The sequence below is a fragment of the Gymnodraco acuticeps genome, unplaced genomic scaffold (assembly GCF_902827175.1).
Source record: "Gymnodraco acuticeps unplaced genomic scaffold, fGymAcu1.1, whole genome shotgun sequence".
NCBI lineage: Eukaryota > Metazoa > Chordata > Actinopteri > Perciformes > Bathydraconidae > Gymnodraco > Gymnodraco acuticeps.
In genome coordinates this window covers 696799-840977 of record NW_022991375.1, presented here as the reverse complement: position 1 = coordinate 840977, position 144179 = coordinate 696799, and the positions used below count along the sequence as shown (strand labels likewise).

The 144179-nt window shown below is 40.5% G+C and overlaps 5 protein-coding genes across 5 annotated transcripts; 3 read left to right on the top strand and 2 right to left on the bottom strand.

Annotated features, from left to right (window-relative positions):
- Positions 1-39679: 39679 nt before the first annotated feature.
- On the bottom strand, positions 39680-48732 carry med10 (mediator complex subunit 10). The gene is made up of 4 exons (XM_034240830.1): positions 48474-48732; positions 48304-48387; positions 42630-42732; positions 39680-40473 (listed from the first exon to the last, which is right to left on the bottom strand). The coding sequence occupies exons 1-4, from the start codon at positions 48593-48595 to the stop codon at positions 40378-40380; spliced, it is 405 nt and encodes a 134-aa protein (XP_034096721.1). The 5' UTR covers positions 48596-48732; the 3' UTR covers positions 39680-40377.
- A 1559-nt stretch (positions 48733-50291) lies between these two features.
- On the top strand, positions 50292-62997 carry ube2ql1 (ubiquitin-conjugating enzyme E2Q family-like 1). The gene is made up of 3 exons (XM_034240829.1): positions 50292-50558; positions 51062-52011; positions 61810-62997. The coding sequence occupies exons 2-3, from the start codon at positions 51265-51267 to the stop codon at positions 61939-61941; spliced, it is 879 nt and encodes a 292-aa protein (XP_034096720.1). The 5' UTR covers positions 50292-50558; positions 51062-51264; the 3' UTR covers positions 61942-62997.
- Positions 62998-85896: 22899 nt separating this feature from the next.
- On the bottom strand, positions 85897-104970 carry nsun2 (NOP2/Sun RNA methyltransferase 2). Its single transcript, XM_034241054.1, has 19 exons — positions 104706-104970; positions 103895-104052; positions 103116-103220; positions 102928-103033; positions 102351-102422; positions 102120-102204; positions 101837-102029; positions 101197-101271; positions 100931-101061; positions 98034-98107; positions 97785-97915; positions 96550-96646; positions 96176-96375; positions 94761-94853; positions 94543-94678; positions 89293-89373; positions 88606-88744; positions 86699-86738; positions 85897-86593 (listed from the first exon to the last, which is right to left on the bottom strand). Exons 1-19 carry the CDS (start codon positions 104778-104780, stop codon positions 86272-86274), a joined length of 2313 nt encoding a protein of 770 aa, XP_034096945.1. The 5' UTR covers positions 104781-104970; the 3' UTR covers positions 85897-86271.
- Positions 104971-108471: 3501 nt separating this feature from the next.
- On the top strand, positions 108472-115794 carry srd5a1 (steroid-5-alpha-reductase, alpha polypeptide 1 (3-oxo-5 alpha-steroid delta 4-dehydrogenase alpha 1)). The gene is made up of 5 exons (XM_034241094.1): positions 108472-108932; positions 109505-109671; positions 111163-111264; positions 113756-113906; positions 114020-115794. The coding sequence occupies exons 1-5, from the start codon at positions 108622-108624 to the stop codon at positions 114084-114086; spliced, it is 798 nt and encodes a 265-aa protein (XP_034096985.1). The 5' UTR covers positions 108472-108621; the 3' UTR covers positions 114087-115794.
- Positions 115795-118137: 2343 nt separating this feature from the next.
- tent4a (terminal nucleotidyltransferase 4A) lies at positions 118138-136451 on the top strand. Its single transcript, XM_034241116.1, is given in 14 exon segments — positions 118138-119032; positions 122703-122826; positions 124295-124341; positions 124435-124555; positions 125822-125929; positions 129185-129313; positions 129543-129756; positions 130560-130686; positions 130782-130851; positions 130853-130886; positions 131123-131283; positions 131765-131914; positions 132583-132744; positions 133563-136451. Coding segments are annotated over 14 exon segments (2280 nt in total). The 5' UTR covers positions 118138-118364; the 3' UTR covers positions 133728-136451.
- Positions 136452-144179: the final 7728 nt, after the last annotated feature.

Below are 144179 nucleotides of genomic sequence, written 5' to 3'. Positions count from 1 at the left end.
GAGAAACATAATAAGATCATGTAGGAAGTACTCGTAGGGGGGAAGTTGGCAAACTGCGGTAGCTGAGGGGAGTTTGTGCTGGACTTTATTTTGGAGGCAACTTCCTGGAGTCGCCTGGCAACTGCTCATAGCTTAATCATAGCTCTAACGTGGAAAATGTATGCGCTATAAAGAGCTTTACAGGAGACAGGAGAGTTGTTTATCCTTGTTTCCAGCCTATAGGTGAAGCTGATTGGCTGCTAGTTGTAGCTGTCTTTCAAGTGAGGTACGAGAGTGGTTATGACTCATACAATGCTGTGATTTGAAACATTGACACACATTAAAAATGATTATGTTTTTGGGGGAATCGTGAACTGAACGTATCCGTTTGACTGTGTCATAGTCCTGTGTTTGATGGACCACATTTGTACATGGGATGCAGAATGCTTATACTTATTCATCACAATAGTATCCTACCACTTTAACATGTGTGAACTTGCACACTGCATATATATCCAAATAACTATATATGTGAGAAGCTTTTTCTTTAACACATCAAAACCATGGTGAATTGCAGCCTGGAGAGTGGAGACACTCTGAAGGTCTGCTGTGACCCTTTTAAACTCAGACAAACAAAACAGACAAAAGAGGAGGGAAGAATAAACATGTATTGACTCAGCAAGAACAACATTTAATGAAAAAGTTGAGCTTCAGGAGAATACATTGTGTAAAAGCAATATAGAATGTCGAAAGAACCTTACTTCAATTCCAACCTACTTTCTACTTTGAATTGTCACACAGCGCTTGCATTTTAGAGAACAACTTCTTCCCCCCTGAAATACATGAACATGCCTACTGGCCCCAGAGAAATGTAATTATTACAACAATCCTCACTTCAACCGCCACCTTGGGTGATTTCTGCGTTCAGACCTATGGTTCAGACTCATGTTTCACACATTTCCCACTTGATTCAGTGGTCAGCACTGAACACCCAGCGGAGAATCAATTTATTCAGACAAGAAGAGATGTCAAAACAGAGAGGTGAGCCGTGAGTGGCAACCTCTTCCTCACTAGGACCCCTCCCATCCACTCTGTGCCCCTTTGTCTGGCCTGTTTGCCACCGTGCTGGCTGTTATGCTTTTCCAAAATACAGTCAGAGGCGTTCAAACAGCCAGGCGTGAGATTAGCTTCAGAAGGATGATTACCGCCTGCCCAATGTTTCCTTAGTGTCCATGTTCTCACTGGCCTTTGGGGTCAGGGGTCACCGGTAACCCACGGCGGGTATTGTGACATATCATTACTCCCCCCCCCCCCCCCTGGCAACCCGGTCACCACGTTGTGTTGTTATGGCAACAACAAGACAGAAAGCTTATCTAGATGCTGAGAAAATTACACCTAAGCACTGCATCCCAGGGTCTAACAAGCGCACATTTGTGTGTGTGTGTGTGTGTGTGTGTGTGTGTGTGTGTGTGTGTGTGTGTGTGTGTGTGTGTGTGTGTGTGTGTGTGTGTGTGTGTGTGTGTGTGTGTGGTGGTGTGTGTGTGTGTGTGTGTGTGTGTGTGTGTGTGTGTGTGTGTGTGTGTGTGTGTGTGTGTGTGTGTGTGTGTGTGTGTGTGTGTGTGTGTGTGTGTGTGGCATATGGTGTCCGCTGCATGGGGAGCTGAGATGAGGGGAGAGTTCCTCTCATGCTGTTTAATGTTCATACACCCCCACAGTGATGGAGGTTTCCCAAAATAATGAGGATAAGGCAAAGGGGGCAGAAGGCAGGGCCGTCCCTCCCTACAGGCCGATCACGCAGACTGCGTGGGGCCTCATCTTGCGGAGGGAGCCTCAACTGAGCCGCAGATGCGGCGCACCTTTGCGCTTAAGCGGCGCATTTAGTGTGGCACGGCACGGCTTCGCCGCTGCGAGGCTCCACTAGCGCCCCCCCCCCGTCGACGCTCGCGAAACAGAGGGCCTCATCATATAACTTTGCATGGGGCCTCAAGTTGGCCAGGGACGGCCCTGGCAGAAGGCAATGCCCAAACAATTTGTGAAATGTAAATCCGTGACTCAAATCCTAACTGCAAGGCAAAACGTATTTCTATAGTGTGTTTTCGTGCCTGCACCACTTCTTTTTATCCGGTCGGGTCTTGGAAGACCAGAAGCTGTGTGGTTCATAACACATTTTTCTTACTCAATATCAAGCCACGATTATTGTTTTTATTTTAAATTGTATAATGTCTGACTTTTTTTGCCCTCCGCGAGGAAAATAAATGGGGTTCAGAGCCTCAGAATACTGAAATCTGTATTTTTTAAAATCTTTTTTTCCTTCTAATTTGTTATTATTTGGTGCAGGCACGAAACATACTACCAATAGAAATACATTGCTTCTAAAATCGTTCTGTGTCAGAATACTGAAATCTGTATTTTTTAAAATCTTTTTTTCCTTCTAAAATGTTGTTATTATTTACAGTGCTTTTAAAATCGTTCTGTGTGACACGAAAAAATGGGGAAATTCTGTTGGTGAACACGAATCAATAGATTAATTTAGTGACTATAACACGAAATGCCGTGAGACTGGGTTGTATCTATATACATGTTATATATGTACATGTAAAATATAACGATTTACATTTCTAGATGCTTTTTCACCATCAGCAGTGCAATTAGAAAGGATTTTTATATAATAATGCACCCACATAATCAGTCTGAAATTAAATCTGATGGTTCTATCTTCTCTAATTAAGATGAAATGCACTTGTATTATTTATTTATTCATAGTTTCCAGTAAGGTCATTAACTGGAGGTCTTTTGCACACATTAAAATTGTGTCTCCTTGATAGAAATGAGGGTCTTTGAAAACCTGCTTGACTGATACACATTAATACTTCTCACTGAAGCAAAGACGCCAACTAACTATATCATAAAACAATAACAACTGTTGAGATTTTGCAAATTATATGATTAAAGGTGGCTTTCTAAGTCTGGTACAGTTAGAGTTATGGCTGCCGGATTTGGCACTGTGGCTAGGATGCTCACAATCTAACACAAATCACATTGTTTTTATTATTCCACTCTAGTTTATGCAAAGAGAAGCAATTTACCCTGAGCCTGTTTCAGGAGAAATATTAAACAGGTTATTGGACTCCTTTGTTTACCTCCGGAAAAAAGTGACATCACTATGTAACACTCGTGCTATTATTGGCTAACACTCCAACACATTGTACGTGATAAGCTAAGGGATTGGACATCTCTAAGTGGTTGACCAATCACAACAGAGCCGGCCAGCTAACCAATCAGAGCAGACTGGGCTCTGGTTTCAGACAGAGGGTGAAAAGAGGTGCTGCAGCACAGGCAGTATGAGAACAATAAAGAGCTTGTTGAACATTAAAGCATGGAAACATAAAATACAAATAGGAACCTGAAAAAGAGCAGGATACGTCCTCTTTAATAAACATCTGCTGATAATGACATTGCATTCATGGCAAATGCGTACGTGTCTCGCACTGTGATTGTTTCCCTCCAGTTGTGAGGTTTATAAACACAAACAAAAACACTTTTGGACGGTCAATCACAGATAAGAGGAAGGGAAGCAGAGACCGTCTTTATCTCTCGGCTTCTCCTCTTCTCTCTCGCTGTTTGACAGTCCTCTTATTGTGCAAGCTGATAACTGATTGTTGAGGTAGACAGTTTTGGGAATCAATGTTCATTTACAAGTCTGTAAACAACCATCACACACATACACACACTCAGCCTAACGTACATCTAGATGTGAGTCAGACTCAATGGATAGCTTAGGTTTTCCTGTAAGGACTATCGACTGTGCTCTGTTTCCCTGTCACAGAGATAAGACACGCCCTCCCAGAATGGTTTGGACATCAACTGATAGCGTCAACGAGCTGTCCGTCAAACTCTGATGAACCAGTCAAGCCTCTATTGAATCCAAACCAATCCAAACCAGTCAGTCAGTTTGATAGAAACACAGCTGGCATGAGGAGAGAGACTGAGTCACTCCTCTGCAATATCTTTCCATCGTCTGCCCCCCACCCCTTCCACTTCTTCCTCCATCTCTTTTCAGCTTTCTTTCATTTTGTATTCTTTCATCAGGTGGATTTATTCAGATCCAGATGCCTGTCTAGTGTCTAGCGAGGAGCATGGGCACAACATAATCCATACAAATGGTAATCAAAATAAACAAAACAGGGCAGCAATCACACAGCCAGACAGGAAAAACAAATTCAAACCTCAGAGAAATCGTGAGCGTTTAACTTATGTGATTATGCTAAATGTATAAGACGTATAGCATAACACTTGTCTTACCTCGTGAAGAGTATATGTGTGTAGCATTTGAGTCTGACCTTTCATTTAATCGTTTATTTAGCAGGGACAATGCACATTAATGAACACTTAAAACAAAAAAATGCAAATAGTGTAAATATGCCGGATTTTAGCTTGGAGCTAATTTCCATCCACAGCCCCTCACATACAACATGTAAGAACATAACAATTATACACATAGCAAAAACAAATACATGATGTGCAAAAAGTGCAAAAGAGCAAGAGCAGCATACACAAGTATTTACCACATGGCAGTACAATCTAGCAGCAATGACATGTAAAGTGCAAGATAAGATACAAGAGCTAAAGTGTGAGAGGAGATACCCCTGTGCTAAAGTGCATTTAGCGGTGATTGCACGTCTGTTTGTTTCTCAACCATTCTTTGAGTTGACCTTTAAAGCTATTGAGAGTGGGACAATCCCATATCTCAGTTGGGAGGCTATTCCAGAAAGAGCTGCTTTTAATGGAGAGGACATTTTGACCAAAAGTGGTCCGTCTGCGGTGGACTTCACAGTCTCCTCTGGTTTCTGACCTAGTTCAAGGTTCAAGGTTCTTTATTGTCAAACTAACATAGCTACAGAGTAATTATGTCGTTGAAAATCTTAGGTCACAGGCTTCTCCAACAATGCAACACAATAATACAGATACTAGCGCAGCGTCCAGTGTGTTTTTTGTGGATGAATTCCCCTAAGGGAGGGGGGGCCAGTCCATGGAAACATTTATAAAAAAAACACATACATTTAAAAGACTTACAATTGTCAAAACTCAAGAAATTGTGTTTTTCAAGGATGGTACAGTGGTGGTATGATTTTGCCTTTCTGTCAAACACCTTGATAGCTCTCTTTTGTTCTATGGGTTTCAGGTTTGTGGCACAAGCAAACGACCAGTTTGTCAAACAGTATTCAATGTGGATAGATCTGAAACTATAAATTATGTTATTTTGAACCATGGCTTATTTAATTTCCCTTCTGGAAAACCAACTTTTTTATATAAATCTCCACTGGGACTGTGAAATGTATTGCATCTGATAAAAACAAGGCACTGATGGAAATGACTATCTTCAGAATGAAAGGCAGCATCTGAATAGAACATTTCGCCATATTCTCCAATTCAGAGCTGTTGCATTTAAAGGAATAGTTCAACATTTTGGAAAATGTGTTTATTCCCATTTTTGTCTCACATTAGATGAGAAGATCACTCTTTTGTGTCAGTACACTAATGGCGCGTTTCCACTGCAGCGAGTAGCCCCGTTTAAGCGTCCTTAACCGTCCTCAAGCGGCCAGGCCGGTTTTTGGTAGCGTTTCCATATAGCCTAGTACCGGCCAGCGGGTACTTTTTCCCTCTTTTTCCGGCCTCATAAAATCGTGGTTCCCTCAGACCAGGGCCAGGGCTGAACTAGTGACGTCAACACTCTCGACTGCTGATTGGTCAGAGAGAATCGTCACAAGATTGCGCGCGAGTTCATCCCTAGCGTCGCATATATATCTAGAAGCAAGCTTGCAGCATTTTTATACACAGCATTTTGTAAACGGAGGAGCTACAAAAATGGCTACTTCTAAGAAAAGCACACCGTGGTCGACCGAGGAGGTGACGACGTTCCTTCATCTCATTGGGGATGATCAAATCCAGCGGGAGCTCGACGGAACAACGAGAAATGTAAAAGTGTTCCAGGATGTCTCTGCACAGATGTCCGAACGCGGATTTTCGAGGACTTTCCTGCAGTGTAGGGAAAAACTGAAAAAGATGAAGAGCGAATATCGCCAAGTAAAGGACAATAACAATAACAGTTTTATCTGAGCGTCGCTCCGCCCAAAAAGCCCGCCAAAAAGCTGATCGCCCCGCCTACACTGCGTTGCTAGCCCAGGTCCTAAACTGTAATGGGAATGCGCCACGGCCTGGGCCGGCCAGCGAGGCAGCCCGAGGCCTGAGCGAGGACGCTTAGGGATGCTTAAACGGGGCTACCCCGCTGCAGTGGAAACGCGCCATAAATGTACAACCCAGTCTCATGGCATTTCGTGTTCACCAACACGATTTTTTATCTATTGATTCGTGTTCACCAACACGATTTCCCCCTTTTTTTCGTGTTGCACAGCACGATTTTAAAAGCAATGTATTTCTACTGGTAATGTGTTTCGTGCCTGCAGCACTTATTTTTCTCCGGTCGGGTCGTGGAAGACCGGAAGCTGTGTGGTTCATAAAAACATGTTCTTACTCAATATCAAGCCACAAGTATTGCTTTTATTTTAAATCGTATAATTTCGGACTTTTGTTGCCATCTGTGAGGAAAATAAATGGGGCTCAGAGCCTCAGAATACTGAAATCTGTATTTTTAAATATTTTCCTTCTAATTTGTTATTCTTTTCAAAATAACACACTGTTATTTACTCACCAATAACACACAATTGTCCTTGCTTTTATTTATTGGTTTGATTCCATAATCTCGGGCTTTTTTGGCGTCCGTCAGGAACTGAATTTCAAAATAAAAATAACCGGAAACAGATGTAGGTATTTCGAGCGATTACCCAAGATCCTCAGCTGTGGTTTAAGCTCGCTTAATGCTCGGATGTTTTTAGCTGCAATGCATGCTGGGATTTGGTGTTTATATAATATGAAATCCGGAAAACATTTTAAAAGAATAAAATAATACTTAATTCCGAGTGTTCTTGCTTTTCTCTTTGAAAGTCATCACATAACGGCATTGTAATACACGGTTCGGCTGCATTACATATTACAGATCTGCCGTAGTTCTTTATTTATAGAGCCCTGATGAGAAGACCTTTGGAAAAACTGGAAGAAATGCCGCCGAAACTGAATACTTGATGTGGATCATAAATATATCAACAATTAAACAACATCTTCAATTTCTCTTCACACAATACGTCTCCTTGCAGTATCAACACTAATTCGGCTGACTTTTACATTTGATCTAATTCATAGATAGGTTATATTTACACCATAACGGTGCACAGCTGATATAAAATGACTTGTAGTTTTTAAAGATATTACTGATTTTATTTGAATATCAGAATGTAAATACTGAGTCTGAAATAGTATAGCAATATGCTGTAAAATGATGTGAAAGCATGAATAAAACTACACATCTTCAGATGTTGTACATACATAAGTGTGTGTCCTACACTAATAATACAAAGTTATTATGGCTGTGTGTACCTTGTGTGCACCGCCTAGTGGTTAAAGCAGGTTATTGAATTATTGTTTTTATGTGTTATATTAGAGTACATACTTTCATAGGGGGAAAGTCTGTGATAGAAATATAGAATATAAAAAATCAAGAAGATACTATAAGTGATCTCTACAATAAAACAGTTTAGTGCAGGATGTACAAAGCTATTAATAGGAGGAGGTGCAAAAGAGAAAAACGAATGAACCTTTATTTAAACATTAAATAATACTTTAGATTAAGGTCTTCTTTTAAATAAGAAAAACACTTTGGGGGTATCAAAAGATAAATATTAAGCCTGACAAAGTACTTAACATAATTGCTTTCCTGCAATGTTAACTATATTGAAGCACTTATTTTAACTGATATTATACATATGAATTATACTCTTATGTATGTAGATAGTATAAGAAATGTGCAAAATATGACAGTTTAATGGTGGAGGTACACACATATTGATAGATGTCTTGTAATGTTGAGGAACCTGTGACCTAAGATTTTCATTCATTGCATACACCGTAGTTGTGTATATGATTATGTCAATAAACCTTTGAAAATCTTGAAATCTTGAAAGGGATGTGCAAAATAGCCATACAGTCTTTAATTAACTCTTAGTAGAGAATAACGAGTAATGAATATACTTTATTACTCGTTTCCATTCATGTCAATTAAAGATAAATGTTTAGTCTTCTCAAGCACCAACTATCAAATATCTCTCCTGATTGTTGGCACTTGACAATCACCGTACCTGAATTGTACTGTAACTAAAGTCTGATTTAAGGGTTGTTTATATTTCACATCATTAATCAGAATCTGCAAAGTAACTCAAATAAGTGTAGTGGAGTAAAAATACCAGGTTAACCTCTGAATTGTAGTGGAGTAGAATTACAAAGTAACAATGAGCTGCGTGATATATTAATGCTGCGCATTATGGACACAAGCGATTTTCACCCATTTATTAATTATATGTTTTACATTTGATAACACCAATGTGTTTAATACTGGCAACTTCTAATTGTGGGGAAAACGAAAAAGTTCAGTAGAGATGTCCCATAGAACATTTTGCGAAGGGTGTAGTTCTGGGGGGGCGTTCGATTCCAGTTTTGGATAGTCTGGCGTGGTTTCGTTCCATTTCAAACAGCTGTTTGACGCTCGTTGTAACCTTGGTGCACTGCCACTCCAACATCCAGAGTTTGAAGATTAATCACGGGGACTGTAGTCCTAAACGATAGCTGGGGATTATGGGTAGTGTAGTGTCTTCGGCCATCCTAAACTCAGAAATGTTGACAATCGCAATGATGCTCGAAATGTCCCTTACAGGCCTACGTCTGTTTCCGGTTATTTTTATTTTGAAATTCAGTTCCTGACGGACGCCAAAAAAGCCCGAGATTATGGAATTAAACCAATAAATAAAAGCAAGGATAATTGTGTGTTATTGGTGAGAAAATAACAGTGTGTTATTTTGAAAAGAATAACAAATTAGAAGGAAAAAAAGATTTAAAAAATACAGATTTCCGTATTCTGAGGCTCTGAGCCCCATTTATTTTCCTCACAGACGGCAACAAAAGTCCGAAATTATACGATTTAAAATAAAAGCAATAATTGTGGCTTGATATTGAGTAAGAACATGTTTTTATGAACCACACAGCTTCCGGTCTTCCACGACCCGACCGGAGAAAAAGAAGTGCTGCAGGCACGAAACACATTACCAGTAGAAATACATTGCTTTTAAAATCGTGCTGTGCAACACGAAAAAAGGGGAAAATCGTGTTGGTGAACACGAATCAATAGATTAAAAATCGTGTTGGTGAACACGAAATGCCATGAGACTGGGTTGAAATGTAAGTATTCAACAAGCAGCTGGCTAGTTTATCTTCGATTATATTAGTTTTGCCTAACTTTGTGTAAAGACTGGGAACAAGGGGGAACATAAATAATCTGAAACATACTCTCTCATAAAGCTGCAAAGTTTATGCATTTTTTATTTGTTCTACCAACGTTTTATCTTAAATCTTATAAACTGTATATCAACATTTATTGCGTGGTTTAGCCATTTGCTAAAGTAAACTGGTCTGGTGCTGGGAGAATTTACGCATGACAAAGGTGGTTTGTTAGAGATTTAAATGCAGTAGAGTTTTGATATTCAAAGTGTAGGCTAAGATTTAATCTTTTGCTGTTCAAAAGTGCGATGATTTTGTCTGTCTTTTTCTATTCTTTTGTTGGGCATGCACGTCATTGCAGCCCCTTACATTGACCCTATTTACTGACCTTGTTCTTGTTCCTTCAGTGTAGTTGTGAAACTACATATATATTTATAATACTACAAAAGTACCAATGGCTAAAACAGGTTTTATAGTTGTTTTATACATTACAGAAATGATGTATTACCTGGGATTTTGTTAGCTCTAAGAGGTGCTTCTAGGCAGTGACAAGTAGACAGAGCCAGGCTAGCTTTTTCTCCCTTCTTTATGCTAAACTAAGCTGACTGGCTTACTAGTGCATGATATTCATATAATATTGGCATCAATATTCTCATTTACTCTAACTTTAACTCCTCTAATAGCAAGAAAATCATTCCTAAACTGAAGTAGCAATAATCAGTTTCCCCCCTCATCACATGTAGCTTTCCGCTCCCATTTGCTGTTTCCTTCACCACTTATGTTCTACTCAATCCACCTCTCCCTGACAACTTGACTGTTTCTCCTTCACCAGGAACGACCTCCTCTGCTGTGCATAATGTCCATTAGCTTCTCCATACGCAGACTGACCATAGTTGCCATGGAAGCCACTGCAGAGAGTCAAGCGCTACAGGTGCTTCATGCTGAGATGTAAATGCATTATGTTGCTGTCGCATCAGCGTACTGTACTGCTGTTCCAATTTTCCTGTAAGAAAGGCTTTGTCTGAAACTCAAGCCCATACTGAAGTGGTGAAGTTATTGGCTTTTAACTGGAGCGAGAGGCAGAGTGAGAAGTCATGCCTTAAGAAGTAAATACATATTTTATCATCTCAAATCCTGCCCCATTAGTTTTGACTCAGACAAAAAAGCTAACAGCACTGCGCCAGGATCCACAAGCCAGTGCACTTTACTGCTAAATTGAACATTTTCACTTCAGGTCCAGGTTGGGCAAAACACTCCAGGCTTATCCCTCAGGTCATCAGGGATGTCAATAGCCTGAGCAGATAGAAATCTTTCATTAACATTTAATTTCATTGCAAACTCCACGAATATTCAGCAGAATGCAAAACTCTAGCATACTATTTGTTCTTCAGCTGAAGAGAAAATCAAAATTTAAAACAGTATTGTGTCGTTTCAGCTGTTGTGGTGTCTGAGTATTCTGAAAGAAAGCATTGCGACAGTATTGTTGCCTTTATTTAACAGCAGCACAGCCTGTTCCAGAGGGCTTTAAGTGTGCAAACATTGAGTATGAATCCTGCTGCTACAGTGAGTACAACAAATTGGTGCAATGCATCTCTCTTCAGTGATGCCTGTAGTCCTGATGCACTGTAGATTACTGAGGCCATATAGAGAAAAGCAACTGAAGGGCTTTTTGTACTCCTACAGCAACATAACCACAACATCATAAATAGCCAATATGCTGTATATTTTATTCACCAGCTCAGTGGATCCAGCAAATCAATGGGGGTAGGAGCTTGAGTTTTGTTGCAGAGATTTGAGCAGGGGGTGTATTGCCATTCCCCAACACCACTGTCCTGATAAGATTTACAGTATTACAGAAAACATAAGTTTTTTTTTTGGTTCAGACTCGGATGATTTCCACTGAGTTTTGACCCAGACTGAGAAATAATCAGTGCAATTTCTACTCGCAGGTCATGAAATATTCAACTCATATCAAATGAATAATATATCCAGTAATACTCACTTTTACTCAAATGCTGTTCCTCTCGGTTTATTGTCAAGACAGGACAAGAATGTAAATACATATAATGCTGACATATGAGTTATATAACCAGTAATGCTGTTCAGGGACTGAGGATATGTTTCATATACAGCGCATGAATGATGATGACATATTCTGACATGGCAGTATTGTTTTATAATAAAACTGATAGTTTTCTGAGATTTTCACCCAATTCTCTGCCAAATCAATGAAAAGAAAATTCTCTGCTTTACTTTATATGAAACTCTGTTCAAAGCCCCCCCCCACCTCCTCATTGACTTCCTCCACTCTCATTCCCTCTAACACCACCTCTGTCTCGCCTGTCACTCACCACAGCGAGCAGCAATTTTCTCTCCCTTCATTCCTTCACTCCAGTGGGATCCATACAGGTGTTATTGATTTACTGAGTGCAGAAGTGGGAGACTCACACAAGGGAATCCGACCTTGGCTTCATCTGATATAAAGCATTACATCAGAAACGGTGAGTAGTAGGACCATTTTAGTTTTGTTAGCTTCAGGAGCAAAGAGTGTTACAACAAGTCCTCCAACTCATACGACCAAATGGGCCGATTGTTCAGGCCCTTATTACGACCAAATATGTCGTTTGTTCAAGCGCTTAACACATCCTATAATTACGTTTTAAAATGTTCGCCCTCTGGTGCTCCCGTTGAGTGCAAACGTTACAGATGGTCGTTTATTCACAAATAACCCTCTCTGTAAAATCCTAAATTGTAGGATAGTTTGGCCATTAAAACGCTTTTTGATTAGATTTCTAGCAAGAAGTGTATATTGTACTTTTAGAATCCACGTCCAGTCGATATGTAGGATCTATAGTTTGATAGATATTACGAAGACGATTTGAGGTAGGCCCTGTGGCAGCCTCCATGTGAAGTTACGGGTTGAAAACAGTATTTCCGATCTTGACGTTTTCATAATAAAACCAATGATCAAATGATTTAACAGTGATACATCAGTTTATCCTTGTTAATTATACGATATTTATTGTTTTAAATTGTGTACAATGCTTTTTGTGTTTTTTCCATAGGTTTTTCTCTTTCGATTCTGAGAGACGCCTTTCTTTTTTCAGAGGTTTTAATAGGCGAAAACATCGATTGTTTTAGCCGCAATGCATTTCGGGATATGGTGTTTATATGATATGAAATCGGAAAAACATTTTTTTTAAATAAAATACTTTATTCCGAGTGTTCTTGCTTTTCTCTTTGGAAGTCATCACATAACGGCATTGTAATACACGGTTCGGCTGCATTAAATATTACATATCTGCCGTAGATATTTATTTATAGAACCCTGATCAGAAGACCTTTTGACAAACTGTAAGAAATGCCGCCAAAACTGAATATGTGACGTGGATCATATTTAATATTAGCAATTAAACAACATCTTCCATTTATTTTCACACAATACGTCTCCTTGCAGTATCAATACTAATTCGGCTGACTTTTATATTTGATCCAATTGGTAGATAGGCTATGTTTACACCATAACGGTGCACAGCTGATAGAAAGGGATTTTTTTGTAGTTTTTAAAGATATTATTTACTACCTTTCCAACTCATCATGCAGTTGACTGTTACAGGTCTATACAGGTTCATGGTACAATGCATAAGCTTTAAATCGAGAGACTGAAACTGTATTTTCCTTTACCGTTCTGTTTTAATTTCACAATAAAGATAGTCATATTATGTTTGATATTATGTTTTATTAACTACACCACTGGTTTTGTAACCCGCACCGGCTAGTGGTTAAAGCACGTTATTTAATTTTGTTGTTGAATATGTTTTATTTGATGAAAACATTTCAATATTAAGAGTAGCCTACAGACACAATTGGGGGAAAGTAGAAGGCATGGTAGAAATATAGAATATAAAATATCAAGAAGATACTGTAGTGATCTCTACAATAAAACAGTTTAGTGCAGGACGTCCAAAGATATTAACAGGAGGATGTGCAAAACAGACAAACTAATAAGGCTTTATTTAAACATTAAAGAATACTTTAAGTTAAGGTCTTCTTTTGAATAAGAAAAAAACGTTGGGGTTATCCACAGATAAATATGAAGTCTGGGGGGGCTGGAGCCGGGGGCTGGACCCGTCCAATTCCAGTTTTGGAAAGTCTGCCGTGGTTCCATTCCATTTCATAGAGCTGTGACGCTCAGCGTAACCTTGTCGCACTGCCACTCCAACATCCAATCACAGGGCTTGATGACTAATCACGGGGTTTGTAAAGCAAGGCAGATGTTGTAGTCCCAAACGATAACTGGGGATTCTGGGTAGTGTAGTGTCTTCGGAAACTGTAGTGTCTTAACTCCGAAAAAACTGTTTGTTTGTCTGAATCGAAGGTTAAAAACACAAAAGCATTGTACACAATTTAAACCAATTAATATTGTGTAATTAACAAGGAAAAACTGATGTTTTTTAGTGGATGAGTAATGCAGATATCACTGTGTAATCATTTGACAGTGAGGGGAATATATCCAGTTTTATTATGAAAACTTCGAGACCGGAAAAACTGTTTTCACCCACGCTTTACATGGAAGCTGCATACACGTTATCCTGGCGAGACCTCATCTTCGTAATATCTATCAAACTATAGATCCTACACATCGACTGGACGTGGATTCTGAGTACAATATACACTTCTCGCCAGAAATCGAATCAAAAAGCATTTTAATGGCCAAACTATTCCACAATTTAGGATTTTCCAGAGAGGGTTAACTTATTTGTGAATAAATGTTGTTTCTTACATGACAACTAGAGCACCTCTAGTGGTGTAAGACACAACATACACTTTAAAACGTGTCTCTGGGTTGTAATAAGGGCATGAACAATCGGCCTATATGGTCGTTTTTTGTAGGAGGACAGGCTGGAGTGTTACCGTAGGTACAACTAAGGCTTGTTTTTTTTAAAACACTGTAAGTTACAATCATTAATGGACTGTTGATTTCAGAGGATGAAGATGAATCATTCTAACCATCTTGGTTGGTTGGTTGGTTGGTTGGTTGGTTGGTTGGTTGGTTGGTTGGTTGGTTGTTGTTGTTGGTTGGTTGGTTGGTTGTTGTTGTTGTTGTTGGTTGGTTGGTTAAAGCATTACAAATGGTACTGAAAATGCAAGTCACAATCATCTTGTAAAACTTGGATGGTCATTAAACTCTCACAAGTTAATCATTAATACAAAATACAAGAAACTATGTTAGAAAATGCCTGGTACATTAAAGTAAAGGTCATTTAACAAAAATTACTAACACGTTTCTGTCTAGGATGTCCAATCTTTGAAGATCCCATGTCATGGCCATTTTTACTGATCATAATTGTTGAGGTATACCAAAATAGATTTATACTGTGCAATTTTCCAAACTCACATTGGTCCTAACGGCTTGTTGCCACACCCCCGCCTTTGTTTCGTGAAAGGCTGGCAGAGGGTGCGGCCATAGCTCTGGGCGTGGCTACTGGGTATCCCTACGTAGCGATACCCAGGAAGTAAACAATGGAAAATGAGAAATCGTTTTGGGGAGGTATTTTCTGTGTTAGAGTTTTACTCCCTACAGGGTGTACTTTGAGGGTTTTTGACTCTGCAGACCGTTGACATGCATAAAAACCTTCATAACACACAAGGGGACGGGTAATAACCGGAAAAGCATTGTTAGAATGCGTGGAAAAGGTAGGACCCAAAAGCAGACTACAAAAAAGGTAAAAGGTCTATACAAAAGGCGAGCTTTATTCCAAAAACTGATGGCAAATTACATAACATAAAACACATGGTAACACAAGGAAGATATATTACCAAAACTGACCGTGACTGACATGGAGGGAGACAGGAAAAACAAACAATGAACCGACAGGGGAACACAGGGAAAGACTAAATACAGAAAGGGGTAATCATGGGACGAGAAACAGCTGGGTAAGGGAGGCAGAAACACAAGGGCAACAGGTGAACACAATGAGACAATCAGACACAGGAGGAAAGCAAGAGACAGGGAGAACAGAACAGAAAAATAAACCCAAAACTTAACACACAAAACTCAAATCATGACAAGCATGACATGGGACCTTTGAAGTATTTTACAAAGATCACTAAAGATTAGTTTTAAGGGTAGGGTTTTGTAGAAAACGTTGCAGTTTTAAATAATTTACTTCACATGATTGTTTTCTTATTGAATGCTGTTTTGTTTCAGAATTGTAGTTATTAGAAACCAACAGAACCAACTATTTATGTATGAAAAGTCAACGCCCTTTTCACCTTGTGAAGCAAAGTTACGGGATCACTGGGTAAGTTTTACATCTGTTATATGGAATTCAAACCCATAAATAGACTGAATGTCCGGTTCATTTCAAGCGTTAAATTGTTTTTTGGGATGTTTCGGATTTTCAGACCAATTACAGGAAGTTCTGTCAAGAGTGGCAAAGCGAGTGTGTGGTCGAGAGAGAAGGAAGGGGTGGATGACGTTGATGCGCTTAGAGCAGACGGTTGTCGGCAATTGGAGCCGTGAAGAAATTAGCAGAAAAGTTGTCAAGTTGAAGTAAATGTATAATGTAGGTTTCAGCTTTACCATGAATAAATGCTGCAGCTCAAGACACAAGTAAAGTTTTTGTGTCTTGCTTCTCAACTGCTGGTTAGCCTAGTTTGAAAAGACTAAAATCTTGAAAACAAACCAATCAATTGCAAGAAAAAACAAGATGCAGCTCACAAAGGAGATGGTGACAAGAAATAGACATGTCATGTGTAGGGTAGTATAGTGCAATGAGGAGAAAAACACGTTTATTTTACATACCTGTTTTGTTCAACAGGATCAATGTTAACACCAATTGAGCAAATTTGAAGCATAAAAGCAATCGGCAGAAGTAAAAAGCTGACATTGCTACAAACAAACTACATCACAGAACTTCACCTCACCACCGCTAAGCCCAAAGTCTCATTTAGCCACTTGTTAGCAACCACCGTTTTTAGGACCCATTGCATTGAACTTCAGACATTCACGAGTGGGTGTTTACTGATGACATTTCTATCATATCACTCATTCTAAAAAAACATTAACAAACAATTGACTTCATGAGGAGGGAACCTGGATGAAAAGAGACCTGGACCCAAATGCTAACCCAAATGTTTAGGACTCCTTCCTGTACCACTGCAGCATTTGACCTTGATACTGACTTTTAAGTATAAAAAACCCCTATCTATCATATACCTGTACCTAGAACAATGCAAGAACAAATCCGGAGTCAACAAATCCCCTTGGTTCCCAAACAGGTTATATAACTGGTCCTGTCCTCAGCTGTTTCCTCCAAACTCGACCTACAACATCCTGTCCTGTCTATTTCCATGTCCTCTTCTCCCACTCTCTCTTTCTTCCAACAACCTAACAAATATCTTGCATAATTTAGTGTAATCACGGATGGGGACTTGTTGGGGATGGTTACGCACCATATGGCTTATTAACAGTTAAAAGACGTGACAGGTATTTTCTATAGCGCACTCCTCCCTCCCCCCTTTTCTCAGTTTTTTTTATAACTCCGCCCTTCTATTCTTTTCCTCTTTTCCTTATTCAATCCTAAACAATTGAACACAATAATTCCTCTTAGGCTCCTGACAGCATGGCAGGAGTTCACTGTATGACAGCCAATCAAATGTTAATCGCTGTCTCCGAGGAGCGCTGCTCTCAACACCCCGCCATTTCATCCCTTGTGCAGTCCTTTTATTAAACCGTCCTTTTCTTCTCTTCCAAGGGTGCGCCTTTAAACTGTCTTTGTTCGCTTGTATCAACGCTGTGCATCACAGTGGGCCCTCTTCTGACAAGTTGAGAGTTCTTTGACAGGTAAGGATGGTGCGATAGTGTCATTGCACTTATTTATTGTGAAAGAATCACAATCTTCTAACAGCACCAAAGCTATATTATTGTTTTTTGTATACAATAGCCAGGTGGAAATCAAGGTGACAACACAATCAAATGTATGCTAGAGTTTCATTGCTGTGGTGTTTTTTGCAAAGAGCTTCCCAGAGATCATCTACACATCAAATACTCTGTTTAAAGGCATCATATGCAACCAATCACTGAGGCCCAGACAACAATACATTTTTGTGAATGGTTACAGATTCAGAAAACACAGATTTATATTTGAAAATGTGACAGTTCGCCCTATTGCACTTGTGTTACCTTTAATGAATTGTGCATTAGACCATTTTGTCTGGAGCAATGGAAAAGGTGATTCAGAGTTTACAGCGTCATGACAGCAAAGTCACCACAAACATAATTTATATCTGTATCAATTTGTCTTTCTCTTTTGTTTCCTTCCTCTCTGCTGCACTGAACGGAAACCAAAGTCTGAATAGATGGGTTTATGGATGAATATTCAGACACTCTGTCTGGCATAAACCATGAATACTACTCCCCTGAGTGCAGTGTGGACTAAATTGACTACACTGCAGCCGCGGAGCAATGCAATGATAATGATATGATAATTGGGAGTAAAAAAGGGTTGAAACTGAACATCCGCCTCATGCTCAATCACTGAGGAGTCTCAGGCTGTTTGATCTGATGTATGCTAATTTAATACATGAAGCATGGTAATTTCATAGCATTTCATATTTGACGGGGCTACCCAACCCAACCCCACCCCCAACATCTTAACCTTTCTTTCCTGCATACCTCAGCACTATCAAGATGTCGGGACTATTGTTCGCTCAGGATTTCACATAAAAACAAAGGCAATCATCTCCTGGAAAAAATATGAAATGAGAGTGTAAATCAAAAAGGACAAATGCAGGGTTTAATACATTTTTCAGGTGGGCCAGTTTTCATTACATTACATTACATTACATTGCATTTAGCTGACGCTTTTATCCAAAGCGACTTACAATAAGTGCGTTCGACCAACAAAATACAAACTTGAAGAAAACAGAATCATATAAGTACATCAGGTTTCATAGAGCAAAAACATTTCAAGTACTACTCAACTGGCTTTAGGTAAGCCAGTCCTTTATTAGTATATAAGTGCTTTGTTAATAGTTCTATCGCTCGAAGTGGAGTCGAAAGAGATGAGTTTTCAGTCTGCGCCGGAAGGTGTGTAAGCTATCTGCTGTCCTGGTGTCAATGGAGAGCTCATTCCACCATCTTGGAGCCAGGATAGCAAACCCACGTGTTTTTGCTGATGGGAACTTGGGTCCCCTTCGCAGCGAGGGTGCAGCGAGTCGTTTGGTTGATGCAGAGCGGAGTGCACGTGCTGGGGTGTACGGTTTAACCATGTCCTGGATGTAGGAAGGGCCAGATCCATTCGCAGCATGGTACGCAAGTACCATTGTCTTGAAGTGGATTCTAGCAGTTACCGGAAGCCAGTGGAGGGAGCGGAGGAGCGGAGTGGTGTGGGAGAATCTTCACATTCGGAGATACCTTGTTGATCTATATTCTAATTGACGGTGGTATTGCGGTTGCATATGAAATGATCCACAACCTCAAAGAACAGGAGTAACAGAAATAATGTGTACTTTTTTGCTTCTTTGATATTGTTTCTTAAGATTCATTTAAATGATCAGCAAGTAATAATTGGGTTGGACTTTTCACAGATAACTTTTACAAGCCAACTGTCAACTCCATTTTTGATATTAGTCATTCTCCATGCATCCTTTTGAGATCTTCTTTTGTCTCACTGAGACCTTGGAAAAGCTGGCTCTGATTAACTTCTTTCCCATTTTGAACCTGCTTCACAGAAAATATTGTTTTTAAAAATGCAGATGCAGGTTTTTGAAAAGGACACTTTGCCATTCTGACAAGGTGGAAAATGGTCTCTAATCTCAAATGTTACCAACATGTTGCCAATAACTTTGCTTAACTGAAAAGACACTGTGAGAAGGATAAAGTTATAAAACAAAATCAAGGACAGCACACACCAACACAGTGTAGTAGCGACCTGTCAATCATAACGTAATTAATCACTGCTTTATCCTGTATTTTACTCTCTATGGGACCATCATTTACTAAATTAGCATCATGCTTAATTGAAGAACACTTGAAAACAAGTGATTGAGGCCATCAAGAACATTTCATACTGAGATAAAAAATCAAGCGAGAAGAGGTATACATTTCTCATAGACACAATTGGACTTCTTTTTGTAATCAGTAGAGTGCTGGCTATTATAAAAAAAGCCCATTTAAGACCCTTGGTAGCATATGAACAATCTAGCTGGAGAAAAAGGGGTGAAAAATAAAAGCACAACCTTTAATGCAATAACATCTAAACTCAGGGCTCCAATTCCTTTCTATTTCTTTCTATTGTGTCTTCTCTGGAGACGGTACTGCATGATCGATTGTGTTTACTCATATACACCCCCCAAATTGTATGCAGACATTAATGACATTTCGGTTGCATTTTGTACTTGTTACTCTCCTTGGCTTTCACAGAAAAACAGATTAACACGATAGGAAGAGATGAGAGGCAGGCAGGCGTTCTGAAAATGGAAAACACACACAGACACCTCGTGAGGAGCCAAGCAAGGATTACATCTTAAAATAGCAATGACATGGCATGGCAATGTTTTTTTTCTCGCTCTGTCACCCTCAGCAGTTTGCCAAATAAGGGGAGAATCACCAGCGACTCATGAGGCTGCATAGAGCCCATTACATAAGGGCAGAGCAGAGACAGGTCATTCTAACATTTACTGGCTGGATAAAAGGAGCTATTATATATAATTAAAAATGGGATTTAATGTTTGCTATTATGTAAGGGCAAAACCGACTAACCATTTTAAAGGTGTTCAAATGTCTCTATTCAAGGAAATACAAATCATAGAACATTATTCGGATTACTCACAGACCTTAAGTCTTGAACACACTTCATTGATGACTCTCTCTCTTATGGGAAAAAAACACTTAGACCCATTTAAAGATCTGTGTGTCTGTGTTTAAGCCCCTTATTAGGCTATTCCTGTCTGTGCCGACTGTAGCACACAGGTGCTTACACAAGCTGAAGGAACTAAACTGCACTGTGTGTGTGTGTGTGTGTGTGTGTGTGTGTGTGTGTGTGTGTGTGTGTGTGTGTGTGTGTGTGTGTGTGTGTGTGTGTGTGTGTGTGTGTGTGTGTGTGTGTGTGTGTGTGTGTGTGTGTGTGTTCCTCACAAAGTGACATTCAAACAGAGCAGAAGGCCAGATGACACTCACATTATGAACCAATCTGCGTCACTTATACGATCCACACAGTCTGACTTCACTGCACTCAATCTGTTCCTCTCTCACACACACATACACACAGCCATATCCTCATTAGGGCGCAAATTATAGGTGAGGATGTATATGCGTATACAGGCCTGATCTGCAGAGAGAGTGTGACTGGCAAAAATGAACTAATTAACACATACAACAGTCATGTGCACACAAGCCCATCAATCAACATGCAAATGATACCACCAACACCGACACACACACACCGACACACACACACACACACACACACACACACACACACACACACACAAAAGTAATCATGCAGAAATGATAGTCCATTGAAAGCCTCTCTAAGTGTTATCACCATTATGTTGGACTGAACAGTGCAAGTGTGTGTGTGTGTGTGTGTGTGTGTGTGTGTGTGTGTGTGTGTGTGTGTGTGTGTGTGTGTGTGTGTGTGTGTGTGTGGTCTAGCATTACTATACTTGTGGGGACCTACATCTGTTTACAGTCACGTGTGGGGACTCGCCGCCCTTATGGGGACAAATTGGAGGTCCCCATGAGGGGAATCATTAATTTTAGGGTGAAGACTTGGTTAGGTTTAGGATTAGGGTAAGGTTAAGGGTTAGGGTTAGGGTAAGGTTAAGGGTTAGGGTAAGGCATGTGTTGGTTAAGGTTAGGATAAGTCTCCAGGAAATGCATGTAAGTCAATGTAATGTCCCCTGAAGTGATGTATACATGGTATGTGTGTGTGTGTGTGTGTGTGTGTGTGTGTGTGTGTGTGTGTGTGTGTGTGTGTGTGTGTGTGTGTGTGTGTGTGTGTGTGTGTGTGTGTGTGTGTGTGTGTGTGTGTGTGTGTGTGTGTGTATTGTAGTTTATCATGCCTCATCTCTGCCCCGGCGGCACCTAAGGACAAACTCTGTTACCCTCCATTACAAAGCAAACTCCCAGCGGGGCTTTCTTGAAAAAGACTCATTTGAAATGTGATTTGGGCCTGCACACAAACGGACACACTGACACAAGTATCTGTGAAATGGTCCACAGACTAAATGTGTCCAGTCACTGGCTCCCAAAGTGAAAGACAGCAGGTTCTCCATTATTTTTTTGGTGGCTGAGTTCAAAAGCACAGAGGGAGTCTGCGGTTCACAGCAGAGGCTGCAGCAGAGATGTGGACCCTCACATGTCACGCTTTAATGTTGCCACATCAGATGTGAACAGATGGCTGCATGTGGTCCGTTTGTTCTGTATTTCTGTGGCATTCAAAACATCTTCCTTTTCTTCCCAGTGTTAGCATCCACATCTGAACCCTATCTACTGTTGCAGAAGTTAGCTCACAGCATTTTGGGAAATACGCTCACCCTGTTGGCTTTTCATGCTGAGAGTTGGATGAGAGGAATCAAACCAATTTCACATCTGTGCACTGAAAATGAAGCTTTCGCAAGTGGAGCGTTAGCTTATCTTACCATGAAGACAGAGAGGGTGGTTGAGCAGTGACTTCATTTAAGAGCTGTTTGTTTCTGTACTGATGTGAGGATCTGCAGTACTTCCTCCTTCTTTTCCGCCTTCTGTGTTTGTTTTGTCTGTATGTCTGTGTGTCTGTCTTCCTGGCTGGGCGTGGCTGTCCTACTTTCGATTCCCGCCAACTCACCTCCTCAGCTGCTGATCATCTCACTGATTGCCACTACTCACCTGCTTAAAACCCTGGTTCCCATCCTCAGACTTCGCCAGTTCTTCGTTTATTCTTCAGTGGTAAACTATCGTCCAGGCCTACTAGTGTTTTTCCTAGTGACTTTTTGATGCTCCTAGTGAAAGGAAATTATTTCCTAATCCTGCTTGTTTTTCCTGTTCCAGATCCACATACTCCAGCCGCTCTGCCTGCCACGTCCAGCCCTCCCTCCTGGTCAGCCCAGCTCCACGTCTCTCCTCTATGTGCTCATCGTCAACATCTTGCCAGTGTCGTGGACAAAATAAAGCCTTTTTTTTACACTTCACCACTGTCTCAGTTTTAGTGCTTGCATAGCGGGTTCTCATCTCCAGTCACTTCTCGGGAAGCCTAACAACTGATTACTTTTTTTTAAGAGCGAGATACAGCTATAGATTTTCCTCCAGCAACACAATGCGGTCAACTTTTGTTGTTTTCAGTGAACGTCTCAAGCATTGAATAGCTTGAAATAACAGAGTGAAACCATCGGATCTTAATTACACTTTTACAGTACTTTGGTGTATGAACAACATTCCTATTAACCTCAGTTCAACTTATAGTGCCAATCAGTAAATGTTAGCATGCTAAAAAGCTAAGCTAACAGGATGAACAATGCAATCATTCAATTCTAAACCACAGCATGTTAGCATTGTCATTTTAAACGTATTAGCATTACATTAGCATGGCTGTCGAGTCTCCTGTGTGTAGGTATTTGTATTAAACATTTTCATTTATGTATTGCAGACTGATGTACACCAACATGTGGTACCATGTTACTTTATGGTGGTCTACACTGCTATTTGTTGCACCCTGATTTTGTTGGTGTACTTGCCTTTTTATGTAGGTATCTTTCTCCATCACATCAATTTCATATCATCCCGCAGGCCTGTCTGTGTCAGATGAAAGGTGAGCTACAGTATCATATGTAGCCTGCAGGTAAAGAAAAAGGGTTATAACCAGACATTTCAAGGTGAGTAATGGTTTCGACAGTCCTATACCTCCATTATTCTTCATAGAAGAAAGTAGCTGCTAATGTGAGTAATAACTAGCTGTGAATCTGTTAGTAGTATTGTGTGTAGAAGTAGTCTGTAAGAAAGCAGCGTGCATGTTTATTATTCCTCCTTGACTCTGGAGAATTGTCTTTCTTGGCCTTAGAAATCTTAAAAACAACAACAAAGGAGTTCTCCTTTTTACAATTAGCACAACTCCCCCACTGACAGCAGTGCCAACAATGCTAGTGAGACTAAGTGAGGTAAAGAGGGTTTGGTTTAATCAATAACGATTAGCTTACTCTGATACAGACCTAGAAGGAAGCCCAGCCCAGACACACTTACATCCAGTCGGAGTAGATTCACTTCAGCTTTATTTTTCCAGGAACCTCTGCAACACGGGATGACATTTTCCTAGAGCATGAATTCCCAACATCACCTTCTAATCTGTCTTTATCCAGTCCTATTCCTGTCATCTGAATGACATGGAACAAAGGAGTGGGGTCGTTTCTAAATAAAGATGCAGAACCTTTGGCTTTACTTAGACGTCATAGTTATTTGTCAGGATTTTCTGTGAATATCTCACTCATGTCTAATCTATTTCCGGGTCTGTGCTGCTTGAAGCGCCTCAGGGATACACAGTGTCATGGCTCTAGAGAAATGTTATTTGGGGATTGTGATACTTTGATGAGAAACAGAAGCCAACAAATCAGATAAAAGCAGCAGCCGGTTTAGATGAAAGGTCGACTTCTTATATATTATAAAATATTTTTGTGAGACTGATAATGAATGTGTAAAAAAATAAATAACACAGTGTATTTGTGTATGGATGCCCTTTTGTGCCTATATGTGGGTGTTAGTAGTCCTGATTCTTAAGTAGGCAGATGTTTGTAAATCACGAATAAAGAGAAATCCTTGGAAACATCCCTCTTGCATTCACTGCAACTCGCTTGTAACCATGACAAATTAAAACCTGTAAACCCAGACAGATTAATTGCCTTAAATAAGCTTATGAACATGGATAAGAACAGCCAAAGACATCCTTACCACAGCACTGCTCATGATTTTCATTGTGTGGAGGCATGAGGAGGGAGAAAGTGGGTTAAGGGGAAAGAACGATGAAGGCAGTGGGGCTGAAAAATGAAATGCAAAGCTGCTCGTTCTTTGGTAAGGGATTAGTCTATTGTCCCTGCACACTCAGAAATTCTCTAAATCCAAGATATCACGCAGAAATTATAATAGGGATGAATGGATTCATGTAAAAAGGTCTCTAATATATTTTTTCTGGTGACCGTGGGAATAATTGCTAATCTAACATGTCCGACCTTGACCTCATCAACTCACAAGTGTATCAGATGACCCTTTAAAGGGATAATGACAATTCCACGGATGGATCCTGCATTAATAATATGTCATAGCTAATGACATTAGCAGCCATTATGTTTGATTCAATTGAAGAAATGTGTCTTCGTAATTAGTATGCCTGTGTTTAGGCATACTAATGTGCCCCTCCACTCACCTTCTAAATACATAATGAATTTTCTGAATAATCATGGTTGCAGCTATTATGATTTTGTTTTGTTGACTTGTTTTATTTTCATTCCAACCTTTGTAATGCAATGAAGTCATATTTCACACTATGTGCTCCATGTTTTTTATAGCCTGTAGGGATTAATATGGGACGAATATCTAACATGTACTTTTAGTAATCCAATACTAAAAATGTTTTCCGCAGGTTGAGTGGCACTTCATAGGAGCAGTAAACCCCTCGAGTGCTTCTCCAATTCTCTCCAGTAAATGGAAATAAAGTTTGGATTTGCCGATTGGAACAAGAGGTTTTTTTACCCTATGGATTTCCTGCACTACACCTTATTCCTCAGCTTTCTTTTCTTTCTCTGAACGTGTCCAACCCGAACAGACGAATCGCTGACGTTTGCAGTCTTCTGCCCGTCTAAATCTGGTCAGCTCAAGATGGTGCACTTTTAAAAAAAACAGAAAAAGGCAATTATAAATGTCCTCTCTTATAATTTCCAAGCATCACACAGGTAGAGCTGTCATTCACACATGTAGTTCTACAGATGAACACTTTCAGATTGAATGCATTGCAGTGTGCAGCAGGCAGCACAGAGGCCTTCTTTCAGTTTGTCTGGAAGGATCGTTTCAGGCATGCATCATTACTGTAAGCAGGTGTTGCTCTCTGCTGCTTTGCTTATTCATGGTCTTTGCTTCCTCTCAACCCGGAAGAGGAGACACATCCACAGCCACGGCCATTGGGAAAGCAGGAAAAAAATGGATGACCTTTTAACTATTTCCATCCCTGAAACCCAAAGTAACTTATTCATGAAGCTGACTGAGTGCATTCTCTATGAAACGTGTTTGGTTTAGGGCTAAGAAGGTGAAAACATACATGAAAAAACTTCAATATTTGATGGCCCTGTTTTTTCCCAGCAGTGATTCACCACAATGCTGGAAGAGGTTTTTTTGAGGACATCATGAATCTTACTCCTAAAAAGGAATCTCAATTTCAGATTAATTTGGAAATGGGAATCACATAAGAAATATGTCTTAAAATTAGCTTTGAAGAACAGCACTGGCTGTGAGTCAGAGAGACTTCCATGACGTAGTGTTATGTAACTCTCAGTGTCACTCTGCCAGTCAGGACAAGCCATTAAGCCGCTCGCCCTGTGACCACGAGTTAACTGGGTCAAAATGTGTCAGTTTAGGCTAAGCTAGACAGCCTGAGAGGGAAGTCAGAGGGATGACCGGAGTTCCAAGGTCTTACTCTGCTCTGGCTTCAGCAGCAGTGTGTGTGTGTGTGTGTGTGTGTGTGTGTGTGTGTGTGTGTGTGTGTGTGTGTGTGTGTGTGTGTGTGTGTGTGTGTGTGTGTGTGTGTGTGTGTGTGTGTGTGTGTGTGTGTGTGTGTGTGTGTGTGTGTGTGTGTGTGTGTGTGTGTGTGTGTGTGTGTGTGTGTGTGTGTGTGTGGTGAACAGCAGGTGTGGAGGGCAAAGCGCAGCAGCCGTGAAGGTAACACACAGCAGGATTTAGTTGTCTGGCTCTGAGGGCTGTTGGGTACAGCCAGGGAAACTATTATATGACATGCTGATACCAGCAGTGTTTCCTCCCTGAGCTGCTACATTTCTGCACGGTGTGAGTCTGGCTATCATTGGTCGTGCATTACCGAAAACACTAAAGTGCCTTCCATGAGGTCATTTCTACAGCAGTCAACACAGCAACTTATAACAACTCAAGTCAAAAGTTATTTTGCATTCTCAAAGGCCAAGGTATTCAACCAAAGGAGGAACTTCAGAAAAGTCCCCAAAGACAAATACTGGTAAAACAGCAAACATATTGATTTTTTTTTTGTTATGACCCCAAACTTTTCTCAGGCGTTTTCACTAAGTATGCTTAATTTAGTCTCTTCTTTGAGCTCTGTGAGTATACAAACAGTGCGTTCTGAGCTTCCTATTAGTGTTAACCTGTTAGGTTGGAAAGGTTGACATTGTCATCATTTCCATCATTGTTTCCTACCACTTTATTCTGAGAAAAAGGTCTTATCAGTCTAAAAAAATGAAATCACGTGCTGGGTTTCCAGAGCCTTTAACAAACCATGAACATTAATCTTGTCAGCAGTTACTTCATCTCCTTAGAAAGGCTTTAAGAACAGTTAATGAATACCAAAAAGGAGAAAATATAGATTAATCAGTGACATCCTAAATGCATACATTAACTTGTGGTGGAGACATTAGACCTCAGAAAGCGGATTTTGACTTCATCCCTTTTGCTGTAAATGTCACTCAGCACATAAGTAAACATCTGGACCTCCTCCAGAATCATTAGAAACCTTGATGAATTCTGCAGGAACATCTTGATCAAAAGTCGCTTCTCCGTGGTTAAACATCAACATGATCCTCCCACAACAGATGTAGAAACAAGTTAGAATAAAAGGCAGCAATGAGAGAGTGGGAGACCAAGAGAAAGAGAGGTGTATATCTCTTTATAATAAGTCACGTGTAGGCAGCAGGTGGGTTCAGGCAGTGTGGGTTTGACTCATCCATGAAGAGGTGTGTGTATTTACGTGTGTGTGTGGGCAACACAGCACACACTGCCTCTGACCTGATCAAGTATCACATGTAATTATTGAGAGGATCCAGAGAAACAGAACAAAGTGAATTGTATTTTTTACACTTTAGGGTTAGGGTAAGGGTAAGGTTAAGGTTAAGGGTAAGGGTTAGGCATGTGTTGGTTATGGTTAAGGTTAGGATAAGTCTCCAGGAAATGCATGTAAGTCAATGTAATGTCCCCTGAAGTGATGTATACATGATGTGTGTGTGTGTGTGTGTGTGTGTGTGTGTCTGTGTGTGTGTGTGTGTGTGTGTGTGTGTGTGTGTGTGTGTGTGTGTGTGTGTGTGTGTGTGTGTGTGTGTGTGTGTGTGTGTGAGCAAAATCAGATAGTATCATTAGCTTCTACTTGTGTTTTATGATGTCGAGTGTCACCATCCCCCCCAAGCTACTTAGAATTAGACTGCTGTGAAGAACACACCCTGTCCAAACAAAAAAACTCACACACATACACTAACACAAACACACACACATACACACCAAGGAATTCACACACTGCTTCACATATACTTATGTTAGGCCAGTATGGGATGAAATTGTACACGCAGGTCAGTGTGTTTGCAAATAATTACGCAAAAGCAAACACACAAACACTGAAGAGACAGACACCAAACGATGCATACATTCAAAACACGCAAGCAGAACAAGAATACACACACAAACACACACACGCTAGACAGTGATTAATGAGCTTTTGTGGTTGCTGGGTAACACCACATCTGCTGCCACGGGGACTCCAACACGAGCCGGAAACAATATGGTTTATTTGGCCCATTATGCAGTGGCTAGTCGTATTGAAACAAACAAACACACACACACACACACACACACACACACACACACACTTTTGCCCTCATTATGCTGGTGGCAAACGCATTTCGTCCCAAACCAACCCCCTCCTCTTAACACACACATGACCCCTGCTAACACACACATATGCCCATTATACGTTTTGTATCCATCATCCCCCCAAAGACCAAGACAACCTGCATCTCTAAGAACTCCCAGAATGCTTCATTCAGACTTTATTCAAAGACTCCCCTCTCATTGTGACCTGCAGACGATTAGCCCTACACCACTGCAGGCTATAACATGCACCAAAACCACAATATGTGACTTTTCGTGTTGCTCTTTTGCAAAGAACAGCAATTGTGTGCTTTCATTGGAATCGAAAACAAGTTTTTTGTCAAGTAGGTTAACACATTCAAGGAATATGCTTTAGTGAACAATGGTGCATACATAAACACAGTAGCAAGAAGAGAATGAGGTTGTAAAAAAGAAGAAATACTATACACTAATATACAATTAATATATTTAAAAAGATATATACAAACATGTACGTACAAGAAGAATATGACAAGTTACTCTGAAACATTTAATATAGGCAGTGTAATAACAGCATTTAAAAGGAAAAAGCAGCCAAACAATGGTAGCATTGTGCAGATGTTAACCATATCAAGTATGAAATATTCCAAATCAGCAGAGAAAGTATTATTAAAAAAATGACAAAGAAATAGAAACATAAATATACACAAAATATACAAACAAGTAAGTACAACAAGAATATGAAACGTTACTCTGATAAATAATAGAAGGTGTTTTCGTCTCGTTAGATACCATCAACAGAGTTTCTCCTCTTCCTATCTTCTCTTCCCTGCAGCCATGTTGACGTATAGAGCTGGCTGGTGGTCAGATGTGTGTGGGTGGAAGTGTGTTTGATGTGCATGTGGCCAGGTCACCTTGTGTGTGTGTGGTGGGTGTGTGCTGCATGTTAGTTGGTGTTGGATGGTTGTATGGAATAGCTTGGCCTCGATGGGGGTCACATCAAAAGGCAGAAGTTGGAGCCAAATGGCGAAACCAAGGCGTGGCCCTGAGTTTTATGGAGCCTGCCGTGTGTGTGTGTGGGGGGGGGGGGGGTGTGTGTGTGTGTGTGTGTCAAAAGGGATGAAACAGACACCCTGAGGACAAAAGAGGTTGTGTGTAGCAGCTGACTATAGGGGAAATTATTCCTGAAACAAATGATAATTTCCCTCCACCACTTGGGACACTTGGGCCTATTAATCTCACATGAGGATCTTAAAACAATCCGCAAAATGTCCCTAAAATCCATGCTGTTTCACTAATACAGGCTGTTATAAATGAACTGTGATTCAAACTGTTTCTTTCAAATACTGCATTCAACATTTTTACCTAAATAAGTACTACATATTTTTCTCATTTTACTTTCTAAAGTGATAATCTGGTCTCTAAAATGTTCTGTATATTATTTTCAGCGCAATTTCAAAAAGTGACATCCGCAAAATGTATGCATTCTTTGTCATTTAGCACAAATGTAAGCAGTAAATCCTTACATTTGAGAAGTGGAAATGGTTGTAATATTCTCTTGAAAATTCCTAAATTATAAAACTATAATTAAATCCATTTAGTTTTAGTTGAAGTTTAATTGTACATCATTTCCCTATTAAATTGAAAATAGTAGGTAAAATGTAGGTGTACAGAGAAACAGAATAGCTGTTTAAAGCTAGATGATGTCTTCTGTCAGTGCAGGAAGAGCCCAGGTGTCACTAATGACATTAATAACGACTACAAATTCATTTAGCTGAGCCACTTCCAGCGTCCTGTTATTGTGTATATTGGCAAACTGGGACACTTGATTGGACTAAGCTGTCTGTAATGTTATCACAGACAGCCTGGTCTCCTCAAAATTACAATTTTGTTTTGAAGGGGAAACTTATTTTGTAGTATTGTAGCACATACTCTTGATAATACCTTCAAGGAGAAGGTTGGAGTGGCCGGATTGCTAAAAAACGCATGACTTTCACACAATAATCTGCTGTTCATGTCAACAATTGAGTTGTTCTAATATTTTAAATAACATTATGCAACTTAAAGTCATGTCAACAAATGTATAAACCATGATCTTTAACTTATAACCAAATAGCTTTATAGCATAAACCAAACAAAGTAGCCTTGTTTTGATTTACAATGTTTAAAACTGTGACCGTGATGCAAGAGAAAATACTTTTCCCCTTCAAGGTATTTTTAAAAAACAGTTTGATTGTATGTGAATGTAATTATTTTAATCAGTCAAACCCAAGCGTTTCACTCATCAGACGGTTACAATGTGCGCTGTGAAAAATGAATCTGTCTGTTTCTCGTATAACGTCTTTGAAACACAAAAAAACACAACAGCAAATGTATAATGGAGCAGAATTCCCCAGCATGTGTCTTAATATCCTGAAAACACACGCCCTCCCGGGAAAAAAACAGCCTCTGGCGAACACCAACATACCAATATTAATTATAAGAATGTGAGATGCTGCCACTGATTGTCTTCCCATGCATCGTTTTAATGGGTAGAATCATTTAGAAGCTCTAATTGGTGAATTGGAGGGATGGCTGCACGAGTGTACAGTAACTCATAACTGTTTATGATAGCTAATTGACTCGTAATCACACTGTGACAGCTGGTGATGAAAATGATAGATTTCCTCTTTTTCACTGTGTAATGAGCAAGGTTTAAATGTTACAGTGGGACCAGCTTATTCCCTGCACAGCATTGTGTTTTGCACGCCATTAACAAACACTGGAAAAAGAATAACTCGCATATGCAGATACATCCACACAGACGGCTCACATTCTCACCTCTAACATTAAACAACAAGAGAGAGAGAGAGTAGTGGCGTCTACAGACTCAGATAATTAAAACCAGAGGGAAATTATAAACAACTCTCTTTCCCCTCCTCCCCCCTCTCTCTCTGTTTCCTCTCACTTCCTTGTTCACTCCCACTCTTACTGCTTGTCAGCAAATCAGCCTGGATGTAGATGAAAATGACAATCCAAAAAGGAGGAGAGAACAGGAGGAAAATAAATGCATTTGGGGGCACAAAGCTAAGATACAATTGCATATTTTTTTATATTTTACGGCCGACAGGTGCAAACGTGCTACAACGACCCAAAACATTTCCATTCCTAGAAACGCTTTGCACTTTCAACAAAAAAAAAAAAAAGACTGTCAGGGGGAAATGTACTTAACCCTTAGATTCCCTTAGAGTGACTGGACCCTACACTCTTCCATAAGTGGGGTCAAAAAGGGCTCGTATTATTATATGTTTTTATGCAATTTTTGTCATTTTGGTTAAGAAAAATCACTTGTATAATATTTAGTATTATATTTTGGTTCACACTAGAAATATTTTATATTTAATTTTTCACTATTTATAATTTTAGAACTTTTTTTACATTTTGAAAAAAAACGTTTTCCCATAGGATTCCATAGAAAATGCATGCGGGCCATTTTTGACCCACTTATGGAAGCTTGGGGTAGTAATACAAAAACTACAATTTCTTTAAATGTAATTAAAAATTTGAATGGCATGATATCCAAAACATGTTAAATAAATATCCACTTGTGCATCTAAGGGTTCAAATGTAACTTTTATCAGCCTTTTGTTAACCAATGTGATTGCATTAATCCTTCTGATATTATTGCAGATCTGTTGTAAGCTAGTTAGCTAACTTAGTCATTTCAAATATACTGACAAAGAATGTAGAACTATGACACTGACAGTTGGCCAATGTTATAATCCGGTCCCAGCTGGTTTCCGTGTGTTTTGAGCTTCTTATAGCTTTTTTCTACAGCATTTCGTTTATTTCGCGCCTTTAGTAAATGCTGCACATGTTTCATCAACACATTGAATGTTTTCTTGATAATGTGTTGTCAATTTAGGGAAGATGTTTCTTCATTGGCATGTGTTTTTTTGATACCTTTGTGTTTTTATATTTGCATAGTTTTTAAAAGTCCAACACGTTTCTCCTAATGGAAATGTTTTGAGGCGGTTGTAGCGCGTTTGCACCTGTCGGCCACCGTAATCTAGTACCTTACATTTGTGCTGTTTTTTAACTCAATAATTCAATTGCTGCTATTGATAAGTGCTTTCTTGCACCAGCTGCGACAAGCCTCGTGCAGCAGCCATCATTGAGCTAATTTATAGTTTTCATCTATCGTTTGTATCACCCCATTATGGCCATTAGACACACATTCAAACAGACAGTGGCACCCGGAGAGGGTGCAAAAAATATAATAGTCGTGCCGCTCACCAGCCTTTGTGTCGTGTGTGCCATTACTGTTTGCAACACAATTGGGCCCTGATCACCTCCGCATTAGGGCCTTGACTCACGCTGTGTGTGTGTCTCTCTCTGTGTGTGTGTGTGTGTGTGTGTGTGTGTGTGTGTGTGTGTGTGTGTGTGTGTGTGTGTGTGTGTGTGTGTGTGTGTGTGTGTGTGTGTGTGCGTGTGTGTGTGTGTGTGTGTGTCTCTGTGTGTGTGTGGGAGTGTGTGGAGTTAATGGATGTGCAGAGAGCAGTGCGTAGGAGTGTAACCCCCAATATGATTCATATCTAAGAATACTGTGGAATTACTAACACAAATCAGCTGTGATGAGACAAGGCCTATTACACACACACACACACACACACACACACACACACACTTTTTACATTTACCATACGGCACTTGGACACACAGAGACACACACACACAGAGCAAAGGCCATTGTCCAGATAGGGAAGAGAAAGGGTGGGTGACGACGACGATTGGGTGGGGTGTTTCCATGGTGACCAGGGCGACAGAGGGGAGAGGGGGTCCGCCTCCTGACCTTCATTGAGGTGAATGAGTATCACTAAGCAAAGGCAAGTAGCTAAATCGAGACAAGAGCGAGTGAGAGGAGCGATCAGCGGCCATCATGGCTGTGGGCCGTCGTGAGCTTCAGCGGTCGGTCTGAGGCACTTAGCATTAGCATCAGAAAGACATTATGCTAATAGCATCAAAGGCTGCAGACCCCCGCCTTTGTGTTTCCCGGGCCAACCCAAGGGCACGGAGAGATTTTTACATTTCAAGCCCCTTCCTGCCCTGAACTCCCAAAGCATTTGCATGAAGATGAAATAAAAAGTAGGAAAATGGGACGCATTGCACAAAAAGATGAAGCACGGCAGAGTTTCTAAAGGTTTGCAGTCCATGGAAACTGAGAAGAAAGGCCACAAGAAAGGAGGATAAAACACAAATGAGAGTTAAATATAAGAACACGTGTGTCAAGGAGTAGTGAACTTCATACGTTTTGCCACTGTACAGAAAGGGATGGTATATATATATCTATTTCTTATCTTCTTATTTCTGTTTTCAGTGGCATTCAGTCATGAAACGTTTTGGTCATTATACGGGACGGAGGAAGGAGACCCAGGTGAGGGAACATGATGTTTCTCTGGGGGTGTCTTGAGCAAGAACAGAAGGTGAATGGCGGGAAGAAAAAGAGGAGAGAGAAATACTCACCTTGTATGAGTCATCCAACACACTTCAGCACTTTATAATGAGATATATCTTAATACTTCTCCGGTTAGTCAAGCATCGCGACACAGAGCCACGCTCGCAGTCAGTGTGACCCTGTGGCAGAAATGTCCAAGATATATAAATGTCCAAGATATATGCAGGTTTACCGTCATCCATCATTCAACACTGATGCCTTTCAACTGGCTAGCTGCTGCACCAAGATTGTAGGCCAACCCAGAAGTTAGCATCACCTTAGTTCACGCAACAAAAAGCCATTCGATTTTGGATGGTTGTTGAATTGATACATAGTGATGTCACTATGTTAGAGTGGTAAACAAAGGAGTCCAATGAAGGCGTTTCTTTGCAGACCAAAACTTCAGGAAAGGGAAAACCACAAAAAGTACAATAGGGCCTCTTTAAAGTACCTTACATTTTTACTCAAGTAAAAGCAAACATAAAGTAGGTCATTTCAAATGCTTTAAGTAAACTTTACTGCATTACATTTTTACTGGGTGTTGATAATATTTGGACTCAATAGTTTTAGGGCACAAACTAAAGTGCATTAACATGTTAGTATAATACCAGCCGAACAGCAATAGCCAAGGACATGTAACCCTTTTCTGGTGATGGACATTTGCGGCCTGTGCATGTGACCGATTATAAATTATAGATACACATGCCTTCCTCGGTGTAGTCTAACTGGAATCAACCTCTCTTAAAGCTCTCTTTCTTTAGGTGCAAAAGGTGACATTAGGTAAAGGCTCTCTGCAGAGTTAAGTGCCTTTTTAAGATACTGGCTTCATGAAATAAATGTATAGTTAGATCAGACAATTATAAATCAATCTGTATTGATAAGCAAAGATAAATACTGGAAGATTAATTTCTTGATGTATTGGAGGTTTTTTGATAACTATAAGCATGCTTGTTTGTTTAATGCCTTCCTTTGACCTAAATGTACATTTTCAGGGAGTTGAATTAACTATTTAGAGACTACGAAGGCAACAGATCACCTGACACTACACCCAAACACTCCTTCACAATGTGATACCTGCAGCACAAAGACAGCATTACACTGCACTAGTGCCTTTCTTTTGAGAAGACAATTTGTTGAGTGTCCAATTTAATGCACCATGAAATTGGAGACCGGGAGTCTCTTCCCGCAGACAAAATGAAATATCACAGTGTCTGGAATAGTACAGGGTTTACTCTAGCCAACATGTTATATATGGACTCCCCTGCGTTAAAGCACCCTTCAAGCCTAATAAAGAAGGGGGAAAATAGTCCACCTCCACACAAACCGGCAAGTAACACCATTCAATTTCTCCCAACTCCTCCATAGGCAGAGACAGATGTCGCAGAAACGTTTTGGGTCATTATACGGGACGGAGGAAGGAGACCCAGGTGAGGGAACATGATGTTCTCTTGGGGGGTGTCGTGAGAAACAGAAGGTGAATGGCGGGAAGAAAAAGAGGAGAGAAAAGAAATACTCACCTTGTGTGAGTCATCCACACACTTCAGCAATGTATAATGAGATATATCTACAGCACAATACTTCTCCGGTTAGTCAAGCATCACGACACAGAGCCACGCTCGCATCGTCAGTGTGTGACCCTGTGGCAGAAATGTCACAGCAAGCAGGACACAATCGCAAACCAGAATAAAAACAGCATTTAATTCAATTTCTCAGCCCTCACAATTGGCTGGTTATTGGATCGAAAGGGTGCCCTTGACCAGCGCCGCGGTGACTCGCTGCAGGCAGGATGTTCGTCATCCAGAGGAAGAGGAGCGTGGTTAAAGGCTGAGAATAGGCCAGAAATGAAGATAGAATGAAGAGAGATAACTACAACACGAGCAAATACATGGTGCTCAAAGGTGTAACACATGGAGTAAAAAGAACAGTTGGTCTCATGCCAAAATGTATTTTTACTTGAGTGTAGGAAAATGGACATGTATTGCTACTTGTTCAGTATGTGTCATGCTTCGTGCATCGTGCTGCTGGTGTTCTCGCTCTCTGGGTCTGTTCAGGTTAACAACCATTTTATATTGGATCCAATCTTCAGGCCCTTGGGTTTGTAATTCTCTTGGCTTTTCAGTTCATATCTTTGAATGGATTTGGATGTAATTGTACGATGAGTTTCTTTTGCACTATGTCTTAATGTATTTTAAAGCACTTTGAATTGCTTTGATGTGCTATATAATAAACTTGCCTTGCATTTTAGATCAGCTATTCTTTGATGTGCTTTAAATTGGCTACATTTATATAGTGTTTTTATCTAAAGCATTCAAAAAAACATTAATAATCCTTGAACTGGGTAATACAATTATGAATACAACAGAAAGGTACATGCATGTTGTTTTTGTGCGGTTCCCATGCAGTCAACGTGTCGACGTATCCTTGGGCAAGATACTTAACCCTGAGTTGCTCCCGATGGCATGCATGAGCAATTGGTACTGCTCTTATGGATGATTTGTGAAAGGGTGAATGACTTGATTTATGTAAAAGCGCTTTGAGGGGTCGTAAAGACCTGATAAAGCGCTATACAGTACAAGTACAGTCCATTTACCATTTCTTATTTCTCTGTACTTTCGCAATAAGGCTTAAAACTGTATAAAAGAAATTATGAAATTTGAATAAAAATAATGTGTGCTATTTGTACATTTTACATGAAAATGTGTTCATAGGTCTGACTAGTTTGACATTTTGGAGAATAAGCTTCTTTTTTTATAGAAAATTGACTTGGGCGGTATCGATGTTAATGTGTGTATTTCCAGAAATGTCAAAATATCCCTTTTAAAAGCAAGAATGGAAAAGCAAGATTTCAACATGCCACAGAAATATGGTTAAAGTTCACCCAGTACATGCAGCATCTAAAAAGAAAGATGAGATACAAGAAAAAAAAACTGGACTATTTTTTATGAATATATGGCATCTGAGACCCTCCCACAATAAAAGGTGGAAGTCCTCACCAAACCACGGCTGACTAATCGGGACGCGTGTGAGGAAATCCTCAGGGAAGAGTGACAGCCAGGGACGAGGGGTGTCTGTATTACCCTCACTGCATAGATCACAAACCAATAACAGGGCTCATTCCCCTCCCTCTGTCCCAGAGGAGGGGGCTCTGGGGTCAGGGGAGCGTGTCGCCGTGGTTGAGCCCCAGCAGGAGGAGGCGTGGCGGGCCGTAACCTGCCTGATGACGCTGCCCTGTAACAGCATCTGGGCCTGTCTGAGAGACATGAGGCTATAGTTACACAGAGACGGTTGTGAGAAGACACTCGAGCTGAGTGACCCTGAACGTGCCACCAACACGTCACCATGCAGGAGGCGGTCTAACACGTTTACTCAGCAAAACTGCTAACAGAAACCCCAGCCTGACCGTCTAAATGTCCTACTTTGAAGGTCCCCTATTATACTGTTTTCATAAATATATTACAGGTCTCAGATATATACAGAACATGTCTCTGAAGTGTTTGGCTCGAAATACCAAACAGATCATTGTAGCATCCCATAATCCCCTCTGTTTCAGCCCCGTTTCAAAAGTGCTGATTCTCTGGCTGAAGTTGAATAGTCCATTTAGCTTAGGAACCTTCCTAACGGAGTGAAATGACCCGGAAGTCCCTCAGTGGCAGCCATGATAAGTGCCGTTCGAATTCTCTAGAGATGATAGGAAAGGAGGTTTCAAACTTCCTTTATAACCTCCTTCAGCTTAGGAACCACTGAACCTCCCTTGACGAAAGGAGAGGAGAAAATGCTGCCCCACAATGCCTTGCAGCCGCAGCATTTGCCGTCACTCAACAGTCGGCCGTTCACGGAAACAACCGATTATGACCGAGAGGGCTCTGGTCTGACAGGGGTGCCAGTGGCGATCCGTTCATCTGACATACTGATCATACAGACAGTCAATAACTTTGTTGTTATTAGCATCTGGTTAGCTAGCTATGCTAACGAATATAAGAAGCTTTTTCTCCAACCAGTGAGGTAGGCACATCTTTATATGATCATTATAGTTCTAAAAAAATAAGAGAATAAAGTAAACAGGTATAAAATACTATATGACAGTAAAAAAAAGTTGTTATTAATAAACAAGAATACAGTTTGAAAGGGAAGTGATTTGTAAAATATCCATAAAGAAAAATAAATCTGCTTACAGTTCTGTTTCATATGGGTGTTGAGAGATGTGTCCATAGATCTCCTAATTTTGCTCTCAAAGTGCACCAGATTGATGCTTTCAACTTCAACATTTAAAAAATAATCTTCTGGGGGAGCATGCCCCCCGGACCCCCCTAGAGGAGGTTAGGTCCCCCCCCCCCCACTTAAATCATGTCCACATGGATAGGAAACTAAATAAATTTGCACACATCTTGTGTCCACATCTTTCTGTTTTGGTGGTCATGCCACAACCGTGCACGTGCATGCATGCGAGTCATGGTGAAATATCTGGATTAAGGGGTTGCTTTTTCTTTGCACAGCATGAAAGAAAGGCGAAATTAATGGGCTGTGATTTTAGTATTTTTAAGCAGAGGTCAATAATTTGTACGGCCCTCGGAGGATGTTGGAAAAATTGAAATGGCCCTTGAGAGGAAAAAGGTTCCCCACCCCTGGCCTAGGGCGCCAGATCTGTGGAGGCGCTGCGCTGACAGCTCTGGGTTACCGTTTTGACCGTTGGGGCTCATCCTAATTTTCGGCCTTGATGTAACAACATTCATAATTAAGTAAATGTAACACCCTTTTCATCCCGGTTACACTTTTCATTTGCCCTGTATGATGGGCGCTGTAAGTGATTAAAATGGGGGATGTTGGCTTATCTGGCACCCGCAGCTCACAGCCAAAGTGCGAGTGAGCGAGGGAGCGAGCGAGGGAGAAAGGGAGGGCGCTGTTGTTATTAGCATCTGGTGCTAGCTGCTCTAACGGAAGAAAAAGATGTTTCTACAATAATGTGGAGGGAGAGTCCTCTCCGGTCAGACTGAGGCTGATAACTACAGCTCAGTGAGGTAAAGGACTCTGAGTGTTTAGATAGTTCACTTTAGTCTAAGTTATCTCAGTGGGTCTCAAACGTTTTGATCACAATTTATGTAAACACATATTTCCAAGGCACTCCTTTATAATTATTGGGATAAAACAGGTTTGAAATCATTCCAATGTATACTATAGGACAGTAAACCAGACATATCGTTTTAAACTGGAGAGATAAAAAAATATGCATAAATAAAATAGTAAAATAAGATATGAATGAACAACAAAAATAAAATACGTTACATGTATTTGTTATTGGCTATGGTAGGTTACTGGTTATGTTCACATACTTATTTGATTATTAAAATGTAAACCGATCTTTTTCATATGGGTGTTTAGAGTTGTACCCCCTAGATCTCTCTAGTAATTCTGCTTAAAGTGTACCAGATTGAAGCACTTTACTTTAAAATGTTCAAACATTTCTTCCCGGTATGCATGAGGAGGCAGATATGCTTGTTTTTCTCAACAAGAACTGTTTTTAAATGGGGGGGGTTTCCTTTAAAAGTTGGACTGTTGCACTGTTGTAGCTTCAGTGGTTCTCAGGTTACAGTTACATAGCAGTGAATATAAACAGACTGATTAATGTGAATATTACTGTAAACTAACCTGTGTAAACGTTTCTCGAATAAATGTACTTTTTTTGGTGGAAGAAGCCATTTATAATTTGTTTACCCTGCCCCTCAAAGAACCGGAATCGAAAAGTAGAATCGGAATCGGAATCAGAATCGTGGAAATTCAAACGATACCCAACCCTACTAATGTACATGAGAAAAAATGTACATTGCACAATGGATATGGAAAATATGAAATGATTCTGTAAATTGTTCTGAATTATTTCCAGGAAATACGTTATTTAATGTGTTTTACTTATGTATTATGTCTATTACATGTATCATCGTATGTCTTGACTAATTATGTAAAAATGAAGCATTCAAAGTGACTTATTTGTTTGAATCTGTTGAATCCTCAACAATGACAAAAACACATTACTCCAACAAGGATCGTTTAATAACAAAAATTATAATACAAACAAATAGAGTGGATTCATTTCTGACCATGTGGAGTGATCAGGCACATAATCACCATCAAACAGCTTTTGCATTGAATATTTGAGGCTGTTAGAAACCTGAGCTTGATACAAAACGTCATGAAGTGTGTGTGGTACAAATGGATGTTGCAATGATTAGGAAGCATTACAAAAGGTCGAGTGAAAGAGTATAAATACACGGTATGTACAACTGATGGACTATATTCCTCAATGCAGAATCAGACGGGCGCCGCGCAGCTCTTTCATATTTTCTTCTGTACAGTTGGGAGTTTAATAAATTGCCTCTGCTGCCAACTGAGAGCTTCAACAGGGACATAAAAAAAACAAATGTGTCTCCTGGCAGCCACCCAGTGCTGAAAAGTATTTGTTTTTCCTCACTACTCCTCCCGTATACTCGCTAATGATTTGTATTTCTTTTAAATTAGCTTTGAGAAGGATTGGCTGAGTCAGGGTGCTGAGCAGAAATAATAAACCATGTCCCTAATCGGCAACAGAATCACAAGTTTGACAACAAATAATACGGGGTAATGATATTGTGCAGGCGACCACGGGGAAACCAGCTTTGTCAAACTTCAATTCAGGCTTTTCATTTCAAGGGTCACAGGTTGAAGGTCAGGGGTCACGGAGCAGCGGTCACTAGGAGGGGGCGTCTTCTCCGTGGATCGCCTTATACTTGACCATCTCCTCTGGAAACACTTTGCCCAGCTCGGACACCAGAAGGCTCTTGAATTTCTGTCATAAAACACAACAGAAGAGGTGGGTTTATAAGTGACTTGTAACTATTTTAACTTCATGATGAAGGCAAAACATTTTTATCTTTCACAGTCAACATGTTTATATTTTACTCTTTATTCCCGTTTTATTTTCTATTTGGGATGTTTATGTTTTGTTTTGATTTATTTTCAATAGGGATGTCCCGATCACCTTTTTTTGCTCCCGATCCGATTCTGATCATTTGATTTTGACAATCTGCCGATACCGATTTTTCCCGATCCGATCTTTATGCAATGCATTAAAGGTGGGGTAGGTAAGTTTCAGAAACCGGCTCGAGTGCACTAAAATTTGAAAGTACACAGCCGAAAAGAATCCGCCCCTTCCTTCAGACTTCCTTACCTCCTCCAACACACATGAACGCGCACATGACGTCAGCAGACTGGTGAAAGTGGCCGCCTGTTGCTGGCGAGTCATTGAAGTACTGCTACATTTGTGCGTGCACGAGATGGAAGGCTGACAGACAGGGCGGCAATCCAATCCGTTTAGCCGGGCCGGCTAAACGGATTGGTTGTACTTTTTACAGTACCACGGGTTCGTTCCACAGATGACATTTTTTAATGGATTTTTTGTCAAAGCACTTAAGATATTCATTGCTATCGGGATGTTAAGAGCATTCCATGGAATATAACAAAAAGTGTATCTCGAGCCGGTTTCTGAAACTTACCTACCACACCTTTAAGAGAAAAAAAGGTAACAGATAACGGCTGGTCATCCAACGCGATGAATTCAGCTATCTGAGCCCTGAGTGACAGACTTTTTTCCCAGTTGTAAAAAAAGGCGTATTCTCCGTGTGACTGCATGTGTCGAACCGTGACGGTACGGGACGAATACCGTTACACCCCTAATATATATATATATATATATATATATATATATATATATATATATATTAGGGCTGTCAGTCGATTAAAATATTTAATCGCATGATTGTCCATAGTTAATCGCGATTAATCGCACATTTTTTATCTGTTCTAAATGTACCTTAGAGGAATATTTTTCAAGTTTGTAATACTCTTATCAACATATGAGTGGACAAATATGCTTTATGCTAATGTTTATTATTATTTGAACAATGACAAATATTCTCATGAATATTAAACACAACAACCTGGAACCTCTCTCATACAATAATACAATACAAATGGTGTGTGTGTGTGTGTGTGTGTGTGTGTGTGTGTGTGTGTGTGTGTGTGTGTGTGTGTGTGTGTGTGTGTGTGTGCGCGCGCGCGCGCGTGTGTGTGTGTGTGTGTGTGAGTGAGTGAGTGAGTGTGTGTGTGTGTGTGAGTGAGATGGATCGTTGGAGCTTTGTGCAACTCAAGGCATATGCTCGAACGGGAGCTGCCTGGACGCTGCAATCATGTTGCACTATCCGTGCTGAGTGTGCTGACTTTTCGTACAATGTCCCACTGTCTGGCTTCCTGCATAAAGTCAAGTGCTCGGCGCAGTTGTGGCGAAATGTCGCTCCTCTGTTTTCATTTAAACAGCTCCATATCCGTTAGCACAGCTTGCTAGCACCAGATGCTAACAACAACAATGCACGTAAGGTCTCTCTCTCGCTCGCTCGGGCCACACATACACACACCCTCCCGGTCCTCCCAACAGCCAGTCGGTGCCTGCCGGTGAGCGTGGAAGTGTGGTCTGCCACAAGCGGGCGACAGGAGCGGGGCTGTCAGCATCAGCTTGTAGATGGTATTTTAAACTCGATGCGCTCTGAAACTACGGGGCGGCCGAGGAAAAAAAATACACATGCGTTAATCGCGTTATTAACGCGTTAACTTGACAGCCCTAATATATATATATATATCGTAATAAAAGATTTTGGTCTTTTTGCCTAGCCCACCCACTTGGATTCCAAATGAGTGCTGTGTATAGCCACATAAACACACACATATTTAAGCATTGGGTTTAAGGACAAATAATTGTATCAACAACAAGGACATGAAGGATATGCTTCTTTGTTGATTCTCCTTGAAAAAGGGGACATTTTGATCTTTCGAAAACATTCCAAATATCCTTGGGAGCCGTTTAATCAGTGGAATAGTTTGTTGGCTCTGTTTATATTTTGTTCTGTGTCATTGGAGGGGAATCTCAGCGACCCTGGGACTATCTCTTACCGTCATGGTGTCAATCTTCCCTTTGACCTGCTCGTTCCTGGCTAAAGCTCGCTCCAGACATTCCTTCGTGTACAGCTGTGGGTTTCGACCTTGGTCAATGTATCTGCAAACACAAGGCAAAACAATATCAGTCAGGGGAACTGAGAAGCACAGATAAGGTTTTATTAATACTAGTTGCTAGATTGCTAATACAAAGCTTTGTTTGCTGTTTTTCTACAATTTCAGCCATCCTCCACATGAATACAGTAAATTAGAAGTGGCCACAATTTCCAAATTTGTATATTTTGCCAGTATGTGTAATCTGAATTCAAAAGTGCCTCTTAATAATCAAAAATAAAAGTGAAATGTGCAATGTAGCGTAACCACAGGTGAAGAAAAGGGAATGGAGATATACAATTGTGGGATTTTATAATTGGCTTTGGCGAGGCTTTATCGCAAAGTAATATATATTCTCTCACACAACACATACATGTATTCAGCAAAGGTGGAAAAGTACCCAGATTATTGACTTGAGTAAAAATACTGACACCACCAAGTAAAAATACTCAATTTCAAGTAAAAGTACTGCATCAAGAATGGTACTATAAAAGTATTTAGGTACGATTAGGAACATTTACCTAAAGTATTTGGATTAAAAGTACTATATATTAGAATATATTAAAAGGTCCCATGTCATGGCCATTTCTACTGATCATAATTCCATTGCTGAGGTCTACTAAAATAGATGTATATTGTGCAATTTTCCAAACTCATATTGGTTTCTCATACAGCATCTCTGTATAGTATGTGTATTCACTCTGTCCTAAACGGCTTGTTGGAGCTCCTAGTTGGCTTACATAACAGTTGCAGGTCACCCTTGAAAAAGAGATCTTTTGATCTCAAGGGGCTTTCACCTGGTTAAATAAAGGCTACAAACAAACAAACAGTTAAAGTTTACATCCTAAAAAACATGGAGCATTTTTTCCCCTTTTATTCATTTTTATGTCAATTTGCACATTTCATGGTGACGCTCAGCCTCTCCCCTTAACTCCTAACAGTCATCATCATGTCAACCACAACACAGAGAAATACTGATATAAATGTGTGTGTAGTTGTTGATACATTGCTGACAGAGGGAACTACGTTTGAATACAGATTTAAGAAATATCAGTTTTTGAGCATGTCATAAGCATGTTTTGTCTTTACTATATTACAACTATATTATAATAAAATAATATAGTATTTATATTATTGAATTGATTATGATTATTATGATTATTATTAGAAGAAGTAGTTTATTTGCATTAATTATATTTTAATCTTTTTGAGGGTAGTATTTGGCAGGAAATGCGTATTCACCTGTAAACGCATACTGAACGACATACATGCACATTTACCTCACTGTATAAAAAAGTAACTGTGTTGATAATAATAATAATAATAATAAACAGGAATTATATTTGCCTAATTTGTTTCCAAAACATTTTTTTTCACTCCTGTCGGTTGGGGGGGGGCCTCATCTCACAATGTCGCTTGGGGCCCCAAGTTGACCAGGGGCGGCCCTGGGGACGGGTAATAACCGGAAAAGCATGACATGGGACCTTTAAAATATTTAAAGCAAAAGCAGCAAATCTTCCCATTTAAGAAGCTGGGACTGTTACATTGCTGCCCATTAATTTTCTGTTAACCCACAAATCATTTTAGTTACTTAATTATAATGTTGGATGGTTTAATCTATACCAAATAATAATTTGTTTATGTTTATTAAGGATCCCCATTAGCTTTTGCTCTCGACAAAAGCTACTCTTCCTGGGGTCCGACACTTAAAACAATACAACAATAATACAGCAACATTTAGGACATAAGTCCTGACATCATTAACAACATTAAAAACATCACCAATATCATCAACAACATGCAATCAAATTAAATTAAGTTAGGGTTCACAGCTCACAAGGGTACATGGTCATTAGTAGATGGCCCTTCAATCTCTTCTTGAAAGAGGCTCTGAACTCTATTTCAGTAAGGTAGTTTGGCAATGAGTTCCATTCCTTTCAAATCAAATCAAGTTTTATTTATATAGCACATTTTTTATAAACGATTTTTGGTCGAGCCAAAGTGCTGTACATATAATAAAAAAATAGCCTACAGTAGAGACACTTTACAGCAAATACAACAGCACAGATTGTTCAGAATATCAGTATGAGAAAAACGACACCCTCTATCCTTAGACCCTCACATCGTACAAGGAAAAACTTCCAGAGAAAACCCACAGTTTAAAGGGAACATGGGAGAAACCTCAGGGAGAGCAACAGAGGAGGGATCCCTCTCCCAGGACGGACAGACGTGCAATAGATGCCGTGTGTAAATCGAAGAGATAATACATTTTACAGCATAGACCGAATGTTAGGAAATGCATCCTTTATAGCTCTATAAGACACAGAAGATCTCAGAAGATGTGTCCTGGGTTTAGGTGCCAGTAGATGGCCTGATGTAGCTTGTCTAGTCTTATGGTCATGCTCGTCTCTTGTGTAAACTATTTGATCTTAAAAATACAGTGTTTTTTTGCTAAATTGGACATTTTTTAGAAAAGTGATAACACGAGATTGCAGACGTTTCTCAACTGAAAGCCATGATAGGTTTTTATGCATAACTCCAATATGAGTGTGCTTCGAACAGTGGAGAGCTAGTCTGGCAGCCTTGTTTTGAGCTATTTGTAATTTCTGTAAATGTGTTTTTGCTGCTGATGACCATGTGACCGGACAGTACTCTAGATGTGACAAAACCAGAGACTGAATGACTTGTTTCAAAGTGGTTGTTGTTACATACTTTGTACATTTTCTCGCCACAGCTATGCTCCTTCCCATTTTAGTTACGATACTGTCAATTTGCTTTGTCCACCGTAAACCAGAATCAAGAACAATGCCAAGCGACTTAGTCTCGTTGACCTGTTCCACTGGCTGACCAGTGTCAGGCTTAATAGAGGATAGCTGCTTAACATATGTCTGGCTCCGAACACCATTGCTTTTGTTTTTGCAATGTTGAGTACCAGTTTGTTATCGTTGACCCAGTCTGCTATGGCTTTAATCTCTATTTTAAGTAGATAGTTTAACTCACTGCATGTTGATGCTGTACTGTACATTGTGGAATCATCAGCATACATTATTACACTGGACTTATTTAATACGTAAGGAAGGTCATTTGTGAATATAGAATACAACAAAGGCCCAAGCGAACTCCCCTGTGGGAGCCCACACGGCAACACCTTACTTTCAGAAAAGCTCCCATTGAAAAACACTCGCTGCCTTCTCCTAGTCAGGTAGCTCTCCATCCAACACATAGTCACAGAACCAAAGCCATAGCAACAGAACCAAAGCCATAGCAACAGAACCAAAGCCATAGCATTTGAGTTTGTTCAGCAGCAGACTGGGATCGATTACATCGAAAGCTGCGCTAAAGTCTAACATCACAGCTCCTACAAGCCTCCTATCATCCATGCTCTTTAACCAGTCGTCGGTCATTTGTGCAAGTGCTGTACTTGTAGAGTGACCATCTCTATAGGCATGTTGGTAGTTCGTTGTCAGATTGTTACTTGAAAAGTAGTATTGCATTTGGGTGTATACTATTTTTTCTATTAATTGACTTAACACTGGGAGGAGATTTATAGGTCGACTATTGGAACCAGCAAAGGATTTTCTTTTATCCTTGGGTAATGGGATGACCTTGGCTTCCTTCCAGATCTCGGAGGAACGCGCCTTGCTCTAAACTTTTATTAAAAATGTGACTCAATGGCTTGGATATGTATTTGGCCGTCATTTTGAGCAGTTTACCATCCAAGTCAATCCCAGGAGATGTATCATCGGACAGATGTAAAAGCATATTTTCAACATATTCTTCTGTAACATTGTGGAATTCAAACATGCACTGCTTTTCCCTCATGATACAATCTTTAATGATGTGACACTGTGTCCTCGACTGCACCCATGGCATTCCTCAGCTTATCTACTTTATTTGTAAAATAATCATTAAAATGATTTGCTGGCTTGGTAATGAATTTACCCTCGGTTTCTATCAAGGAAGGATGCATGTTTGAGTTCCTCCCCATTATGTTATTCAATATTTTCCATAATTTCTTTCCATCATTCGTAGAATCACTGATTTCCTGCATGTAGTATTCCCTCTTTCTACATGTATTCAATTTGGTTACAGCATTTCTTAGTTTACAGTAATGTTGTTTGTCACATCGAGAACCTGTTCTGTCTGCAGTTTTTTTAGCATCATCTCGTTGGACCATTAAACTTCTCATCTCGTCATTCAACCAAGGTGCACACTTTGACCGGGCAGACCATTTTCTCATAGAAACATGCCGATCGGCAATCCCCATGAAAGACTTCATAAATACTCCCAGTGCTTTTTCTGGGTTTTCCTCATGGCAAACATCAAACCATTGCACGTTCTTTACCTCCTCTACAAATTGTTCGTGATTAAACCCCTTATAAGACCTTCTATAATTTATCTTGGAGCCAGCCTTAGGTATTTTGGTCTTGCGTACTATAGCAACTAGATTATGATCACTAAAGCCAACTGTGAGTGACAACGCTTTAGTGCAGTGCTCTGGCCTGTTAGTATAGATATGGTCAATGCAGGTCGTTGTAATAGCCCCATGTTTATTTGTAGCCCTTCTGGTTGGTGATGTTATTACCTGAGTCATATTACACATTTTGGCAGCTAATTCAATCTTGTTCCACATGGGGCATTTCTCATTGAAGGCATTGATATTCAGGTCTCCCATGAAATATATTTCGCTATTACACTCAGCTGTATTATCTACCATTTCACAAATACCATCTAGATAGTTTGAATTGGCACTCGGTGGCCTATAACAGCATCCAATTCATATGGGTTTTAAATTTTGAAATTGTATTTGTAACCATAAAGCTTCATTAGGTCGTATCGTACTTTAGCTGGAATATGATTTTGTACATAAATCAAAACTCCGCCACCATTCTTATCTCTATCCTTTCTGAACAGATTGTAACCATGCATTGCAACCTCTGAATCATCAACAGATGAGTCCAGGTGTGATTCTGAGATGGCCAGAATGTGTATATTATTTGATTCTACCAAATGGCAGAGTTCATGCACCTTATTCCTCAAACTACACACATTCAAGTGAGCAAGTAACATTCCCTTCTTTGGCAGATTAACAGAATGTGACATTATTGTCATGTGTTCATAATTAGTTCATATCAGATATACCTTAAAAGTCCAGTGATACAATTAGGTTCTGGAGTGCTGTGGGGGGCGGATTATCAGCTTGTCATGCCTCAGGAAGGCAATCTCTCCCCTCTCCCCACAATTTAGGGAGTAGCTCTTTCCTTTTCATTCTGACTGCTTCAGTGTAATCTTCATTAATGTAGATGTTGATCCCTCTTAGATTTGTGTCTCTCTCCAAAACCGCTGATCTGTCCTTGAACCTCAGGAACTTCACTACTATGGGTCTGGGTCTGGTATGTTAAAAGTATTATGTGTCAAAATACAGTAGGCTACTTGAGTACATGTACTCAGTAACTTTACACCACTGATATTCACAGCTTTAAAACAATGACATACTAAAGCAGAGGTGTAAGGAAAATATTATTTAAAGGTTAAAAAGCCGGAAAATCACAAAAACACCACGGATGACGTCACTCACTCAAACACCTCCAGAGGAACGTTGATCTCGTGCAGTTGCTGGCGACATTTCTCTATGTCCTGCAGTCCAGAGATCATCAGATTCCTGAGAAAACAGGTCCATTAAATGTGTTAACAGGGTGTTTATTTACAGATTGGTGCCATTTATAAGGTTATGTATATAAAACTCACAGTTTCTGGTTGAGTCCTGCCTGGCTGCTGGGCTGAAAATCGCTAACGATGATTCCCAGCTGTCGAATATTCTCGATAAATTTCTCCAGATGCTCCTCCAGGTTATCAAATTTCTCCGCCATCTTAATTATCTGTATCTAAACTACTAAATATAAATATAAGCTGTTCCGTTTAGAGGAAGCGTTTTGTCAAATGTTGGCTACGACAGTCGGAACACCGAAATGCTTTACGGTAGAGACGTAGCCAATTGGTGTGGTTGCTGCTCGGTAACCTAGGTAACGACTATGACAGATGGCCGTTAAACTGCCTAAAATGTCGTGATGGCCGGTTCTGTAGAAGGCTTCTTTGTGAGGACATTATGACATGAGTTTCTTACTGCAGTGTAGTGGTGGCTTGCCTGCCTCTAAACCGGTATTGTGAAAATGTAATATCAAATGTGAATGTACTTGTTATTTGAATCATATTACCGTGTTCAATACAATAATTATTCTGTAACAATTAAAGATTGCAGTAATTATATATTGCATTTTCAGGATTAACATTCACAATGTTGTTATAGATGGCAGGCTGGTATAAAACATATTTTTACACTTTTTTAAATATTGGATATCTTTTTTTAAGGCTCAAAGTATCCTGTATTTCCCAACATACATCTAAAATATAGCTGAGCTCTGCTTAGAGAATTGGGTAACTTTGCCTCAATGTAAATATATAGGCATATATAGTCTGCATTGTGGGAGGCTAAAAGTAAAAGTGAATGTCAGTGATGTTGAGTTTACATTCCTCTGGCATTTCTGCTCAGCCTGTATTCGTGCAGATAAACAGAGCAAAGCCAGTTAACCAGAAAAACCAGGAAATACACCATGAAACTTCAAAATAAAAGCAATATTACATGAACAGATTTGGCTCCTTGCACAGGCCAGTAATGTACTTTATGAAGCCCCTAAATGAAAAAATGCTTATGGAGAGCAACACCTTTTAATAGAAAAATAATGTTACCAAAATAACTGGTTTTAGATTAATTTAAATAGGCAATTTCCTTTAGAAATAAACTCACTACAGATTAGAAATGAACCATTTTTTAGGACACATTTGATCAACTGTTGACTTGTTGTTAATTGAAATGATTGATTGTTTTATGTGTACAGTGTTAAACCAACCTTTTTGCAATCAGCTATTCCTGTCATAATGTTCCCGGTTATAAATCAAATGTTATCTTGTTGCTTGTTACATCTTTTCACTATCATTTTCATTATCACTAATATCATAATTGTTTACAGAAAACAACAGTTATCAGTCTATATCATGGACTGTATCCCCATCCCCATTTTCGAGCATATTTTCCCCTTTATTCAAGAAAATGTGTGTACTGTACATCAAACATGATATACACACAAAACATTGACATCACACAGGTAAATATACTGAGTAAAACAATAAATACAAAAGAAAGAAAGAACAAAAGGTAACAGTTCAAGTAAAATGTTAAGCGAATACACATTTGGTTCCCATTTCAGAGCTTGGTTTTCCTTGAATGTTAAACACCTGAACTTTTGAAAGAACATACATAACATTCATCTGTTTGCAACTCATATATCAATATTCCAATTACTGTAGACTATTCTGCACAGTTTCTATTATATTCTGTTTCTATTATATTCTATTTTATTTTATTTACTTATTTACTGTCTGTGACCTAAGATGCATTGGCATAACTACACTGTAGCTATGCGAGCACACGTGACAATAAAAGCCTTGAAACTTGAAAATGTAACCTATAACGTCAGTGCTTTTATTTTGAAAGGCCGTCGTCGCAGCGCCTCTCCGGTGAGAGCAGACTGGTTGAGGAGGATTAACGGGGGCTGGTTTGTCCTCGGCTGCATTAAAGCTGGAGCTGCCGCAGCTGCGAACACATCAAAGGCTCTGCTTCTCCTCGCACTGCAGCTCCACCGACGGCAGGTCCAACTGGATGCTGGAGGAGCCATTCCTTCTTCTTTTTTACGCACAACGAGGATCGGTGTCCGGTCTATCACAACAAGGATATAAAAAACGGACATAGGCTACCTCGAGTTTCAGCCCTCTATGGTAAGCAATGGGCTGCTGGTTTAATATTGGTTCTGTGTGGGCGGAAGAGCACCCATAAAGAATAATGTATGATATTCTTATGAGTCTTTAAGTGAATATATCGTGCATTCATTGGGATTTGTTGGGTTTAAATCCTCTATAATAATATAATAGCCTGTTTAGAGTGTCCTTGGCAATATAGCCTGTATGATTCCTATACATTTCCTATAGGTGTCTCTTGTAATCATTAGTACGATTTGTTAACACGCTTCAGATGCATTATGGGTTTTTCCACCTTTAATGTCGCTACATGGTTGCTTCTTTGTTTTTCTTGTCGTTTAATCACGTTGCCTGACATTTCCCTATAATATAATTATAACTTCCCCTTCGCGATCCTGCGTAATGGATCATCGAACAACTGCAGTCATGATGTGGGGGGGGGGGTGATCTGTTTCGACCAAACTGTGAGAGAATATTCATTTAATCTCGCCTGTTTTTGTTGTTTTACTGGTTTTTTTCTTCAGTCGAGTCGTGTCCAGATGCTGCACTGAGGAGGAACCTGCTCCCCGGTTGTGTTGATCCTGAGGCTGCAGTGGGGGGGATTGCGATACAGCAAGGTTAATAATCAGCATCGATAAAAGGTCTTCTGTGAGCAGGAGACCCGACTTTTTAAGGGTGATTCTTGCCCCTGTGCGGGGGGAACGGAGGATAGATCTATATAAAAAGTATGGCCACCTTACTGCGGAAGATCGGTCTCATCCGCCTGCACGACCGGGACAAACCGAGGACCCAAAGCAAACCATCAGGGATCGCTAAAGGGCAACCAGAAGGGGAGGGAACCAGAAGAAACAACGCCAACAAACACTGTCAGACCGCCAACGAGACCAACAACATCCTGAGCACCCCGGAGATCAAGGCGAGAAAGCTGGACCAGGTGGGCAAGGACAAGGCCGGGTCCGGGAAGGATAAACTGGGCAAGGATGCGAAGGAGAAGCAGCAGACTGGAGGAGGAGGAGGAGGAGGTGGAGGTGGGAGTAAAAACCACCAGTGCCTCCTCCTCCTCGATACCACCGCTGGCGCCTCACCGCAACACTGCACCCAGGTCCGAACGCGCAGGCTGATGAAGGAGCTGCAGGAGATCCGGAGGTTAGGGGACAACTTCATCACGGTGGAGCTGGTGGAGGACAACCTGTACGACTGGAACGTGAAGCTGCACCAGGTGGACAAGGACTCGGCGCTGTGGCAGGACATGAAGGAGACCAGCACCGAGTTCATTCTGCTCAACGTCACCTTTCCAGATAATTTCCCCTTCTCGCCACCGTTCATGCGCGTCCTGACGCCCCGGTTGGAGAACGGATACGTGCTGGACGGAGGGGCCATATGCATGGAGCTGTTGACCCCCCGCGGATGGTCCAGCGCCTACACGGTGGAGGCGGTGATGAGGCAGTTTGCAGCGAGTCTCGTAAAAGGACAGGTGAGAGGAGGAAGGGGTGTTGTGGGGGAGGGGGGTGAGAGTCCTGGCATGGAATATCATTAAGTATCAAGCATGTTAATCGTGTTAAGTACATCTATTTTCAGCCATGACACGCTCTGGGTATTACCAGTGCCATTTACGTCATGCGTAATTAATGTGTAATAATAATGCTATACTCATGTGCAGCATTAAGTGGAGGCTTTTAGTCTAATAAGGGTGTTTAAAGCAGAATTTGATTGAAACATATGATAATATGTTCTTGTTAATCTCATCTATTTCCTATCATTTCCTTGATTAAGTGTCATTGTTGAACACCAGTGGAGTTATATTTCAAGATGTTTTATTTTATTTGTGTACATAATCAATTGGAAACATGTCCCAATGAGAGGTAGTCTTCTCATCATATTTATATTCAAATATCAATTTAACAGAAACTCATTCAGTGAAATGGATGCATTGATTTTTGTTTAGTCTATTTTTAGCATTTGCTCAATGTGTGCTATAGGTCTGTAGTCTCCTCCTCCCCCTCTGCCTTCCGCAAACTCATTATTGTGAATATTATTAATCTTTATGTGACTTTACGGCAGCCATTTCATGCGGAGCAAACCTCAGCGTGTCCTTTATGTCAGCTCTTCGCTGCAGTCCCGGTTTCCTCTCCTTTTATTGCTTCCATAAATCAGCATCCTTTGACAACGAAGACCCTCTGCTGTGTAATGGAACCGTCTCCAAACCCAATCTAATGCAGTCTCACAATATATGTATACTCCTAGATTATTCTAAAGGAGGAATAAAACACTTGGATGGATAGAAAGACGGATGATTTTATAGAGACAGCAGGTAGTCTACCTACCAGCAGTGCTTCCTGATGTAGACTCACTGGATTATGTAATCCTGTCAAATCTGTTTTTCACATCCTCAGTGCACTGCAGCAGCTCTGCACTTCACATGGAAATGTCTGCATCTCCAAAAGCACTGAATAGATTCTCTATTTCTCAACTGGATGAGAATCACAGTTTTCTAACCCTGTTACAAGGTGACACAATAGCAAAACATTTAGGACAAAACAACTAAACATAATAAAACCCACAAACGAAAACAGATGAGGAGAAAAAACGACAACAACAAAACAGCAGCAGCAACAACCCAGTGCGGTACTCATGTGTGAGTCCTTATTCTGTTATATTTATGCCCATAGTTATAACTCTGGACCATTGCTCTTTCATGTATGGTGCAATTGGGTTTAATAACTCAGGGTTCATCTCATATGATAACCTCTCCAATGGTTTTGATTAGGAGTTCTATGTGTTAAGTTCAATTTGAGCCATTACATTTTTTTGTTTTTATTTGTTTTTATTGAGGAAGCAATCTGTTGTGTTTTGGCAGACTGAAATGTATAGAACAGCAGAATAGGTACCACCTTTAATTAAGACTACATCAACAAAACATGTAGAAATAATGCAATATAGTTCATAAATGAAACACATACCTCAGTTTGTCATTTTTTGATTATTGTGAGGCGTGCAGCGTACAAAGCAATTCTAATGATGTGCCTGTCTACGTTCAATGGATTAGAAGGTATATCTATCCCAAACCCTTTCTTTAAAACTGTTCGAAAGGCTCACTCTTTAGTCATATCACATTCATCTCATCCGTAGAGCCTGCCCCTCTGACGCTCTCTGACGTCAGCAGTATGACGGCGCTGTGGCAGGAGACCTTACGTAAACTGTCAGTGGATTCTCCTGCCCTCCCCCCACCCTCATGCTTTATTTGTCTCTGATGATGATAACATTAGTCCCACGTCCTCTTTAGGGCATCTATCAACCAAGATAGGTCATGCATATATATATATATATATATATATATAGAGAGAGAGAGATAGAGAGAGAGAGATAGAGAGAGAGAGATTAGAGAGAGAGAGAGAGAGAGAGAGAGAGAGAGAAGAGAGAGAGAGAGCGAGAGAGAGAGAGAGAGAGAGAGAGAGAGAGCTAGATGAGAGTCTCTCTCTCTCTCTCTCTGCCTCTCTCTCTCTCTCTCCTTCTTCTCTCTCTCTCTCTCTCTCTCTCTCCTCTCTCTCATCTTCTCTCTCTCTCGCTCCTCTCTCTCTCTCTCTCTCTCTCTTCTCTCTCTTCTCTCTCTCTCTCTCTCTTCTCTTCTCTCTCTCTCGCTCCTCTCTCGTCTCGCCTTTTTTTCGTTTCGGTGTGTTCTTCTTGATTTGCTGCTTGAGGAGATGAGCAGCTCTGCAGTGCTCCCTAATTATGGTGCAGTGTCTTCTCTCTCCAGATTGCTAATGGAAACAATATTGATTAATTATTCCTGTGTGCGCTTGTATGTGTGCGTCCAGCTCTTTATCTCATTGTTTGCCTCGTTTGCATATGTTCCCTCTAGCTTGTGTCCTAATTTAGCAGGAGATGCACCCGTCTCTCATTCATCAGGACAGACGCAGAGCTATATTTAACCCTTCATACACACAGAGTATATTTATTCATCCTTGGGCACCAGTTTGCTGTGACAATAGTGATGTGGCTTGTTTAGAAGCTCCCTGCCTATTTTTAGTGTGAGAGGATACACGCCGTGACAAAGTGTTGAAGGGAAAGTCAACGTAACTCCCACGTGTCTTCACCTCTGAGGGAAACACTCACACAATCACACAGGGTGAGGTGACAGGAAGGAGGGACTGAAGGTGATGGCCCGATGGAATCTTTTATGACAGTAATTTAAGCCTCATGTGCCATGCAGGTTGTTGGAAAAAACTGTTGTTTTGTGCGGCATCTTGTTGGATGAAGGTTTATTCATAGTGACAGTCAGATAATTGATCTCTGTTGAATTGTTGTCTGTAAAGCAGTGTTTAGTACTCCTGGTTATTCTTTTTGATATGTTATGAAAGCAAGGCTAATTGGATTTTTTTTTGCAGACATTTCTTTGCTATTCATTTCTTTAAACTGTCATTTTCTTGAGCTCATATTGACGTAAGTTACAGTCTTTAGACATTCATCGCGTATAATTCAGTTGTGTTGTGTGACATCAGCTGGGAAATGAAGAATAATAGTGATAGTTGATGAAGAAAACCCAAATATATGCCGGTACCAACCTTCTTAAATGTTACTGTACATTGCTGCTTCTTCCCAATTTGAATCTGAAATTCAGAAAAAAAGTACTTTATGGGTTTCTAGGGCTTTGGAAACTTTCATTTGTCCTTTTTTACATTGACTCAACAATCAATATTATAAACGCTATGATTGATAGAGTCAATGATAATGAAATGGATTGTCAGTTACTCTAATCAAAACTGATTAAAGGGGTATTTCTTCAAATGTAGGGACTCACAAGTGAAAGATCAAAACTAAAACATTTTCCGAATTGAAAGAAAAGACACTGAGATGTCACAACTTTTTGTCCCCAGTATAGGTTAAGCCTGTAAAAACACTGGATCCTACATTACCCATAGTGCAACTGGATAGTGTTTTACCCAATGCCTCTTAAAAGCAGACTTTCTGTAAAAAATGTCGAAGCCAAAACCGAGATTAGGGTTTTCTTTTTTTCTTACACTTAATCGGAGTTCATTGTAACTGCACAAGGATGAATGAAAGTATTGTGTTGTTGACAGTGTGCAGACAGCAGACGATACACTAAACATCTAACAACAAATAAGACATTAATAACACGGTGGAGTTATCCTATCCACAGCGCTCCTTCATGATCTGATGAGGATGATGATGATGACATTGATCCCTGTTTGTTTATTCTACCCCGTTAAGCACATGCCTTGGTTATGTAATCCCGCCCCAACCCTCTAGCCCACAGAGCTGCTTCCCAGCATGCACTGGGGCCTTCCCTCCTCTGCCCATTGACTGATCTCCATTCACACGATTACCCAGCAGCCACTTTACACGAGTGTGTACCTCTCCACGAGCGAGCGCTTAGCTGAAATAGATAAACACTGACATGGCACTGTATAGGCCCGGGGCGCTCGGCTAAATACACACACACACACACACACATTTTTAATTACTCTGTCCGTCCATCTTTGGCACACCGAGCCATTCTTGTGTGCGACCACAATGGCGCTAATTAATGCTCAATTTAATCTTTTCATGTTGAAGACGTGGACTTCCTGGGAAATGTGTGCTTCAATACACATATTTAGAAGTGTAGTTCCCCTCTTTCACACACTCTCTCTTCCCCTTTACTTTTATGATATTGTTAAAAGTATCAGTAGAAAACGGGACTTTAAAATGTCATCCTTTTTTTATTTGAGTTTCGTGTTTTAAGTTAAAGGTTACATTTGTTCCATAAAAGAATTTCAATGGAAACTCAGAATAAGTACCCTTTTAGCTAAGACTACATCAACAACACATTGAGAAATCATGCAAGCAAACAATATATTTAACCATAAACACAAAAACTTGAAGTAAACAGAGATAACCTATTTTGTTTGGGTGATGTTTACAAGATCAGTGTATTTATTGCAAGTTATTGTTATTGCAATATTCAAAAATATCATTGCATATTACTGCCACATGCTCCATTCATAGTTACAAATCAATGTGAAATTAAAATCAAGTCAATGTGAAATAAAAACACAAAGGTTGCTCTCTGCGATTTGTTCAATGATAAAAAAAGAAAATGGTACACTCCCTTCCTCTAACACTGTGCTAGCACCTAAAAAAAATTGCTAATTACCTGAACGATATCCATTGCAGCAGGCGCCATTTTAAGGTAATGACAGTAACCAAATGGCAGCATGTGGAGATATACATGGTTATACGTTGCTTGTGATTTTGAGAAGAGAACAACATCTCCCAGCTTTCCCCCAGTGCTCTGCGACGGTAGCCAACCAACAAAGTGCATTGTCTGTCAGCCTCAGTAATCTGTAACACAGGCCACAGGAGGGGCAGGTTTTCATGCAGCGCCTCATGGTGCCTCATGGTGACACCCAGTTGGTTTGTTTTCCATTCAAAATGCTCTGGGACTCAAGGCCAGTCCCAGAGGAACGCTGCATGTATCTACCTGAATGAGTCAATGGAGGAGAATGAGTCTCCTCCATTGACTTTCTCAACACAATTGAAAAACCTGCCAAACAAAGGGAACGTTTTTTCTAGTTTCCAGCGCAAATCAACTTCCACTAATAATTCATTGTCTTTTTACTAAAGGTGAGATCAAATCAGAATACTATCCAGGGAGGAAATTTGATTTTTGGACAGTTTTGCTCCGTTTTAGAATAAAATACAAAACTACAAAGATAAAATACAATAGAATAAAACCTTTTTATTTCAAGGAAATAAGTTAAAGTCCAAATGTTGAATGCGTAGATCAAATTAAAAAGTATAAAATATTTATATAAACAGAAGTCAGAAAACCTTTTTTATCCCTGGGGGAAATTATGTGCACATAAGATAACATAAAATAGAATAAAAACCTTTTTATTATCATAATCATTTATGTAAAAATGTGCACGTTGTACCACAATATATAACAGCAATAAATATGTACAAATGTGTATTTACAATATATACAATGGTGTAAAAGCATTAATGAAGACAATATGGATGAAACCAGATTATTGCCTCCTGCCTTTCTAAAGTTGTCTGACTTCATTAGAAGTATGTCATGCATCAAATACACTTGTCTTTGTTTATAGCAAGGCCCTTATATTGATTAAAATCCAATGGAAAGGACAAGCTCTTCAAACATGTGTGTCTGTTTGAGAGAGACACACTGAGTGTGGCTAAGCCCTGCAGTGAAACGAGGCCAGTGTTGCTACAGGAATGGAAACTGTAACCCTAATCTCCAGATCATTCAACGTTATCACTTCATCTCCATTTATCCCTTGCACCACTTTTGACCCAAAATAGCAGAGACAGTATGCAGTAGGACGTACTGATTATCCATCAGATGTTATGGGTGCAGAGAATAAACACTGGCTACTAGGCAAAATGTAATCAACTCTCTGATAAAGGGAAAAGCTTAGTCAAATACCAATGCTATCCTTAAGCTAATGTCGCTATAAAGCTAAAGTTGTCTAATCTCTCTAACCTTCACCTGAATATTTTATTTAGTCTTTCTCAGTTTCTAAACAAAAGTTGAAGGTATTGCCCTGCAGCAGTTGTTTTAATCCTAATGTTTTCTCAGTAGTCACGTTACATTTCCGTGGTTATCATAACCCAAACCACACTCTTTTTTTATTACCTTAGTTGTTTCCTGTAAACAGGTGTACATTTTAAAAAGACTGTATGCATTTAACGAGCTAATGATTGATACGTGTTGCAAGACAATTGTAGAAGAACGCCCATGAAATAGTTCATCCATTTTGTTTGTATTTGCTTTGAAAATAATGTGTTTTTATTGTTGGATCAACCATCCAATCCATTTAGTTGTAAATGGTTTAACGTGTCCAGGTTTTTAGCTAGCATCTCTGAGATTTCTGACAAGACCCAGCACAGGGGGTGAATAGATATTGTGTTTGTGGTGTTGACAGAATTGAAACATTTCATTGAAAGTAAACAGTAAAGTATTTTCCTAGAGACAAATTCCCATTTGATCTCTCTGTAGCTTAAGAAATAAGAACATGCCTCTAAGATGATGATGACTACATGATAACTGTATTAGTTTGAGTTTAATGGGGGCTACTTTTCTTACCTTTCGACCGAGCCAAGCAAGCTTTTCCCACCTATCTCCAGTCTTTATAAGCTAAGCTAACGCAGCTGTAGCTTTATTTTCCTCACATACAGATATGAGAATTGTGTAATATACTTCTTAAAATGTCAAACAACATCTTTACGCAGCAGCTGGAGAATGAAACCACTTTATAAGTTCATCATTGTGTACCAGACTACATAACAGTGGTTGACCCTCTGATCTTCTACAGCGGGATAATGGATGCATTTATCCGGCGTTTTCTTCCTGGAAAACAGGACGGAAGTTTAGCTGCAGGATTAAAAGAGCACATTGTGGATGTGTGACAATATGAGGGTATTTACCTGCAGTGCAGCATGCAGAGGAGCTCACCATCTAACATAATTCCATTAGTATTGGTTTCAGTGGAGTGGCCTTAGTGCCATTATTTTCCTGCCAAGAAACGTCCCAGGTCGAGGGAAGTGGTGCAGTGTTACAGAACTGGTACAAACACGATGTACTAACAAAGTAGAGCGAATAGTCAGGAGAAAAAATGAGTCGACAGAAAAACATTTACCAACAATGTTTAGCTTGCATTGATACCTTATTAATACTAATGCACCACTGTAATGTCAGTTCTTAACATGTTATATATTGTAGTACAATGTGCACATTTGACCTTTAACCTCTTGTGTTTATATACATATTTTGTCATATTTTGTCATATTTTATTTGACATTTAACTTTAACTTTTTGTGTTTGTATTTATTTTATCTTTTTATTGCACATTCTTACTTTAACTTCTTATGTTTATATAAATATATCTATAATTTGTATCTTTTATTTATTTCATTCTAAATTGGAACAACCAATTCAATTTCCCCCAGTGTTTTTTCATGTGATAATGGCAGAAAACACAATTGAAATGCCTCAAATATGGAAATCTTCTGTGTTTCTCTTATTTAATATCATATTAAATGTATATCTTTGGGTGTTGGATTGACAAACAAGACATTAAAGACATCACATTGGACTTAATTAGACCAAATGATTCATCAAAACATCATTGGCAGGTTAATTTATAATGAAATAACATTTAGTTGCAGTCCTACAGAAGAATCACTATAACTGCAGAGTTACCAAAGACATACTGTGCAGTCAGAACCATCCTCCGAATTGTGATGTTTCTGTGATTCGGAGTAGATTTCTATAAATGTACTTCAACAGTCTTGACGTTCATATGAATCACACCTCTGTCACGGCTGTCTGAGTGTTTCTATGTGAAGACAGTTGTTTCCTTTTTCTATTCATCCTCCCACACACTCTGCTTAAGGGGAAGACTTGGCACTGCTGGCAACGACAGAATAAGCAGCTTTATCCTCACACCCACTCCTTTTTTCTCCATTTTTCTTTGCCCCCCTGTCATCCCACACTTATTATTAGCTCCAGTGTGTGAAGTAGGGAGGAGGGGATTTAGCAAGGTAGTGCCTGGGTGAAAACGTCTCATTGTGAGATGTCACGGTGCTCTGAGTGAGATGCTTTTCACACTGAGGGTTACATATTCATATATTTATTTTCTGTCATATTTACAAGCCTTTCATCATTTAGCACAGTGGATGCTTCTGGGTCTTCACTTATCTCCCCATTGCCCGGTGTGGTGGAGGTTTTATTCTCGCTTGTGATTGGACGTGACATTTTAAAAGCCCGTTCGCTGCCTTTTAAACATTGATCTAATGCTGGTCAGCCTGCATTCAGACCACTTGTCTTGTCAACGTTTCCCCTGCGGCCGTGCATTCACCAGCAAGTCGATTCACACTTGTGGGCTGTGTCTCTGAATTTATATACATTGTCTGTGATTTTGACAAGACCAATCATGACAACCAAAGCCATCTTTCTTTTTATAGCACATCCAGATCAGTCAAATTACATTTTGATATACTTTTTCTTAAATTTCACCCAAAATATTCTTCTTTTTGACACAGGAAGTCATGTCATTATGCAGAAAGACGTGAACATTTAAAATGGATATCCTTCTACTTAAAACTACTGTGTTGAAAATGTCTGGTAGCAGCGTGTTTGGTGTAATGACTTTATATGATTGTCCATTAAATACATTTGGGTTTTGGACTGTTAATCACACAAATTAAGACCTATACAGATGTCACCATGACATTTAGATAATAGAGATGGCTAGTTGTTCCCACAAGCCATACATTTAGTGGATTTACCAGGAACATTATCGGCAGGTTAATCAATAATGACTAATTGCAGCTTTAAATAGATGCTGCAGTCACCCCAACAATTCTGCACATGGAGGCTCTAGATTTTTGCTGTCTGGTAAACCGACCTTCAGATTTGGAATGAAGCCTCAATTTCTATTAATGTCATAATTAAGGAAAGCAGAAATACATGAATCACTTAATGGCAGAGATGCTTCCTTGATTTAGATCAATGCCAACATCGAATCAATTGTACTTTGGCTCAGGGCCTGTTTGTGGAAATTCATTCAGTATTTGGAGGTTTTCCTTCTGAGAGACACACATATAGTTAACATCAGTTAGCATTGCAAGGGGTCCCTGAGTAAAAAGACAAGCTCCTTGGCTTATGATTTTTTTGGATAATCTCCACATTACCACCGCTTATATAACTGTTGAGATTTGAATTCAATCACCAGAGGTAAAAACCTAACGTTATGCTAGTTTTATGCTGTACATACAAACTACATTGCCACAATTGCTAAGCCAAAGGCAGCTAATGTTTGACTTGATCACATTGAGTTTTCTTATTTACCCACTTGTTTGTATCCGCCTGTTTTTAAAAGCTTCAGACATTCTTGATTCGGGTATTTACCAACACTACTTACTTACGTATTTTGTGTCCTTATTTCAGGCATCTAAGCAAAAACCCGTTCAAAAATGTTGGCTTTGTGATGAGCAAACCGGGAGTACTAAAATGCTAACTCATATCCATGTTACAGGAATCATTCCTGCATCTATTAAAGACACAACCTTGGTTTCCTTATTGTTAGCTACACCTCTGTTATAAGGAAATATTGATTGAGTAGCTAACTGTATGCTACTTTACTCTCTGGACAGTAGAGGACAGCTTGCTTCTGTATTTTGTACTTTTCCACAAAATGCTAACTTAATTTCCCTCTCATCCCTCCCCCTTTATCTTTTCTCACAGGGGCGTATATGTAGGAAAGCAGGGAAATCCAAGAAAGCATTCAGCCGTAAAGAAGCCGAGGCCACCTTCAAGTCCCTGGTGAAGACCCACGAGAAGTACGGCTGGGTGTCTCCGCCTGTGTCCGACGGCTGAGCGTCCGCCGACCCTCCAACCCCAAGCGCTAGCCGGATAAAACCCCAGCTAGCACCGACACGCAAAATGACACACCACGCTAACTCAACAATCTCCCATCTTCACCTTTTGCTTTTACACTTCTAAGAGTTTTTTCTTCTTCTTGGTTTGTGTGTCTGTGTTATTATCTTTGGAGGTTGTTTTTTTGTGTTGCCCTTATCTCCACAAAACTCTCGGAGAGCAGACACACCGCCACCATCTTTCGTTCCCCTCCCTCTTGCCAGGGAGATACTTCTTTCCCCCATTTTGGAAAGACCTGTGAGGGAGGTATGTGTGTGTGTTTCTCACTCCATTGGACATCAACTGGGAGTGTGTGCACATGCATAGGAGTGTGCGTTACTGTCGTGGATTTCTTTTTTTTGTCCTAACGCACACCCATGCACGTACGGGAAAAATCGGTTACTGTGGACTTTTCCACCCATGTGAAAGACTACTGAATGAAGAAGACTCATCCCCCTCTCCTGTCCTCTTCATCCCATCCCTCGCTCCCTATTTCTCTACAGCACTGAACCGGCGTCACTTCCCGCCGTCTCTCTCTGTAGCCGTCAGGTCATTTACATATAAATGAAGCTGTTAATGTTTAATATATGGGCAGCGCGCTGGCGTTTATACTTAATCATTCGCCCCTTTATTCCCCCCTTTTTTCGACTGTGCCGTTGCTCACAGTTCAATGCAACAAGATTGTAATTTACATGGAGCTGTGCTCTTTCTCTCTATTACTTTAGCTTGCTTTGCTCACTTTGTTTCTTTTTGTTTCTCATTCTCTCGTGGCTAAATTTAGAGCTCATTGTTGTGTAGATTGGATATTGATTTCTAATGGAGAAATGAAAAAGTCACATGTTGCTTTATGCAGAGACTATGTATGATAAATAGAATGACAGTCAGTCGCCTCTATTTCTTTCTCTCTCTACTCATGTTATTGTGTGTGTGTGTGTGTGTGTGTGTGTGTGTGTGTGTGTGTGTGTGTGTGTGTGTTGTGTGTGTGTGTGTGTGTGTGTGTGTGTGTGTGTGTGTGTGTGTGTGTGTGTGTGTGTGTGTGTGTGTGTGTGTGTGTGTGTGTGTGTGTGTGTGTGTGTGTGTGTGTGTGTGTGTGTGTGTGTGTGTGTGTGTGTGTGTGTGTGTGTGTGTGTGTGTGTGTGTGTGTGTGTTTGTGTGTGTGTGTGTTGTGTGTGTGTGTGTGTGTGTGTGTGTGTGTGTGTGTGTGTGTTGTGTGTGTGTGTGTGTGTGTGTGTGTGTGTGTGTGTGTGTGGCAGAGGAAGAAGACTGTAATACCCATGATTTAGATACCAGATGGTACAGCTGAAGGCCATGCCTCTGTGTGTGTGTATGTGTGTGTGAGCAAGGGAGACAACCCTTTAAACAGAGAAGAATATGATTTACTGTGAATGACACTAAGGCCTAAAGGGAGTGCTGTTTTTAATTTGTACTCGTCGCTTTCTTGTTCCACTTTCTATGTCAGCTCCTGGTTATTAGTACTGTAAACACGTGAATATCTCGTCTGTCTCTCCGATCCGTGTAAAGAACTTAAAGGACAGTAGAATATACGCAGGTTTAGCTGTGCGTCAGACACCTACACACACACGTAAGCTCGCCCACACTCAACACACACACACACACACACACACACACACACACACACACAGTAACACCCAGAAATGAAGACGGACACAGGCTCTAGCGCCGCTGAGGATGGAAAGGTGCTTTAAATTAGCCAGCCTGATTGATGTCTGCTGAAAGGGAGAGACTGAAGGCAGAAGAAGAGCAGAGCCGAGAGGAGGGAATCACGTTTCCTTTGATCACTACCGGCTGCTTGTGGAAATGTCAGGTGGCTTGCAAAATGGCGGAAGACAGATATTAGTTGCTCTGTGATTACATAAGAGACACGTTCCTGAGTTTCAATCTTTAAAAAGGACTTTTATAAATGACTAATATAAACTCTGAGGCTGCAGCAACGTCCGTCTCAACCAATCTGGCCTCCACTAGCCACAGACTATCTGTCCGTCCTCGTGTGTTTGTTTGTCTATCTGCCAGTTAAATGTCAGAGGGAGAGCTGCTAATTGGTCTGACATTTCAGCCGAGCGTCATTAGAGAAGAGCCACTGAGAGGAGAAAGATGGAGGATGTCAAACCTCCCGCTGACATTTTGTCACTCCTGCCCTATTTTTGGGGGGAGGGTGGTTCAGGGTTTTTAGGAGCATCTCTATACCCTTCGGCTCTCAGCAGGCCAAAACGTTGCCAGCATGTCGCCTTTGGATCGCGCCACGCTACGTTTTCATGTGTCGTGTCTGTGGTCAATAACAAATGTGTGTGAGAGCATGTGCGAGCAAATATGTGTGTTACAACCTCCAATCGTGAAAAGAAAAGGCAAAAGACTAAAAAACACACCATCTGGTATGTGATCATGTACGAGCGCGTGTTAGTCCTCTTTGAATTTGGCTAGTCATTTCAGGGTCGATGGTATAGTGATCTCTCTGCTTGTCAGCGGAGAAAACTGTAAACTGAATTATTATTATGACAAAATATCTCAAAATGCTGAGTGTTTGCTGGTTTCAAGAGAATACTTTTGTGATATAGGTTAGATTGGTAGTTTGCAGACACTAACTGGGTGAACTGATTATGTTGTATTATATCTGCATGTGATATGTGATTGGTAGCTAGCTACTGTATATCTTTTTTCAAGAAAAGCAAGAAAAAATATGGGAAAAAACAAAAAATGCAAATGCTTCTCTTTTATTGGTCTTTTTGTTTCTTTTTTGGGTTATGTATTGTATGTATATTTCTTTTATTCCGAAGCGTCCTCTAAATGTCACATTGTGTTCTATGAATGTTTGTGTTTTAATTTATTTGTGGTTTGCCAAAATGAAGATTTGAAGCATGTTGCCGGTATTGTCACAAGAAAATGAGAAAAAAAAACCTTACTAAGAATGATAGCCTATGTATTTGTGTGACGGGGGGAAGGTGTGTCTATTTGGGGGGGATTTCAGGGAGTAAAGAAGGACAGAAGGTTACAAAGCCTCAAGATTATAAAAGGGAGTATTTTCTTAATTGGGAGTGCATCAAAGTGGAATCAAGAAAATTCCTACGCTCCCGTGAAAACTTCCTAGTCCCCTCCATGATGTCACTACTGTCCCTTCCCCATTGGTCCTGCTCTCGACAGTGATTTGGCTTATGGGTAATGCAGTCAACACAAAGATCTGCACTGAAGTTTTCCCCAGTCGCAGATCAAGGATCAGTATGACCTCCCTATGCTTCAAATCTTACTCGTAAAGGGAACGCGCACATCTGACCTGTGATCAGTTACTTCTGGGCGACTTTATCCCACTCCTGAATTGAGTGTTTGGTCGAAACCGAGGTCTTAAAAGTTTTAAAAGGTGAAAGGTCGTTGCAAGACCAAACAGGAATGTGCAATAAAAGTTACAGCTTATCAAACTGATTGGATTGTGGTTTTGTTTCACACTTTTGGAGCTTTGTGTGCTGTTACATACATGCATTTTAATGACCTACCTACTGTGTCCTCTGCATGGCCTCCTGCATTGTCCTACTTTCCTTTACTGTAGTCAAGAAGTCATCGTTCTAACATCCTCAGTAAGGACAGACTGTAATCATCCGCCCTCTCTTCACTTGGGCTTTTATCAGACGTCCTCCAGCTTGATGGAAACACAGTGTTCCCTCTCTGCGTGTGGATGTAGAGTGCCATAATCTGACACAGGCGCCCATAAATGGATTCATTTTAAAAGCACGGGTCATGCTGACTCCAACTGTACGGAAGCAGTTGTGTGAAGGTCACCTGTAAAGGCAATACACAATTACTAAACAACCATCTTACTATCTGGGAGTCCAACATGAGTAGGGACCAAACCTTACAAAACAACCTTTTACATTTAACTGTCAAATCCTGACCTACTTTATAGTCCATTGTAAATACATATAAGGATATTACCAATTTCAGAACCCATCAACTATCAGGCATGCAACAATAAGGCTCAGGGGATAAGGGTTTATATTTTGAAAGTACTGCTGTAGACTGAAGATATATGGGTCAAAAATCAATGCACTTGTCATTGTTTATAGTGTAGTTAGTTATTAAAGACATGAGAATGGCATTGAAAGATGAAGTTTTTTCAACTAAATTGTCATCAGGCATTAGCTGATGGGTTCTGAGATTGCATTTCTCCAATGTGATCCACTTCCTTAGCTCAGCACACAGACTGTTTACCTGCAATCAACCAAGTTCTGCTCTAACGCGATTGATCAATTCAACTACAAACGAAAAACAGAACGCTTCAAGTACCAAAATCTTGTCCCATTGCCTGACTGACCTTGATCAACAGTGTTATCCATATTGTATCACCCCACCCTCCTCTAACCTGAGCAGAAGTATAGTCGAATAACTGAAGAAACGCTTTATAGATTTTATTATAATGATAATGAAGTTATTTATTTTGCAATGTTCTGGCATATAAAGAAAGTGTCATCTGATCCAGAAGACTGAAAAAGATAATATTGAAGTAGCTGGATTGATCTCAACCGTGTTACAATTTTGGGTCCAGAACAGGCCTTATTTCACTGAAGACATTTTAAAATAGGAAAAGCACAGGTGTCCAAACACGTAATTAAGCTACTTTGTGTTTAGGACAATGCATGCTGGCTTACTTGGACACTTAAATATAATGGAGCCATCGTTAACATGATTGGTAACACCTGCGGTTCTTCCTCTCTTCTGTCTTTTGACATAGCTGTTCACTATTATTTCACTTAAGCCTTCTCGCGTTAAGAAATAGTTTATTTCACAGGTGGAGTTTTGACTAATCAATCAATCAATCAATGTTTATTTATATAGCCCAATATCACAAATGTTACATTTGTCTCAGTGGACTTCACAGTTTGTACAGAATATCAGTATGACAATACGACACCCTCTGTCCTTAGACCCTTACATCGTACAAGAAAAAACTTCCGGAGAAAACCCACAGTTTAAAGGGGAAAATGGGAGAAACCTCAGGGAGAGCAACAGAGGAGGGATCCCTCTCCCAGGACGGACAGACGTGCAATAGATGCCGTGTGTACATTGAAAAGATAATACATTTGCAACATAGGTAGTCCAAATATTTGGAAATGCATGTGTGTATAATAGGAAGATGAATCCACGAGGATATCCATCCAGGACCTATGATCCAGGACCACAGCCACGACTCAAGATCCAGGGCTTGTAATCTGAGAATGAACATGAAATACTTGAAACACAGGTGTCATTTATACCATTAATGAGGACTGCATTTAATTTAGGTATTTCTGATCCATGTGTGCATGCATACTCACCTAATGTCCTACTGGGACCCTTAAATGAAATTGAGGCATTGTTTATACAGTAAGTAGGCCTACCACATGTTCTTTTCCTGCTGTGAGAAAAGTAGATATGAAGCTACAGTCAGAAGCCAGCTAGCTAAGCTATATAACATTAATGTTTTTAGCAAAACCTGTGATTGTCATTCTTTGTATCAAAATGCCTGCTATGATAAAGAGATGTCTGTAGCCTATAATAGAGATACAGAGCTACAGTCAGAATAGTGATATGTTATTAGAAAAACCTGTCACAATGTGTCAAAATGCCTGTTGTGGAAAAGTAATATCTGTAGGCCTACTGTAGTTACAGCTACAGCCAGCAGCAGCCAGCTAGCTTAGCTTATCCGTTTCCCTGAAAATGGGGAGACGATTGCATGGCTCTTTCCAAAGGTAACCAACTCAGTCTCGCGGCATTTCGTGTTATAGTCACGAAATTAATTTGATCTATTGATTCGTGTTCACCAACACGACTTATGCATTTTTTTTTTGTCACACAAAACGATAAAAGCAATGTATTTCTATTGGTAGTATATTTCTGCAACACGTCTTTTTGTCCGGTTGGGGACCAGAAGCTGTGTGGTTCATAAAAACATTTTCTTACTCAATATCTTACCCTAAGCCTAACCCTTTTATTTTCAATTGTATAATGTCGGAGTTTGTTTGCCGACTGCGAGGAAAATAAATGGGGCTCAGAGCCTCAGAATAGGGGAGAGGGGGGTCAATTGAGCCAGTGGGTAAATTGAACCACCCCTTGTAACCAGGCAACGCCTTATAGTTGTAATCACGTGACTAGAAATTATGCAAGCTCCTCCCATTTCTCATTGCCTGTGAAAGAGAGATGCTCATTGTGGTCTGGTAAGTAAACATTTTTACAAAAAAAAACGTTTTTTGCTTGTCAAAGTAAATGTTCAAGATGTCAGCTATATCGGCTGTTTAAACACATATATTGTATATGTTGATGTGTTGGCAGCGTATTAAACCATGTGAATCATTAAGCTAAAGATCACTCTGAATTTTAATGCTCGGCTATTTCTTCTAAAATGGTGGCTGTGGGGTAAAGTGAACCATGGGCCTTGGGGTAAGTTGAGACAGTTTTTCAATGGAGAAATTAATGAAAGTAGGCCAAGTTGATAATAAGAGCTCATTGTAGGCTACATTTAAAGTTGAATTTACCCTGTTTGATTGGTAAGATGTATGAAATTGTATCACCATTTGTATGATTACTTTTCCTTTTATCATGTTAAAAAAAAATCAATCAATTCAATCGAAATTTATATATAAAATATTTGAAAAAATAAACTTGTATTTGGTTTGTTATTGTTTAAAGTTACCTTTAAGATTTGTTGTAGGTATGCCCAGGTTTGAACAGGTATGCCCAGGTTTGAACAGTGGTTCAATTTAGCCCCTGACCTGGATCAACTTACCCCTAACCCGGGGCAAGTTGAGCCACAAGACCACTTTTTTTTAAGAAGTAATATTTTCACTGCCCTTGATCAAATATTAATTCTTATCATTGCCATTGATCGGAGACATCCTGAATTATAGGTGTAATTTTACTATGTGTCATTACTCCTTAGAGGACAGCATAACTAAAAAATGGCTCTCCCCTACTGGAATCTGTATTTTTGAATTTTTTTAAGGATGAATGTTTGTAAAAATGCGAAAATCGTGTTGGTGAACACGAATCAATAGATTAATTTCGTGACTATAACACAAAATGCCGTGAGACTGTGTTGAAGATAACATACTCTGATTGCAAGCATCTCTAAAGCTTGCTAATTAACAAACAACAAATCTGTGTTGAAACCTGGTTTTACAGGGGGTGAAGTAAGGTCACAAAAGCGTACGGATACACACTTTGATGTCAAAATTCACACTTTGTCAGCAACTGTTCAACAGGTGTATGTTAAGAGTCTAGACTAATATCTGTTGAACAACGCACATTTATACACCCTTACTGAACACACACACATTGCTATCATCATTGCTGACATATCCTAATTAATTGATCCCTGAGGACTTGTTTTTGTTTAGTTGATTTTTCCCTGCAGCTCATTAAGAAGGGAGAGAGAGACTGAGCAGTGTGTGGATCAGAAAGAGTGAGCAAGATATTGCTGAAAGGTCTACCGAATACTGTGAGGACATCAAGCATACACAAAAGCCAGTTGTGTGTGTGTGTGTGTTTTCAAACCCAAGTAGAAGCAACAGGCCTTCATTATTCAATTGTGAGATAACAAAACCATCCCCTGAAGGTTACCTTGACATAGAAAACATCCAAAAGAACCTCAGCGAGCTTAGGGAAGGTGTCTGTCAATGTGATTATGTATTCAGGTAAACGTAACACACAGCCTGATGAAATAGCACCCTGACGATCAGAGAGATGCGATTATATTGCACCTGTTTTCACGGGGCGAGCTTAGTTGGAATGAGATTTAAATGGATGTGAGGAAATAGTGATAAGCTGTTTTTTATGGTTAGCTGGATAATTGTTTTGTTCAGGATTATGGATGTAGTGATGGGTAAAAGCTCTTTAAAGCAGTCACGTTTGTTTGTATCTGTGGAATAGGTTACCTTCCTGTTCTGTGTGAACATAAATCTTTAAGACAAGTCAGAGGATTCATCACGGCAACTCGTAGCATAGGGTGTTAGATAACAATACAAGTGAAAAAGCTTAAATAGATGTTTTTCTTTATCGCAGCCTATTTTTTTTCACAGAATTGCAGAATGCTTCACAGGATAGAAATAAAGTCTGAAAACATACATATGAAGCTATAAAAAGACAGTTTAAACGATTATGGAGGACTAAAGCCGCAATTAAGTAATAATTAATTAATTAATGAAATAATGAAGAAAAATATGAATAAATAAAGCTTTAAATATAAAATAAATGTGCAAATTACTTTAAAAATAAATAACATGTATTCATGTTTCTATTTTTGTGAATATTTATTTAATTTCAAATCAACCTGCATATGCATTTTAGAATTAAGGCTTTTATTTCTCAATTTCTTCATATATGATTATTATTTATTCCTTTTCTTTTCTTACAATGGCAGCTTAGGTACTCGTTAAACAATAAGTTGCTGTCCTCATCAGAAAATCAATATAATTCGTTGTTGGTTGTTAGCTTAAAGACATGTTTCCTGTTGTGGTAATGGAAATATTGACTGGCCACTCCAAAAGAAAAGGTTAAACAGAATTTTTTTTTAAATTGTATACCCCTGGAAATAATTACTACACTTTATTCTTTACTCTTACATAACTATGTATGCTGCGTGTATTTGTTGTCGTATGTTGTGATGTTTTTGTTTTGATGGCACCTTTCATTGTACATGTATAATGACATTAAATGATTCTATTATATTATATTATTACCCTGCAAAATAACTTACTTTGATTAATCGGTTATCAGTATTTTTGTCATTTTCTGTAAGTTGAGAAACAAATAATTTCAACACTACTGGGAAACATCAACAGATAGTGGCACTACGTGGAAAAGCAGACAACGAGGGTATTGTGATAAACAAAAATAGGTAACAAGATGGTGAAATAAGGCCACACAGCCTGAAGAGCAAGAGGTTAGCTTCTCCTCTCCATCTGAATTATATTAGCTTTATTAGATAAGATTTGATTTGTGAGTCTCCCATTTCCTCTGCCCTGTCCTCGCTGACACACGCGATGCCGAGGAGATTTCACCGAATGTCTCCATATGAGATCAGCCATGTCGAGAGCTGGCGGGAGAGAACACACACACACACCATCAGACACACACCATCAGACGCACACACACACAGGTGGAAACACTTGTCGTTCAATTGGGGACAGAGTTAATGTCAAGAGGATCAGTGGAAGCAGGAAGTGGCGGTAAAAGGGTCAGAGAAGAAAAACCTGAAGGGTAGAAATCTCCGGGGAGAAGCCATCAAAAAGCCTGTGTTGAATTATAGATCCACCTCCCCCTGCCATACATGAGTCAATGCATGATGTAGTTACGTCGCTCTCTTCTAAAATGCATGACATACTGGTTGAGCTTTTCCATCGATGATATATGGATCACACATCATATATCATCTGTTGATCATGATAAATCTCACGGGGTGACATTCAATGATGCTGTCTTGTAAAATCACACGTAAAGAAAAAAGGAGCTGAAGGACGTTTCTTCTCAAGGGTTAGAAATAATATACAAATATTATTCACACATATGTGACACTGGAGCTGGGATTCCTTTCAATACAACCTGCATGCATAATGCATACATGCCCACTGGCACTACACTACTGGTGTCTCACTTGGAAATATGGTGTTAAATAATGAATGGTATCTCCCCTGTTGATACACAGATGTATAGATAAGAATGGAGGTGAATTTGCACCTTGATCATGTATGCATTGTGCATGTGTGTGAATGTAATGGGGCCATCAAAAATGGATTTCGCTCCATGGAAAACATCTGTCAGATAAATTAGAGCAGTGGTTCTCAACTGGTGGGTCGCGACCCAAAAGTGGGTCGCGGACCCGTTTCGAGTGGGTCGCGGATGTGTGAGTGAAGAAAAAAAAATTGAAAAAAGAAAATTGAAATCTTTTTTTTCTTTTTTGGGGAAAAAGTCAAACTTTTATTTTGAAGGCCCGATTTTCTAACGCTGTACATGCAGCAGGCATTGGACTGGAAGTACCGGAGATCATAAACGGTTTTGAAAACTTCTGTTTTAGTGATCATCTTCTCAATAAAACATCTTTGCTGATGTCGACCCTTACCCACAATTTAAAGTAATTCACACAGACTTCTCCTCTTTGCTCTTCTCTCTGTGAGGAGCAGCAAGCTGTCAGAACTAAGTGAAAAACAAACAATGGCATAAAATATTATTAATATGTCGGGTAGTAGCTAATACATTAATTTATTTTCTTCTCAGAGTGTGCCAGAATGCGTAGTTTATATGTAAGTATTTCTAAAAATCTCCTGGGGGACAATCCTCCCAGACCCCCCTGCTGGGGTTTGGTTTTCAGCATGTGTGCCTTTTTATGTTACACAGTTCAGCTTTGATTTCATCATCTCATTAAACCTTTTTTTTAAAGCATACTTTAGTTCTGTGAAGGATAAGGGATATATGCACTGTATCTTCACTTTCATTCATAATGTTTGCTGAAAAGCGTATATTACAGCACGATTTTTTGTTGAATAGATTGTGGTTCGAAATGTTGGGTCGTGATTTATTGACAAAGTAAAAAGTGGGTCCCGAGGCCTGACCAGTTGAGAACCACTGAATTAGAGGACTCTTCAAGGCAAGCAGTACGAGGAGTGTGAGTAAAGCTGCTGTTGCTCATTAGTATCACTGTGACCTTAACCTAGCAAGGTGGCTAACTTGTGTCTATGTCATTCCCTCTAAATGATAATGCAATTCTGCTGAGAATGTCTTGTTTTGTTAAAAGCAAGAGTAGCCATTCTTATATCACTGCAGTGTGTGTGGTACTTGGCCTTTTTTTGACCTTTGGTCTTCGAGCAACATCGCTTTTCTTACTGCAAAATGTGAAGTTGTCAGTCTGTGGATTTAAAGCATATAGTCTTCATTGATGAAAAAGCCCCTTTGTCTTTCTGTAACACTGTTATCAAGCGTGACAACCCCACCATCACAACATACTGTTACATCTGAGACGGTGTCTTCCCAGAAAACACAGACAGACACATGTGCAAGAGACAACTAAGGCACAGTATCCAAATCACATAACTAGAGATCTGATCTTTGAACCTGCATCACATGATCCTTAGACGTTGCTATGCTTCATTCAAAAGAGGTTTCAACTAAAACAATGTCTGGCATATATTTTTATTTGGACTTTAAGAAATAAACTAACACATTTTACCTGTAATTAGGGCTGTCTTTTTTTTTGTATCTTACTGTCGTACCATTGTGAAACATCCTTCAGCAGTATATACACTTACCAATAGAGCCACTTAACTGATTATATATAGTTTAATCAAAAACATACACGTAAAATCCACCTCAATGATCACTTAGGAACTGGATGTTTGTATTTGCAGAGACCTTGCCCTTTAACTGGACTTTAAGTGAAAGTATACCCATTGTATTTAATAGTGATATTCCACTTCGGTTAGAAAGTGTGTCATCCTGTCTGTAGTGATGACACTACTTACTGAGAAGTGTACATTTGCTGCCTAAAATAGTAAAGGCCATATCAGACAACAATAGTGAAAATACACTTTCTACAAATTTCATTTCTCCAAAAGTATAGACGGCCAGTGACGTAAAGCTTGTGGGTATTTCCCATTTGACAGTCTCATGATGAGATAAGTGATCTTTGGTGTGCGCTGAAAACCCCTAATAGTCCAGACAGTGTGGACAGTATAACCACAAGATGACTGCCTGCAGTACAGTGATACTATTTAATTTTGACTTCCTTTTTCTTATGTTTTCTGTTCACCTGACTTTATTATATACTAGTGCAAACAATGTGATATTAAGGCAATCCAAATAATTCTCTGTTCTTCCCTGCTCCTTAATTGTCTTTGAATTATGAATAACTCCCTAATCTGTATACGCTTGGTAAAATCCAGACATGCGTAGTACAGGGGTGATATATTTAGATTTCTGGAGAAAGAACCGAATCCCTCCTCTCTCTCTTCCTGTCTGTCCCTCTCTGTTTGAGTGTGTGTGTTAAATACAGATAGAGTGTAAAGCTCGGTCCTCGTCTCTCTCAAACTGCAGCTCTTATGTAAGCCTGGCACTGTGATGGAGGCAACTTCCGCACCCCCCCCCCACCCCCAATCCACCCTCTCTCTTTCTGTAGCATCTTTGCCATTCTTAGCAGACTGGGGCTTACTATAAATATTTGATATGGCACAGTGCATGTGGGAAAATGTATTTTTAGCCTCTTTCAGTGCAGTAGAAGCCCTCTCTCTGTGATGCCAGACAGCTTTTTGGTGTGGATTAATTCGCCTCGTCTGTGCATTAGAGTTGGCCTTGATTAATGAAACCAATCAATTCTCACTGATGTCCACTGGCAACAGTTACAGCATTGATTGTCAACGATTTCCTCTAAGGTAGGATATGCTGTGTGAGCCCTAAATTCAATAAAGTCCCCGTTTTAAGGACCTGCGTCTGAGGTGAATGTGTGGATTTTACACAAGTTGATCCCTCACTCCCAAAGGACAATTAGAAAGATAGAGGCACCGATAGCAAACGACGGAGACTGCGAGGGAAAATCAAAGAAGAGAGAAAGCCATTGCAGACGTCGCCAGCGAGGGATGGGATGTTAAAATGCAAAGCACGCCCTTCCCCCGGCCAACAGGACATGCATGCATGAACATGAGCGGCAGACAGCGGTCACACACTCACAGTCGCAGTGCTGCAAACAATCATGGATGTAAGCCTCAGCTCAGATATAAGAAATAATGGAAAGATTTTAAAACAAACCACTAATCGGTAGTTAATAGTCCTCATCCTTGGATCATTAGCTTCATCAGTGATACAAGTTGTGTGTTTCAGTGCATGGACAGAGAAGGAGCTGTTTAGTTTTCAATCAAGACTCAGAACATGATGGGAGTATGAATGTTAGTAACAAAAACACAATCTGTCTCTCTGCCTTTTTTACACCCGCTCTTTTTGCTGCTGTATTTTTCAACAAGGCTGCAGGTAACTGGGTCGATAACACACACTAATAACTAATAACACTCATATCCAGAGTGCCCTCAACCTAACCTTGATCAATGCTTTAAAGGGTCATGATTGGATGGAAGCTACAAAAGCACATCAAGTGCCTTCCTTCCTTCCTTCCGTACTGATTTTATAAGCTCTCCGGTAAGACGCTGAATATAAATCAGACTCATTCAAAGCCATCATGTTTCATTGGATGTGTGCTGTGTTTGAACTGAAAGAATACTCGCTCAATACAAGCTTTCACGGAGCGAGAAATGATGAGAAAGTGTCGGAGCAACAAATGCTATGGCAACAACCTTGGTGGATGTTTTGAGGATTTTATTGGATTTTCTCTCCTCCAGTTCTCCTTTCCTTAATTCATCTCTCTCCTCCTGCCTCTCCTTTCCTCGTCTTCTTTCTGACAGGACAGCAGCCATCCTGACTGCTAACGAGGGACTTTTTGTGTGTGTGTGTGTGTGTGTGTGTGTGTGTGTGTGTGTGTGTGTGTGTGTGTGTGTGTGTGTGTGTGTGTGTGTGTGTGTGTGTGTGTGTGTGTGTGTGTGTGTGTGTGTGGTGTGTGTGTGTGTGTGTGTGTGTGTGTGTGTGTGTGTGTGTGTGTGTGTGTGTGTGTTTGTGTGATCGCAGGAAAAAGACATAGAGAGAGTATCTGAGTGTCTTTGTTTGTGTTTGTGTGCCTGTGTTGGGATTTTTGGAAAAGGGATAGTCCAAGAGCAGAAAGAGACAGAGAAAAAATAAAGGGAGATGTGCTCACTTCCCTCGATCTGTTTCCTCACTGTTACTAGGCAACACCTGCAGGCATGCACTAAATAAAGCCTTATAATAAAGCAATATTCACCCCCCACCAACTCTCTCAAACTCCAACTTTCACTCTCTGTCTCTCTCCTTATCAACCTCATCCATCTCCTCCTCTCATTCATCCCTTCACTCTCCAGGACCCTTCACCCCATCATCCCAGCAACCATTACTTTCCTCCTCTTACAGATCCTGTTCTCTCCTGTGTTCCTCCTCCTTCATCCTCTTCACACCACCGGAAAGCAAGCCGGTGGAGGGGAGTTGGTTTCGGGCTGGTTTGACACTGAACAGGAATGACAGCACTCCTTAGTTTGATAAAAAAAACACAGTTAGGTAAATAACTTCCTCTGAGCTAGACTTTCTCCAGCTGCAGACGCAAATCAACAATAGCTAGGAGGACATATGGTTTTTCTTGGTCCATGATACCCAAATTCATTCAATCATTTATTCTTTATGGGAGATAAAGACTGCCAATATCTCTTTCTTTGCGTTGATTTTGCTAGTAATTGAGGAAAAAAGCAGTAGTGTTTTCAAGTCACTGTTGAATAACTAAATTTCTAGTATTAACTTCTAACTAGTGCCAGGGTTGCTAAAGAATGACTTGGTAACTCTTCTAAAGACTTTACAAATAAGTAAACGAGTTGTTAGGAAACACCTGTAGCGCAAAAAGTGAGCAAAAAGTCACAATAGCATCACAAGCTGTAGCATGACTCAGGTAAAATGCTATCGTGCTAACCTAGCTAAGGTTTTTTATTTGACGTATGTTGTGTCATTTTTGCACAATTTTAAATCCTCCAGTTTACATTATTTGCATTTTTTTAAATAGGTGAAAAGTTTCAACTGTTTATTCGATCGCATTTGTTCTATTAGCGTCACATATTAGCAAGTTAAATGTAATGTATCAGTTGGCTAAGCTAGCCAACATTTACACCTTGCAGTATATTTAACTACTCTATTTTGTCCATAGAGCATTTCAGACATGGAAGGAATTCCTTCTGTCTCTGACTCACATAAGCACCTACATTTCACCTATGAACCTGCAATAATTTGAGCGCAAAAGCCTCATAACGTGCTTTATAGAATGGCCAACACAAAAATAAATACATCTGTCTTCATCATGGGGAACCAAACCATCATGAAAAGAATTGTGCAAATGTGGGTGGATATAAAATGTCTTCACCTCTTAGTACAAGTTACTGTATGTAGTCTTTTTATTCAATTTGTGAAATGCTCTTTTTTTATATTTGTTGTGTAATTCTCTCATTGCAAAGTGCCTCAGAACACCTTTGGAGCACAAATAAACCAGCATCAACAAACCGCCTCCACAGCATCAACAGAAACACTCTTCATCCTTCTCGCTTTGAGCTACCATCTTATGTATACATCTGCTGCCTGTATATGGAGCATTTCATGCATTCTTTAAGGCTTCTGCGGTGGTAAGAGCCTGCAGAACTATTTTCTGTTACTGTACTTTACTGAGAAAATTGTATTTGCAACTTTTGAGCCGTGAAGTGCAGAAAAGTTGAGTGGTACGAGCATTAAGAACGATGTATCTGGATGCAAGCATTGCTTTTAATAGTTAATCCAATGCAGTATTATTGTGTGTGTGGAACAGCTGACTTGGCCTTCACGTGGATTCTGCCCTGTGCCCTTCAATTCATTTACCTTGAGAATATTATTATTTCTCTGTTGGTGATTTGTCAGCATGAGGGCTGAGGTCGCAGGGAGGGATAGAAAGAAAGAGGAAGTATTTAAAGACAACACACTTGGGGAACAGGCAGGTAAAGCTAACCCCAAACTGTCATCCTGACATACGACCCCATATTTCTCTGCATGCTGCTGAGCAGGATACATTTTTGCACCGTTTTTGGAATCAGTCAACCTGACAGTCAGCAAGTAAGAACAGTTTGTAAGCAATGTGCTTGGGCTGTGCAGGGATCTGAGTCTGACTGATAAAAATGGGATTTGGGCTTTGAGACTCCCAAAAACCAACCGTGTAAAGCCTGGTAAACAATAATCAGGCATGGGTAGTAACAAATCAGCTTTAATGGCATTACTTAATTGCAATACAGTGAAGTGGATTCCGTTGAAGTTAAAGAAAAAATGTATTTTAAAATCCAGAGCAACGTACTTATTTCAACATTTCACAGTTTCACAAAATAGTTTATAACGTAAGAAAAAATAAACTTTCACAGGCTTATTTTGTGTGTAAAGCAGAGAAGGGGACAGAGCATGATTTGTAGGACAATTGCTTCCATTTTCTAATCCAGCAATCACAATACTGGACAAACAGGGACATTTGCATGTAGGTTAATTTTATTTAACGCTTACGTGTATAGCATCTAACGTCATCTAACGATGACGGCAGCATTTGTAATATTGATGACAGAAATTGCACTGTACTGTGATGTGGTTGCCATTAATAATTTACGTCCAAAATAATGCCAAAAATGTAACCTTTTTTGTCTTCATTTGACTATTTGGTATTTAGGTAATCCAAAAGTAATGTAAAGTACTTTATTTTAACAGTGTGATACTCTGTTAAGGTAAGTGACTATGTTTTTCAAACAGGTTATTAAGTATAACTGGGGATATAATACTGGAAAACACATGCATCTGCCCTATTACCAAATTATTTATCGCACTGTATGATATTCAAATAATTAATTTGACCACATTTGAATAATAACACCCTGATATGGTCCTGATATTAGCTAAATGTTTGACCCTGTGTTGCTTGTCGCAGGGATAAAGTGATGTGTAAGCCGAGAGATTCATGGTGATGTGGGCACTGCGCTGCTGGTGATTACCACGAGTGTGAAGAGGACTCAAGTGTACCTCTTGTCTTTAATTCAGCCTAATGCAGGAGTGGGTGTTTACTCACCTGCGAGAGATGATTTCACAACACATTAGAGGTAAAATCAGGTTTAAACACCTTGGACACATTAAGTCCTAATGATGCTATAAGAGGAGTATATACACACACACACACACACACACACACACACACACACACACACATGTATGCATAATCACACGTTTATCACGAGTCAGGGAGACAGGAAAGAAAGGATTACAAGCTGTGAAAGCTGCAGCCTCCATGTGTGTATCATAGATAGAAAGACAAATCTGAGTGCCACATGCATGTTGGAAGGCAGCTTCTTTAAAATTGATATAGTTTGAGGGTGCACGTGCACAAAAACACACACAGGCTTTGCACAATAACACTATCAGACAGAGCCAACGTCCATAGCCAGAGATTTACCAGCAGATTTTAAAAGGGCGAGCTGTGTGTGTGTGTGTGTGTGTGTGTGTGTGTGTGTGTGTGTGTGTGTGTGTGTGTGTGTGTGTGTGTGTGTGTGTGTGTGTGTGTGTGTGTGTGTGTGTGTGTGTGTGTGTGTGTGTGTGTGTGTGTGTAGAGCTGAGTGGGCTTTGGTTTAATCCAAACATGAAACACAACACCACACACATACACCACCCCTCCCCTCTGTCTCTCTCCCTCTTAGCGTGTCTGTGTGTGTGCTTGTGCGTGCCTAAATGTGCCTCCCTCAGTCTCTTAGCGTTGCGTAACAGCTTGATTATATAATCCCAAACATATATGCATGTCCACGGGGCTGAGCGCTAGTGCATGAAGCAAGAGCATCAAACTGAAACGGGTGATGATGAGGAGGAAGAGGAAACAGGAAAAGAAAGGAGAGGTGAGGAAGGGACAAGACTCAGGCATTGTGGGTACATGTTGTGTCTGGTTTAGTGACAAATGACACATTTAATCATTTAGGTCATGTTAAAGTAAGATCATCTAAAGGTGAGCAGAGGAGGTGGCATGTTTTATATGATACCTAGAAATACTGCAAGGTAGCAACCAAAGGATGATATGTCAATTTTACAAAAAATACAAAATACACTTTTCTTGTAGCTCTGCTTTGGTGTATGTATGTAGAAAAATATAGCTGGTTGAATTTATTCACCTGCGAACTTGAAAACTCGCAAGGCAATTCCCTTCAGAAGGAGTTTCTCTCCCACACACTCCCCCCCCCCCCCCCCCCCCCTGAAAGGCCTCCATTGGACTCCTCATTTCAAACCTTTATTTATCCAGATTGTCCCTTGAGATCATAGATCTCTTTTTCAAGGCAGGGAGACCTGCAGTCGCTGTAGTCCTTTGTTTACTACTGCCAAATCACCATGTAACCCTACCATTATAGGCTAGGGTTACGGGCTAATGGGCGGGGCATATCTAAGCGGTTGACCAATCACAACAGAGCCGGCCGGCTACCAATCAGAGCAGACTGGGCTCTGGTTTCAGACAGGGGGTGAAAAGAGGTGCTGCAGCACAGGCAGTATGAGAAAAATAAAGAGCTTTTTGAACATTAAAACATGGAAACATGTCACAGTAGAGGCACAAAATAGGCCCTTTCAGTAAAGTACCTATTTATTTGTACTTCAGTGAAGGACTTGAGTTAATGTTCTTAGTTGCATTACACAAATAGGCTTCAATTTGCACTTTATACTTGGATGAAAAATAAATGTGACGCCTTGATAAATATCTCTGTACCACTCAAAAATGGAGAAAACAGTGCTCTAGTAACAATGGTGGTGTTTGGAGAGAAAACTAAAAGCGGAGACTTGAATTGAGATGACAGTTTGGGAACATTTTCTGAGCTTCTGGAGGCCATGAATGCTTTCAAAAAACTCCAGGGTGAAAGATAATCAAAATGTAAAGAGGAAGTGAGTGTTGGGAAAGAAGAGGAGAGAGTGAGAGAGGATGAAGGACAAAAGAGACATGAAGTTAATGGATGTGTCCCTGTGCTGAGTTCATTTTATTACTAGTGTTAGTAAGGCTGGCAGTAAACTTTAAGGCTGAAGAGCAGAGGCATCACTCACACTGAAGAACCAGCGCAAACACTTCAAACACACTAAGGCTTAACTGAAGTAAACACACATTCATACGCAGGCTTAAATCGAACACACACTCCCACACACACAGACCGATGACTCACTGACAACTTTTGCCTTATCTCGGAACCTTTCTCTATCTGTTCAATTCGATTTATTCAGCCCATCTCTCTTCATCCTCTCAAGGCTTTTCATCATTTTCAACTCCTTCCATTTTCTTGTAGTCTACTCAGCCTGAAATAATGAAGCGTTTTTCTCGAGTCGTTCATCCCTGACTGAATCCACAAAGACTCCCCCCCACCTGCTGTGGCACAATATTATATTCACAAATACCATCAACACATCTCAACCCTGGTTTCCCTCCCTCTGCCATGCTGTGTGCAATGTCCAAGCATTAAGTCTTTCATTTCCACCTGTCTGTCATATTAGCAGGGATGAAGGTTGGAAATCAGCCTCATTTGGGGAATATGTCCCTTCACCCCCCTTGAAAAACAGTCAGTAAACAGCAAAATCATTCGACAGGTTACAACTTATTTACTCTTCCTCTCCTTTCTAGGCAGCAGGTGATATATATCGATATCCTCATATGAGATGAAATACCTTCTTTGATTCTGGATATCATAATATCATTTTAAAGACTGCACTAGACTGTCATTTTCTGATTTCAACTGACTGTTTTGGGACTCAAGGGACTTGTCTCTATTCTTGTTTTGCTCGATCTCAGTGCTGCATTAGATACTATCGACCATGATATCCTATTGCAAAGACTAGAGCACTTAGTTGGCATACAGGGAACTGCTTCTGTTCTGGTCCAGACTCTCGTCATCTCACGCCTAGACTACTGCAACTCCCTCCTGGCTGGTCTACCTGCATGTGCCATCCGACCTCTGCAGCTCATCCAGAATGCAGCGGCTCGTCTGGTCTTCAACCTTCCAACATTTTCCCACACCACGCCGCTCCTCCGCTCCCTTCACTGGCTTCCGGTAACTGCTAGAATCCACTTCAAGACAATGGTACTTGCGTACCATGCTGCGAATGGATCTGGCCCTTCCTACATCCAGGACATGGTTAAACCGTACACCCCAGCACGTGCACTCCGCTCTGCATCAACCAAACAGCTCGCTGCACCCTCACTGCGAGGGGGACCAAGTTCCCATCAGCAAAAACACGTGGGTTTGCTATCCTGGCTCCAAAATGGTGGAATGAGCTCCCCATTGACATCAGGACAGCAGATAGCTTACACACCTTCCGGCGCAGACTGAAAACTCATCTCTTTCTACTCCACTTCGAGCGATAGAATTACTAACAAAGAATTGCTAACAAAGCACTAAAGGACTGGCTTATCTAAAGCCAGTTGAGTAGCACTTGAAATGTTTTTGCTCTATGAAGCCTGATGAACTTATATGATTCTGTTTTCTTCAAGTTTGTATTTTGTTGGTCGAACGCACTTATTGTAAGTCGCTTTGGATAAAAGCGTCAGCTAAATGCAATGTAATGTAATGCTTTAGGCTGGTTTAGGTCCTATCTATCTGAACGCTCTCAGTTTGTACGTGTCAACGATGAATCTTCCATGCAAACCAAAATTAGCCATGGAGTGCCACAGGGCTCAGTGCTTGGACCTATTTTGTTCACACTATATATGCTTCCGCTAGGCAATATTATAAGGAATCATTCTGTAAATTTCCACTGTTATGCGGATGATACTCAACTATATTTATCCATCAAGCCTCATAAAACCAATCACCTAAATAAAATTCAAGACTGCCTCAAGGACTTAAAAACGTGGATGACCTTACATTTTTTTATGTTAAACACGACCAAAACTGAAGTTATTGTACTCGGCCCAAAGAATCTACGAAACAAACTATCTAAAGATATACTAGTTATGGATGGCATTCATTTGGCCTCCAGTGAGACTGTAAGGAATCTTTGTGTTATATTTGATCAGGATTTATTCTTTAACGCCCACATACAATCAATCTCAAGGACCGCCTACTTCCATCTACGCAACATTGCCAAAATCAGGCATATCTTGCCTCAAAACGATGCAGAGAAACTAGTCCATGCATTTGTTACTTCTAGGCTGGATTATTGTAACTCTTTATTATCAGGGTGTACCAAGAAGTCAGTCAAGTCGCTTCAGCTGATTCAAAATGCTGCAGCTCGTGTACTAACCAGAGTTAGGAAAAGGGACCACATTACTCCTGTTCTGGCTGCCTTACACTGGCTCCCTATAGAACACAGGATATAATTTAAAATTCTTCTTCTCGCCTACAAAGCCCTTAATGGGCAGGCGCCATCTTACCTTAAAGAACTCATTATACCCTACTGTCCTACTAGGGCATTGCGTTCCAAGAATGCAGGGTTGTTGGTTGTTCCTAGAGTCTCTAAAAGTACAATGGGAGCCAGAGCCTTTTCTTATCAAGCTCCACATTTGTGGAATCAGCTTCCAGTTTGTGTTCGGGCGGCAGACACCCTATCCGTTTTTAAGAGTATGCTTAAGACCTTCCTTTTTGATAAAGCTTATAGTGATAACATAAAATAATCTAATAAGAGTGCATTGACGTAGATACGTTGTGCCTCTTCACCTATACATTTTAGTTCTTACTCTTTCACTTAAATCCTAAAAACTTAGATCTTATATTTAAAACTTTATCCAAACCTTTCCCCTCTATGACCTCTCGAGGTTTATTAGAGGGTAACAGGTTGCAGAGAACGCCTAGCCCGGCCGGGGAGTGTGGAACGTAGTCACTGACCCACTCCTACCTCTGACAAATTCAGGTTCCAATGGGGACCTTTTTCCCTGTGTGTGCCTCTCCACCTCTGTTTCCTACTTCTTACTTGCTACCCTTTTCCCTCAACCTATCCTAAGGGAGTGCATGTATGTAGACACGTTAGTTTAGCTGCTATAGGCTTGGACTGTTGAGGGGGGCACCTTACTCCGTCTTTCTGGCTGTTTGTACCTGTGTACTCTCATGTTCCGATACACATAGTTGATGATTATTTATCAAAGTTCTCATTGTGTATATATTAAAATCATCCAAGGTCAACATGGTAATGACCTCTCATGTTAAGACAACATGTACAGTATGGATCTACTTTAGACTCATTATATATATAATTAATTGTATTGTTATTTTTCAATTTTGAAATGTATTACCTCTTTGTGTATTATCTAGTTTCCCAGTGATTGTGTGTGTTCACCTGTTGCTCTTGTGTTTCTGCTTGCCCCTCCAGCAGTGTCATCTCTTGAGATTTGTCGTGTGTCGTGTGCCCTTGTCCTACTTATTGGGTCGTCGACGTTGTTTTCCCATGCATGTTCCCGTTGGTTTTCCCTGGGCTTCTTTACCTCGTGTTCTTGGTTTTGTTCCCGTTCCCCGGTTTGTGCATGTTCAGTTTTTCCTTGTTTCCTTGGTTATCGTTTTGTTTGTGTCTTAAAGCTTTTTGTTCAAACTACTTGGCCTCTTGTTTTGTACTGCGTTTGGGTCCTGCCTTCTTACCAAACACTGACTAGTGTATTCTTATTATCCTTGGCTGAACTGTGACCCGTCTTATTCTGTATTTCACACCTGCATTACATTTTATAATTAACCTGCACATTTATTGGAACTGTACACTCTTAGTTCAATCCATTTCCTATTTTATTTATTAAGTCATTTATATTGGCAGTATACAGTCCTCCATTCGGTTAAGGTACTTTAGTAACAATGCTTATATATAAAATTGTAAAAACAAGAACAGCAGTTACTTAAGAAAAAGTGTTTATGTATAATGATGAAAATGTAATTGCAATATTCAATCAATCAATTTTGACTGTTAAATACTACATCATTATATTACATGCATTTATGTAAAAGCAGGATTTTACTTTAAGGGTTGGTTAAGAAGGAGCACATGTACAAAAATAAAGATTATTATTATTTTCATCATTAATCAATTAATTGTGTTGGTTTGTAAAAATGTGATGCTGCTCTCGACACATTCATTTCCCTACTGGAATGAGTACAAGTTTATATTTGATCTAGCTATTTGGTAAAATATCTCGGGATGATTTTCTTCAAATCGCCCAGTCATACTCCATGCAAGGATGTGACTCAAGCAATGTCTTCTTTGCTAACTGCATGGTCACAGGCGTACCCACGGCATCGACCCGACGGCTGTCTGGTAATACCTACAGTCTATGGGTAATACTCACTGCAGCGTCCTTTAGGGCAGGTCACAGAGCAGTCAAAAAAAGAAAGAAAGAAGGGATCAAGTGAGGAAAGAAACAAGTGTGCAGGGAGGGAGTTAGGAGAGGAGACGAGGAGGAGGATGCTCTCTGTGGTCCCTCTGTTCCCTGCCGTCACCAGGGAGAGAGGTGAGGGGGCTGGTTGTCATGACGGCAGTTGTCATGGCAGCTGGACTGGGTAATAAACAGGAGTCTGTCCAATCTGTCCAACCAGTGGCTGCCGCGGCAACCGCTCACAAGATTCATTGATGTACATTTTTGGTTTTTATTTTATTTGCCTTTGTTTTTCCATATTCCGATGTTTATTTATTTTACAATGTATGGTTTCTGTAGTGAGAAAACTTAACAGCCCTTGGGTGATGAGACGATTATCTTTAAATAAGCCCCATTTAATTTTTACAGATGCTTTTCCCTTTCCTGTAGTATGTGTTATAGGTTTATGTGCATGCAAATGGTCTGCAAAGGCTCAAATCCCAAAGTTCCTCTCCCTCAGGCACTTCCATTATTCAGTTTGAGGTTTTTCCAAGGACAAAAATGCCAATAAAAACAAATCCTATATGTTTTCATGCAAGTTGTTTAGAGACCAATGGATTATAAAAGCACATGTAAGTATAGCTAATTGTGTACGAATGCTGTCCATTTCCACATCTTTGATACATTATGGGTAATATTTTAACTTTTTAAGCCAGCAATTCCTCTTTATAAAACCTAATTAAAAAAAATCTATTCTTATCTTTTTACACTATTTGGTAAATTATGTTACTTTAATTTATGTGAAATTGTTCCAGAGTATTCCTTTGCCCATCATTCAGACTTCCCAGTGTGCAGCAGTTCCCCTTTAATTTCCCACTGTTTTACGGCTTCATATAATTCCTGATAGCTGTTTTATGATGTCTTAAATTTGCCGAACTTAATCAACCCCTTCTCAGGCATGCTTTTAATACTTCAACAAGCTTAGAGTCAAATAATTAGAGCAGGAGGTGACACAGTTAATCTTCAACGCTTTAATTGACTCCATAGTTTGGCTTTATTGCAGATCTAGAAAAATGAGATGGCAGTTCATACGAACTTCTCTGAAGATTATCTACGGGAAGACAAATTAAAGCCACTTGAGCAGTAGAATAAATTTGTTAAAAAAAAAAAAAACATATCAATAAAATAAGACTAACTAATAAGCTGACTCCTGGAGGGGTTCCAAACCAAACTAAAAATCCTGATGGAATCTGCGAGGGAGGGTCTCCTTCCTCAGCTGCAGGGTGGGAAACGGGCTCATCTTCCTCCCTTATCACAAAATGTGGTCTTCATCCTCGTCCTCGGCTCTTAGAGCTGCGCTACGTCTCGTCAGTCCTCGTTTCCCTCACCTGCTAGTCCATCGGTTCCTTCATTGGTTCTGATGTTCCAATTTTATCACCATTCTCCAAGTCCATGTGCCCCGCATCTTTCCCCACTTCTTTCTCCTCTCCTTTCTCCTCTGCACCATTTCCCGCCTCCTCCTTTACTTCCACTCCCTCCACCGCCTTCTCTCCATCCGGGCCTTTGTCCCCTTGGCCCTGCTTCTCTCTGAAGACCTCCACGCCCAACATTCGGAGGTAATGAAACCTCTCGTTTCGGGGGACGAAGGCTCGGATGGACGTCTTCCCCCTCCAGCCGCACAGCTGGATGGGACACTGAGGATCCTCTGTGTTACTGACAACGAGAGGGTAATGGTGAGGGTCAGGAATGAACAAAGACCCCAAAAAAGGATATGAATGTGCATTCAAACACTTCAAATATAAAATAAATTACACTTACTTTGGGTTGGGAATGTACTTCAACACAATGCTGCCCATCACTGTGGAGAGAAAGAGACTCATAACTAAAAGCAGCAAAACATTTGCCCAAAATAAAAACAAGCTGTAGGGCAATGTAGATCTGACACTAACTATTATTTTCATTATGGATTCATCTGAAGATTATTTTTTAGATTAACTGTTTGGTCTATTTAATGTCACCACTATGATGTCTTTAAATTAGGGCCGGGACTCGATTAAAAAAATTAATCTAATTAATTAGAGGCTTTGTAATTAATTAATCGAAATTAATCGCATTTTTAATCGCATATAAATATTTGACCTGAGAACAGTGAGAAGCAATTTTTTTCACATGGATTTTAGTATACCATGAGGCGCATTCACACCGCAGTACTTTTCCCACAAAGGTTCATGAGAACTTAGTTCATGAGAACAAATGAAGCCGCTGACGTCACTTCTTCTTCTTCTGCTTTGGGTTTACTGGCAGGCCGCAAACCACTTCACAGCGTATACTGCCGCCCAAAGTCCCCGGCCGGAAGTCCCCGGAGTTGGGGACTGGCTTCAGTAGAAGCTGCTGGGAGTCCCAGCAGCTTCTACTGAAGCCTTCCGAGTAAATCGCCAGAACGCCGACACCTCCTCATTTCCACCGCTCCCATGTTTTATTTTGTGTTGCCATAAGTTAGTCTCTCTGCGTTTCTGCGCTGGGCTAATGCTAATAATGCTAATGCGAGGATAATAAAATGGCGGCTTCACCAAACTTTTTGGGAGTTTTACGGGGCGTGGTTTGCAATCCGCCCAGCCAATCAGAAATATAGCTCTTTTCTCACAAGAGAGCCGTACGAAAGTCCCTGCTCTCTAGCAGCTCTCTGCTCTCTAGCAGGGACTTTCGTGGGGGTAAAAAGGTTCTCATGAACTAATTTTAGTACCGGAACTTTTTGGTGTGAACCATGGACTGTATGGTGTGAACGCGATAAAAGAGTCTAACGTCCACGCTAGCTTCCACGCTAGCTGCTATATGTTTTGCATTGAGGTGATACTTGAGGCTTGATGTGCTGCGGTGATATGCGAATTCCTTTTTGCATAATTTGCACACAACCGTGCTCTTATCAACGCTTCCATCCGTCCGTTTTTTAAAACAACATTTCCCACTGTTGTTCACTGTGGTTTGTTGTTGTCTGAAGTCATGAACGTTAGTTGGTGCTCCAGTATAATCGGTACGCCTGAAACTCATCCAGTGAGAAACGTTCCGCGGTGCAAAAATAAGTGCGATTAAAATGCGTTAATTTTTTTAACGCGTTAATTTTTGTGTAATTAATTAATCTTAATTAACGCGTTAAAGTCCCGGCCCTACTTTAAATCCCTCGTTTTTCAAATCCAAAATATATGCCTTTTATTATGGTATAAAATAGACAATTGGATACCCCCCAATTTTAGGAGGAGTAAAACAAAATTCTCTGCCATTTTTAAATGTCAAAAGCTATAGTGGATCATTAAATCATTTCAATTGTTTTCTTTTGGTGGACTAATTGATTAGTAGACAAGTCACAGCTCTATCTCCATGTACGGTTTCTTACAGATCCGAAAATAACGCAGTGTAATTACAGTTCTCTTTTGCCTGGAACTGCTCAGCTCTTCCCGTCAGTGTGTTTTTGGGTCAGTGCCTTGCTCAAGGGCAGCTCAACAAAAGTTATTCAGGAAATTGGAGCATTACTCGTTCTCTTTCATTTAATGCCAGCCAAAGCCAGAAACCTCCAGGCTGCTTCCCAAAACAAATATTTAGTTTCAGTATCAAAAAGGAAACTGTAGTACTGTAGTAGTAACATCTGCACTAATATTAAATACAGAGCTTAATATGTCTGAAAGTGGTCACTGAGTTTTGAATACATGATGACGTTTTGCCGTGCGTACCCAGTTTCTTGGCCTGAGCGTGAGCGTCTGCCTCCAGTTTGCTGAGGTAGGGGTTCTCCTGAGTCAGCAGCACTTTGATGTCCTCCACACTCACCGTGATTATCCTGGAGCGGATATACGGCTGAAGACTGTAGATACCCTGAAAGCACAAAGAGGAGATGAGCATGACAATCTGCAGGCTGATATAATACCGTAAAATGGTGCATATGAAATTAATTAATTCCAAGTTTGTGTGGAGTGTGAACTCGGCCGTCTGGCTCTTGTTTTTTTAGCCTCTGTGGAGAATACATTAGTGACAGGAGGAGAGACTAACTGCGTGTTAAAAGGAGGCATAAGGGGATGATTTAACGATGACATTTAGTATCAAATTAAAGAATATGGAAGGTGTGGAAGTCTTACGGATGCAAGCCAAGCATGTCACAATGCATTGCTGTATGTACTGATGAATGTATTTAAATCACGAGGTTAGTTTGCATTCAAAAATAGGATTATAGTTGTGTAAAAATGTGCAGCTAAGGCTTCATGCTTTCACAATAAATAAGCTTATGATTATAACACGCTGATCAACACAGAACAAGTTCATTCACAGCAGATTATTTTAATTTTTACTGAATGTGTGAGGATGAGAAGTGATGTCCAGGATGCTGTGGTGAAAATACAGTGTGTGTGAGAGTGTGTGTGTGTTACCTCCTGAGCCAGTCTGAAGGCACAGCCAAACTCCTCTCCATCACTGTTGCGAGACCACACCTTCACCCCCGTGTTGATGACCTGAGTAACACAAATAAAATAATGCTGATTTATTGCAAAACACTAATGGCGCGTTTCCACTGCAGCGTGGAGCTCGCTTTAAGCGTGCCGAGCCGTGGTTGCGTTTCCACTTGGCCTAGTACCAGCTATCGGGTCCTAATTCACAGTTTTTCTGGCCCCATAAAATCGTGGTTCTAGGGCCAGGAACAACCAGGCTGAGTTGGGCTGAGTATGCTAAACTAGAGAGAGAATCGCTGGCAAGGGGGCTACAACAAGATGAACATATTTGACCGTGATTTAATTGTAATACACGTTTCAAAATGATGCCCAAGTAACAACATACTGATACCGGTTAGTAAAAACCATGAATTAATGCTTTGACAAGTCTGCAGACAGACGGCAGGCGAAAAACTTTTAAAATGCGTGTTTTCTAAATGGAGCTTGGCTAAGCTAACGTTATATACAGGGCTGCACATAACTGGTGTGTAACCTCCGCCAACAAAAGAGCACCGTGTCATTTGAAAAAAGGCGCATTTGCGTACCAACATTGAGAGAGAGAGAGAGAGAAGAAAGAGAGAAAGAGAGAGAGAGAGAGAGAGAGAGAGAGAGAGAGAGAGAGAGAGAGAGATACATATATTTGCGAGTTGCATATGAACCTATGATATGAACTCAGGGTCGGCCCGTAGCACTGGCGTAATAGATGTTCGCCAAGGGCGCCAGATCTGGGGAGGCAGCTCTGGGAGGGAAAAAAACATTTTTGACCGTTGGTGCTCATCCTAATTTTCGGCCTTGATGTAACGATATTCACAATTAAGTAAATGTAACACCCTTTTCACCCCGGTTACACGTTTCATTTGCCTTGTACGATGGGCGCTGTAAGTGATGAAAGTGGGGGATGTTGGCTTATCTGGCGCCCGCAGCTCACAGCCAAAATGCGAGTGAGCGAGGGAGGGTGCACCGGTACCGGCGCTGTTGTTATTAGAATCTGGTGCTTGCTGCTCTAACGGATATAAGAAGAAGATGTTTCTACAATAAGGTGGAGGGAGAGTCCTCTCCAGTCAGACTGAGAGGCTGATAACTACAGCTCAGTGAGGTAAAGGACTCTTTGAGTGTTTAGATAGTTCACTTTAGTCTAAGTTCAAACGGTTTGGTCACAATTTATGTTTGAAATCATTCCAATGTATACTATAGGACAGTAACCAAAAATATCCTTTCAAACTGGAGAGATACAAACAAATGCATAAATAAATAAATGTTAAGGTAAAATAAGATATGAATGAACAACATAAATACAATAAGTTACATTAATTTGTTATTGGCTATGGTAGGTTATTGGTTATGTTCACATACTTATTTGATTACATCCACTTTTCTAAGATGACAGAGACTTTCGACCCAAAACCAGCAGCTAATCGCAGACTCAACCAGAGAGGAAGAAGTAGGCCTACATCATCAGCTACCATGTCTGACAGAGGAAGACAGTGAGGAGAACAGTCAGGAGGGTAGTGACGACAGCTTGTAGGATTACTGGTCGTGCTAATGTTGTCTTGTGTTCACCTCTGCATGTGTGTTCTGTGTTCACCACTGCATGTGTGTTCTGTGTTCACCTCTGCATGTGTGTTCAGTGCCGTGTGTCTGGCAAATAAAGTCAAGACCCCTCAAAAGTTACGGTTTATTTCATTTTAAGGATGAGCACCAAGCAACATCTCCAGGTGCTCCTTTGAGAACCAGGGCAAAAAAGTTATGTGCACCCCTGCTTATATATATGCTCCGACCGTCCACACTCACAACAACGGCCTATACAGACATAAATAAACCAGCGCCTGTATTCGCCATGACACAGGCAGTCTGTGGTTTGTACTTGTTTAACTTTTGTCAAGTTTCTGAACAGATATGAAGAGCTGTGAGCTCTGAGTGCTAAGAGCTAACGGCTGTGTTGTGTTTTGGGGCGCTCATTGAAGATGACGTCACGGCTCCGCCTACACTGCGTTACTATAGTAACTACCCCAGTTCCTAAACTGTAATGGAAGCGCAGCATTAAAGTGAGCCGGGCCTAATAAGGCCTAACCAAACCGAGCGAGGCCGAGCGAGGCCTGCAGTGGAAACGCGCCAAAAAGATGCCAAATCCTCCGGTCTGCACTAATTATTATCCCTCTTGAAAACATAACCCAGGGTGGTAATTTAAATGAAAATAAAGGACTAATTATGTTACAGGAGGTCTTGTAGTATTACTCTTGATGCGTGTTGTAATTACTGATGTTCCCCAAACTGCCTTGCTTGAGGCATCTACTGTACAAGATATCTCTTGTGTGTAAACAGAGTGCAGCTGGTTTCTGGTGTCCCAGCAGGAGTGGGAGGAAAGTGTTGGCTTTGCAGAGTAAAACTCAACAACACTTCAGGAATTAATATTCATGATGAATCCTTTCCAAACCTAACAGAAACCAATAACTTTCATCTTTGTTTAATGTGATGTTAAAGAGTCCCTATTGTGCTGTTTGGAGTCGTCCCTTTCCTGTAGTGTAATATAGGTTTCTGTGCATGTAAATGGTCTGCAAAGGCTAAAATCCCTGTCTTCCCTCCAGAGGGAGTTTCTCTCCCACAATTCTCTTTGTGAAACTTGAGATATGAAGACATGGTAGTCCGGGAGTGGCTCAGTCAGTAGGGGCTTGGACTGGGAGCTGTAGGGTCGCCGGTTCAGGTCCCCGACCAGACCTAAAATATGGAGTGTGGACTGCTACGTGGAGAGGTCCCAGTTCACCTCCTGCCCAAGCCGTAGTGCCCTTGAGCAAGGCACCGGACAACCGCTTCCCCCCCCCCCCCCCCCACCCCCACTGCTCCCCGGGCGCTGTACAATAACTGCCCACTGCTCCTAGTACTAGACTCCTGGTACTAGGATGGGTTAAAAGCAGAGAACAAATGTCACTGTGTGAGCTGCATGTGTGACCATTAAAGAGGGTTTCCATCCCTCCCAATTCTATGGTACGCACTCATTTTTCCTTCACTCAGATTTTAGTCACTGAATCCATTATCAGTTATAATTTAGAGACGCGCATTGTGCTTTAGCTCAAAAGAAAGTGCCTCATAAGCAGTGTTGGGACTAACGCGTTACAAAGTAACGCGTTACAAAGTAACGCGTTAGTGTAACGCCGCTATTTTTGGCAGTAACTAGTACTCTAACGCATTACTTTTTTAATTCAGTAACTCAGTTACCGTTACTACATGGTGCGTTACTCCGTTACTGCGTTAGTTTTTTTATATAGTCAACAGCCAGGCGAACAGAGATGAGAACTGTACTTAAGTACAGTACTTGAGTAAATGTACTTAAATACTTCCTGTGTCACATGCGGAGAGTCGGGCTGTGGGCGTGTTTGTGTTGTTTACTAACAAGACTATCATGGCGGCGGCGGAGCTCAAGTCTAGTTTCTCCACCTGGAGATATTCTCACTATTTCACTTTTGTCGAGCACAAAGAAAAGAACGTTTTAGTTAAATGTAAGTTGTGTCTTGGCGGGTCAAAGATCCTATCTACTGCCCAAACCAGTCATTCAAATCTCTCAAAACATCTGCAAAAACAACATGCTGGGACGAAGCTAGTAGCTAAGACCACAGAGACTCAGCCGACGCCACTCCACCTCCACCTAAGCAACAGCGGCTGGATTTTAACCAAGGGACTGCTGGCCAGGGAAAAGTCGATAAAACCATTGCACGGTATGTTGTAGAACACATGCAGGCTATTGCTAGAGTGGAGTCACCCGCTTTCAGGGAGCTAGTTAGCATGATAGCATGTCCGGGCGGCACACGGCATATGGGACGGAACACTTTTTCCAACTACCTGGAGAAAGAATATACAAAAATGGAAAGCCAGCTAATATCGATGCAATCCAGATTGCATATAATGCATGTCAAGTTGATCAACAGATTGTATTATTCTCCAATGCACTAACAGTACTGAAATGAAGGCTATCCTTATAGCCTTCATTTCAGTACTGTTATTGCATTGGAGAATAATTAATGGGAGCCGTTTTTGTAAGTAACTAAAACGTTACTTTTCACAGTAACGCATTACTTTTTGATGTAAGTAACTAGTGAAGTAACTGAGTTACTTTTGAAATGAAGTAACTAGTAATGGTAACTAGTTACTGGTTTTCAGTAACTAGCACAACACTGCTCATAAATGAGGAGAGCAATGAGAGTCACACACACACACAGCACCACCTGGTCAGGTGCTGCAGGGTGGAGGAGAGGGATTTGGGATGTGAGAGCGTCCCATCTGTTAGACTGTTTCGCTCAGATGGATGGGTACATGTCCACTCAGTCTGAAAATAATGTGCCAAAGTAAAGCCAATATGTCTGTAGCCAAAAGCTGGCCCATGCACTGCTATAATAAACATAATGGCGCTTGTTTGAGTTCACTGTAAACAGAGCTTTCCATAAGACGGCTACTTTATACATTTTTCTATTCTAATTAAATGTATTTCACCGTGTGTGAACATTTTTACGACTACTAGCCTCAGACTTCAAAGCACAGCGAGCATGACGATAAATACTAGTCCTGTATAAGTCCCGCCCCCACATGCTTTATCTAAGTGTGTGTGTGTGCACTCTGCTGAGAGGAAGCGTGTGCCGAGCAGAGAGATGTCTTCAGTGTTTGACAAATATTAGCAGAATCATTCATTACCAAACCAAATGATGAGGTGTATTGATTAAACAAACGGGAGACTCACTAAACGGGCTACTTCAAATCCCCGGTGGCAAGAACTTGTCCTTTGCTATTTTTAATTGTTTGTTTTTAAATTCCCTGTTTTATGTATTGAGCAGGGGATAGAATATTTTTGGGTAATTGCTGTAGGGAAAAGTTTGACAAGAAACTTTAACCAAACTTGACAATTGAACAGGAAGCTTTAAAGGGGCCCTATTATGCTCATTTCTAAGGTTCCTATTTGTGTTACTGTACATGTTTACGTTCACGTCTACTTTTCCCACTGAATGGCTACCCCATATCCTTATGTAAAGCTCTATGTATAGTGTGATCAATACTGCATCCAGAAAATAATTGAACATTGATTTGTTTTATCTATTTTTAAATCGTATTTCCATGGGAGGAAATGCTTTGTCATCATCGACCCAGGCTTTCGACATGTGCAATGATCTAAACAAACAAACAAACACACACACACACACACAGACAGACCTTCATGCGCTCGCTGTTATTGAGCAGCACGTTGCGCAGCTCTTTGGACACCATGTACAGGTGGCGCTTTTTGCCGTCGTGGGTCCTGGTCAGAACGTTGACCTTGGGGAAGGTGGGTGATAGATTATAGAAAGACCTGGAGAAAACAGAAACAAGGTTAAATGGTTGTGTCACTAAAATGCTCAAAACTATCAATTCAATGTCTTATAGAGACGTACTGTATGGTGGTGAAGACGGGGTCCTCTTCAGTGAGGAACACAAAGGGATCTTCTTTATAACCAAACAGCTTCTTCTTCTTGGAGGCGGGAGGTCTGGGAAACACAATGGAGACATTCATTTAATAGGTATATTTACATTTAAATTACCCAATACATGTGGGTTGTGTGCAATGTCAAAAGTTTCAATACACATTTAATGGAGGAACAACTGTGTGTGAGCTTCTAAAGATTAGCTTGGCCAACAAACAATCAAGGAAATTGCTTTAAAGTAACTATCTTCAAATGAGCGAATCAATGACTCATTCGGAGTTCTTAAAAAACGTTGTTTTACTCGAGTCCAAGAGAGAAAAGTCTTAATGAATTGATATAAAATGGAGAATCACATCTTATTCTCCCTCTGGAGGAAACACAGGGATTTAAGCCTTTGCAAACCATGTACATGCACAAAAACCTATATAACACACGACAAGAACAGGGTATATGCAGGAATCCTGAAGTCAAATGTAAAACCTTTTAAGACCTTTTTTAAGACCCTTTCCATACATTTTAAGACATCATCGCCACTTCGAGTTTTAACCGGTTACATTGTCGACACACTTTACCTCACATTTACTATATACAGTATTGATTGTCCTTCCTCCTTGTCTTCCAACCATTTGGACGCAGACTTGCATTTCCCCAAAACGATGTTGTTTAACAACCGGTGTAAACGGAGCTTCGCGCGCTATCAAGCAGTGAGCGCGCGATGTCCTGTTCAGATGACGTCAAATCCAACGGGAAGCCATAAATAAACTACACAGAATCACACTACACACCTACGCCATGATTACATTCAGGCAGACTGTAGAATACAACCTCTTTGGACAATTTATATACTTATTGAAAACAAGCTACAAAATGTAATACCTTGGAAAATGCCGTTTAATACTTTTTAATAGCCTTAATTTTCGCTAAATTGATTTATCAACTTTTAATACTTTTAAGACCCCGCGGACACCCTGAAGAAAGGGAAAACCCCAAAAAGCATAAAAGGGCCGCTTTAAATAAAAAGGATTAACTAATATGCATGTGTTTAGGAAGTACTGAGCATGCAACTAAACAAATGAGACTTAGATGACACCTTTGTTGTTGTCAAATGCAGCCGCAATTTACTTCAATTAATCAATACTTTTAAACATTTCTGGATCTTTCGCTTTCAATGTGAATATTAACGTTTTCTCCAATAACTCATATCTGTTGCTAGGGGTGAGCAACAGATACAACAATGTTCTTTTTGTGGGTGATTTATTCCTTTGAACAGTGCGTATTTATTCAGAATTATTGTTGAGAGAGAGATTTGTCATCTATTTAACATGTCGCCTCACGAACTCGCTGCCTTCCTTTGTTCATTAGCTGGCCGCATCGCCATGACTCACCCATACTCTCTCTCTAGTTTATCAGTTGTCTCCAGGGCTAAGGGAGAGTCTTTGGGTTCCTCCTCTTCTACTACTACTACTTTCTCCCCCAATCCCTCCTCAACAGCACTGTCGGGTGGGCAGGGAGTACCGGAGGGGATGGAGGCTGCGGGGGAGCCTTCAGTCTGGGCTGCAGCGCTGGAGGAGACATCCTGCCTCACCTGGAGAGGAGAGACAAAGAAGAAGTCGCAGCCCTGTTAGTAACAGGTGAGTGATGCAAAAGGGGGGGGGGGCTCTGCTGCTTCAACACACTTCAGTTCTGCTCCATTTCCCTCCTCAAGTCAAACTGACTGTCTAATCATGCATTAGGTGTGTGTGTGTGTATGTCTGTGTACCTTGGGATATCTTTTGTTCCAAGGCATCGGGGCTTTCTTCACCAGCACAGCCACAAAGAACCCTCCAGTGTTCTGGTGATGTGGCAAAATCCTCATACTGCAATAAAAAAAAAACACAGAGACATAAATCAAGGCTTTGGGGTTTTTATGTTGCCCTCTACTGAGCAGACCATTGGTTTCCAGCATTAAATAAAGAGAGGCTTAGCCACCATGTGACGATAGCTCCCTCTGCTGGCCTGCCTGGAGCCGGACTGAGCTGTAAAGCAAAAGCTGCAGTAGAGATGACATCATCCACCATTAAGTGAGAGTGCAGGTGTGTACATGCATGTGTGTGTGTGTGTGTGTGTGTGTGTGAAAGATGACGCCAAGAAAATAAATCAGACGCTTTACTCGGCTAATGGAGTTGGCATCGATGAAATCAGAATAAATTGAAAGTGTTGGTGCAGATGCGTTTTCTCTGCTTTGATGAGAGCTAAATACTCTCAGGAGGATACAAAGAAGAAGAAATAAAAGCCAAATTAAGAGAGGGGAATGAGATTCAAGGACAACTTATTTTCTATACACTATACAAATTATATCAAGGGAACATTTTTATTAAGATGGATGCATGTTTTTATATTCAAACCTATCGTTACCAAGAGAATACTTTTAACAAGGCGTCCTGCTCTCACTGCTGCTATTTGCTTTGCTTATAGAGCCTTCTAAAGATATTAAAAACATTACATGAACTAAAAGGTTTGTGGGCTACAGAAAGGTGCCATTTACCTGAAAATGACACATTACAAGGGGCAACAAAATGGTATACACTTGCTGTATCCTAACAAACAAATTTAGCATGACAAATACGTGTTAGCTTATTAATTTTAGCTTAACATTTGATCAAGTTTGACGCTCAGTGTTGCCTAATCTTGGAATAGTTTGTTGCAGAGACAGACTAATCATATCTCAAACTGAGAACATTTTCTCCCGATTTGTCTGAAAATGATATTTGGCTTGTAAAAAAATGGGTCCAATATTTGATTTGGTGGCTACATGGAGGAGGATTCGCTCTGTAATTTGCATCATTTAAGTGAATATACTCAGGACCTGACGCTGGAAACACACCTGACACAAATACAGGATATTCAGTCTCTTTTCCAAACCTGTTCAAGTGACTGAAAGGCACACTGTGGGGACCCTCACAGTGTGCAGTATTATGGCACAAACACACTGTATGTTGCTGTGTGTGTACATACCATCTCTCCAGATGGAAGTTGGCCAGTTTCTCTGGGTTTGTTGGCGGGAACATGGTGGGGCGGATCTGCGTTTGACGACTGACGGGAACCTCGGACCAATCAGAGAACCACTGGCCCTCCTTGGTCATCAGCTACACACACACAATAGGTTATAAGTGTGTGAGCCAAACAAAGCTATCAGAAATCAAATTAGGTCCGACTTTGATGTTCCTTTATGGTTTGTTTTGTTTTAGTGTTGTTATTTCTTACCTTCCAGGAATTGACCCCAGGCATCGACTTCAGCCCCGGCAGATCAGCTGATCCGTCGACCAGCTCCAACGTTCCTGGCAACGAGGACGGGAAAGACATTACGAATTGGCAGAAAAGGGCTGGATTTATATCTAAATATAACAAGTCATACAATTTATAAACAGATACATTCGGCAGATCACAAGTGAATTAAATTGTGGCTTTGGCTCGACAGCGTTTGAGCTTTTGTGGTACTGCTCCGCTTTTTTATGTTCTCTGATCTCAAAGAGAAATGATACAGTGTTAAGGGCTGCTGGAATAAAATGAAACCTTTCTTTTACAGCAGAGTATTATTAAAGTTTTCTGTGTGGGCATTCAGACATGTGCTAACGCAATATGTCTTGATCCCAAAAATAGAGTGCGCCCGAAGGATAATTTCCTTTTAGTAACATTCAAATGGATTTGATATTTATGGACCTGGGGTCTAGTTTAATATTCTCTATACCAGACATCCTCAAAGTCCGGACTCCGGTCCCGGACCGAACCACAACTGTCTCTGGACTGTGAGCAAATTATACTTTTCATATGTATTATCTGTATTATCGGTGTTATCTGCGAGACATCGCCACAAGTTGGCGAGTCAAAATTCTCCGCTATGTCCACTGCAAACAGCGCTCTGCATGTCCGACTGTTCCACTGTCTGTGTGTGTGTGTGTCAACGCTTTGGTCCAATCACATTCAGCATCCCGTCACCGTTTTTTTCCCCCCACCAACAGTCTGCGAATCAGAGGCACAGTAGGGCAGGTCTTCGCGGAATGCGGGTGGGAAAAATACGTGTCTCGTCTCTTTCAACCTGTCTGAGTCAGAGCTAGAGTTAAAAAAAAAAAAGTCAGAGCGAGAGTTAACAGCTCATCTAGTTGCATCTATACTGTAGCTAGTAGCCTAGTTTCACCTACCGGGGTGGCATGGGGTGGCAACTGCCACCCTAAAAATAGGCCTTGCCACCCCAGTTGGCAGCTTTGTTTTGAAAGAAAAGTTGTGGCTCATCGGACATTTATGAGAGAAAGTCTCTAATGTCCGAGTGCAAGTGAATGCAGCACAAGACGCAGGTCTTGTAACCCCTCCCCCGGTCCTGGTGCGAGCGTGGACATATGATTGGCAGCGATTTAATCTGAAGTGAACGGGACGGCACAAAACAAGAAGCATTCGGACCCAAGCACTGAAGGAATGAGGTATTTGCGGAGAAGAGACTGTCAAGTTTGGCTGTACTCAGCATTGAATCAAAACGCACTAAAGCTGTTGATCTTAATCAGTTTGTGAGGCGTTTTGCTGAACAACATGGTAATCGCTGCATTCAGCTGTAATAGACATGTCAACTTGATGCTCTGCTCACGGATGAGCATACAAAACTATTAAGATGATGACCTTACCTGTGTAAATATTTGTTTTTCTTTGTGGGAGTCTGCCCCCAAAAAACAGTTTTGAGTCCTGAGAAAGTCAAACACGGTGTATAAAACAAACTACACTGCCCAGCCAAAAAAAAGTAACCACTTTAATTGAACTAGGCCAGTAGGTAAGGACATTACACTGGATAATAACTGAAGTATAAAAGAATGCATGACTGAAGTGATGGAGACCATGTTTGAAGGCAAACAAAAAGAGGAAATAACAGGTCAAAGCAAATCCCCCTCTCAGATTCCACAGCAACCAGAAGAACATAAATACTGGCTGGTGATTTGATTCATCAGCTTTGTGATGGAATAAAAAATGCACAGTGCATTTCCTTAGTTGTGGGTGAGTCCACTGACACCACTGACAATGCTCAGTTGCTGGTGTTTGTGAGTTGTTATGATGAGGCAAAGGGGGAGTTTGTTGAAGATGTGTTGGGCCTGACGAACCTCAGTGGACACACAAGGGGGCAAGACATTTATAAAGCAATAATGGGAATGCTGAATGAAAGAGGGTGCAGCTGCCTTTATTCTAACTGTGCAGCTCTTACACTGCGACTCTGAGGGGTCAAGCACAGACACAATAACAATGAAAACTGCTGCATACAGAGACTTTTTGTTTTTGCAACCTCGTGTTAAGAATCTTGTTGCAATTGTTTAAAAGTTTGAATGACCGTAATAAACGGACCTTTGTCTTATTGAAAAATGTCTTTGGACCTTTAACATTTGTATTTGAGTACCCCTGCTCTATACCATTTTAATGAATTTTGTTTTCGTATTTCCTTACACGTATATATGAAGTTCAAGTGATCTGATATACACAGCTTCCAAATCCACAGATATAAACATTTTCTCATGTTTTCAAATTTGGAGGTTAGGCTTGTCCTTGTGATTATAGGCTGACAATTGTTGAATTTTTGGACATTTTGTCCTTTGGGTATTCTAACTTTAATTAATTACAAAAATGGTTGGGACATGAATTACAAGTACTGATAATTAAAACATCGAACTACAGCTATGACACAGACTAGGCTGGTTAACGTCATTTTTTAAACTGATATCCACAGTGGATGAAATCCTTTTAAATATGGACCTGTGCTTACTTTAGCCAGCGAAATAATGGAAAAAATAACTTTGATTTGAATAAAAAGTCTGAAATGTATTGCTTAAATTGGCCTATATGAGTGCGTTTGAGTGTTTACTACCTTTGCTTTTCTCCAGCTACGACACAAACTAAGCTGGTTAACATCATAAGTGACTTTAAACAAACATTTTAAAACCGATATCCACAGTGGATGAACTCCTTATTAATGTGGCCCTGTGTTGCAAACTTTGTTCATATCTTAACTGGCTGTGAGAACCAGCCCAGACTTGTTGACTTGTTCTTACTTCAAAACTAGAAAACTAACTTTGATTTGAATAAAAAGTGTTGCTTAAATTGCCCTTTGTTAGTGTGTGAGTGTTTGTTACCTTCGCTCTTCTCCAGCAGCGCTGCGATGACAGCCTCGTCCTCTATAGGGTTGAGTGAACAGGTGGAGTACACCATCCTCCCTCCCACTGCCAGCTGCTCCACACCGCGCACAGCGATACGCAGCTGGAGCCTGATCAACACACACATATGCTCTGCATTACTGCCAACTTCTTAAATTAGCAGCAAAAGAACACACTCCATTCCCTTGTCCTCAAGTCAATTTAGAGCATGAAATCCTAGCAAACACACAATCTCCGAGACTTACCCGTGGAGGTGCAGGCTGTTGCTGGTCGTCCATTTCTTCCACACGTCGATGTTCTTCCTCATGGTGCCGTCGCCGCTGCAGAGCAGAAATCAGAAAGTCAGACACATCCTCAGACTCTGCCCGGGGCGCAGAAACAACTTCCCGGCAAAAAAAGTCTGCCAAGCACAAACTGCCAAAACGCCGGCCTTCAGCTGACTATTAACATCACTGCTGACTGCTTCTCTCAGTCTTCATTACTTCTTGTCCTCCCTCCGTTGTGTTTGGCAGAGCCTCCTGGCTTCAGCGCCACAGCTGGCTTAACTCGGGAAGCATTTGCAAACAAATACAGTTCTGTTTTGGCCATAAAATTACACTGGATTTCATGAGGAAAGATTTTACAATGTACTGAGACACTAAGAACATAATGAACAACCATATATAAGGACCTGTAAATACCCTGCGTTTGACAGACAGGGTGAATAATGATCTCCATCTGTTACACAAAACTCTCCTCCAGCCAGACGCCCACACACACACAGCAGAGTTTATCAGCCATATTTCTTCCTTTATCCACCTCCTCCTCCACCTAACTTTCCTGCAATGCTGTAATACAGTGCGTGTCAGTGATGCAGACATCATGAGGGTAAAGCCCTGTGCTGACCTGCAGGGCACGTCACAAAGGATGCGGTCGTAGAAGAGGATGTCCTTCTTGCCGTCCGAGTCGATCTTGAGGGTGGGGATGCAGGTGGCGTCGTGGTTGACCACCATGATGCAGGGGCTGTTGAGACGCTTGGCTTGGTGCACCAGCAGGTAGCAGCGCTTGTTGTCCACGTCGTTGGCAATGACAAAGCCCTCTGCAAGAGTGGATGAGAGTTAACTACTGTCAAAGTGGGACGGGCTGCTGATTTACTTATCTTCCATGGTTTTACATGTTTGCGTCTTACCTGGGAATGGCACGTCGATGTCAGAATGGAGCATCTCGATCAGCTGGGCTGTTTTTGACCCTGGAGCTGCACACATGTCCAGGATCTGCACAGAAACACAATCATGTGACCTCAAAGCAATATCAGCTGTATCAAGCCACAGGGGACAAGCTTTGCAAGGGAGCACAACGGCAAAAAACTAAAAATAACAGTGAATGACATTTTAACCTTCAAAGAGGGCAGTGCTTTTACCTTGTGGTGTGACTCGATCTTCAGGAGGAGAGGAGGGATCATACTGACGGCTTCCTGTCGGCTGATGTTACCCTGCAAGGACAAACACAAGAATGATGCCCTTTCATTTCTCTGTGACTTCTGACATTTTCCGGGGTTTGTTTGACTCCCTATCCAGGGTAAATGTAATTCATTTTCAATAGAGCGGGACGGTGATTTCGTATTTTTGTAGGTCAACCCGTAGTTTAGCATCGCAAGGGATCCCGCAAGAAAAGCCAACGCAATTTTTCTATTGGATTTTGGAATACATGTGAACATAGTCTATGGTGAACAAATGTTTATGAGGACAGTCTCCACATACAGTATAAACACCACTTTTTATCATTTTTGAAGCATAAAAGCAAACACCAGAAGTAAACTACTTCACCAATGCTAAGCTAAAGGCAGCTACACAACCACAGTATTTATTTCAGGCAGCTAACCAAAACTAATTCAATAATAAATAAAAAAACATTGACTTCGAGACGAGGAAGTTCTAAAATTCTAACTCATTTGCAGGTGATTGTGGTCCATTTTTGTTTGATTCGTCTCAACTCACCGACTCAGTCTCGCTGACCAGGAACTGGTGGAACTTCTCGAGCAGCGGAGACTTCCTGATGATCTTCCGGCTCATGTTGGTGTGCCAGGCCTGCTCATCGGGATACCTGGAGCAGAGACAGTGTGTTCTGAGTTTCTAGTTTGAATCTGCGTGTTATTTTCACCTCGAGTTACACCATGAGATCTTACCATTTAAGAGGCTGTGGAGCCTCAATCTTCAGGCCATCGATCTCCACCTCCTGAATATCCTTGAAGTATTTTTCCTTCAGACAGTGGAGGATTTCTTTGGCATGGCTGGGACAAGGCATAAAGGAGGAGAAAGTGGGCATGTAGTCACAACAAGTACTTGCACCAAGGCAGCAATAATTAGACATGACAAACACAATCAATTAATATTAATGTATTTCTTACAAGCCTGAGCTTAGATCAAGGTCATGAGAATGGCAAGGCATGTTTATATACAGCACATTTGACAACAAGGCACTCATAACATTAAAAAGCAGCAAGACATAAGTCACAGGTGTAAAGTTGTGGGTATAACCCTACATACCAACTTTAGTAAGCCCTTATAATTGAAGATAAATAACAAGGTCTAACTTTCTCCCCTTGCTTAGACCTGTAATGAATCTTAAAAATAAGGACTTTGTATGTGGTTAAGCATGTTATGGCTATAAAATGGGAATGCAAAAATAAGGTCTTACATTTCTTTCATCAGAGCACAGTGGACTCACAGGGAGGGGGGGGGGGTGCAGGAGCTCCAACAAGCCGTTTAGGACAGAGAGTGAATACACATACTATACAGAGATGCTGTATGAGAAAATTGCACAATATAAATCTATTCTAGTATAACTCAACAATGGAATTATGATTAGTAGAAATGGCCATGACATGGGATCTTTAAAGCATCATGTAGGCTTTGCCCATGAAACAAAACAAAGAGATCCTGGTCATTGATATGTCGGGCTCACCTCTTGTATCCAGTGATGCGGATGGTTGCTGGCAGCGGTTCCCTCATTGCATTCATGAACTCTTCAAACTCTCCCTCAGGCACCAGGCCTAGCTCTTGGTAGTAATGCTCGAACAGCTTATTCTCCTTGACAATGTCTGCATAGCCAGCTCCCCAGCCCTGAAAAACAAGAATAATTTACAACTACTGTTAAGTATATGCATAACTGGAACCTGCTAACCAGTGATGCTTGATGAACACAGAACTTTTGAAGACAGTGCAGTTAAATTGAATGTCATTGAAAAAGTTCTACATTTTAAGTTGTCTTGCTTAAGGCCAAGGGTAAATAAATCGAAAGCTTCATATTAAGACATACCACAGTAAAGAATGATCTAATAATCAATTCGGCATGTAGTAAACCACACACAGTACTCCCTGCATGGTGTTGGGACTAAAAACGATGTGGCTTGGAAAGGGTAAACCAATGCATGTACTCAGTAGCTGTACGCTTGGCCACATCAAATTAGCACATTTCTGAACAAAGTCTGGTGAAGCCACACAATTATCTCAAAAAGGGGCATGCATCTAGCAGTCATGCTAAATAATGGTAAAACATCGCTTCGGAAAGGCGAGCTAACAGTGAAGCTGTCTGGTGTTGCAGCTGTTTAGCAGTGTCGCAGCAGCACGACTGCACACGTTTTGCAAAAAAAAACATCTGCAAATTATAAGATTTGTTGTACCATCGAATTTAGTAATTTAAGTACATTTGACCTGACTGAGCACTTTACAGCAAACATTAGCAGGTTATGCAGCAGTAGAAGAGTGAGTCTTACAGCGTTGTCTCTGTTGTCTCTGTCGTCTCTGCCAGCATTTTGGGTTTTCTGCCTCTGCCTGCTTCGTTTCCCCATGTTGGAATAACAGACCACTCTGGAGAAGAGTTTGCAAAAAGACGTGTTGGAGCTGGATAAAGAGGAGTTTTAACTGTAACTCGGATCAAATGTATACACTGAGAGTTTGAACAGGAACTGCTGCTACGCTGTGTATTCTCAAAACGTGTTGCCTGTGACGCACGTGAATCAGGACCCCTCAAGGTGGCCACATATCTGCCTAACATAAAGTAAAACATCTTCAGGCCGTTTTGGGCATTTCATGATTTTGTATTTAGTTTTGATTCCGAGATAATATCCAATATCCAATGTATGTACTTAAAAAATACTTGATTGTTGCTTTAATTCTTCAAGTGTTATTCTAGCTAGAGAAATATAAACTTAAATACAAGAGTACTTTTAAAACAAGTGTCCACATGCTCAAATACCATACAGGCATAGGCGTTGTCACTACCCGATCTGCAGTGCGCATGTGCGAGATGGTCGGCAACCCAAGTAGGACAACATTGACACAGTGGCTTTTGGCAAAGCTCAAAAAGAAAACTCGAGAGAGATGAGTTATTGTTATTACAACGTGACTTCACTATTATTTAACAACTCTTTTTATTAATAATGAATTAATATGAATATATAATTAACAGATCTGACTATTTGGTGATGTAGTTCAGGCACCTGGTATTTCCCTCTCCAAATATAATGACCATCAGAGTGAGCATTCTTAACTTATAGGCTATTATGCCACTTCTCCCCCATTCGGAATTTGACTGTATCAGAGAAGAGGTAGGCCTATGTCTAAAGAAATCTAATTTGCAATAGAACTGTACCAGATATTTCCATACAACTACTGGTTAGTGTTCAATAGCACCCTAGACAATTCAGTAATGGTATATTTTTTAGGGATTTCTGTTTTTCTGATAAATGAGAGAAAAGTGATTGAGTCCTATGTTCCTATCACCAAAAAGTACAATTTCCGTCTAAACTAAAGCTAAGTTTACAGGACTATAATTCAGTATTTTTTTAGTTAAATAATTGTCTGACTATTTGGTGATGTAGAACAGCCACCTGGTTCATACCTCAGCAAATCTGAAGAGGAAAAGAGTGATCATTCTCAAGTTATGGGCTTTTTTTGGGTCACCTTTCCCATATTCGGCCTGGTCTAATTTGGCTCTTTTTCAGGGATTGGGGTAGTTCTAAAGAACAACCAAAACACATTTTTCCCCCAAAATAAAATTTGACAACAATCAATTTCATTGTTGTCATTTGTTCTACCTCGGGTAGGGTTATCTCGAAAACCTTTTTTGAGGACTTGCTGCTAGACTATTAGTCCTTCTGCAGATGAGAGTAACACCTACGTCACTTCCGGGCAAAAAGTACGGCCCCGCCCACTTTTGGGGGAAAACAACGCTGTCATTTGAATGGCGGTCAATACAAATTCTGAAGTTTTTGCCAATCCGATCAAATTGTTTTGAAAACCGTGGATTTTTGGATCTTCAAAGAGCCCGATTACGATGGCCAGTCAGGCAAACAATTACATTCGATCATTGGAAATCGACAATCGGTCTTGATATATGGTTAAATTAAAATCAGTAGGCGAGAATTTAATTTCTCCAGCTGTTACTCTCATGAGCAAGGCGCAGGGTCGGCTCTAGAACAAATCGAATGGGGGGGGGCAATCATTTACCAAGGGGGGGCACACACTGCCGTCAACAACCAACACACAAACACCAACGCAACTTCAATTTCAAAAAACATGCTGTAAAGTCTATTGTCTTTCACACACATTGCAGGGGTGTAGTGCTATTGTATAGCGCACCTATGACTTGTGCATACATGCACGGTTGTGGCTGGCACGACCACCAAAACAGAAACATATAAGGACAGAGGGTGTCGTTTTCTCATACTGATATTCTGCACAAACTGTGCTGTTGTATTTGCTGTAAAGTGTCTTTACTGTAGGTTATTTTTTATTATATGTACAGCACTTTGGCTCGACCAAAAATCGTTGAAAAATGTGCTATATAAATAAAACTTGATTTGATTTGATATGGACATAGGCCACCATATAAAAAGTGTGCAAATGTATTTAGTATCCTATCCATGTGAACATGTTTTAGGTGGGGGTGGACCTAACCTCCTCTAGGAGGGTCTGGGGGCATGCTCCCCCGGGAAGATTATTTTTAAAATATTGAAGTTAAATGCATCAATCTGGTGCACTTTGAGAGCAAAATGAAGAGATCTATGGATAGCCTACATCTCTCAGCATCCATATGAAACAGAACTGTACACAGATTTACTTTTTCTTTATGGATATTTTACTAATCATTCCCCTTTTAAACTGTATTCTTGTGTTACTGTCTTATAGTATTTCATAAATGGTGACCAAACCGTTTGAGACCCACTGAGATAACTTACACTAAAGTGAACTATCTAAACACTGAGAGAGTCCTTACCTCACTGAGCTGACGTTATAAGATCCTCACAGTCTGACAGGAGAGGACTCTCCTCCACCTTGGTGTAGAAACAGCCCTTTATATCCGTTAGCATAGCTAGCTAACCAGATGCTAACAACATTCCACGTTACCGCTCGCGCACTCACAAAATGCGCTCGTGCCACACACAGAGAGCCGAGCTTGAATGAAACACAGAGACCCATGTACTTGTACTGTACTGTATATCATATTATTTTCGATGGCTTTACTGTATAATCAGTATAACAGATGAACAGATCGCCACTGGGCTTTCATCTAAACACACAGCCACGTAATGATAACAAAAAAAAGGTCGGGGGTCATTCGTCAAGCAACAATCAGAGAGCAGCAGTGAGCACACCTCAGGCTGTGTTTTATATTTGTATTCTTTATTTCTGATGTATTTCACACAAAAAACCTTTAGTGGAAACGTTTTCACTTATATGATTAGAAAAAGAAAAAAACGGCAAAGTGGCAAGGCTTGCCAACCCTGCGTTGGAGGGGCACAGTGACTCATTTGGGGGGGCATGGCCCGCGAATGACCCCCCATGACGCCGACCCTGGCAAGGCGGAACATAATAGTTTTATCATGCCAAAAAGCTGCTGTGTCGTTTATTGCACCTCAACCATTGTTAAAATAATCAAGAGTTCAGTGTTTCTGTACTTCCTCTAAGAAGAAAGGACAGTAAAAGAAGAGCTCTGTGGCTTCAGGCTCAATCGCCATTCAAATGACATCGTTGTTTCCCCCAAAAAGATGTTACTCTCATCTATGAAAATCGATAGCCTACTGCTATATTTAACCATATTTCGAGCCCGATCGTCGATTTATAATGGCTTAATGCAATTGTTTGCCTGTCTGGCTATTGGAATCGGGCTCTTTGAAGATCCAAACATCTCTGGTTTTCTTCCATTTCTGATCGGATTGGCAAAAACTTCAGAATTTGTATTGACCGCAGTTCAACTGACAGCTTTGTTTTCCCCAAAAAGTGGGCGGAGCCGTTATTTTTGCCCGGAAGTGACGCATTTGTTACTCTCATCCATGCTGATGTTACATCTGGAGAAACACATACATATACAGTATAAATGAATGACAGAACCAACACGTAATAACCGTAATAACATAATTGTCAGCAGCACGTAAGACCCCACCCATTTTGAATTACGTGTTGCAATAGCGCGTTTTGATTGGCTGAAAGGATCGAATGACAAGCCTTGTCAGTGGCTGTGATAGGTCCTTACTGGAGTTAAACAACCCTACAACCCTGCTTTTGACGTGTACATGCGGTCACATCCACGGGCTGTAAATAGTCTTAAAAACCATGACATAACTCGGTGACACAGCGTTGAATTAAATCACATTTTAGCCACCTTTATAGTTTGTAACATTTGCCGTGATGGACGCAATCCTATCCAGGCTCTTCTCCTCGGAAGAAGAGGAGTTGTACGTGTTGGACTGTCTGGGTTACTTTATGATTGTCATGGCAGCCTGCACTTTCGTTGCTTTGCTTTTCCAGGATGTCCCGTACGGACGATACGCTCCCAGCACCGCCAGGTTTCGAGTTGATGCCCGGATTGCTTGGTTCGTGCAGGAGCTGCCTGCCTTCCTGGTGCCTTTCTGTCTGGTAGTTTGGACATCCTCGGCAAAAACGTCACTACTGCCCAACCAGCTGGTCATTGCAATGTATTTCTGCCACTATATTCAAAGGTAGGTCATCATTACAGTCAATTACATCTGGAGCAATTAACATGCTTGCCAATTACCAGCACAAATAATGTATTAAGTGCATGGCTCCCAAAGTGTACATGTAGGGCTCTTGCTATTTCCCTCAAATAAAAATCTATATGCATAATAAGATAACTCAATAATGTACACAAAAAAATGTCAGTATCAGTTGTATGTCCAAGTAGGTTTATACATACAAGGAATTTGCTTTGATGTATAAGGGTGGATGGATACATAGTTATAGGAATATTTATCCAGAAGGCATTCAATTATAAAAAAGAAGCAAATATAGAATTATTTTAAATTAAAACTATCATTAATTCAAAAGGATGTTTACAAGCAAATCTGAAAGTTAAATAAAATAATAAAAAATGTGCAGTATATCAACATTTAAAATATTTGAAGAGTTTAAGAAGCATTGTGTGGAAATGTGCAAAATATACAGAAACATTTTCCATGTTATTATTTAGTTATATAGCTTATAGTTGTACTAGTTGACTGATCCAAGATGTCAAAGCAAACACTTGAAATAACTTGTTTTATTTCTGCTACAGATCCCTCATTTATCCATTTTTAATCCGAGGAGGTAAACCAACCCCACTGGACTCATTTGTGCTGGCCATTATGTTCTGCATGTATAATGGATACATGCAGATCAGGTACCTGAGCCATTACGCTGACTACCCGGCACATTGGGTTACACATCCACGCTTCATTGCAGGTTGGTGTCTTGTGTCTGCTAACTCTCTTTCAAAAAAGGCCAAATGAATGGTCTAATTTTGAACATACGCTTGTCTTGTTGACACTTTTTCATGATGTAAAATATATCTGGTGTGGCTTTGAGTGTGAGTCATATTAAGTTTATGTATGTGACATTAGCATATGGGAAGTGAAGAATTGCTCATATTTATATATTGACAGATGTTGAAGAAACAATTATTATACATACATCCGGTAGGTGCAAGGCTATAGTGCATAAGGTAACGCCTGCACACAACAGTATATTATTGATTACTTTCTTATCCTTTTTTAGCCTCGAAACAGGTATACTTTGTCCTTACTAGCAGATTCAGACATTCAAATAATTTAATTTAACACCGTATATAAGGATAAGAGAGGTAGCAGTGGTGTAAACTTCATAAGAAGAATACTCAAGTCAAACAAAACAAAATCAAGTAAAAGTAAGTACTGTGTTGATTGATTTCTCAAAGTGTAACTAACTGTGAATGTAATGTGTTTTAGTCTGATCAGATTATGTAAATAAACATACTGAATAGCACAGCAGAAAACCACCATGCCATTTTTTCCCCATACCAAACTTTAGGTAATTTAGCCTCCTTCCACGCATTACATACAGTATCTAAAGCTACAGAACAACCCTCTGGCATGCTGTTACCCTTTTGAAACCTGTGTTACCAGTGTTAAAACCATGGCTGTCATTCACACACTTTTGTCCACCTTGTAATTTCCCCTTTTTTTGTTTCTTGCTTCACTGCAGGTGCTTTTCCCTTTTTCCAAACCTTTAAGTGCTCAGCAGTTTTTCTTGGCTACCTTGCTGTTCAAGCAGGAAACTTACAATTTCAAATGTTTGTGTTTTTTAACTGTGACCGCCCCTCCACTCCCCTTACCTTACCCTGTTTGACTTTTCAAACCACCACATCTGCATTAGATAAAGACAAGTAACAAAATAAAAAAACATTCAAATAGAAAATAATTACAGTTTTATAATTAATAATATAATGTCCCACGTTTGTCTGAGTATATGAACAGACATCTATGTAATTAGTTATTGTTGTAGATTATAGATGTACAATGTGTACACGGGTCAGATATGGAATTTTAAAATGGTTTTAATATATTTGAGCCTAGCATAGAACTAATATGAACTACTGAAAGAAGTGTTTTCAAAAAGAACATTTCACTGTATTCATGCAGTGTGTCATGAAATACGTTTATTTTGAGTGTTGTGTGTGACAGCAGCAGCAATACTAATGATGAATACTGTGGAAACATGTATCTTTATAAACATGTTCAACATGTTGGTAATCTTGGTATGTCTGCTCATTTTGCATTACTGAGAGTTAGATGAGAAAAAATGAGGCCAAACCAGATTTGTGTGGAGGTTGAGCAGGGAGGAGACTGAGAGTTGTCTGACTGGCTTTCACTCAGTCAAATGTCATGTTAACGCAGCTTTTTGTGGGTTCGTCTCCAGGGTCTGTTCTGTGGTTGGTCGGCTGGCTGGTGAACATGCACTCTGACCACATCCTGAGGAACCTCAGGAAGCCTGGAGAGACTGGTTACAAGATTCCCACAGGTAAGGGCTTTAGTCACGAAAACACTGGGCCGAAGGATTTCTCTCACCACAGTCAACTCTTCTTATACTCCTGTTACAGTACACTTAACTTTCAAAGAGAAAAAACTTGATGAGAGGTCTAAAATAATAAAAACAAAAAAAAGTAGTTTGGATTGTTTGAAGTTGGGTTGTGTGAGGTACTTTTCCAAAGTCAGTGTATAAATAAGAGTAGATGTGTGTCAGCAATCCCCCAGTTTTGAGAAACAGAACTACTGTGAACAGGGGCAGCAGCAAAACATACATTTACAACAACAACAACAATAGCAGCAGCAGAAACATTTACCCACTCAATATCAGTTATTGGTGCTATATTTGTAATATGTTTACCATTTCACCTTGTTGTTATATATGGCCCTATATGACAGGAAACTGCAGCCGTTAGCCTTGCTTTCTTTAAAGCCACCAGACTACATTGAAAAACCCCACATTTGACCTTGCAAAACACAGGAACTTCTGGTCTACTAGTGCCTTTTATTGCTTAATTTGTCTGTGCTAATGTGTGAGTTATTACAAAAAAATTGTGAGTTATTACAAAAAAAAACAAAGACAGCTAACTCTATCATTGCAGCGATAGACTAGCAACTCCTGTGTTTTTTAAATATATACATTTTTTAAGTGCCGGATATTCTTTGTGCTTTTACTCCATTCCAATATATATTTTTGTTTTTGTTTTGGTACTTTAACTTTATTTTGAAGTTAATATTGTAACTTATAAGTACATTTTAAATGCTGTAACTTAAGCAAAACACCTAAGTATGTCTTCCACCTCTGTAAACAATTAACAATACTTATATTTAACTGAAATGAGACCGATGAGTATTTCTATTTTTGAATGCAAGACATTTACTGTTAAAGGCTCATTTGACATTGTATGGCTACTTCGACTGAGGTTTAGAGTTGAAATCTTTTTTCCTGTACTGCCATGGGGTGGCAAGACCGCCAGGAAAGCAGTAATCACTTCATGGCACAGACCTCTGTGGTCCATGTACACAGCACTATATGCTAATTTTCCAGTGTGGTCGCATGATTATACAGGATCACACTGTGAGCAGAATCACTGGTTGTCAATAGAGATCTCCTCCTCTCTGCCTTGCCCTCTATGAACCCTTAAATTAGTGTTTAAAAAGGTTCTCGCTGCTTTGACTGCTCCCGCTGTGTGTCACTGGCTCATAATACTCCTAGTGTTTGTGTGTGTGGTTTTACTTGACTTAAAACAGAAAGAGAAATGTACCAAACCACGCAGTGTTTATAGTAATCATGTCAGACAGCAAGCCAGCCCCATACTGGAACATGGACATTATACTGCAGGCTATATGATGTCAGCACCAGAATAATTCCAGATTCATTTTGAATTAATCTTCCACTTATTTGCTTAATACCACACTCTTGTTTGTACAGCAAATATATGCTACAGCCAGCAGGCAATATTATCTTATTTGATTAATGCTTAAAAAAACAACGGGTTAGTTTTACAGATATGTGCACATTTTCTGTTTTTTCAAAAATCTTCTAGTCTAGCGCTGGGCGAGAAAACAAGCAAGTATATTTCCCAAAACATAGAACTGTTCATTTGAAAACAAAACAAGAATTAGGCATACATTTCTGAATGAGAGAACATTTTGGAGGTGGGTATTTTATAGAGTGTGTGACCTTTACTATGTAAACATGTATGGCCACTGTATGACAAGTGACAGGCAAGGGTGGCTCAACAAGATTTGGCCCATTTCCAAATTGCTTCTGACAAATAGTCTTGAGGGCAGTATGTGTTAGGAAAACATATACATATACACTCCTGCTATTTAAAATTACATTATTGGCAAATTCAAATGGATTTTTCCTTTTTGCTTAAATAATAAGTTCTGCAAAAAGCCTTTGTGGGCCATTAACATGCACACAAACCTATGTAACACACTACAGGAAAGAAAAAAACCCTCAAAAAGCATTTTAGGGCCCCTTAGGGCTACCCTGACTAAGAACATGGTCCCTCACCTCAAGCCTGAACTTGCGGTGAACCTGCTGAAACCATCCGTCCCGAACCCTTAAGGGAAATAAAACAAAGAAACCCTTAAGGAAAAAACGCGGAAAGGGCGAGAAGGGAGGAAGCCGTTTAAGCCGCGCTGGAAATGAACTTACTGGCACGTCTGGATTCCCCTCAGCCAGGAATGCGATTTTCACACAGATGGTAGCAACACTACCCATGGCCTGCATTCAAAGAGTGAAGGCTAAGCTATTTATAAGGTCAGTGGAGCTAGTTGTGCTCCACTGACCTTATCGGATCCTTTTTAGCCTTTGAAATGTCAGTACTATTACTGCCAGATATGGATTTATAGTTGTTAAAAATACATCATAGTTATGTTTCTTCCAGAATAAACTATTTGGGTTAGTTTTGCCTCCAGTGAACATATGAAAGGTTATGCATACCTGTCTTCATTCCTGTGTCTTCCACCCACAGGCGGACTGTTTGAATATGTGTCTGGAGCCAACTTCTTAGGAGAGATAACAGAGTGGGCCGGCTTCGCTCTGGCTGGATACTCTGTCCATAGTACAGCTTTCGCCATCTCCACCGCAGTGGTCCTCTCCAGCAGGGCTGTGTCACACCACAAGTAAGTATAATAACACACACATACAGAGAAAGATGGATTTCATGCAGTGTAAGGCACACGTTGAAGCAAATACCTGAAGTAATAGTAGAACATTGCTCTTTCACTCTCTACAGATGGTACCACGCTAAGTTCGAAGACTACCCGAAAAGTAGGAAGGCACTGATTCCCTTTCTGTTCTAAAAACACTGTGGGTACTGGAAGCCTGGAAAGCCTGAAAAGGGACATTCCCAACATTTTACAAAACTTAGATAAGCTCTAAAATAAGCTACATTTGAAGACCCAGTTCTGAAAACTGAAAAAAAACACAGACTGCAAGCTTGTAAATGACCTCATGTGTGTTGCAAGCAAGCAAACGGTTTACAAAAACATCATACCGTTGCTTCTTACTTTGGTAATAACGCCCATAAAGCAAAGTAACCTTAGCAACACTGAACTGTATGTAATTGAAATGCTCTGTTTGCCAAAGAGGCAACATTTACCATTCCTCAGGAGGAAATAGGACGGCGAATGGAGCGTACCTCAACAGTAATACAGTGGATTTATCACTCTCTGCACCAGCAATAAACTCTTTAAAGACTCTCCGCTGATCTGCATATTCTCCCAGATGGAATACAAACTCGGAAATGCAAAGCAGACACTTAAAAGTTTCCATCCATTCTCAAGAGTCATCTGTTGCCAGTGCATCTTTTTTAACATCCGTTGACTGAATGAAGAAGAAGGAGATTTAATGAAGTCCGAACACATGTTTCTGCCTCATTTTGCTCCGGGTGTCATTGCTACAAATTCCTGCAGTGCATCTCCGTTCTTTAAAGACTGATACTGTAGCAGGCCTGTCCACTGCTACTCTGCTGCAGGGAAATCGAATAGAGGTCAAGCATGTCCCTCAATAACTCACCCAGGCCTGAAATAAGAAGAGAGCGCCGCCTCAACACATCACTCCTGTTTGGGTGTTCTGAGAAAGAGAGAACAAATGATTGAGTGTGTGAAAGCAGAAGTACATTGAGCATAAACTGAATGAAGGAGAGGAGGGAGCTTCGGAGAAAAGATAAGACATAAAAAACACTTCATCTATAACATCTTTCCTATTCTATTATTGTTTAAAAATAACGTTTACCATAATCTCATTACCCTGAGTAAGGGCTTTCCTGAAATCATGTCTTGTTTTTTAGATACCAAGAATGTGATCTGCCTAATGTTTGGTGTTTTTTTAAAATAGGTTTAGTATTAAGTGCAATTATCTCATCACAAGTCAAATCCATCTACAAGTGAAAATGACATTGTTTCCATTGAAGCCTGTCTTTTCACAAAAAGTGCAAAAAATCTCCCATCACTTTTCATAAGTTCTCCCTTTTCCCAGTTGAGGAAATGTTACATCAAGCCAAGGTCATGTCACATTTAATTAATATGTTGTTTTTGAACATTTCTATTATGTCATCATTTTTAAACATGGCCTCATCAATAAATAAAAGACCTCTGTGTATGATGAAAAATGAAGGCTGTGTGTCGCTGAAGGCTATGCAGACTGACATCCTTCATGTTCCCCCTCTGTCTCTCTCTTTCTCTTCCAGGCTATTTCCTCTGTGTATCCTCTTTGTCCACGCTCCTTGTAATTGCATCACTATATTACCCAGCCAGTGTATTTACGTAGCCCGCCGTACGAATATAATACCCTTCATCTTCAGGCAGCAGGCACCAATGGATTTTCTTTTTATATGCAAAGTAATTTGCTGGACTGGCTTTCAAGAATCATACATAAACAGTACATATGACAACCTGTGCAACATAAAAGAAAAACAACAGCAGCAGTAGAGATGCAACATCTCATAATACACACACATATAGGAATAGCTGCTTGAATAAAAACACTTCCTCCACAGGGAAACAAACAGTGGTGTCTGTTCCTTTTTCTATGACTGATGTGGGAGGGTTTGGGAATTCAAGTTGTGACTACATTTGCAAATGTTAGCTTTCTATGATCATTAGGTTTCTGTATAACCTTGAACTTTTGTAGTCGGTGTTTTTTAAGGAAGTACACTATAACCCATGTGACCGGAAAAACTGTTCTGGCCATTAACAAAATGTATATATTCTTGTTGTGTGGGAGAGAAACTCCCTCTGGATGAAAATCTACAATTTTAGCCTTTGGAGACCATTTACATGCACAAAAACATACAGTATACCACAACACAGGAAAGGGAAGCCCTAAAAAAATAAAATAATAGGCCCCCTTTAACATTTTAGAATGTGTGTTATTTTTGCCTACATCAGCACGCATAGGCTACTTTTTCCGGTCTAAACCTCTGTTTTGTCTGTACGTGGTTGCACGTTGACTGGTAGTGCAGATCGGGATTTGTGCTCTGCAAATATTTGCTGGGCCAATTATAATGCTTTCCTTGTTATGCTGTATAAAAAGCCACAATGCGACTGACCCACCACAGGCGATATGTTCATGTGTATAAATGTGATATAGTTGTTGATTCAACAGTGTAAATGCAGCTTCCCTAATGTGGGTTAAATATCTGGAACGTTCGGCGGCCTCATTATTATTCAAGCCACATGCAGTCTCTGACTACTGCCTGCTCTCTTAATATTATCTGCTATTACTGTTATGCCTGAGAGCATACAGTTCTCCAACCCTGCCCCTGACTGTATATGTGTGTGAGGCATCTGTCAGCCATGGTCCAGTCGTCACCCATGCAGTAATCCCATAAAAGCTGACAATGAGGCAAACCAGCCTTGAAATCGCACACACTGGCACACAGTCTTTTGGCTCGGGCCTAGTCTGTGACATGAGAGATGAGAGGAATAACCTATTCACTCTGGTGAGTCACTCAAGCGCCTGTGGTTCACACACTGTAAGATAGGGGGAGATAGAAAGAAGATATTTATATGGACGTACCACTGTACCGGCTGTGAGCAGCTGTGTGTATGCATAGTCAGAGAGCTACATATCCTAGCTGGCACACAGTTAGCTCTGGTTTTTTTTCCTTGACTCTGTCACATGCTGCACGTGAGTAGCAGGAGTTGGGGGCGGGCATTATGCAAGGCCCTCTCTCCCTCACTCTTCTTCTTTTACATGCACACACATCCCAGAAGGTGCTGGTTATCCAGCCTGCCTCCGCTCCATCACCGAGCTTAATGGGCTGCGAGATGGCTGTTACTGGCTGGGAGGCATAGAGAGCCTGGGATGATCAACACCACCTGCTGTGCATTGCCCCTTGGAAATGAGCATTTGGATTCACGGTCTGCAGAGTGCATCTCAAACAATATCAAAGGAAAAAGATCCTGATCTCCATTTGCGATCAGAAAGTGAAAAGAACTATGATTTTCCTGTTGAATGCTGAGTTTTCTGCTGTTTGAATGTGTATCAGCAGCATTTTGAGTGCCAGATGTTGCGATATGGCCCCTATTTGAGATGATAACATCTCCTCTGTCTGATGTTAATTGCATTTTGTCGAAGTGTTATGTTTTTCTAATTCGTCAAACATTGTAATGGTTAACTTAACAAAGACACAAGCTGTCTCTATCTTTCTGGCGTATCTCGGCAGACATACTGTATTCCCTCATGTCCAAAATGGCTCTGAAATCCACAGCTATAGATGCACATACATGTCTAACATTTTCTTATTTTAATGTAAATCTGTGCCAACATTTCAACATATATAAATGATGCTGGATGTTAGTGTACAGTAGTAATAAAGGAGCTTTTGCAAGAGCAATTGGACCACAGTGCCCACATACAAATTACATGGAATTGTAAGTCGCTTTGGATAAAAGTGTCAGCTACAGTAAATGCAATGTAATGTCATTGGTAATTATATTGGCAGTATATCATCAAATATATATATTTAATGTATTTTCAAGTTCATGTTCAAAAAGTGTTTTGTTTTCCATAACAGTAGATTATTGATGTATAGATGTTATAATTTATAAATTGTAATACTATATGTCATTATGGTCATGCCAATAAAGCTATTTCAATTGAATTAAAAAAGACAGTATAAGTGTTCTTCTGCAAAGCCATTGGACCACAGGGGTGATACACATTTACGATTTACCTTGGATTTAATTACTTGTTTTTCAATTAAATATTTATCGAATTAAAATTCAAATATGTACGATGTGCAATTCATCACCCGGCCGGAGAGAGATGAAGGAGTGGGCGTGTGTGGGGGGCGCAGTCATCGTTTAAGAAACCTACCGTACAGCGCATGCGCATGGATTTGAAGAGAATACGCCATATTGAATTCCCGTAGGAAACGGCTTGCATTTTTTCCCCTGGCAGCTAGCGGTGTGTAAATGGGACAGTTTATCATTCCGGTTTAATGCTTAAATTCTCTTTTCGTTATCTGGCACAGAGCAGCGACATTTGCAAGGGACACCAGGGGAGCATATTTTAAAACGGGGCTTGTGTGTGGTAGTAACGGGGGGGGGGGTTACCAGAGAAAAAGAAGTTGAATGGATCCGAGGGTAGCTTGGATTCAGCCGGAACAGAAAGGACCTGCGAACGCCTTATGGATGCACGTCTGGGAGACCTCTCAGGGAACACGGACCCTCTCATCCGCCCAGCACCAGAATTACAACCAATGTGTGAAATACGCTGCGTTGGGGGTTTTAAAAAATGTGGCTTCTAGCAAGAGTAGCAGTAGCCATCAGAGCATCACTAGCACTGCGATTTCCTCCCTGGATTTAAGGCTGTCCAACGACAACTCCACCGCTGAACCAGAGGGGAAAACCTTGCTCCAGAAAAGGGGAATCTCGTCCACCACGTCGTTGCAGGAGTTCCGCACCCCTTCCAGCTGTGAGAGGACTATGGGTGGAAATGTAACTGGCAATATTAATAATACAAATAAAAACGTTGGGGGTGCCAATCTCCTCCTCCACGGCATGGATAATAATGTCTATCAGCACCCGGCTTTCCAGCAGCTTTGCATGAAGCGCCATCAGGTTCACCCCTCCGTACCTGAAAACCCCACACACAATCACCATCCAAGCCGGAGGAAAAGTGACAACAAAGCGAGCACTTATGGGATGAATTACTTGCTTTCAAACTGCACTAATGGCAATTATACGTGCACTTCTTGGACGCCATGGAAGACGAGGAAGTACAGCCCTGGGGTCCTGGGGTAAGTGATCACTGCTCGGGGGTTTAAAGGGGTTAAATGTACAGCATCAAGATCAAAAAGGTTTCCAGAAAATGTATATATGTGTTTAAACAATTCCAATTTGGGATCGATCAAGTATTATCTTATTTGTTATTTATTATTCCCACAGTGGGGATATTTAAAAAGTGACATAGCAGGTTAAAAAGACAAGCAATGATATTTTAAAAAAAAGCACACATTAGAATTTAATTAAATGAAGACAAATAAGTACACAACCATGGCTAAAATAAACTATTGTATCAGCAGTTTGAAATAGCTTATTGACATAAATAACATATTAGATTACATATTTGTCTTTTGGTTTAATTTGTTAAAAGTTGCTTGACAATTCTAAATACATATTTGTATAATATTATGGCTCATAAAACGCAATAAAGATATGTATTTGCTAACGCAGTTAATGCTTTGTACGACATTGCAGTTTAAACTGGAGTTGGGCTGTTAGCTTTATATAGCTTTATAGCTGACAAGCTACCGTTAGAAACGCCGACAAAAACCGGAAGTGCTCGGATGTTCTACTTGAAGTTTGAATTTAGCCGTTAAGAAATCACAAAATAACAACAAACTACTGAGAAGTGTGATTAAAAAGCAAGCGTTTTTGAGGAGTTTATAATAGTGTCTTTCAATACAACAACACTTTTTATTTAAGTGTTTTATCTAAAGGGTGATTTATTTAGAAGATTTTAACCGGATATGTTGCTCTTCAGTCGGTTTGTTAGCATGATGTGGCTAAGGTTAGCTAACGGTTATCTCTTTTGTCTCAACGTATGGTCTCAACATTATTTTAAAATTCGAAAGCTTATGCACAACAGTGTAGTCACGGCAATGAACATCTTAAGTCACAGGCTCCTCCAGCAATGCCACATAAAATAAATATAAGCCACACAACTAATTTAAAATAACTTGTAAAATAGTGCTTGAAGAGTATAAATAGAATAGTGCTAGATATGTTGCAAGACCAATGTGCAAACTAATGCATGGGAAGAGAATGATAAACATGTTAAATAAAATACCAACATCGAAATGTTGCAATTAATGTAGTAAGTAACCAGGGAAATGCAGGAGTCTACATACATACATGTTAATAGAATAACATAAACAGAATGTCAAATTAAATACTGTACAATGGAATACATTCTGCATTACATTTAGGGAAAAAGCCAATGTAAACTGGTGTTATTTTTAAAATACTACAACAAGCCTGGGTGTTAGCTAAAGGGGTTGGATAACCATCAAGTGACATGTAATGCAAGTAACATGACACATAATGGGTGAAGTACAAAGTAACATAAAATGAAATACTCAAGTACACTATTTGAGTAAATGTACTTAGTTACTTAAACGGTTAGAAATGTAAGCACAAATGTAACTAACTTTCCAGAAAGAACCGTTTAAACTTGTGTTGTTATAACATACTTCAACTAGCCTTGGTGTTAGCTAAAGGGGTTGGATAACCCTCAACTTGTGTAATGTGGGGTGAGGTAAAATGAGCAGTTCATTCATCCCAGGCAGTCTCCTATGTGCCTGTACTGTTTCTAATGTATTGCTTTATTTAGTCAAATAAATACATTAGCTTGCTTTGGGAGTATAGAAAACAACTTTCTTTAAAGGATGATCTAGTTTATTGTATATTCCAGCCTTTTCCACTCCATTTTGTCATACTTTAGTGAAGTATTATAGTACGTTTTTCAGTAAGTTAAGTTATTTAGATCTTAAACATAAAAGTTGCAGTCATATTTAACTCACTTATTCCAGGTTATTTTACATGTAGCTTTCACTTAACAACACTTAAATAACACATACTGCAGATGGAAATAAACTATGAGCTCAAATCTGGCATACATCATCTCTTTTCTGAGATTAATGTATTTGTATGCATGGTCCTTGTTCAAATACATACATAAATTAATGATCAGACAGAATAGGACCTAAAGTAAATATACTTTCGCTAAAGGAAGGGGAAATGAATGCAATGCAATACAAATGTATTGGTACATAGGTTAAGTACATTAACTCCTGGATTGTATATCTAAAGCTGTATTTAACTTTTTCCATTGTGGTATTTATAATGGATCAGTAGTATTGTTAATGTAGTAAGAGTTTTATAATTAAATTAAAGGATTGTCTTAGTTTAATGTTATAAGGGTAATTATTTTGCTCTTGTAAAAACCTTCTCCCAAAACGGATGACCAAGGAACTTCCACATGTGTTGCATGACCTTGTGATATTTGTAATGGCTGGTTGCACCCATCTGGGAATTTTCTGTACAAGGAATCGGTGTCTGTCATGAAAGCACGTTCCCTGCTTGATGCTTAGTATCCTAATAACCCTAAATCCTAAAGACACTGAACAACATTAAAGTTATTAATGATATTGTCCTGCTATTAGAGGATAACATATGTCCGACTCCTTTTCTTTGGTTGTTTGTATTTGTGCAAGTATTTTTCTGATGCAACTTTTGGCTTGTGCACTTAAAGTAGTTTCCCTCAGGGGTACACTTTGAAGTCCTACATAGAGGGATTTCCTCTTAAAATTGCACATTTAAATGAAAGTGTAGTTATGTTGTATGATATTGCAATGATCCGGGATTAGGTTAATAGAAAAACAGTTTTATGTAATTCATTCTTTATCACTGGACCCTAAAGTTAAGGAGAGGAGATGACACACTAGTTTGTAAGGGCTAGCTATAGCAGCAGTTTATTTTGACTGTGGGGGGCCCAACAACCAGCAAGCCCTCTGTCATCACTGGACTATTGGCATGGATACGCCCTGGCCTGCTGGCAGAGAGTTTCCCCAAAGAGTGGGCACATGGGCGGACTGCATTTCCTTCAGGCGCTGGTAATTGATTGTGACAGTCTCCCTGTTCTGTCTCCCTGTTCTGTATTTCACACTGACATCATGGCATGCTTTCCTAGAAAAAAATGAATGGCCCCGGGGTTGAACAGAGTTCCACTGTTCGGAGGCATTTGACTGGTTGGAAATCTTTACATTATATGCACCCCCCACAAAACAATATCAGCAACCACGGTAAGGCTTGGGACCTCCGGCATGCTAAGGCTGACATGGCCCTCATTGTTTTACCAAACCCTCTTCCATGTCCTCTGAAAACCTTAAAGGTGTTATACCTCTTTCTTGATGACACTGATGGTGAGATAAGATTGTTTGTTTCTCTCAGTCTTTACCATGACCATTTATGTTCTGCCTTATTTGTGGGTTAGTGCCTGGTTACAGTTTCTGTACTTGATGGGACACGTTTCTACATTGAAAAGATAGGCTTTGTCTCAAAATATATGCCACCTTTAGAAATACAGCTCATGGTTTCACACAGTTGTGATTCTGAAATAACATTCAGGGCAAAAATCTGTTGCTTTGCTTCCCTGTCGCTGGCATCATGCGGGTTAACCAGCACAGTGATAACAAGGGAACTTATCTTGGGCCACCTGGAAAGAGTTTTATTTTTCTTTAGAATGTTAGCCAGATATGGTGTAATAATAAAGTAAATGTGTAGCTGTTCAAGCATTTGCAATATGAAATAGTCCTGAGCAAGACTCCTTCGCATACTAGTGTATGTAGCATAGCGTAGCATTACTGTTGGGAATAACTGTTATCTTTTATCCTCCTTTCTTTCCAGACTCCACGAGGAGGTGATTGACTTCTACAACTTCATGTCTCCTCGCCCAGAGGAAGCAGCTATGAGGAAGGAGGTGGTGAACCGGATAGAGATGGTCATCAAGGAGCTGTGGCCCACTGCAAATGTAAGACACACACACACACACACACACTCGGACGGTTTATCAGGATCAATTCCCCCCCTTTCAAATGTGTTATATCTTAGAGAGCAGTCTCTTAAATCATGCAGCCCACTCTAAGGGGAGAATTATTGGCACACACACTCTAACTGTGATCTCAGATTGCTTCTAACTCTTTGTTGAGTGTGTGTTTTAACACTCTTTTAAAGTTGAGTGTCTGTTCAAGATAACACCAACGTATTCCTTGTTTCTATTCGGTTTTCAATTCTTTCAGTGCTTGCAGAAATGAATTTTAGTTAGAATTGTCGTGAGACACTTTACTCTCCTATTCCTGCTTTGTATTCTATTCAACTTAAAGGGGCAGTTGGACACTTGGGGAGATGTGCTTATTTTGCTTTGTTTCTCAGAGTGATAGGGGTAGTTTTGGAAGCAATATGTGGAGGTGATCATTGAAATACAGTATTTTTCTAATGACAATGGAGCAGGCGTAAAATCTGAATGACTTGTCAAATCCCATGTTCTCTGAGCAAGGCAGCCCAAAAAACTGACTAGGTTATCTTATTTCACAATTTATGGGCTGTCTGTCATTCCAGATACCCAAATGTATATGCAAAAGAAAGGAAAAAGTCTGTTTTTCATGATAATATATGATAATATACACTGTAATATAGTATAATATATATATATAATAAGTGATATTGCAAAGTTAACTAGTTAATGCAGAGATATTTATGCTAACTGCAATTTTCAACTGCAAAATAACAAGGACAGAGTAACAAATAATACAAGTAATTTCATCAAATGTAATTATAAGTCAGTTTGTCTCACGTTGCATGTTCAGACTCAGAGTTGGTGATGGAGGGTCCTGCAGTAGTTTGTGTAGTGCAGAGACGTAGTGTTAACGTAATGCCCCCTTCATTACCTCATCATGTGAAACATGCGCAGTGCTGATTGGTTGGCTGCCAGTCGTCCCCTCTTCCTCTGTGAGCCTGACTGTCAGGTAAATGGATCAAGACCCTGATTTGTACCAGCCTCCCTTTTCATCTCAGCCTATTAATCCTGGCCTGACTTTGTGCCATTGCCTTGTCGTATTTACCAGATGGAAAGGGAAAGAACTCTGCTTCCTTTTTGGAGAGCTTTCGCAGGCAGCCTCCACGCACTGCATTTTTTCCCTAGCTGTTGTTTACTTAATTTGGTAGTTTTCTTCACTTGTTAGCGTTTACCGTCTCTAAAGTGGAATGTGGAAATACCTAGTTCCTGATAGTTTGAGATGGATTAAATCATCTCGACAAATGAGCTATTGCACGATACAGTATCTGTACTTTCAAAATGAAGCCAAACTCATTATATTTAGAATGTGATAAGAAGGGCTATGAAATGCCAGTGCGTTTTTATTTGTATTTCTCTCTTTTCTTCAACTACTCCTCAGTTTGGTAATTGTTTTGTAATATTTCTTCAACATTGTTTTTTCCAGGTCCAAATATTTGGCAGCTTCAGCACAGGGCTGTACCTTCCAACCAGGTAAGACCCTCATGATATGTTATTTAAAAAACATAGAATGTTTTATACCTGATGTGTTCAGTAATTTAACATTCGGACTGGTTTTGCCCTCAGTGACATTGACCTGGTGGTGTTTGGGAAGTGGGATCGACCCCCGCTGCAAGACCTGGAACAAGCCCTTCGCAAACATAATGTGGCAGAACCTTTCTCCATTAAAGTGCTGGACAAAGCTACGGTGAGTAACCAGAGCACTTTACTGTCTTCATATTGAGTCCCTAAATAAAACCGCACTTGTTTGCCACATCAGATATCCATCAAACACTAGCGTATTTGATAAAATATCCCATTTTCAGTGATGCAGTGATTCATTGATCTGGCACATATCTTGGTTTTATTCTTCCAAGTGAATAATAGAATGTTACAGTCACACTAAATGCGGGACCAGTTGTAACAAACCCAGCCAAAGCTTAATTTGGCAGAAGTTATTACATCCCTAGAAAAGTTCCTCTGGACTTCAAACGGTCCGTTGGGTATCTAAAGCTTTGGCTCAATTACTATTTTATGTCTATGGAAAAATTGACATTAATTAGAGTCTTCCTTCTGTTTGCGTGATAAGTGGCACTCGGCCAGTGGAGTGGTCATTTCCCCTGCTCAAATGTAAATACACAGTTCACAGGGTTTGTACAACATTATAGATGTTAACCGTCATGGTTTTAACATACAGAAAATGCTTGGATTTGATTATATTCCTTGACAAATGCTAGATTTCTAACATAGTATGGTGTTCCATCTACACAATCACTCATGTAAACCTAAAATATTTCAAATGAAACGGCCCTGTTCGTCATTTGTTTGTTGTGTCCCGGTGTCTCCATATCTGACTACAGCTAGCTAAGCATTAAATAATCATGATCAAAACTTTCAATAATAAATACATTTGGGTCAACAGCTGATGAATACACAAAGTGACATGAGAAGACACAAGTTCTGTTAAAAAGCTTTCAAAGCCACACTCAAGATGTGATGATAATGGCTTTAAGACTTTGACACCTTTTTAAGGTCAACATAGCTTGAAAAGTTAGATTTTAAAAACTGTACACCATAATATTACAATAGCGCCGGATATTAGTTCAACACACAATGCTCCACTGTTAACTGCCTGTTATTTGAAGGTTTTTTTTTTCTATTTAAAGTTAAACCCAAGTATTTCTGCTAAAAATGCACATAATATGTCCCGTATATTGTGGACACTCACTCAACCCCCCAATGTATGGTAGCTCTGTTACATGCACCATCATCATGTGGTGTGTGCACACAAACAAGCTAACCACAGCTTGCTTCAGTGCTGTCTGTACTGACATGATAATAAGTAGCTAATGGATGAATTTTACCTTTTTGGATTAGTATTTGCGTCCTCAAGGCTGTCTGTTGGAACATGTTTCCTTTTTTGCCTCATCACACAGAGACTGTTGCTAATGCATGTCACCCTTTCTGCCTTCAGGTGCCAATCATCAAGCTGACAGACCAGGAGACGGAGGTGAAGGTGGACATCAGCTTCAATGTGGAGACTGGTGTCAAGGCGGCGAGCTTCATTAAAGGTTATGTTAAGGTGAGAAATACATTTATCGCCTGTCAGGATGTGCAGCTCACAGGTGCATATGTTATCGTAGTGATATTTAATTTAATAATCAAGAATCAGAAACGGGTTTATCGCCAGGTAGGTTCACACGTACGAGGAATTTGACTTGATGTCATGGTGCATATATAAAAATAAAAAAGGTACACAGTTAGCAAACTATATTAAATAAATTATATTAATCAAATCAGACCAGAAGGCATCAAATGACGCACAGAAATCCATTGCATTTTTAAACCAGATAGGGAATTGAAGTCTTCATTGACTACAGGAAATCCACAATACAAGCAACAAATAGATATGTAAGAAGAGAACAGAAAAAGGTCATGTAGACATATTTAAATAAAGACCACCTGACGAGTCACATAATTACTATTTTTACAGCGGCGTCTAAATACAGAACTGTAGAAGTTCCCTGTGTATCAGAGAGCACTTTAAAGCATTACACTTCAATCTCGCGTTGGCACATCTCATTTCCAAAGTGAAGCTGGAGCGGACCCCAGCAACCGTGCTCAGAATAATCTCCACTTAACTCAGTACTGTTTTGCTGCTGAAAAACCTCGCTGCCAAATCAACTCGGTGGAGGTGAATTCCTCCCCATGGCTCTGACTAAATTCCTGCTGAAGGTGGATCTCTGCTCACTTCAGTCACGGTTATAGTAGCTAATGCACGAGAGGAATTCCAGGAGCTGACGTTTCAGCCAGCTGTCAGCGTTTGGCTCTTCTCCCCCTTTGTTGTTGTTGTTTCTTTATGTATTATGCTCCTCTGGGAGTGCATGTCTGAGCTGGAAAGCCTCCTGTTGACATCCACTCTCAGCTTCAACCCACTGAAAGTTGATGTTGCTAATGCATGGGTGTGACTGACTTGTCATTGAGAGGTCAGCTCAGAGCTAATCCTCACATGTCAGATTCCCACGCAGCCAGTTGGAGTCCATCTCCCAGCATCACTTCTCTAAAAGCATATTTGAAAAGTCAACCAAGCCCCGCTGCTCCACTGGCACAGATACACACACACACACACACAAAACAGACACACACACACATACTGCCAGAAGGTCATGCTCACTTTTCAATTGGAAAAGGAGAATTTTTGTATTTCCCATTCCCAGGCCCTCAAGGGGGTTCAGCACGTTATTAAGTCAGAGGCTCTAGGAAGCCCCATTTAACACATTACTTTAGTACGTTTGATCCTGTTGGAGGCTAGAAAGAGTAATTAATTGATGGTGGAGTGGAGCAATTTACACATCACAACCAAATTGGTTAGTCAGCTGTACTTTAAAAACAAGAGTGAGATCATTGTGGTTTCAGCAGAAACTGTGGTTTCAGCAGGGGTTTTCACTGGTTTGGCAGGATTAAAGCTTACTAAAAGAAAATCAAATAGGGATGACACATTACATTATACGTATTATTATTATTAGTCACAGTTATTGCAAAAACATGACTATTGTATGTATAGAGCTACCTTAGGCAACACAGCATTTCCACTCTTCAGGCTGCAGGTAGTGCTGGTATATCAATTAGTACCGTCCAGTATTGGAACTTAGTACTCAGAACCTTAACTTGAGTACAAGTAAAAATACTCAACTACAAGTAAAAGTACAAATCTATAAGCATCAAAATATACTAGAACTACAAAGTAAAAGTACTCATTCTGCAAATGCTAAATATTCCCACCCCTGGTGCTAAGTAAAGCATATTGTAATTATTTTTACAATAATGTGAATTACTTGCTGTTCAATTTGAATATAGTCTTGTCCAGGGGCAGATCTACGGGGGGGCAAGGGGGGGGCAGCCCTAAAACTGTAGAAACAAGTATGCACTATGTCCACAAGCAACGAAACAAGCATTACATTAATTCAAAGTGAATCATTTAAAATATCATCTTAGGCCCGTTAAAAACGGAGCTACGGCCCTGCATTAAACTGACCGCAGCTCACACAGATGCAGAGATACCGAGCTGTCCCAGCACCTACCTGAAGGCGGATCAGCTTCCCCTCGAGCATTTCCCCTTCCACTAGTTTTTTTTATATACTAAAGACGAGAGCTTGAAACAAAATATTAATAAAACGCTGCTTTTTGAATCGATAGCGTTTAACAGACGGTTGCTGTTTGGGGCGTTACGATACAAAATACCACACAGACCGAGATCGATCACTTTTATTTGCTAAACTATGCGGTACTATTAAATCCACGTAAATTACACATCACAGCCATGAGGCCAGATAAATTAAACCAGGATACATCCTTTACCGTCAAACTGGGTCTAAACACGGCTGCCTGTGTGCGTTTGATAAATACTTTCTGATTTTATATTGATTATAGGCTATGCTACTTATTAGCTACATGGCCCTAACGTGTAAAGTTATACAAGCATTTGTACCAGTGCTTTTCCCAAGAAGACTCTTGCAGGCCAGAGTAGCTGGAGTGAGTCAACAACAACAAAAAGACATATCTGAGAAGTGATCAGGACGAACAGAAAGAGGAAAAGGAAAAGAGAGTTCACTGAAGAGGCCAGGAGGGTCAGAGCAGGAGGATGCCAGGAGGAGATGAAGAGACCAGGAGGGTCAGAGCAGGAGGAAGCCAGGAGGAGATGAAGACATTAGTGAAGAAGAAGAAATGTATGTGAGGAATAAAGAGGAAGTGTCAGAAAGAGGGACAGAGGCAGTGATCAGGAGGCAGATGAGACTCCAGCTGAACCACATGGTATGTTTGTATTCTCCTTGCATAAATATTCCATCACAGCAGCACAATCTAGCAGCACTTAGTATTGACACATATTTATTGAAATGTGTCACCTTTAGCTCTCTTAAGAGATGGGTGATGTCATTTGTGTACTTAATTATAACCAAGTACTTTGACTGTACTTACAGTAAACAGAATTCTAGGGTATCATGAGTATTGTCTGCTGTTTTACACTATTGTCTGAACACCTTGTTTCTCTTGTGCATTAAGAACACGTGTGTTAGGGCATGATTTAACCACGTACTGTCCGCCACCCTGGCATGACCTCTTGCCCCCCCTCTGCCACCCCATGTAAAATGTTCTAGAACCGCCACTGGTCTTGTCCTATCTCAAGCTCATTTAATTCTTCACAACTCACTAGACACCCCCACTCTTCCTTATTGACTATAAATGGAACCGGGGTCAAACAGACATCCTCTCTTTCGTTACCTAATCCAGAGGTTGACAGATAAAGCGTTCTCATACCTAAATCTTCTTCCTCCCTCAGATGTATCCGGTGCTGCCTTACCTGATCTTTGTCCTGAAGCAGTTTCTGCTGCAGAGGGATCTTAACGAAGTCTTCACCGGGGGAATCAGCTCCTACAGCCTCATCCTCATGGTCATCAGCTTTCTACAGGTACAGGACGATGCAGACACCTCCCTGAAAAATACATGTGATGTAAAAGAAGTAGCCCAGTGCAGGATGTGCTAGCTAATGAAAGTAGCATTCATAGGAGAATTTGTAGTAGCACTTAGCTTCAGACATATCCAGTGTTGACAGATATCAATAGTAATCATTACTAATGCATAGTAATTTTTTTTTTTTAATCCATACTAATCAGTTCTCCCATTGCTCTTTCTTTCAGCTCCATCCACGTATCGACGCCAGGAACCCCAACGAGAATTTGGGCGTGTTGCTGATTGAGTTCTTTGAGTTGTACGGCCGCCATTTCAACTACTTGAAAACAGGGATTCGTATCAAAAATAGGGGCGGGTACTTGGCCAAAGAGGAGATCATGAAGTCCATGACAAATGGATACAGACCATCCATGCTCTGCATAGAGGACCCGCTGCTCCCAGGTGTGTGTGTGTCGATTACTGGTAACAAATGGTACTGACATATCTATCTTTCACCTGAAATACAAAAGTTACCAAGGGTATTGATTACCTTTTATTAATAGCTGCATTGTAACAAAACTGATTAAAATCACTTTACTCGTGAAAAAGGACAAAGAAGAAGAATAAGCTAAATGTTTATCCTTATTGCAACCAAAGTGTTAAAACTGTGTCACTCAGTGCCATGTCATTTTTTAAATTTGATTTAAAGAGGAGGCATGATCAACAGATAGACTTTATAGACCTACTAGAGATTCAGTGTACTTGTAGAAATGTGCCCTTTTCACCAGCCACCTCCGAATGTACTGAGGAATACTTGACCTATATGAGCACACATGTTCATATCATTTTATACAATGTATCAGGATTTGAAAATTCCTCATTTTGGGGACATCTGGTGGTAGTTTAAAAAAATAAAGATAGCACACAGAGTAATAAAAGAAACACATAGACAGCACCTGGATGTTAGAGATTTGTACATAAACAACCCTATGCCATTACATCATTTGAAAGATGCTAACCTTTTTAACAAATCTGCATAATGGCTTTAATGTCAATGGTTCACACAGTTTGGCAAATGTTTGAAGTTGATCCCTGAGTTCAATACAGCACTACATAAACCAAACTAATGATTTTGAGTGAGTCTAACAGCAAGCGTGGAGTTAAGAATAACTAAATTAAAGCTTGAGTGGCACACAGCTTACTTAGCCATCTTTCCCCATAAATATTAACTATTGTGTTGTTGTCTATGTCTTTGCTCCATGCAGGTAATGATGTGGGGAGGGGCTCCTATGGTGCCATGCACGTCAAGCAGGTGTTCGACTACGCCTACATCGTCCTGAGTCACGCCGTGTCCCCGCTCGCTCGCTCGTACCCCAACACAGACTCTGAAAGGTTTCTACTCAATCCATTCAACAGTTTAAAAAAAAGATACCCTGGATAAAAGTTGTGCTCTTTTTTTAAAACCCATCTGTTTCTCCGTCCTGCAGCACCATGGGGAGGATCATCAGGTTGACCCAGGAAGTGATCGACTACAGGGAATGGATCATTAAGAAGTGGGGGGGGCAGGGATCTGGTGCGAACAGACAACAGAGGTACGATCCCTCAGACTTTAATATGACATTTTATAACGATGAGGGAAGAGTGCTGTACGTCATTAAGACTGTAGGGGGAGTACAGAGTAAATAATGTTATGCCTATAAATGTTTTTTTGTTAAAATCTAATCTTTTTATTGAGTTTTAAGAAGAAATGTATTTTAAAAAAGTTCATACATTTGACCCAAAAACGTTTTATGTATAATTCGTTAAATGTCTTATTTGTTGTTTGCAGTTTCCCCTCCCAAGGAGCCAGAGCTCAGTGGGGGGGTCGGGCTGGAGGAGCAGCAGAGGGACTCGGGGTCTCCCCACAGCGCAGACTCCCCCATGTCCATCTCCAGCCCCCAGCAGCACTCCTCGGCCTCCTCCGTCTCCTCACTATCGGGATCAGACAACGTAAGAAAGCACAAACACACAAACTGTAGAAGCACTCAAATGATAGTCACTGTCATGTTTTGGGAGTATTTCCATCTTTGCATTGACTTTCTGTGCTCCTTCTGAAAAATGTGCTACACACTTGGTCTTAACACACCTTACGATACAATATTTGTCATTTAAAATAAATCCCGTATATATATAATGATGTCTACAGACAACACTGGTGGTGGTATGAAACATCAAAGACTAACCGTTGCCTAACCAGTTTTACCTCTATGATATACACAACTACAATTTGATGTGATGAACTTGACATCCATCATAATGTATAAACACTGCCACCCACCTGATGAAGCTACATGCAGCTTAACATTTTTCATACTCTCCAACCTATCAATCAGAAGCACGTCCCGTTGGATCTAATTACACTGTGGTATTTAAACGGAGACGTGCAGAAGTGACATACTCATTATCTCTTCTTTTTGGTGTCGTTTGAAAGGACTCGGACTCAGCGCTGCCGTGTCCCGTCCCTCCGCCCACCATGCCACCTTTCCCCTCTTTCCCGCCTATGGGGCTAGCTCTGCCCCCGTGCCTCAACATGAAGCACGGCATGGGGGGGCACCACCTCCTCCTGCATCCAGGCTCACAGGTAGGCATGCTGGGTATGCTACAGCCACCAGGGGTGACACACCAAAAGCAGTGAATCCATTTTGGTTACTTCAGTGAGATGAACCCAAAATGAACATATGTTGCTGTGATTTAATAGCAATGAATGTGTCCAAAATATCTTCTCAATGATATAGATTAGAATATAAAAAGTATTGTTTTGTCAAGTCTATCCAAAGTGGGAAAGCAAAACGTTTTGAAATAATTTGTTTCTGAATGGAGATAAGAGTTATCATGCTAGGCTAAGCTCCCATCGTAGCTTCTCCATCAACCCTAAATATGTAGTCATAGCTAAAGCCAGAAATGAGATTGAATCAAGAATAGCTAGCCATGCTAAGCTAAGGTCCCTTAATGCTTGAAGGTCTTTGAATTTGAACGGGAATTAAAGTTTCTGAACAAAAACATGATTAGACTTATATCAGTAAAAGTTATTGATATCTGCACATTTTATATAAGAATGGGAATATTTTGTTTTTAACCTTAAGGATGTTATTACCTTGATTAGTGCCTCAATTTTGCCTGGTTAGGTCTTTGAATTTGAAGGAATTGTGCATTGAAAGTACTTTAATTTGATGTTTAACATGGTCTAGAAACCCTGCTAGATGTTGTTGCTCCCCCCCGTAACGAATCATTTCCCCCTCCGTCCCCCAGGCTCGCGTCCAGCTGCCCGGTGGTCTAGCAATGCACTCCATACCTGGCAGACAGGTGTGTATAGACACCGGACTCCCCCCCTTCTTCCACATGCACCCCCACGCCCACGCTCATGCCCCCGCCCCCTCCTGCCCCCTGCCTCTGTCCAGCCACACACACAAGGTAGGAGCCGGATGCCACACACACACTCAAACGCACCATCAAGGCAAACTTTGTCTCACACACACAAACGCACCATCAAGGCAAACTTTGTCTCACACACACACACACACACACACACACACACTCAAATGCACCATCAAGGCAAACTTTGTCTCACACACACACACACACACACACACACACACACACTCAAACGCACCATCAAGGCAAACTTTGTCTCACACACACACACAAACGCACCATCAAGGCAAACTTTGTCTCACACACACACACACACACACACACACACACACCTACACCTACACACACACTCAAACGCACCATCAAGGCAAACTTTGTCTCTCACACACACACACACACACACACACCTACACACACACTCAAACGCACCATCAAGGCAAACTTTGTCTCACACACACACACACACACACACACCTACACCTACACACACACTCAAACGCACCATCAAGGCAAACTTTGTCTCTCACACACACACACACACACACACACACACACACCTACACACACACTCAAATGCACCATCAAGGCAAACTTTGTCTCATACACACACACACTCAAAAATAGGGACATGATTGATTAGAGCTTCATTTGGTTTAGTCCTTACAGCTTGCTGGCTTATTAAAGTATGACTAATATTAAATAATAACGTTTTATTCAAGAAAAACATACTAGGTCTAGAAGTGAATATTTTTTTTTAAATGTAATTTCTTGGCCTGTGCAACATCAGTAAATATGTTAGATGTATTTATTAATTGTCTCTCTTCTCTAATCTCCCCCCCACTTTCCCCTTTCCTCAGAATGGCATCAAGTTCAACGTGAAGGGCTTCCACAACCCTCCGCTGGTCAGCAACCCCGTGCTGGTGAACCGCGGACACACACACACTCACTCTCACACACAGTATCACCGCAACACGTGGCGGCGCAGGAAGAGGGAGAGCCTCCCGGTTAGCCTCAGCAGATAGAAACCACTCCTCCCCCCCCCCCCACCCCCCCCCCCCCCTTCTGCTCCCTTTTCTCTGGATGCAAACCCCCCCGTCGGTCTCTGAGGAGGACGGACCGAGGACCAGCAGTTTCACACCCCGGGCTGCTGCCACACAGAACGACAGCCCTCAGCATCTTCTTCCTAAAATCTCTACCTTTCCATTTCTGCATGACTTCTTATAGGTTTTCAGTATTATGGTCCTTTCAGTATTTCTTCCTCATCTTGGTTTCAGGTCTCTCACTGTTATTGTTTTGTTAATTCTTGACTGACTTGGTGGTGACGCCGTTGCCAAGTTCACCTGACCTCATCTGCAGCCAAGCTGCCTCTGGTTCTTTTTTTATATTTTTTTTTACAGTTTATACTCTTAAGAACAAACGTTTCATTTGTGCAATAATGTTATTTTTCTTCCGGGAACTAAAGTAAATGCTTATTTAATTTTGTGTGTTTATATGTAAAGGCATTTTTATACAGTTGTATTATTTTTGTAGAGTTTTAAATTTTTGTTTACGAATCCTTTCCTGGGGCAGCCTTTCTGGAGTGTGTGTACCATAGTTGTTTATGTGAGTGTGTGCGCTGTGTTTGATCAGGTTGAGATGGACCCCCGTTCAGACCCCCTCCTCCTTCTCTTCTCTCTGTTTAAAGGGATAGGGAGCTTTTTCCTTTATATTCCTTCCGCTTTCCTTCGTCCGTCTTGTGGGAAAGGGGCGAGGTTAACAAGGAATTCCTCCTGGAAGTTTTGTTCCTCAGCCCAGTTGGTCTAAGGCATCCTGGAGGGAAGTAGGGTGATGGGAAATTGCAACATGGGAAATCCTGAAAAACAAGAGGAGAGGGTGTAATTCTGATTTGGTCTATAAGAGCAGATTTAGCAGTGCCACCTTGAGATTGTGTGTTTTTTGTATCTCTCCGTAAGTGTGGATCGGTTGGCCATTTCTCTCAGAGGGGATTTTTAAGGGAACGTTTCCATACATTGGAGAATTTCGGCCTGTTAAACTTATGTCCTCTTTTTTTGCTGGTCTCTTTTTATGACATGTTGTAAGAGGGTTGCGACCAAGAAAGCAACAGCGTATCTGATTTAAGATTAGCGAAAGAGGGTCACAGAGAAATCCTTGTAGTCTCTCTGGTCGAGGGACCTATTTGTTGGAAAACTGATCCCAGCGCTGAGGCCAGCCCTTGTCCGCAGCTGTAAAAGAGTGCAGACCAACACTAAGATGCTCACGATAAGATTTCCCCTCTATGCTCCCAGACAAAGGAGATGGAGGAGAGGAGGAGGGGGGTCATCCTGAACCTATGACCCCAGTGAAAGGGAATTATATTTTTATTCCGTTCAGGAATCTTGTGTATATTTTGATTGCCAGGTACTTCCGCTAATTGTTTGCAATGCCTTTCTTTGTGTTTACTTGGAGTGTGTGTTCGTCGTTTCCTGTGAGACACACACTGTCGAAGGCTGTGACTCGCCCCGAACACGACACACACGCTGGTGTTATTACTATGCAAGTGGATTATTCAGATTATTGTGTCAACTCTTGTCTCTCCCTTTGGGTCTTTTTTTCCTCCACATGACAAACACTGCTTGTTGGACTGATGTTACTGACTGTCAAGACTCGTAAGCCATCTCATGTGAAACCCCCCCCCCCGCCCCATCGTTGTGTTTGTATGAAGGCCCCAAAACGTTTCAAAGTCTAGTTTTCTACATCAGTGAAATGTAAGGAATGGAGGATGTTAATGTCTGGGTCTGTGTAGTGCGTGACAAAGTGAAATGTGTGTGAGAAAGTATCGAGACTCATGACTTGACACCAAGTTTTTTTTATTTTTAATAAATTAGACGGTTCATGAGCAGGTGCACCCAGAGAGCGACTGGCCCTCTGCAGGTGCACTTCAGAAAGTGTCCAAAAACTATTCTACAGTGCTGTTAAAATATTTACGTTTACCTTTTCTCTTTTAAAACCATGGCAACTCTGTCCGTCAGTCAAAACTGCTCCTGGCATCATTTCTCAAATGAAGGCTTTCTGATTTGACCGCAGATGATGAGCTAATCATCACCTCTACCTTAAGAAACCCCATTTTCATTCAATTATTTGACAAAAAAACAGCTTCCATCGTCGCTTTGGTGCATGAAACTCTCAGTTACATGAAATCCTAGCCCTTAAATAAATTGGATAAGAACCAGGATGTAGTTTCAAACTGCAGCCATGTTAGCTTTTAGAGATTAGAATAAGCATTGATTAAGAGGCTGGCAATAAAATTGGTAAAAGACGGTTGTTGACAGATTAGCATCTCCACAGCAAAGACTTGACATGCAGTATCCGAAGAAGTCTGTACGGATTAAAATCTCAGCGGTTTAGCTTGTGCTCTGATTCTCCAGATAAGTGTTAACGCCGGGTAATGGAAGCATCAGAGAGACAGCCGGGGCCGTTGAGATTTTAGCGTGCACACGTACACGTAGATGCAGTGATATACAACCCCTCGTTGCAACACAATGAGGGATTTTAAACTGGCGGCTGCTGTTTAGAGAGAGCGGCAGCCCCTCTTTGTCCTGGCTGATTCCTGTGAGCAGTGGCCCTCTGAATGCACACTAAGCTACCGGTGGACAGAGGGACCCACTGCCCAGCTCGTGGTTGGGTTTTTTTTTGGTTGGTATTTTGACATTTGTATGTAAATATATTTTTTTCTATTTTATTTTTTAATAAACATTTTAAAACTGCCAGTCAGTGGGTGTTTTTTTTAATTGACAGTGAAAAATAAGGGTGCTCAGAGCTACATTAAAGGTCCCATGTCATGGTTATTTCTACTGATCATAATTCCATTGTTGAGGTCTACTCAAATAGATTTATATTGTGCAATTTTCCAAACTCACATTGGTTTTCTCTTTTTGTTGGATAATCTATGGTAGGGCTAACCCCTATGGTGGGGCTCAAGTCAGTATTTGCAATTGCTAAGGGGGCTGCCCCCATCAGCGAGGCTCCACCAGCCACCCCCCCCCCCCCCTGTGTGTGTGTGTCTCCACGGACCAATGGGTCCATTTGGGTTTGGTCATGTCACTATATCCAGGAAGAAAAAAAATGGAAAAAGAAAAATGTCCAACGAGGCGTTCTGGGGCAGCAGACAGGTATTTTCTGTGTTCGAGTTTTACTCGCTACAGGGTGTACTTTGAGGGTTTGTGACTCTGCAGACCGTTTACATGCAGAAAAAACTTCATAACACACAAGGGACGGGTAATAACCGGAAAAGCATGACATGGGACCTTTAATACATTTCGTGTAACTCTAAACTCATAAATGACCCATTGTTATTCTACATAGTTTTCATAATGTATGCAAACTGTTTATATACCCTTTCAGATGAAGTCGTTTTACTGGCCAACGGGTGAATGTAAGTCTAATAATCCCTTATCCTATGTGTCGGTCTCCACAAGTCCTAAAAGTAATATTCAGCTTTTAAAGGAAAAGTTTTTTTAGTAGTATGCGGTACTTATCCATAGTCTGTATATCACATTCTGTACGCTGTTATCTATGCTCGCCTTAAATACACCAGACTCCATTGAGAAAAACACCAATTGTACTTTGCAGAACACACACGTTTTTTGTCTGCTGTTGTCGTTTGTTTGTAATATTGTGGGACTTTGCTGAATTCGAACCATTTACAACAGTGGATCCCAACATGAGGGTCTCTACCCCCACTAGGGGTCGCAAGAGCTTTTTGACTAAAAGTGTTTTAGGTAGAAAAGTTATTAGATCAATAGAAGAAGTGCCAGGGAGAACAAAAACACAGCATTTTTCAAAAGAAAGAAAACATATCTAAGACTAGTTTGAAATTCAACAACAAAAAAGCGAAATACAAAGAGATTATTAAAAGTTCCCCCTGCAATATTCACAGCAAATATTCTGCTCAAAATTCTTCTAAATTGCTCGTTTTTACGAGTGTTGCTTTCACTTTTTAGGTTTTCACACAGACTTGTTTGTCACTGTCATTGAATATATTACCAGGAAATATCCATTAAATGTCACTAAAACAGGGGTCATCAGTTAACTCGTTGATACAAAAGAGGTAGTTAGAAGGAAACACATGTGAACCATTGCTTTAAAACACAAAATATGACACAGACGCATGTAACTATTGAAGGCAGCCTTAAACCACCATCTCCTGTGTTCTACACGGTAAAATTACTGTTTTGTCGATGGAGTCTGGTTGCTTTGAAGCCTATATTCAGTGTTTCAGTTCCTCGTTGGAGAAGGCTGGCGATAGCACATTAAAGCAGTTGAAACCATTCCAAATATAGTGCAGAATTACACTGGTACTGAGGATTTTAAGTTAGATGACATTTTGGTGCAACCCATGTAAACAACACAACATGGCGTGGATTTCCTTTATGTGCGCCTATCTGTTTCTTCAAACTGGTGGCATGCCAATACACCAACACCTCATACAACCCCACAACAAAACAATCCAAACTATTCCTTTAAAAGCTGCTAATTCTCAGAAGACTCTAGTATCTGTCTCTAATTACCCTCACACGGTTCATGGATCTTCTAAATCCTATACTGAGTGTCTGAGGCTCTTATTTCTTCATTAACATGGGCTTCTTCTCCTCAACACTGGGTGGTGCACATGTACTTCTGTTGGTGCTGGATTAGGAGGAACATAAAATGACTGAGTTGCTTAACCGTCTGTCCTCTGTACGTTTAAACCCCTAAACCAAATATAGAGGTGTTAAGCTTTACAGTGGATATACAGTGGCTGTCAGGTGTGTGTATGTTTGGTTCAGGATTACATGTACTGTCTGCCACCTGTCTCCAGCTCTGAAGCACCTGACGCACTCCACTGGTGTGACCTCCTGAACAGTAATAGAGGTGAACTTCAGAGGATTAGACCTAACGCCTCGGGTGAAGCTAAAAAGGGGCCCAAAAAGTGAGTAATTTTCCATTTGAAACCAGCTACCTGCTCAAAGGTGAGACATTTGGATTAGTGTTCTGGGTGCTCTCAGGGTGACACGTATTAAAGTTCAAACCAGAGACAAGTCAGAGCCTGTCTTTGTATTTGCAGGCAAACTGAACCTGTTTCCTCAGCTTGGATAAGGGCTGTGTTTCATAAAGAATCAGAAATAGAAATAGTAATTTAAAGAAATCATATGTCAAATATATATATTTTAGAAATGCACTTAACTACTGTATATTGACAATTATCAGCAATCGCAAAATTAAACAAGTTAACACTTCTCAATGTCAATGAATTAGTCTCTTGTGAATCAGTGATTTTCTTCATCCATACTCTGGTTTGATTGTTGTTTGAAGAAGAAGAGCAGAGTACAGACAGATGAGGCTCCTGTCTGACCATCTGCTCATAATGGACTTAGTACCCTAATGATTCCCATATTTACAGTTTGCATATGAGCTGTGAGAGCTGTTATAATCCATATTTCTATAGTAACGAAGGATTAAATAACATTGTGTCATGTTTGAACAAGCCGGGGAGATATCACACAGTTCTGCAGCTCAACCCCACCTTTACTGTTTTCATTCACTCTCTCGTTCTGTTTGCAGCTTTTACAAAATTATTGCTAAAATACCTGCCCCGCACCAAACAGTAGACACACTAAATCAAATCAAATCAGGTTTTATTTATATAGCACATTTAAAAGCGATTTTTGGTCTAGCCAAAGTGCTGTACATGTAATAAAAACACATTACTACAATCACAATAAAAGACAATCATTTACAAAAGAAATGTAAAAAACAATAACACAGGCAATAGTCAGGTGTCATGCTCCGCTCTGACTAGAAGGCCAGGGAGAAGAAGTGTGCTTTTAGTGTGGATTTAAAAAAAACCCTAGTGTCTGGGCCGACCTCACATGAAGGGGCAGACTGTTCCAGAGCCTGGGGCCAGCTGCTGCGAAGGATTGGTGTCCTCGGGTTTTGAGCCTGGTCTTGGGCACTACCAGCGCTACCAGGGGTGTAGCGATGGAGGAGTTCGGCTACATAGGCCGGAGCCAGCCCATTTAGGGCTTTGAAAACAAATTAAAGGATTTTAAAATCAATTCAGAACCGAATTGGAAGCCAGTGCAGTGAGGCCAGAATTGGGGTGATGTGGTCACGCTTTTTGTAGCCAGTCAGAAGACGTGCAGCTGCGTTTTGGACTAGCTGCAGGCGTTTAATTGAGGCCTGGTCCATACCCACAGAGCGTTGCAATAGTCCAGTCTCGAGGTAACAAAGGCATTAATAACCCTTTCTAGGTCTTTAAAAGATAAAAACGACTTGGTCTTGGCCAATAGTCTTATTTGAAAAAAGCAGGATTTGACTACGGTGCTGACCTGTTTGTCGAATTTAAAAGTGCTATCGAAGGTCACTCCAAGGCACTAAGAAACTGATTGGGTCACATAATTAAGAATTTAGCATCAAAAAGACAGATTTTTCTTTAAAACTGAACAAAAAGTTAATCTTATACAGGCCCTCTTCTGCTTTTGTTTAGTTTTCTCCTGTAGTGTGTTATATAGCTTTATGTGCATGTTAATGGTCTGCAAAGGCTAAAATCCCAAATGACCCTCCAGTGGGAGTTTCTCTCCTACACACCCGCCTCCATTGGACTACTTTGTTTACTTTTGTAACATAATGACATCACTATGTAACACTTCAACACATTGTACGTGATAGGCTAAGGGATGGGACATCTCTAAGTGATTGACAGAGCCAGCTAACCAATCAGAGCAGACTGGGCTCTGGTTTCAGACAGTGGGTGAAAAGAGGTGCTGCAGCACAGGCAGTATGAGAACAATAAAGAGCTTTTGAACATTAAAGCATGGAGACATGTCACATAAGAGGCACAACACACAAATATGAACCTGAAAATTAGCATAATAGGGCCCCTTTAAAACTGAATAAATGTCAGTGATATGTTTCCAAGTTGTTTCTGCTGGCCAAGAATATCTGCATATTAACAATCGAATGAATCTTCCTTCCTAGGTTGTTTCATTTTATAATTTGTACACGGCTGACAGTTATAAAAAAGGGATTAGAGGAGATAAATCCCTCTTTACTTTACTGAATTATCATACACACTTCACATTAATCCTGCTGGTAATTTATTGATGCTGTGGAGCTCCGGGGAGTCTTAACTCGACAATCATCCATTTCTCAAGATTTTGAGCCAAACAGAATTTTGAGCCAGCCTTGTTAGGATACCCTGAACAATAGCAATCAAAGGCAATTAAAAGCCTCATTAGTTTGGCATTTTGTGAATACAAATTGTCAATACTTTGTGTTTCTTCCAAATAAGGCGTTTTTGTCAATTGATCAAATGCAAAACAGGCTTTGAGTATAGAGCACGGTGCGGTAGGAAATCACTAGGTTTGATTGAGAAAATCATTGCTCTTCGTACTTAATGGATCCCACAGTGTTCGTCCTAATGAGGAATCAGGAGTTCTCAGTGTGGGAGGTATCTCTCGGTGTCTCTCTCTGCTTCCCACCTTCCTATCTTGATTGCTACGTATCTAGGTCATCTCAGTGTGTTTTAATCACCTTTGGGGTTGGAATAGACTCAGTAAGGCGATGAATTTCCTGTTTTCTCTCGTCAATGTGGGGAATCAGCGAAATGTTTAGCACACCGTCAGTCCCCTTGTGATTGTCGTTTGCAGCTGCATTGGAGTTCAAATCCATTTTGAGCAATAATTCAATATTGCCAACACAAATCATCTCTAGCCATCAAAATCTCCAACAGTGTACATTATGGATGCCGAAGAGCGGGTTCTGAATCGACCTGAAAATGCATGCTTCTCCCTCTTGATTTCACATAAGCAAACGGGGAAATGTGACTTCAGTCTATATACTGATTTCTGACAGTTTTAGTGGGTGTGAGACTATGTTGTTTTGCTGTTAATGGTACACTTAAAACGGCGACAGAAGAAACCGAGCTTCAATCCAATTGTCATTTCCTCTGTTCCTCCTGAGCTCATACTGCTCGGTCTTTTTAAAAAAGTGACACGTTGAACATTTCTCTCAGCAGGCCTGCCAGCATGGTGCATCCTAATTACTCATTTGATTACCAAAGACACGCTCAAATATGCTTAAACAGACAGAGGAAATTCAACACACTGAAACTGAACAGGAACAGACACATGTGCAATTTAGCAGATCTGAAAGAGGGCCTTTATCTCCACTGCAAAGCCTTTGTGAGGGTCAGACGCAGCTGTCACTTTACACCTCAGGCTAGCATCAGCTTCCATCAGGAATAGACCATGACCAATTCAGCATATGGATACAAAATGTGTCCCAACAGTCAGACTTTCATTCAAGTTGAATTGAAACATTTGGGGGTTAGTGTGCCCACAAAACAAAAAGTATCCATCGTATTATTAAAGCTGCACTGATTATTGTTTTGGATTGGATCATGTGATATAATTATTTGTGTATCGCTGTATAAGATAAGATAAGAGATAAGAGATAAGATGGTACTTTAGTGATCCCAATTTGGGAAATTGTTTTTGTTGCAGCAGCATAAAAGACAAGGCATTTTACAATAAAACAAGAATGAAAATAAAATAGAAAATATACATGTAGATATTATATATACAAATATATATATACATACATGACATATGGAATATAAAATATAAAATATTGAACAGATTATATTTATGTAAAATGTAAGATTATATTATGTAAAATGTTCAACGTGGTTTTATTAGATTAAGATGGACTTTTATTAATCCCTCGTGGGGAAATTGTTTCTCTGCATTTGACCCATCCTAGTGTTAGGAGCAGTGTGCTGCCATTTTGAACGGCGCCCGGGGAGCAGTGTGGGGAACGGTGCCTTGCTCAGGTACACCTCGGTAGCACTTGGTCTTGCCGGGACTTGAACTGGTGACCTTCCAGTTGCCAAGCCAAGTCCCTATCAACTTCGCCACCACCGCCCCTAATAGTGACAAACCCATAGATTTTCAGCCAAAAACCTTAAGAGTATACCCTTTGTAGCTTCGTTTAGGTAATTGTTTGGATTTTCTGGCCCACAAACTTACCTCATTTCGAGCAGCAGGCAAGTGTTTTTTGGGGGTTTGCCTTTCCTGTACTGTGTTATATAGGTTTTTGTGCATGTAAATGGTCTGCACAGGCTATCATCCCTGTGTTCCCTTTAGAGGGAGTTTCTCTCCCTCACACTTCCCCCCCTGCATGAAACGTCTCCATTGGACTCCTTTGTTTACCTCAGGAACAGTTACATTTAACACTCACAATTTAATTGGCTAGCATTTGAACACATTTTACATGACAGGTCTAAGCGTTGACAAGTCACAAGAGAGCCGTTCAGCTAACTAATCAGAGCAGACTGGGCTCTGGTTTCAGACAGAGGGTGAAAAGAGGTGCTGCAGCTCAGGAAGTATGAGAAAAATAAAGAGCTTTTTGAACATTAAAGCATGATAACATCTCACAGTAGGGACACATCATGGTGGGAAATCCACAGAAACAGTGTTAACATTAAAACTAGTGACAGACATCAGTCTCACTATGGTTATGCATGCTCATCCTATAGTTGCAGTATTTCCCACGGCAAATGAAGGCAGCATAGGGTCCTCTCCATCTGCTTGTGCCCCTGTCTGTAAGTGGGAAGGTGTTGATGCAGAGTTAGTGTGTTAAGGCGACTCTCCCTCGATGCGCTCTCATTCTGTCAATGCCTTTGGCGCTGTGTGTGTGTGTGTGTGTGTGTGTGTGTGTGTGTGTGTGTGGTGTGTGTGTGTGTGTGTGTGTGTGTGTGTGTGTGTGTGTGTGTGTGTGTGTGTGTGTGTGTGTGTGTGTGTGTGTGTGTGTGTGTGTGTGTGTGGTGTGTGTGTGTGTGTGTGTGTGTGTGTGTGTGTGTGTGTGTGTGTAGAGTGGGAAGCAGGTGGTTAGCATAACTGCACCTGTTATTAATGGGATGGAGAATACGAGTTAATATAAATAGACCGTCCCTTTAATAGCAGAATAAAGCCACACATATGAATGTGATGTATTCTGACAGCGTGTCTAAAACAGGCGTTATAGTAAATTATCTGTGTGTGTGTGTGTGTGTGTGTGTGTGTGTGGTGTGTGTGTGTGTGTGTGTGTGTGTGTGTGTGTGTGTGTGTGGTGTGTGTGTGTGTGTGTGTGTGTGTGTTTGTTTGTTAGTTAGGGTAGCAAAGAATGGGAATCCCCGAATTTGAGTAACATTGCCCAAGGGCTCCTGAAAAAACCCCAGCATTTATGACACTGTGCAAAGGACAAGTTAAATAAAGGAAAGCAGTTTATGCTGCATGCACAATGACCAACACACACACACTCCTAAACTGTTATGGGTGTGTGTTTGCATGCAACAAGCTCAGTTCAGTTAATTAATGTTGTCGTTGCTTTGTCAGGGCAGACCTAATTAGATCACAATGCACAAGGCAACGTAGCAGGAAGGATTATGAGATATTGCAATATGGGACACACACACA

Coding starts and splice junctions, on each gene's coding strand:
- med10 (XM_034240830.1), bottom strand. CDS start 48,595: ATGGCGGAGAAATTTGATAACCTGGAGGAGCATCTGGAGAAATTTATC. Junction 48,388..48,473: donor GCAGGACTCAACCAGAAACT/GTGAGTTTTATA, acceptor CTGTTTTCTCAG/GAATCTGATGATCTCTGGAC. Junction 42,733..48,303: donor GTTCCTCTGGAGGTGTTTGA/GTGAGTGACGTC, acceptor TTGTGTTTGCAG/ATACATTGACCAAGGTCGAA.
- ube2ql1 (XM_034240829.1), top strand. CDS start 51,265: ATGGCCACCTTACTGCGGAAGATCGGTCTCATCCGCCTGCACGACCGG. Junction 52,012..61,809: donor CGAGTCTCGTAAAAGGACAG/GTGAGAGGAGGA, acceptor CTTTTCTCACAG/GGGCGTATATGTAGGAAAGC.
- nsun2 (XM_034241054.1), bottom strand. CDS start 104,780: ATGGGGAAACGAAGCAGGCAGAGGCAGAAAACCCAAAATGCTGGCAGA. Junction 104,053..104,705: donor GAGACAACAGAGACAACGCT/GTAAGACTCACT, acceptor CTTGTTTTTCAG/GGCTGGGGAGCTGGCTATGC. Junction 101,062..101,196: donor AACAGCCTGCACCTCCACGG/GTAAGTCTCGGA, acceptor TGTGTTGATCAG/GCTCCAGCTGCGTATCGCTG.
- srd5a1 (XM_034241094.1), top strand. CDS start 108,622: ATGGACGCAATCCTATCCAGGCTCTTCTCCTCGGAAGAAGAGGAGTTG. Junction 111,265..113,755: donor TGGTTACAAGATTCCCACAG/GTAAGGGCTTTA, acceptor TTCCACCCACAG/GCGGACTGTTTGAATATGTG. Junction 113,907..114,019: donor AGGGCTGTGTCACACCACAA/GTAAGTATAATA, acceptor CACTCTCTACAG/ATGGTACCACGCTAAGTTCG.